The sequence below is a fragment of the Balaenoptera musculus genome, chromosome 4 (assembly GCF_009873245.2).
Source record: "Balaenoptera musculus isolate JJ_BM4_2016_0621 chromosome 4, mBalMus1.pri.v3, whole genome shotgun sequence".
Taxonomy (NCBI): domain Eukaryota; kingdom Metazoa; phylum Chordata; class Mammalia; order Artiodactyla; family Balaenopteridae; genus Balaenoptera; species Balaenoptera musculus.
The window spans coordinates 109478376-109622554 of NC_045788.1; positions in this window are offsets into that span (position 1 = coordinate 109478376).

Here is a 144179-nt window from a genome sequence, read left to right on the forward strand (position 1 = left end):
TACCCAGGCAGATTATATGTCTGGGTATAAGAATTAATTGGATAGATGAATTAGTAGCTGGATAATAATGGAAATGAATAATAACAGTGCAAGAATACAGTTGAAATGAACTAATCAGAAAATATAATATTGACATAAATATATAGCTTAACTATATATGCATTATATATGTAAAATATCATAATAAAACTTTCAGGTTTTTTTTTTTTTCACTTTGTGGCTGGATCAAAAGAGTAATATAATGCCAAATGGGAATTCCACCATTAGGTATATACCCATCAGAAATGCCTGCCAAAACACATGTACAACAATGTTTATAGTATTAATTATCATAGCTCCAAGCAGAAGACTAGAAAAACGTCCATTCACTGTGGGGTGGATAAAGGAAGTGTACATATTACACAATAGAATACCATATAGAACTGTGAATAAATAAGTTGATACTACACACAATATCAACGAAAATAACACATATAATACTGAGCAGTGAAGCCAGTCACAAAAGGGAGAATTCTATTTACATGTAATCTAAAACAGACAAAACTACTACATAGTCAAGAGTTGAGATAATGTTACACGGGTGAACAGAGTGATAACAATAGAAAAGGGAGCAGAATGGGGCTTTCAAAGATGCAGGTCAGGTTCTTTTTCTTGATCTGGGTGCTGGTTTCATGAGTGTATTCAATTCATAAAAGTTGTCATTTAGGAATTACACACTTTTTTGTTATTCTACAATTGTTTTCTAAATCTTTAGATATCCATGTATATCTTTAATGACTTAACTTTGAAATAAACAAATAAAAATGCCCATCACTTTTAATTATTACACAAGTATAGCAGATCTGCATATACTAATTTACATAAAACACAGGCTTGAGTTATGGATGTTTCTGAGTATCATGAGATTAATTGCATGACTTTTTGTTGTCAAGATGTTTATTAACCAAATCCGATCTTAATCATTTTTATCTTTCACAGCTAGCTAAAAATTTCCAATAAACAGCTAGAACAAAATTGTAACATAATATTTAGAAATATGTATTCATTGTCTTTCCTTAAACACAGTCTATTCCTATATTTGTATCAGAAAACATACCATTCTCCACTCTAAATCACTAGACTTGAACAGGAAAAAAAAAAAAAAAAGCAGCAAAATCTTGACTTGTGAGTTCAAAAGTCACTGGACTTGAAGGCCAATCTAAAAACCACAGGCTCTGAGAGGGAGGAGTGGGAAGGACCACAGAGATTTACATACTTTAAGCTTCCCCAACATTGAGCACTATTCTTCCCTCTGCCAGGGAGCTCTGTGAAAGTCAGAGACCAGTTACCTTTCTTTACTCCTTCTGGGTTTGACCATGAAAACCTCAGCCAGCACCAAGCGAGGCTGAACTTATCAGGCCCCTAAGAACTTCATATCCATTTGGTCCAACATGTGCAAACCACATTTTTTTTAAAAAGGATGTAGATCTAGGTGCCTAAATGGTTTATGATGACATAAAAGTAAGTACCTGACTAAACTGGGACCAGAGAAAATCAGGCTGAGATTTCTGAGAGCTGGAAGAGCACAGAAAGACACCTTGCATATGACTGAATTTTACATATGTAACACAACATTACTAGTTCTGCATCTCTTTCAGGGCTATGAAGAAGAGTGAAGATGATTAAACGTGACAGGAGTTTTATATGCAACCGACTCAAACAGTTGTATATAAATTACAAAAGTAGTACATTCATTTCAATATCATTGTAAGCTCTGAAGGAAAAAGTAGAGGCATTTAATTGCTCTTTGATGTCAGGGACTATATCTCTATATACTCATTAATTGACACATAATGTATACTCAATGCATGCTTATTGAATAAAGAATAAAGGAACAAATGAAGAAGAATGGATAACCAGCTTTCTATCATATTTTACACAAAACCACATATAATTGTTAGTCATGAGAGACATGCATGGAATGCTAGGAGATTTTTAGATTCTGAACAGGTATGCTATGAGGAATTTACCCTTGTGATGTATTGTTACATTACTAAGGCATTTCAAAGCAAATTTAATATTGATTACAGTACTCACCCAGAAAATAAGGGATAAATAGTGGAAGCTAATGAGTTCAGAGTTTCCTTTCAGAATTTTAATAAATACAAAATAAACTTCTGGGATTCAGAGATTATTTTAAATGTTTCATGAAGGGAAACTTTGTTTGGGTTTTGTAGAGTCTTATCATTCTTTCACAGGGATTTTTAAAGTAAAAACTAGGCTGAGAAATGCACTTACAACAATATGAGCTGCAATAGTTTCTTTTGCATTAGTCTTCTGAAGTCCCAGGCTAATAAAAACAATTGCACTGTTTTGCAATTCTTTGGTTTTTAAACCAATATATCAGACAAGTATCCATGGAACAAGAGGAAGCATTTTAAGTTTAGTTAGTGGGGTAAGATTTTTAGTGAAAACACAAAACTCATTATGAAGTTTCAAGATTTTGCAATAGTATACTTAGGAGACTATCTTGTAGAAATTAGCAAATGTTGGATTTTTTTACACAGAAAAAATCATTAATACTCTTCTAGATGTAATTAGATTTGTTTTCTTTTTTTAGAATTGTTAGTGCTAAATTTATGGATGAAGTTCCAAAGGCTTTCTGTGCTCATTTCAGCTTTTTCTCTTTTTTCTTTTACAGGTTTCATCCTTCCTCTCCAATAAATCTTTTGCACTTCTAACTCTTAAGTGTCAGCTTCATGGGCTTCCTGCAGGACCAACTAAATCAGGAGGAAAGATTATAGGCTTTAGTTTTATACATTCCTTTGACACACTTACAAACTTGAACAGATAGATAGGACGTTGAACAGACAGTATAAAGTGGATAGAGTTTGGCTTAGATAAAAAGACAAGAGATCAGGGGGTGGGCAGGATGGGCAAGGATGTCATGACAATAGATATGACAGTCTTAGTTAACTCAATAGGAAGTTCCAGAACAAAGATGATCTAATAGAATAGTCTAGCATTGTACAGAAACAAGTTAGCCTTAAGACTCCCACCACATTTGCCAGCTGGCCAGGGGCTGCCCCAGGAGAGTGCAGCACCTGCTCTAAAGCTGAAGCAGGTCCTGATGGTGCGAACACATAGAGGCTAACTGAACTCCTTGTAGCTGAACATCAGGCTGTGTTCTGAAGGGAGATACAAGTGATACAACCCCATGGCTGCCATATCTCCAGCCTTGAGGATGCCTGAAATTTTGACCCTTGGTTAAACTTTCAGCATCAGCCTAATAAATATATAGAAGTGTACCAGATCTAAAATGAGCAAGGATTTTTGTTTATATTTTGCTATGAATTCTACACTGTTCTAAATTAGAACACAAACACACTGTACGTGAGGGTTTCAAGATTGCTTATTTTATAAGCTGTCATTGAGGAGCAACAGGTGAAAAGGTATGAAAGCTGAAAGAACACCATTGATTTGGTTTCCTGAGCTGAGATGGATCTTGCCTTAGTCACTCATCTCTCAAGACCAAACACACCTCTGAGAAATGTCTGCTTGAGATGTTGAGCTGCACCTGAGAGACACAAGACTGCCATTGCATTGATGCTGCACATGATGGGATTCTTATCTTGGTCTTTTCTAAATAGACCACTGCTTTCAAACAAGCTGGAGTAACTGGGTCAGGTTTACTCTCCAACATGAAACAGAAATCCAACAGGAGACTTGGTAAACAACTGTAGTAAATTCATTAATGGAATATTATTAGAAAACCAAAAGGAATAAAATATAGATACACACACCAACATGGCTGAATCCCCAAACGTTCATACCGAGTGAAAGAAGCTAGACTCAAAATAGTACCCACTGTACGACTGCATGCATATAATGTTTTGGAAAAAGCAAATTTTATTCAGTATGATAAGAACCAGAAGAGTGGAGGAGACAAGAACTGAATATGAAAGGGCAAGAGGAAATATTTAAATCTTGACACACGTATGTGACATGTGTGTATTATTCAGATGTAAGCATTTGTCAAAAATCAAACTGTACATTTCCGATTATTTATGCATTTCACTGAATAAAAATTATACTTCAATTTAAAAGAAATTTCATCCAAAACCATCTATTGAATGGCCCTAGAATAGCATTCAAACTTTTGGCTTTTAATGATATCCATTTGTGCAGTGCCTAAAATGTTGAATTATTTGGATTATCGACAATTTTAACTTTAATGTATGCTAATAGTCCTAATTCCCCAAATTATCTCTGTGTGAGTAGCTAATAAATTTTATTTCAAATGAGTATTTTTTATATATAGCCCAGTGTGCTTAACCATCAGGAATAAAGATAATTCAAATAAGACTAATATACATGTAGAATTATGTATATTCGAATCATTTTTTTGAGATAAATAAAATTTTGTAATGTTGTAAATGTTCAGTCATTGGTTCTCACAGTTTTCTATTCCATAAAAATTAGCAGGAAAACACTTAAAAATAATTCTGAAAATACATATAGCTGATTCACTTTGTCGTACAGCAGAAACTAACACAACATTGTAAAGCATTTATACTACAATAAAGATGTGAGAAAAAAAGGGGAAAAAAAGATCACATACCACAAAAAAAATAAATAAAGGTTATACTCCAATAAATAAATAAATAAATAAATAAATAAATAAATAAATAAATAGCATGTTATTGATAATGTGAAAGAGACATATCTTTAAAATGGAGCAGCTCCTCAGAACTGAATGATAAAATGGATGCAAAGGAGAACATCACTTGTGGCAGGTCTAGGAGAGTACATAGCATCCATGAACACACTGAAGCTCTGTCTTGTGAACTAATCACAGAACTTCCAGAAAAACTGGTAGCCTCTCTAGGTGAATCTAAATGCTGTGATTCCCTTTCTGCTAGACCAAAGGAAGCTGCCCAGTTTACTGATGGAACTTCCTGAGACTGAAAGAGGTAAATCCTTCACCATTTGCCTAGCAGACAGTAAAACTTTGTTGAAAAAGGTATGGTAATTCTGCACAATAGGCATAAATGAAGGCATCGTATTTGGTAGTGTGGACATAATTGGACTCTTGCCCAATTTTGGTTTTGTCCAGAATAGATAGTTATTCTGCTTTGTGCAGCACCTGCCTTGTGACCAAGTTATAGCTGAGAAATCATTAGGAGTTTGCAATAATGGATTGTGGATAAATTCTGCCACCTCTTATGATCACTAGAAAAAAAGTACATTTTACCACTGCCAGAGTACAAAAATCTACTAAGAAGCACAACATCAATGGAAATCACATGTTCTGCCACTGGTATGGTAGTAATTTGATTGAGAAGTAGAATTAAGTGCCTCTTAATAAAAATGGATGGGCAAAAACTGGAAGCAACCAAGATGTCCTTCAAGAAGTGACTAGGTAAAGAAACTGTGGTACATTCATATGGTGAAATATTATTCAGTGATAAAAAGGAGTGAGCTATCAAGACATGAAAAGACATGGAAGAAACCTTAAATGTCTATTGCTTAATAAAAGAAGCCATTCTAAAAAGGCTATTTGCTGTATAATTCCAATTATATGACATTCTGGAAAAGACTAAACTATAGAGACAGTAAAGAGATCAGTGACTACTTGGGGTTGAGGGGGAGAGGTGAATAGGTGTAGCATAGAGAATTTTTAGGGCTGTGAAACTATTCTATAAGATGCCTTAATGGTGGATATATGACATTATGCACTTGTCAAAATTATAGAACTGTACAACACAAAGAGTAAATTGTAATGGAAACTATGGACTTCAGTTAATAATAATATATCAATATTGGCTCATCAATTGTGACAAATGTATCACACAAATACAAGATGTTATTAATAGGGGAGGATATATGTGGGAACTTTTTGTACTATGTTCTCAATTTTCTGAAACCTAAAACTGCTCTAAGGAAAAGAGACGCAAATGTAGAGAACAGACTTGTGGACACAGAAGAGGGAAGGGGAGGGTGGGACAAATTGAGAGAGTAGCATTGACATATATACACTACCATGTGTAAAATAGATAGCTAGTGGGAAGTTGTTGCATAGCACAGGGAGCTCACGTCGGTGCTCTGTGATGACCTAGAGAGGTGGGGTGGGGAGGGGGGAGGGAGGCTCAAGAGGGAGGGGATATGGGCATATATGTATACATATAGCTGATTCACTTTGTTGTACAGCAGAAACTAATACAACATTGTAAAGCAATTATACTCCAATGAAAAAATTAAAATAAACAAATAAAACTGCTCTAAACATAGTCAATTAATTAATAAAAAACACTTCTCCAACATTCTCAAGGGATCTATGACAATCAGTGGCCCTCAGCAGCCAAATGCAATATTTAAAGCACAGTTTGTTACTTAGGGCAAAAAGAAGACAGGGGATGTTCTATAGCCAGAGGCATGAATGGTGGGTTCACATGTAACTTATATATATATGTATATGTAGATGTTGTCATGAAAATATATGGCACATGATGGTCTTATCATGAAGGGCTAGATTTCTGGGCTGTCTCAACGTGAAGGGATTCTCCTTCAGAAAGCTTTCTGAGATCTGGAGATGGGGATGAAAGGATGAGGATGATGGGATTACAAAATCCTCTCTTTCTTAATTCCCAATATTTTTTCTTTGTTTTTTGATTGATGTTCAGGTAGTGGGGATGGACTGAAGAAGATCTTCTAAGGGTATTACTGCTACCTGCCTCTTCTGGGTGAAACAATGCAAAAGAGAGAGAGAGAGAGAGAGTGTGTGTGTGTGTGTGTGTGTGTGTGTGTGTGTGTGTGTTGGGGGTGTTCTAAGAGTAAAAATCATGTCAGAAAATTTGTAAGGGGATATGGCCACAGAGAACATGTTTTCTAAAAAGGGAAGTCCAAATCCTTATTGTATAGTTCAGTTCTTGGTGATCATTAATACTTTACCATACCTGTTTTCATGAATCAAATATTGTAAAATTTGCTATTACAAAAAGCATAAGTATGCATGAGGAAATTACAAATATTCAACCAGTCACCTGGTTGAATAAAAGGAAAGAAAAGATTAAGAGCAGCATCATCTTTTTCCTTTCCTCTCAGGGATACCTGAGAATTTGGCCTTTAATTAGCAATTGGTTACATAATTGACTTAAGGGATATATAATAGAGTGTGGACTAAGGTAAATAAGGGTCTTGTGGAGGCTGCTATATTCTGTGAACTATGAACCCAAGCACACAGTACCTGGTTGTTGGTATTGTTTGTTATATAGTACGTGATTAATGAAATGCAACTGCAATATCTCCAAAAAAGAAAGCTTGTCACATGACCCGGAGGAAACAGTATGATTAGAAAATTTTAAAAGCTAAAGGGAAGACAGAGCTGTTATCCGCCCTGAGCTGAGGTAGTCTATGCTCAAGTCAACCTCATTTCTTAGGAGTTATAAGAAGCTGCATCTGAGAATCAGGAGAACTGGGTTGATTTTAAGGAATCCTCCATGAGCCTGAGGGCAACCCTTTGACAAGGAGATGAAGGTGCTGGTTATTGGGAGTAAATGTACCCCAGGGTAAAGCAATCCAAAGGTATATAAGCAGAACTTAGATGCCACTGCATCAAATTCAGTGGAGCTACAGCCAGGGTACTAAAGGTTGACAACTCCTACTCCACCAGGCTCATAGGCAATTCATCACCAAGGTCTATTGATTTTATTTCTTCAACATCCCTCTAATCTACCTACTTTTCTCTCCTGCTGCTACCTGAGTACTACAGGACATGAATTGAGTGGACTTCGGCAATATGTTCAGAATTAGTCCACTCATGCTTTTTGTCTTTCCTCAATCAAATTTGCAAACCTCAGCCTAAAACATATTTTCAAATTTAAAATATAGTCATATCATCTCACTGCTCCCATACCCCACCTCCTTTTCCTCCCTCTGTTGAAACATTTCAATGGCTTTCTATTGCCTGTAAGTAGGGACCATCCTCTATGGAAGCCTGCAATGACTTAGATCCAAACCTAACTACATCTCCAGCCCATTCATAATTACTACACCACCGCGTTTTTTTGACCCAGACCCACCATACGTCTTTTAGTCCTTCATTTGAGCAGTGTGTCATAGTAATTGCTGGGCATGGGGACTTGCTTTTACTGAGCAGTTCTCTTTTACTGAGCAATTCTACCATCCTCACTTTGCTTGTTTATTTCCTGCTTATTCTCAGATGGCCATAGGGCTGTCACTTCCTCAGTGGAGTCATTCCAGACCTGTTTCATTTCATTGAAGGTGTGTGTGTGTGTGTGTGTGTGTGTGTGTGTGTGTGAATATATGTGTGTATGCATATGTATGTATGTATGTGTGTGCGTTTTTGATTAATATTTTTCTTCACTCTGAACTTTAAGTTATGAGATACAGTAACAGTCAAGTTCGCATCTGTTAATGCTCACAACATAATCCGCAGTACCAAGTATAGTCCCTGGATTGTACATCCTGTAAATCGACACGTGTCAATAGAGATTTGACTTGAATAGATGAATGAACAACGTCATTTATTTATGTATTGTATTTCTAGTATGTCTTTTCCAATAGTTTAGTATGTCTTTTCCCTGATCATTTTCACTCTGAGGGCAGCTTACTGGCAAATGACTCACAATGCTGATATGATTATTTACTGTCTCAATTTTAATTTTTAAATTTTTTAATGTTCTTAATGTTTTTAATAAAAGTTATGTGCTTATTTTCATAACTTTTTAAATTGTTTTTCACATAGTATGCCAATTACCTTTCTTTCTCATTCTACATCATTATCTTCTCTTTAATTCACAATTCAGAGTTTTTGTTTTACTTTAGAGTACACAATATTGCAGTCTACATTTATTTCTTATTCCTTTAGGAAATACTTTCACAAGAATGTTTTCAACCATTTATTGAGTTCTATGTGTTTTTATTTCTTTATGTTATAGAATTTTTTCATAAAGTTATCAGTATTTTTCCTAGTTATTCATTAATGAACAATGATAGGTCTATCTAGGTTTGAGTGTATTTTTCTCACTGATGTGAATAGATTTGCCCTCCTCACTTTACCCTAGGATCCTCTTATTCTAGAGGTAACTATTCAGAGATTCAACTGAAATATGGAAAAAGGAGAAAGTTGAAGACATGAACATCCAAGGAGGAGAATTCCAAATCTTAGCACTTTTATCCCTTGTGTGGATGAAAATACTGAAAAATTTCATGCCAAGTACAGTTTTCTTATCATGCTACCTTGTGTTATATCACGTGTTTGCTTTGATCTTCCTGAGGTGGTTTGGGGAAGCCCAGCCAGAAGTTACTTGTAAACAATCTTGCTGATGATATCCACAAGCCTCTGGACACAGCTGTCCTATTCTCTTAGCTCTTGTTCCTAGTCTTTCTGCCTTTTTTCACCTGCTTCTGAAGAAAGTATCAGTTTCTAAAAATGTTATTACTTCAGTGAAACTTTGGGTAATGCTTTAGTCTGCAAGGGATGCCATAACAAAACCCATAGACTAGGTGGCTTAAACAACAGAAATGAATTTTCTCAGTTTTGGAGGGTAGAAGTCCAAGATCAAGGTGTCAGTAGGATTGGTTTCTCCCAAGGCTTCTCTCTTTGGCTTGCAGGTTGCCACTTTCTTGCTATGTCCTCACTTGGCCTTTCTTCTATGCACACACACTCCTGATGTCTCTTCTTATAAGGACACAAATCCCATTGGATTAGGGTCACAAATTCATGACCTCATTTAACCTTAATTACCAAATATAGTCACATTGGGGATTAGGGTTTCAACCTATAAATTTTTGGGGGGGGAGGAACAATTCAGTCCATAACAGGTAACTGCCATATTTTTCAGTAGTACAGTGGCCTAACAATTCTCCCTAGTCTTTGTCCAGATAATTTAGCCATTGAAATAGAGAAGAGTTTTGTAGAATACTTTCCCAAGTCACCAAAAACCTTTGGCCTGGAATAGTTGTTTGTGACTCTGATACAACACATTGTATAACAATAGTAATCATACATAACTATTGTAAAACTGCATATACAATGGTTCTTTTTAAATTGCACTAAAAAAAGCCATGTGGAATCGTCAACTTTTTTATGACTTACCATCATCACCATCTCTTATCCTCGTAAAATAGGTGGTATTTGTTAATACCTCTACTTATTTTATCTTGGACTTATTTTCAGGAAGACATGTTCTAACTTGACTTTATTAACTTGTTTTTATCACTTATTATATGAACAATTGCAATCTTAAATTCCTTAAAATTCATGAAATTTGGATCTACCTACCATTAGATTCTAGCTTTAATTCTTTGCATTTGAAATTCCTTTATCATTGGGTTTTTCTTTATTTATTTGGGATGAGAATGTAAAACCGATAGTTAGTGGGAAGCAGCGCATAGCACAGGGAGATCATCTCAGTGCTTTGTGACCACCTAGAGGGGTGGGATAGGGAGGGCGGGAAGGAGGGAGATGCAAGAGGGAGGAGATATGGGGATATATGTATATGTATAGCTGATTCACTTTGTTATAAAGCAGAAACTAGCACACCATTGTAAAGCAATTATACTCCAATAAAGATGTTTTAAAAAAAAAAGAAAATGTTGGAAAGATAAATGACTATTCTCAAACTCATCCTGCATTATCTAGTACACTTTTATTTCATTTTCTCTTGTTTTTTTCAGATTAGATTTCAAACTTTTTGCAAGAAAACTCCCTATCTTTTTTGACATTCCCCAATAGTACTTAGCAAAATTTTGTAAAATGATAAGAAATTAGTAGAAATGTTTATACAGAATTAGAGCCCTTGATTATTTTAAATTTAATATTCTAACTTCAAATTACAGTATAGTTCAGTTGGATGACAAAATTGAAGCTCTCTTATATAACGTTTCAAAGAAATGTTTTATTAGTTGGTTTGATAGAAAAAAGACACAGACATGGATCTCTAGTGTTTATGAAGCAATTTCAGACTTTCTCATTCTCTTAATTCTAAGGTGTAGCTTGAACAAGGATTTTTTTTTTTTATTTCCAATTTTACAGAAGATGTAACTGAGGCTCTTGGGGAGGTAAACAGACTTCCCAATATTATATGGGAAACAAAGGGTAAAGCTCGGACTCAATCACAGGTTCTTCTTGCTCTAAATATCCTGCCCTTGTCACCAGAATTTGAAACCCCAACATTTCACACAGAAGAGAAACAAAGGTCTCTTTAAAACTAGAGAAAAAGTAGGAAAGAGTATTTTCGGTTGATTCACTAAATCATACTGGATATACAAATCTATAAGGAGTACTGTTTGACTTAGAAAGTCAGCATTTTACTGGATTTTGGGGAAAATAAGTACTTTGATGGGGAATACAGTAACATGACTGTACAAACATCGGAAACATGAGATTTAGAAATGTAGTATAAGAAGAAACATATCCAACATTGGTGTAAACTATAAGAAAATAAGACTCTTTGGGGGGAATACAGATGTCTGATCCCTGTCTCCTCTTATTTCAATGATGAATTTATTTCAACTTAAACCTATTAAGTTCCTACTATGTCAGGTACCATTGTAGTTGTTGGCACTACAGTACTGAATAGAAAAAAATCTCTGTTGTAAGCAAGTTCACATTTTACTGGGGTTGGCAGAAACAATGGTTTTGATAGGTTAGGTAATGATAGGAAGCAAAGAAAATAAAATGAGGCAGGGAAAGGAAGAATGGAGGGGGCACACCCATGGAAGTTCTTCTTCTGCAAATTGATAACTACTTTAATCCAATAATTGTACTCTGCTAAATAGATTTCTTATTCTACCAGCTTACATGCAAGTCCCAAAAGCGGTCTTTACTTTGGCATGAAACATTGAAGAGCCTTCTTAGAATGGAAACGAGGTAATTTAGAAACTCTATACTTAGTTTATCAAATTATTTAGCCAGTCACCTAGCAAAGGTCAGTTAGAATAATATAGAAAACCAGTAATTTTTGACTAGGAGGATGGAAAAAAAAAAAAAGAGAGAGAAAAGAAAATGAACCATTTAATATTAGCTGATAGCTTAGTGCAAATGTAATTCAAGAATAAGGGATACTGCCTTCATCTTAGAAAAGTGTTTCTGAACTTGCAGAGGTGAGTCAATACTCACATCCAACCTGAATGACCACATTGCTCTGTTATGTTATCTTCAAATGCTCTTTTACTCCTTTTAATTATGGTACAGATTATATGAATCTACATCCCTGTTGATGTTTGTATCTAAGCCTATGTTGTCATTGTCAGCAATACTCTACAATTTAGAAGGAAAAAATTTGCAGCAATAGTTAGGCCACTGCATTTTTCATTATCAATTAATTGTCTCTCTAAAATTATGCATAGCACACAATGATGTGTATAACACGGGAAAAGTAAATTCTCTCCAGGGATTGTTGTAAATCAGAATTATTTGTATTTTGCCCAGAAATATATAATTTGAGGAAAATGTTTAAAGTTCTGAAGGAAATGGTGCAGAAAATATTTTATGAATCTGGTCCTTACTGTGTAATCTAACTCATGGGGAAAAATTAAGGCATTAAATAGATCCAAGGTATTTGTTTGTCATTTTTATTGGAAGCAAAGCAATTAAGACAATTTTAATGAAAAACTTAATTATACACAACTAATTATGAGTATTGCAAAGAAATAAAAGTACCAAAATGGAGTTCTTATAAGGCTAATAACGATCCTTTTAAACCATAATCAAAGATTTTTTAGGAGATTCAGAAAAAAACTTTTAAAAGGGATAGCTCTAATCTGTAATTTGGCAAGGAAGAAAAAAAGAACAATTTACTCCTACATAGAGCTTCAGTGAAAAAAATAACTCAATAGAATGTAAATATAAATATATTTTAACAAAGAAGTGAATTTTTTAAGAAGAAAGGAAACTGGCAAATTAATTTGCCTGCTTTAAAAATGGCAGGTCATCTGACATTTTCTGGAAAGTTTGCAATCAATTTTACATCTTTCCACGTCATGACATGCAAGAATATAGGGTTCAGGCAAAGTAGTTTTTATATTACAAATATGCTTAAAAGTCAAAGAACTTGCTAGAAATTAGAGAGTATATATATATATATATATATATATATACACACACACACACACACACACACACATATATAGGTATATATAATTAAACCTAATAAAACTGATTTTTGTGAGCAGTGTTAAATAATACACTAAATAAATCTGAAATTTAAAGTCTGATACTCAGAATAGCATTACTCTGATAGCCTATAACATAATTGAAGAAAAAAAATCACAAATTAAGACATACAAATGTCAAAAAGATTGTCTTTTTTATTTTCTAGAAATACTATGTAAACATTGAAACAAAGAGCAATTACAATGTTGACTATGAACCTAAGGAAAAAATAAATGCCTGTATCTGTATTGAGTAAGTTTCTTATTTTCATTTCAATGAAAACAAATTGCTTTGGTGGGAAGCAACGCAGCTTAAATAAACACTGAATGTAATTTGGATGAAATAGATTTTAGGAATTTAGAGGTTTCACATCCTCTCAGTTTTGCAAGTGGAAGAATCAGAGTACAATATATCTGGCTCTAGTCTTAGGAGAATTTGCTAGTGTCACACCAAAAATAAATGTATATTGTTTCGTGTGAATGTTTCCAATATCTTTGAGTTTTATAGGTAGAAATATATTGTTAGGATTTGGGATGGGAAAATTATTGTAATGGGATTTAAATTTTTAAGATACGTGTTTCTATATAATCTTATTTTAGGGGAAAATACACAAAGAACTTTACCATTTATAGTTTTATATATAATTTAAACTCTATTTCTGAATATATATAAAGGAAAGAAGAATAAAAACACCCAGAAACAGACTGGAAGCAAAAGCACGTGCCGAAGATTTGGGGTTACGCAATGTGTCAAGTTTAGGAAAATAATCAGTGATAGAAAAGTAAATAACTGTGGTGCTTGCAATATATCATTTAGAGAATTAACTGTGGGTCTTTAGAGAAAAGTAAGTTCACATATGATAAACGAGGCAGAAAATGTAGTAACTAAAAGAAAATAGGTATGCAGTAAAAACTTTTATACAGATTGACACTTAAGGATGTAGACTGGAGAGAAACCATCTATTAATATACAGGGCAAGTCAAAGTGTGGAAAATATAAAAGTATCAAACTTGCATTCAAGGATATGTATGTATAGGTATATCTATCTATCATCATTTATTTACTCCTCACTCTGTCTTAACTTGTAGCTATCTCCTTTATAGAGGAGAAAAAGGAAAGATCACCCACTCTCAGATTCAGATTCACTCACTCTCAGAATACAGGGAATATTCAAGTTATTTAATTTTGTACTATGAAAACAATATGTGTATTTCCCATTTATAATATAAGTGATATTTAATAGTGAATATGTGAATATTTAATATATTTTCAAATTCCTTATCTTCCTCTTGTGAATCTCTATTTTTGCAATTAACCTTGTGGTTCAGTGACTTTTTGGATGAGTAAACATAAATTTTTCTTATAAATAAAATTAACACCATTGAAAAGTGATAGCCTTATTTATTCTGTGCTATGTATTCCTCATTTGAAGTGATTAAAGAGCAGAAACACATGTAAAGTTGGAAAGTGAACAGATAAACAGGATAAGTTGCATTGTTTCATTTCCTTGTTTGAATAAGGGAAATCACATGTTCACAGCAGCACTATTTACAATAGTCAAGACATAGAAACAACCCAAGTGCCTATCAACAGATGATGTGGTATATATTTACAATGGAATATTACTCAGCCACAAAAAAGAATGAAATATTGTCATTTGCAGCAACATAGATGGACCTGGAGAATGTTATACTTAGTGAAATAAGTCAGAAAAAGAAAAATAGTATATGATATCACTTATATGTAGAATCTAAAAAATAATGCAAATGAATCTATATACAAAACAGAAACAGACTCACAGACATAGAAGACAAACTTTCAGTTACCAAAGGGGAGAGGGAGTGGAGAGGGATAAATTAGGAGTATGGGATTAACAGATACAAACTACTATACATAATACAGATAAGCAACAAGGATTTGCTAAATAACACAGGGAATTATATTCAATATCTTGAATAACCTATAATAGAATATAATCCACACAAAACTAAAAATAAAAAATAGCTGAATCACTATGCTGCACATCTGAAACTGAGGCAATAGTTGATTTATAAAATCAACTATACTTCAATTAAAAAAAGAAAACAATAAGGAGATTCCAAAGCAAATATTCCCTTAGAAAAGTGTGTGGAAGGGATGGAATTTTCTTTTTTTCTCATGCTGATGGTGTATGAGCTAGGGCAGGAGAGGCTTTTATTTTCTGGCTACAGTATGTATAAACTTCTGGAATTATTAGCACAAGTTTGAAGATTCACCACTATTTTCTCTAGTTCACCACTCAATTTCCTGAATCAGTCTCAAAAGACTATTTATGGAAGAGAATATTTCTAAATTATGGTATAAAGGGTAATCTTCCTAATCTTCCCCACACTTGAGACAGCTTTTTAAAGAGATCACATTCTGAGTCAGGTTGCTTGAGTATAGCTTAAACTCAGTCACAAAGAGAAAACGGGAATTCAAGAAATGCATTTTTCAGGGTTCAAAGGAAAATGAAATAATCTCCATGCTTACGGTCCTTTATATAACCTAAAGCTGTACACTTGATATACTTGTATACTCAAGATATCTTATTTTGTTTATTTTGCTAATAATCATGGATATATGTTCTATTGTTTTTACTATGTAAGTGGATTTGAAAATATAGTGCTAATTTAAATAAATCACTATACAGAAATAATAAGCAGAAAAAAGTTCACCTTTTAACTCAGGAGAGCGACAAGTAGTGGTAGAGAAATCAACAAAGCAGAAAGCAGGTAGTTTCAAGGTATTGCAGTTGATTCCACTAACTTCGACAAAGAGATTCAGCAGACATAATGGCTCCCTCTGAGTCTTGCTCTATTTCACTCTGTGACTTTGACCTTGACTAGCTTACTTGGATTTTCTTGTTTCATAGTTTTCTCAATAAATTAAAAAGAAAAGAATAAATGGAAAAAGGATTACTAAGTCTTATCACTATATAACATTATGGAGGGCATTAAGAAATACAGTTAAAACTCATCATGCCTCCTACAAAAAACTCCTTGTAAAGACTTAGTATATTATTTTTTATCTGTGGCATTTTCCCCTTGTTGTTGTTTTGGGACTCTTTTGAATGTAGATCTCCATGACTGGCAATTTGTGTGGTACATAGGTGATTTCTGGAACCACTATACTTTCCATTTGTAAGTCAATATAAGTAAATGTGACCTTCAGGTCTTCAGAGATGAAAAGAGACAGCCTTAAAGTTAATTTGCTGTGTCACCTAACCTCTCTCTCCTTCAGGTAGAAAAAGATATTGAGTCTTCTATTTTAGCAAATTTAAATGTGTCACAGATAAAGGGCATTTTACATGACATGTTAAATTCATTTCCAGTTGAACTTTAATACTGGTAAATTGTGTTTAATATTGTATGTTTAAAACACAAAGAGCCTTCTGATAAAGAATAGCTTGAAGATGTAAAATTAAGATGCTTATACACACACAAACTTAAATAAATATGTATCATTACTAACATGGTCTTTGGAATAAAAATATTATCACATTAATTAATAATGAGGCATGACATTTAACCCTTAACTATTTAAAAGTGTCTGAAAAATGAAACAGTAGTGTTACCTTTGACAGAATTATATGTAAGGGAAAAGACAATGCTGGGTAGATGAGTTATTTATTTTTGCTGACCCAGTTAGTTTTTTTCTTTCCGTTTTAGGGTTTGCCATTCAAATTGCTACCGAATATGACCTTCATTAGATGTGTCAGCATTAGCAAAAAAGGATAAAAAGACTGGAAAGATTAGTTAGGCTTCATGGAAGATGTGGTGATAATGCCATAAGCAGGTGATGGAATACTATCAGAAATGCACCTTATGCTAATATGTGCAGGTAGTAGTAGAAATAAAATTTAAAATCTAAAGTGATTATTGCTTAAATAATTACACAGGTTAGTACTTTTTATACAGAATCCCTAACTTGAATAACTTAATACAGAAAAAAAATATGCATTATAATTACTTTAAAAGTATATTTTAGAGAAAAGTATTTTAAAGATATAATAATGAAGATGATTGTATATTGAGCACAGTTGCACTGTCATTTAGATACATTGTCTCCTATCATTAGCATAAATCAATGGGTAAGTTTTCACTCTTTTTCTTTCACACATGAGGAAACTGAGGCTCAAAGAAATATGTTATTTTCCCAAGATCATACAGCAAGTTAAAAATTAAGCCAGGATTTAAAATCAAATCTGCTTGTTCTAGACAGTCTATTTCCACTAACCATACTGCCCATAAACATATTTTCAATTTATATGAACGCTTCCCATTAAATTGGAAATACATATGGATAGTTATGAGCTTCAGTGGTTATCTTAAAAATAAAGCCAGCCTTCCTTAAATAACTGCCTGACTGTGTTACTAGACATGCTGTTTTCTGATTTTTGTCATCTTCAGACATGCCTACCTGTTAGGCACAGACAGTCCAACTTCATGAAAAGGTAGAAGTTATTATTTATATGTGTTACAACAGGGAGAATTGCCCATCTTATACAGCAATTACTCTTCAAGATATTTCCCAACCATGTTCCTGAGAATCCCCAACTCCAAAAGATTCATTTCTTAGTGAATTCATTTCTCTCTCCTTGTGGTCCACTTTTAAGAAAAGAAATATATATATATATATGAGAGAGAGAATCAAAGAATTGCTCAGAGAATGACTCAGAGATTAATATTTTCATATAATAACTCAGAGAATTACTCTGACATAAAACAGTGTGCAGCTGTAGTTTACTCATATATGAAGGTCAATTGTGTAGACTGTCTCATTGAATAAACAGCAAAGACTGGTTTAAAAGGCTTATGCACAGATGTTCTGTGGAAATAGGTCCTGCTTTGTTTCATTTTGTTTTATTTTTCCTCTGAGTGAACTGACTGGTTGGAAGTCATCAAGGCGGGCAGTTTGCCCTCAGACAGACTGAGTTAGGGAAGGCAATTCCAGGTAAGAAAGCTAAGAAAGCTTTAATTCAAGCTATGAAGTAAGCATGACATGCTCTTGGCTAGTAATAATGGCTGCTATGGCCATTTATGGTCCCTTCCACTCACTTATTTAATCTGGGTCTGCACCAAGATCCTTGTTATGATTTGTCAATGTATGCATTTTTGAGTAGTAACTAAAAGTAGCATTTTTGAGTAGTACAACTTTCTCTCCCCCACCACCCCAAGTAGTCCAATAGATTTTTTTTTTTTTTTTGAGAAGACAAGATTCCCTGAATTACGATGCTGAGATTAATCACCCAATTCACACCATACTTAAGTTAGCTCTATGGAGAAATTGCAGGCCACATTGCTAGTGGACATTTTATTGGCCATAACTGGTTTTGCCTGTACCCAATACTATTCGAACCCAAAAGGGAGGCCTGCAAAATAGCTCTCTTTATAATATTTTTCCTGTATATAGCCTCTTTTTTAAAATGAAATTGCCATCTGACTTTACTTTAAACAAATGCTTTGATTTTTTTTAAAGACTTTTTTTTTAGAGCAGTTTTAAGTTCATAGCAAAGTGAAAAGAGGTACAGAAATTTCCCATGATCCCCCTGCTCTCACAAATGTACAGCCTCCCTCATTATCAATGCCCCCCACCAAAGTGGTACATTTGTTACAGTTGATGAACCTCCATCATAATTACCAAATGTCTATAGTTTACATTATAGTTCACTCTTGGCTTTCAAGCTTGGTGTACATTCTGTCAGTTTGGACAAATGTACGATTACATGTATCCATTATTTTAGTATCATGCAAAATATTTTCACTGCATAAAAATCTTCTGTTCTCTATCTATTCATCCCTCCTTACCTCCTTAAACCCTTGGCCATGACTAGTCCTTTTACTATCTTCATAGCTTTGTCTTTTACAGAATGCCATATAGTTGGAATCACACAGTGTGTACTATTTTCCAATTGGTTTATTTCACTTAGCAATGTGCATTTAAGGTTCTTCTATGTCTCGTCATGGTTTGATGGCTTATTTATTTTAAGCACTGAATAATATTCTATTGTCTGGATGTACCAGAGTTTGTTTATCCATTCACCTACTGAAGGACATTTTGATTGGTTCCAAGTTTGGGCAATTGTGATTAAACCTGCTATAAACATCCATGGACAGGTTTTTGTGTGGACATAAGTTTTCAGATATTTTGAGTAAATACCAGAAAGCATAATTGCTGGAGCATACGGTAAGAGTATGTTCATTTTTATAAGAAACTGCCAAACTCTCTTCCAGTGTGGCTGTACCATTTTGCATTCCCACCAGCAATGAGTGAGGGTTCTCATCACACCACATCTTTATCAGCATTTGGTGTTTTCAGTTTTCCTGATTTTGACCATTATAAATAGTGGTATCTCATTGTTATTTGATTTGCATTTTTCTGAAGACATATGATGTGGAGCATCTTTTCACATGTTTCCTTGCCATCTGTATGTCGTCTTTGGTGAGGTATCTGTTAAGGACTTTGGCTCATTTTTTAATTGGGTTTTGTTTTCTTATTGTTGAGTTTTAAGATTTCTTTGTTCTTCTGTATTTTGGATAGCAGTCTTTTATCAGAAATGTCTTTTGCAAAAATTTTCTCCCAGTCTATGGCTTGTCTTCTCATTCTCTTGACAGTATCTTTCACAGAGCAGGAATTTTTAATTTTAATGAATTTCAGCTTCCAATTATGGATCTTTCACGTATCATGCCTTTGGTGTTGTATCTAAAAAGCCACGACTATATCCCAGGTCATCTAGGTTTCTCCTATGTTATCTTTTAAGGATTTTATGGTTTTGCATTTTATATTTAGGTCTGTGATCTATTTTGACTTCATTTTTGTGAAGGGTGTAAGGTCTGTGTCTAGATTCATTTTCATATTGGCAAATTCTTTTGCCAATACCACACTGTCTTGATTACTAGAGCTGGATAGTAAGTCTTGAATTTGGGAGGGTGTCAGTATTCCAATTTTGTTCTTCTCCTTTGCATTATTTTGACTATTCTGGGTCTTTTGCCTCTCCACATAAATTTTTGAATCAGTTTGAGAATATTCACAAACCTCTTGTTTTTTTATACCCAAACCTTATAAAATGTATATATCCCTTAATACATTTTTCAGTTGGTTTTTATATGTTTATACCAAACTATGTGCTAGCAGAGTCTTGAGTTACATTCCATATACAATTAGTAGAACAACAAAATAACATGTAATTTTTAAATCACCAGGTATCACCAAAAGAGATATGTTACTAGGTCTAGGAGAGACCATGTGTCATGTTCATACCTACAAAGCAATGTTTGTTAATGGCCACACTAACTGGTGATCAGGAAATTATTATTTAAATATGTTACTTCCTAATATCACGAAGTCTTCCTACCATTAGAGATCATTATCTTTAAGTTCCTAGATCTAACTGTTTTCTGCTACCCAATTAGTTGGTCTCTATGGAACAGAACCATAGTCCAAAATTAGAATTCTGTAACACTTGTTATAAGTTGAAGGAACAAAGCACTTTTGGGAGATCTGGGACAAAACATATTATTAACCTGGGTGGTACCTGCACAACAGTTGATGTGCCAAGGGACATTTGGCAAATCCTGTTTCAGCAGGCCCAATAGGCCTTTTTTGCCATTTACCATTTGGCAATGTTTTATTTACCTCTGAACATATGGAATCTGAGAACTCTTACGAGGAAAACATGATGCTAGGCTATTCAATTCTCATAATATATAAAAGTTATAATAAGAGAAAGAGAACAGAATTTTTAATGTATTTTAACTATGTCATGAAAAATTTTATAAGCTTGCTATTTTGTAATAATTCAATTAGACAACAGAGGAAGCCTACAACTTTGTATATGAATAAGAAAGAAAACACTGTCGTTGAGTGTCATTTTCATCAATTCTTAAATATAAATAAGGGATGCAAGTCATCCCAAACATTAAAGAAGTACTGAACGTTGCTATTCATGGAGCTTGACCATAGATGAACATATTTTATTTATCCCCTTTTTATGTGGACGTGGAAGGAAGAGGAAGGTCTGCAGTATTTCTCAGACCCGTGAAGCAGTTCAGGAGAGGAAGCTTCCCAGCAAAGAGCAAATTAATATTTATTATTATCATGAGTAGAAAATAAAAGGACATTGGGGAAAAACCCTTCTAAATGATGTCTATCACTTAAGACCTCTGATTATGTTTAATGCACTGTCTTATAAAAGAGAATCTATCAATTAATTTGTGAATTAGAAAATAGAATTCTCCTTTGATATTTGGTCAAAAATTCCCAGAAAATTAGGTAAGTGCACTCAATGTTTCCCTTAAATATTTCTAGACAACCTGGAGGTCTCAGGAAATGTGGAAAAGAATCAACATATCAATTAATTTATTCTTAAAACATCTATTGAATACCTTCAATATAAATGGTTCAATGGGCATAAAACTGCTGTAAAAATTGAAACCCTGACTTTCATGGAGCTTATATTCCAGTCGAGTATTTTCTACCACATTTTCTCTCATCTGATATTTTGCTATTTATTTGTAATATCTTCTGCTTTTTTTTCTTTAGGAAAGAAACACTACAGTATTTCGCACCAAGGCAAGGAGACAGGAAGTTAGCCAGGCAAGCAGGAAATCAAGAAGACTGTCATGTGAGTTAATTTGTATGGAAAAAAAAGAGCTATATAAATTATTACAGAACATCATATATATGATTTTTAATGGAAGTATCTGGGTGCAAAACAAGTATTTTAAGGAAAGATAAAGCAACAGAAAATTGGAAAACAAACAATAGAAAATGGAAGAAAAGTGTTAATGCTTCAGTATATGATTGCATTTCCGCTAAAAGCCCCCAGAATTCTGTAGCTTATTGTTTGAGTTAATATTATTTTAGAAAATTTAGTTCAGAAGATTTCATTTAGAAATTTCAGTTTTCAAAGAAAAGTCAAAGCTAATAAACTCTGTTTCCCTTGCAAGTACTTCTGATGAATTCTTCCTGATGATTTCCCAGTATGCCTATATTTAGAAAGTTAAAGACTATATTTTGAAAGAAGCCAAAAAGCAGATTGTTATTGCATAAAAAATTCCCAAAATGAAAGCCCAGAATTAAATTAAAGATAAACTCATCCTGGTTCAAGAAATCACCTGCATTTCTGGACTATAGGAAAACTCATGCTTGGATTAGAAATATATATGGTAATAAGCTGCAGCATTGTTCTAGAAATTTTGCTTCAATAATCATTGTGTAATGATGCTAAAATGTTTACCACTGTGATGCTAAAATGTTTACTACTGGATCCTCCTAGATGTCTATTAATTTTATCTGCTATTATCTATTTTACTTAAGTAATTCTATAATGCAAGGTTGTTCAAAGTTTAACATGTGGCTAGAAATCAATTATATTCTAAATTTCAACAAAAACTTCTATCAACAGTGTTGTTTAATTAGTTAATACTAGACAGAGTAAACTGGAAGCTAAGATACTGTTTTCCTTGTAATTCCTAATTGTGAATTTGTTGCACATACCAAAAATTAGAGACATTTCAAAGCCTGAATCTGTATTTGTCTCGTTAGACGTATTAATTTAGTTTCTATTTAGGGAAGTTTTCAACAGGTTTAATATGACACTGCAGATTGTGTTGAAAAGGTGAAAGGTGTTGAAAAGTATCCACCAACTCTATTCTATTAGTTTTCAACAACTTATGTCAGCGACCCGAGATTTATTAAGATTATATTTCAGAATGGGAGAAAGGTGGATAAAAGAAAAAAAAGACTTTTTTTTTTTTTTTTTTTAAATTCACACTTTTGCCCCCAAAGCAATTCTTGCAATGTACCATGTGAGGAAGAGTTATGTGATAAATTTGGGTTTTCACATCTAGGTAGAGTGTTTAAATTATACATGTAAAGCTAACAGGCTGAGAAGTTCTTCCAGATTCTGAAATTTTGTTCTTATATACGACTTTCTAAATACAGTGAACCAAAAAGTAGAGACTTGATATTGAATACCTGAAATCTTTTATTTTTGTGAGGAACTGTTGTCATTGAAATAGAGGAAGATGAAGTAGCTAATTAACCTTCAAAAGGCTTTTCAATCCATGCCTAGTGAAAAATGTTTACAGTATTCTAATTTATGTTTCCTTAGTCTTTGAAAAATGATATAGAAAGTTCAACTGTGACATTGAGTTTGAGTTTCTCTGACTTTGATACCAAGTTTGTGTTTTTCTTTGTGACACTCCATCCTAAGCTGGATGATAGCTTTTTATCAGCAGTTCTTCTCAACTCACATCACTTCCTTATTTCTATTAGAAACTCTATCCCAGCTAAATAGAATGAGAGCACTTCTGCTGTGCTTGCTCATTCTTTTTTTCTATGTTTAAAAAAAGTAGACAAGTGTTGTTTTGCTTTATTTTGTTTTGACGATCTTCCTGTAATTGTTGAAATGCAAGGCTGCTATAACTAATTGATGCCGTATAAGGTTGTATGGGTTTCTTATGATCTGTAGAGCTTTCTTTGTTTCTCTGTTATTTGATGTCATGCCACAGGGTTTTATTTAAGTTAAAAATTAGTGCTAGTAGGAGAATTGAAGATCTCTTTAACTGCCCTCTTTTTTTTTTTTTTTTTTTTACCCTAAAGCTTTGAGATGTGAATGACTTGCACAAGAGCACCAAGACAGAAACTGGAGCTCCAGACAGAGACTAGAGCTTGACCTCAGTATTCCAAGTATAATGTTCTCTTCACCTTTGCTTAATCATAACACTGAATATTAATAAGGTGGCAAGAACATCCCAATCCCTTAAAATATTCCCTTTAACTAAATAGTTGCCCTCAACATGGAAATATACATGGATGCCTAAAATATGCTGGGATATTTTCCTTCATAAGCATATAAAATGTTCTCCGTTAACACAACAATAAATTGCATTTTTTACTTCTTTCACTGTTTTAAAACTTCTTTTGTTGTGATTATTGCTATTTTACTGTTCTATAACATGGACTATTTCACTTGACTGACTCCTTTGTTGCAGTTGTATTAACTGCATTTATTTTTAACTTTTTTTTAAATCTGAGGAGGAAAAATATTATTGTCCTGTTCTCAATTAGTTAATCAGAGTGCCTGCAAGTAAAGAGTTCTTTGAAGAGACTTTATTTCTACAGATTCCTCTTAGCTTTAATGTCAAATACAGTGAATGAAGATTTTTCTTTTCAATAAAGCACATTTTCTTTGTGTGTTTCAAAAGCCACTTTAGCTCACCTTTAAGGGAAAAAAAAATGTCTTTATGTTCCAATAGAATTCTCTTGTCTTCATTTATTCATCATTAGGCCAAGTGCTGGAAGGAAATCCTTTGTGATTTATTCATTTTGAAATCATCTTTTATTAATTAAGGTGGAAGTACATTTACAACAATCAGTGGTAAATGATGTGAAAAAATATTTAGCCCACTCTTCTTGATTGTAATATATTTGTTGAAGACTTTTCATGGTTTTCAAATTGGCATTTAGAAACTTTGCTTGGTTTAAGTGATAAATGTTTTGCTTGATATAACAATACAGAAGCTAACCTTGTGTCTTCCCCTTCCCAATATTCAAAACAGGTTTTCTAAGTTCTGCTTGCTTATTCCTTGAGTATGACAAAGAAGAGAACATGCATTTCTCTGGAAACTCAACATTAGGAAAGTTTAAGTTCCAACTTAGATAATTAGCATCCCAATTAAATAGCCTTTCTAAATACCCAATGTATCTTTGTGTTATTTTATTTATGTGAGTCTGATCTCATCTCTTTTATTTTTATTTTGTTACATCCAAATTCATACCTGATGGCATTCAGATAAAGATAGCAGGCAAGCTACTTGATGTAAGCCCTTTACCATCGTAACATATGTCTCCTCAATGAAAGGAGAACAGAATATTGAGCCATGAGCAGTAACATCCAGTGATGCAGTAAGACCCTTGCTTGAAACATCAGAAGTAGTCTGCTTGGTTGTTTGACTTTTATCACATAAACAACTAACCTATTACTTAACTATACAGTTTAGGCAGCTGAGTTTTAAAAGGAAGTATATTTACCTATATTGTAAGATCATTATCTTCAAACATCCATTTAGAGTAACTGGCAGGTTACTGTTGATGTTGAAAAAATTGCCTCTCATGTCTGTACTGTCTTAGGCTACTTGTTGTTACCCATCATACTTAGATTTCTTCATCTTATCCAAAGGTTACAGATACTGTGAAACTGATCAATACAGTTCCTATCAGCATCAACTGGAATTATATGGAGTTACAATCCTGTGACTTTTTGAAAATGCTAAATTATATTTGGTAAAGAAAAGATCATAAGTCTACTCTGAAAAATTGATTTGATCTCAATTTGTCTAAAGCAGCTAGTTACCTCAGTGGAGACAATATTTGAAACCTGGGATGTAAAACCAAAACAGAAGGTCTCAATCCAAAGTTGTCTCTTGTTTTTTATCATGAAAATGAGACATGACAGGGTTAAAGGAATGATTGTATCACACTGCTTTTGAGATTGTCATTTAAGTAAATTTATCCTTGTTCTCTAGGATCCAAACAATTCATTAAAATATGCATTTCAAAAAACCAATGGCTGAACCCATATGTTGTAAAATTGTAGTTGCTTCTATTACTTCATTCCATTTGCTAAGGCTCTGCTAAAATTATTTAATCATTCACATCAACTCATTTCTTTTTCCTTTCTTAATGTTATTGAAACTATTTAAGAATTTAAAAAGATGAGGTTTTATAAAATATATATTTTCTTTGGAAAACATTTAATGTATAGAAAATACATCATTTTTCCTCCAAATCAAATAAATATCTATCATTCATATTAATGAGTCATTGGAGCCTTTGTGACCCAACACCTCTGCTTTTACGTCTTACAAAAAGCCCAAAGATAATATAAACCTATCTTCTTGGCTCTGCTATATTTTACCCAATTGAATTCAGGGTAATTTCCCAATAGTCTGCATAGCAACCTGGGACAAGCTGTTGGGTTTTAATACAAGTTATTTTTTTTTTTTCTTATAACACCATTTTGTTTCATGGAGAGATAAGTACAGAGCTTTTCTGACAAAAAAAATAAAAATTGCTCACTATCTGAGTTCAGGAAATCATTTTGCAACTTCCTTTTTTCTTTTTCTCTTTTTTTTTTTAAGAAACTCAGATTCTGTACTCTGACACTTTTATATCAAAATGTTTTTTAGTCTAGGCGATGAGAAATAAAAATGCCTTGGCAATTAAGGAAATTATTTTATTCAGGTTATTGCAATAGAGAGATTTTTCATTAAAAAGAAATATTTCAAAGAGAAGGAAAGGAGCCTAAGATGTTACATAGATAAGTAAAATGAGGAGGTACAGGCAGGTAATTTATGAGAATCATGAAAAATGGTGAAGACAGGGTGCAGGTGGTGAGTACTTAGAATATGCAGGGAGTCCTTTGCAATTTGAATTTTCTCAGAACACAAAAGTCTGGGATATTGCTCAACTATCCCAGAAATCAAGGTATCTACAGGGCCATACTATCTCTGAAGGCTTCTAGTGAAGGATCCGTACTTGTCTCTTTCTAGCTTCTGATGGCTCTCCACAACCTGTGGCATTTCTTAGCTTGTAGACAAGTCATCCCAATCTCCACCTCCTTATTCACATTGCCCTCCTGTATGTTTCTCTGTGTGTCCTCTCCTCTTTTCTAAGTTTATAGGTAATTGTATTCAGGGCCCACCCCAATCCAGTATGACTGCCTCTTAACTAATTATCTTCAAAGATCCTATTTCCAAATAAGTTCACATTCTAAGGTTCCAGGTGGACATGAACTTTTGGGGTCCACTATTCAATGTACTGCAGAGAGGATTATGGTTTATCAAGAAATAGCCCTTGGTTATCTATTCAATCAAAGTGACCATAAAATTTAAAAAGTAATCACAGAAGTAATATGATTGTAAAGAACTTTAGCTCTTTCAAAAGTGAGAACTTCTTTCTCGTAAATAACTGAGGACATGATAAATCAACATAAAGCACAATTATTCTGATAAGGCACAGAATCTTTTCTCCCACTTCATTGTTCAAGATGTGGAGGCAAGCTATACTTGCTAAATAGCACTCTTCCTTGGTTCAAACATCTTTCCTTTCAGTTTTCATTTTAAATATTTAGTTTAACAGCTCTAATACCCTTTTAAATAATATATTTGCATGACTTTGTTTATAAGCAAATCATGAGTTTTTCAAATTTGCAATATTCCTTTTCTCTTCCTCAAGAAGGCAAATGGTTGTTTGAAGAGGACTTACTGTATCCTCATGGCTGCAGGGAGCTACGTGCTGTTCTCTGGACCTCTGGTGGGCTCTTCTTTAGAGTAAGTAGACTGGTCAGCTCCATGGATTTGTCACTGCCCTGTGCTCTCTGTAAAGTCCCTCACTTTTCCATAGGTCTCAGACCTCTGCCTCTTCTTTCTAACCCCAAACCTCTGCATTCATTCTAGTCCGAGCACCTCCGTGTTTCTTTATTGGGAAACACCAGGACTTCTGGGTCCCCTGCGTACCATGTATGTTATAAGTGGGAACAGAATGAGCCATCAGAATGATGACTCAAGCCCATCTATCATTTAACTTCTCACTGCTACCTTCAAGTCACGATGTACAAATATTTATATGCTAATCTATACATATAAAGACTGAATCAGATAGAGGCTTTTTGACAGACAGATCTACCTACTCACAACTCAGCCTCCTCTGAAAGAAAGCAAAGAGAACCGTTCTAGAATACAACGAAGGATAAACCATCTTTCTCTTCTGGAATTCACTTCTTTCTTGAACGTCTCTGGTTGCATACTCAGAATGACAAGCGCTTTTCACAAGTCTGACATTTTTCTTGTCGTTTCTCCCCCAGAACAAGGTTAGACATTTTTCACAATAGCATAAATTGTTCAAATTTCCCCACCATACGTTACCCTCCTTGCACCCTTTGTGTGAAATAACATACACTTTGCGTGAAATAAAGTGAACTCTCTCAGTTGACCTGGGAGAGTTCTATGCTTATCTTTGGGGATATCTGTAAGTCTGGTTCTGACTCTTGGTCAAGATAAGAATAATGGAGTTAGGTAAAAATATATAAACTGCTGTTTAAAGTTCAGAACTTCCCTAGTGGCACTGAGAGTCAGTTTGAGAATGTATAAACTGGTGGCTTATTCCTGTTTTAACTGCTTCACAGTTTGGCTTGGCTCCCTAATCAGTGGGGCATAAAAGACCTCACAGGGCACTTTTTTCCATGTCTCTTTAAAACAAGACTCCTTGCACATATCTTGGTGGTACAAAATCCAGAGATGAAGCACTTTCTGTGCAATTATTAAATGATCCTGGGTATCTACACCTAGAAACCTATGGGTCTGCAATTCTTGCCAGTGCTTCCTTTCTCCTAATATATTATACTTTTATCTTGATAAAAGTCCTACATAAGTACACCTTGTGGAGTCTTGTGAGTCCTTTCATTTACTTGTACAGGTACAGTCATTGCTGTCTTAAATCCCATCTTTTAACTCAAGGTATAATAATCTACAAAAATAACACTGAAGAACATATCATCCCAAAATTCCAATCAGATTTTTAAGGACATGGTAAGAGAGAGAAAAGCTCTCTTCTCTGGAATTGTAAATAGGAATGATGTATTTCCAGAATAGTTTTGCAGCAATGCTCTCACCTTTATCATCTTGATAGAGTTTATCTATAGCAAGGCAAAGCGTGATTAGGACAATATACAAAGAAATGATAAATTCTGAAGGAAAGAGACAATGAGACAGAGAGACAGAAATAGAGAAAAGCATGTAAAAAACCCAGATGTCTTAAAGTTAGCTTTACTACTGGACTCCTCAGTTATATGAACTATAAATTCTCATTTATGTTTAAGTAGTATAAGTGGTGTTTCTGTCACATTTAACCAAAACAACTCTGACTAATACATTATTTAAGGACAAGAGACATGTTTTATTTATACATGTATCCCAAGTTTTAGCATAATGCCTGGCATATTCTAGGTAAGGTACTTAGTAAATGTTAAATCAAAGGATAAAACTAATTAATGTTCACAAGACTACCTTAGATGAATACTTTTAGATGTTGCCAAATTCATGAAATGACAAGCTGAATTCAGCTTACAAATCTCCATGACAACATATACAGGGTGACAGCATTGAATTTAAAGCAATTTGAATTACGTATACTGGAGATATCTTAATTTTGTAATACAGTGTATAAGCATCACCCTTGTGATAATATTCAGGAACTACTATTACCTCTCTTTTTCTTCTTCATTAATTTGTGGGGCTAATTCTTGAATACTTCTATAAGAAATTTTGGGGGAGATTCCTGAGTTTCTAATCACTTCCTTGTGATACAATAGCCTCTGATCAATAATGAATATGTCTCCAAAACACTGGCATTACCAAATTCTGGTGAGGATGTGCAGCAACCATAACTCTTATTCATTGCTGGTGGGAATACAAAATGGCACAGCCACTTTGGAAAACAATTTGACAGTTTCTTAAAAAACTAAACGTACTCTTTCCACAGGATCAGCAGGTGCACTTCCTGGTATGTACCCAAATGAACTGAAAATTTCTATCCATACAAAAACAAGTATTTTGGGCTTCCCTGGTGGCGCAGTTGTTGAGAATCTGCCTGCCAATGCAGGGGAAACGGGTTCGAGCCCTGGTCTGGGAAGATCCCACATGCCACGGAGCAACTGGGCCCGTGAGCCACAGTTGCTGAGCCTGCGCGTCTGGAGCCTGTGCTCCGCAACAAGAGAGGCCGCGATAATGAGAGGCCCGCGCACCGCGATGAAGAGTGGCCCCCGCTTGCCACAACTAGAGAAAGCCCTCACACGGAAACGAAGACCCAACACAGCCATAAATAAATAAATAAATAAATTTTAAAATGGTCCACATCAAAAAAGTCTTTGAAAAAAAAAAAAAACAAGTATTTTGATGTTTATAGAAGTTTTATTCATAATTTCACAAACTTGGAAGCAACCATGATGTCTTTCAGACCACATTATTACTGAGCATTAAAATAAAATGAGCTAGCAAGCCATGAAAAGACATGAAAGAACCTTAAATACATGTCACTAAGTGAAAGAAGCCAGTTTGAAAAGTATACCTTCTGTATGATTGCAATTATTTGACAGTCTGAAAAAGGCAAAACTGTGAAGACAACAGGAAGATCAGTGGTTGCCAAGGGTTAGGAGGAGGGAGGGATGAATAGCACAGAGGATTTTTATGGCAGTGAAAATATTCTTTATGATACTATAATGGTGGATACATGTCATTTTACATTTGTCAAAACCCATAGAATATACAGCACCAAGAATGAACACTAATGTAACTTATGGACTTTGGGTGATAATGATGTGTCCATGTAGGTCCATGAATTGTAACAAATGTACCACTCTAGTGCAGGACATTGATAGTGGAGGATGTTGTAGGTGTATGGAGGTAGGGAACTCTCCACGTTCTCTGTTCAGTTTTGCTGTGAACCTAAAACTGCTCTAAAATAAAAACTATTAAAAATAACAATGTCCATGATTACAAAATAACAAATATTTTGAACTTCATTTTCAAGGCAAAACTTTCCCACTCCCCCAAGGCAGACTTGATAAGCCTTACTGTGTATAGTGGAGTGGAGCTGGGTGGAAATTGACTGCTTTTCTCTTTCCACTTTTCACATCTATGCTCATTCCTTAGCTTACCAACTTCTATTTTATATGCCTCCAAGATAGACAGGGCACAAGAAGACAAAATATTCATGGTGGGGGGGAGGCAGGGAGGAATGGGAGAGAGAGGTGGGCAAAAAAGTTCCAACTTGTTTAAAATTGTAGGGGTACAATATCACCTTCTCTGGGTTGACCATTTTTGAAAGCTGGCTTAATATTAGAAATTATTTGTGAGTTTTTCTTTTGCCATGATCTCTCATTTGTGGTTCCATTGTCTATTGTGGCTGGTCGCTAATTCTTTCCTTAGGCACTAAGCATCTAGAGTCAGATGTAGCTTCTTTTTGCTGAGGTCCATTTGCCATGGAAGCTGCACTCTTGGAGAGCAACTGAGGTGGTCCACACAGCCTCCCTAGTATGTGCAATCCACAATTTCTCCTCAAGATATAGTCATGCATTCTTGGCCCAGAAATACTCTGAGTATGCAAATCTTCCTGCCCTGTTGTGTTTTCAGGCATGAATTAAACACCAGTCTTAAACTGCAGAAGACAATTTTGAAACATTCTGAATTGTCCCCATAAAGGTCAAATTGTCTCTTGAATTCTGTATACAGGGAAACAAACCCACACCTACAGCAAGATTTAGCTCTCACTAAAACTCCACTTAAAAAACAAAACAAACAAATTCCTCCAATGTCCCCACAATTTATATGCTTGATGTGGATGAGGAGATTTAAACATGACAACATTAGGTTTCCACCATCTTTTTTGCATGTACTACTAGTGCCAAGAAAATTTACTCTGTCCTTGGGTTTCAGTGGAAAATTCCACTTGAACATGATGCTGTTTCTGCCAGAAAAAAATGACTCCATAAAAATCCTGTTTTACAAAGTGTTTAGAAACTCAGGTTCTGAAAAGAGACAACATGAGTACAAATCTGCCATTTCTATCAGATTTGCGATGTTCACAAACAGTTTTAAGATACTAAGTCTCAGTTTTTATCTCAAAAGTGGAGCATAGAACAGTACATACCTCATAGGACATTGGTAAGATAAGGAATTTAATATACTTACAGAACCAGTGTATCTGTAATGTGGTAAACTCTTAATAAATGTTAACTAAATAATCATCATTAGTCATCACTAAAGTTCTCCTTCTGTAGCAATATATAAAAGTTAAGTATACTTTAATCTGAAAATTATTTTACTGAAAACATGATAAAGGAATCAAAACTAAAAGAACACTATTATTGTTCAAACTAATGTAATTTGGTGCAATAATATATTTCTGTGATACTTGAATAAATACTTCAGTTTTTCACTTCTTTCCTTTCTCATTTTCTACCCTCTATTTCTCTATTCCTTCATTTTCAATTTTTTCCTTTCTTCTTCTTATTTTCCTTATTTTCAACTATCTTCTTTCTCTCTTCTCCCTTATATATAAACCCCATGCCCATGTATAAATCAAGAAACACTCCAGCTTTTAAAAGTTATTAACAAGTACTTATATTTTGGATATTTTTTGAAAACTTCAATGAACTGAAAATGTCAATGAGTTTTGTATCTTGCCTGAGAATACAACTGTTTACAATTTAGACTTATCAGCTATGGATAAGAAGAAAACAAAACAAAACAAAACAAAACTATCACAATTTAATCCTTGTTAGATGCAAATGTAAAGGTAGATCCTCATATGGCCGAGATTTTCCATTTATTTCATAAAGAATCGAACATCTAGTGTCTGTCTCTGAAAGCTGTCTGAACTGATCACAATAAACAGAGAGGAGCTTAGCAGAATGAATGTCTTTCATAATCAGGCTTTACATGGGTGTTGGAATAAGGTGATAACTTCCTGTTCTGTTCTATTTTATAGGAACAGGAGAAATTACATGGATGAAAGAGGATCAGGTAGGTTATTCCCTTTAGTTCCCCTAAATTTTTTATACTTAAGTATGATATAAGACAAGGAGATGGAAAAAATCAAGTTAGACACAACATTGAAAGAATAGCATACTAAAAGAAGAGATCTTTATGATCAAAGCTGAGGAAAATTTTGCAGACAAGAAGTATGGAAATAAATGACCAAGTCATTTAACAGAGTTTCAAAATTTATATTGCCCAGAGCTGGGTCAGGAAGAGGGTGTAGAACCGTCTTTCTTCTACCAAAGAACAGAATTAAACTAATCCTTCCCCAAAACAATCCCTAACCCACATTTTAATAACAAATGTTTATCTTCAGCTGCCTGCATCCAACTTGTCCCCAGGTTTTACTCCCATTAGAAAACATATTTAACAGTTCAAACAAATGAGTTAACTTAGGAGAGGCAACAATGCAAACAGTTCTTGTGTCATCAGTGATTTGTAAGAAATAATTGTAAATAAATGCTTTGATCTTTTTCCATTTCTACAGTTTTTAATATCCATACTCATATTGTCCTAAAAGTAAACACATGATTTATAACCACAATGATTCCTTTTCTTCCTTTCTCCTTTCTGGGTCAAGGTGAAGAAAGCTTGATGGGCAGGGCTATGTATATAAAATTGTCTAAACTGAAAGGGAGGAACCCTAAAAAATATACACCTGTGAGTTTATATATGTATTATCTCCTTTTTCTTCTAAAGAAGGGAGAGAAACTCAGTCTCCTTGATGAAAACAAATTGTCCTTGGGAAAAAAGGAGGAAGGACCCTGGTTCTAACTCTTGGAATGTGAGTAAATCTCTCTAGGGAAAGATAAGACAGGTGTTTCAGGGTTTCAAACCTTGAAATGTTTCTGGATTTATCCCCCTTTGACATTTAAAAATGCACTTTCGCTAGTGTAAAAATCCCTTACTATCTATTCAATCATCTTTCAAGTAAAGGATTGTCTTTTAATTCAGGCCCCAAGTTTCTGTTTTAGTTTTGTTCAGAAAACCCTAACTGTGCAGAAAATGAAAACATTTTCTCTACAATCTCACAAATATCACGTATCTTATGCCATAATTTTATACACATTTGTGTTATGAGCTTTTTTTAAAAAAAATTCTGACTTTTTTTCTCTCATAGTGACACTCACTTTTTGTTGATCAAAAACTTAACTTTTTATTGTAGATGTCTCTGGTCTTTGCAAAAGCTCTCCTTTCAGCTACATGTATAAAGCTCTAAGGCTTACCGCACTTTTTTCATTCTAATAATATCAGAGAGGAGAGGGATTGAAGATATCAAGTTAAATAGAAAATGATGGGATTAAAAGTGGACCACAGGCTACACAATGCATCTGGGAGGGACTTGACCTCAACACTTCATCTGGAAAAATGATAGAAGTAGAGGTACCGTGATGAGGTAATTTGTCCAGTATTGCTGTTTGGGGTACAAAGCTACTAGAAGTTTGTTTTGTGAGGTTTTGGTGTCATTCTTACACTCAGGGTCTTTAGTCCTAGATACTCAGGATGCGAAAAAATATTATCTCAGTAGAATAATATTACATTCAGAACACTCTGACTTTCAGTCATAAAACTTAGAAGTTAAAACAAGTAAAAAAGTTTACCCTGAATTATCTAAAAAATGAGATAAGAAACCAGATCATCAGCTAATGGTATGGGGATTGCTCCAGTGACCTAAAAGCCTGATACACTCTTCCACCGGGTAGGAAAATGAAACAACCCTAAACCCACATAGGCACTGTGCTATCAACTTTTCCAGTGATCCCTCATAGACACTTTTATCCTAGTTGGTGTCCACAGGACATCATACTATATGAATACTAATCTCTCTCTCTCCATACATTAATTCTCTCCATACACTAATATTCTTCATATACTCTTTCCATATACTAACAAATTGCAATATTAGTAAGTACTTCTGAAGTGCTGGACATGGTTCTGGTATTTGATATGCATTACAAACTAATTATTCACAACAAACTAATTATTATCCCTATTTACAGATGAGGCTCAAAGAGACTGAATAAATTTCTCACCATCCCTCAGCTAGTTGGGACTTGGTTTGAGTCCAGATTTGAGTCCCCAGAGCCTACATTCTTCACCATTATGCCATACTGACTTTCATGAAACACAACCCCAAAGTAATGTTAGTAAATACATTGTACCAACTCAGACCAATTGGTAGAGGACAATGTAAGAGAAATATTTCAAAAGAATTCTGATGTCAGAGATCTTAACAAGCAATAATTTCTAAATTTCATAATGCATAGTTCCCAAACTGGCCATTGCCTTTAGTTTCAGCTGCTGGAGAAATGGCACTCACCCAGAGAAAGTCATTTGTCTGGGGAAAAGAGGCAAAAATTTCAATCCATGAGGGTTACATTATAAAAAATATATATATATATATTGTTTTTTGCTTTCCTCACCTCTCCAACCACAATCAATGATCCCTTAAAATTCTACTTAAATGTGTATAGATCATTTTATAACGTTAATGTCCCTCACATCATTAAATTCTGTAAGTGTGTTCAAGAATATCCACCCAACATTCTAAATTGTACTGTGCAAACTGTTTATACAGAGAAGACAACTCCATGGTGACTGGATAACTCTAACTTTTATGACAAAGCTAAAGTTTATTATTATTATTATTCCCCACAGCATGGTTTTTGATAAGTTTTAACACAAAATTAGCAAAGTTATTGGCATGCAAAAGATATCCAATCATTTACCCATGCATTTACTTCATGAAAAATATTTAAGTACCTCCTTTGTGCAGGGATTGGTCTTAGGAATATAATGATAAACAAGGCAGAAAAAAATCTCTGTATTATGGAGCCCACATGGTGAGTGAGTGTGGGAAGAATTGAAGAAAGTTGCTAAAATATAAAATAAAAATGAATGAAAAATAAAAATGAATAGTGGAAATCAGTGTATGGTATTACATTCAGAGACAATTATACAAATTTTGATACCATTCTAACAAAGTAAAAATACAAATGACATATATTCTCTATGCGGGGACAAATCAGACTGTTGAGAACGCCGGAACAGGTGCATCACCACATAGATTGTCTAACATATGATTTTATCTTTAAAAAAAATCATTCTTAGTTGTCTATGAGTTGGCTCTGAGGTAGGAGGTAGATGGGCCCCCCCCCCACACACACACAGGGTAAGCAATTGGAGACTCGTTCCCTGGGGACCAATACTGCAAGATGAAAATAGCAGGACAATTGAGAAAGGAGGCTGGACCCTGCCCAAATAGAAGATAACAGACCACATTATTTCTCATTTTTGGAGTCAAGGAAACGTTCCCGACTAGAAAGCCCCTTGGAGGTCTAAAGGGAGGGGGCGCCACCTCATAGTAAGTGATGCCAACTACCCATAGGCTTCTTCTGTGGAATCCATCTTGGCTGAGAAATGCACATGCGCACATGGGAGGATCCTGAGCTATACCAAATACGGATTCTGAACCAGGCAAATCAAAATGATTGGTCAAAGGAAACCTGGAAGAAATGCCCCATAAGAGTGATTCAAACTTCCATGAGGGTGCGACCCTTTCTCTGACCCTTTCCCGTGTGTCCATCCACACGTACTGTACTCTTTTTTCTCCTAAAAAATACTCTACTTGTTTCTACTTTCCATCTTTGTAGGAATTCTTTTCTGCAAAGCTGAAGGGCCAGAGCCTTGTCACTCACCACTGGTCTAGCGGCTAGGATTTGGTGCTCTCACTGCCGCGACCTGACCTCAATCTCTGACCGGAACCGAAACCCTGCTTCAAGCCACTGCAGGCCAAGGCCACCGGAGATCAGCTCCGGCATGCGCACCCTGATATATATCATTAACATAGTATAGGCAGCCTTAATTTATGAACTGACTTAGCTAACGTCTTTAGAAATAATTTACTTTTATGTAGGTAAAAATACAAAGGAAACTGTCACAAAATCATCTGAACCAAGAACTACTACTAAACCAAAATGTAACCCAGTATAGAAGGCAATTACTACCTTTCTCCCCCTACCCTGCTGCTGGGCACTGCTCACCTAAAGCTAGAAAGATCACTTGAAAAGATGAAGAGTTCCAAAGTATCAAACTGAATCTATTCTTTTATTTATGTTTCCTATACATATATAGGTACATATATTCACAAATATACATGTATGTACAAATATATGTATACGAATCTAGGAGAGAAGGAGGGGTGGGTGGAGAGGCAATGTGTGAGTGGAAATTCTTTTCTTCTCCTCCAAACTTGATGAGTAGAAATCTCTCTAACTATCCTAAACCTAAATTCAATATTTCCCACTCCAGCTCATCCTGTGGGTATCTGGCCAACCCAAGGTACTGCAATCTTTTTTCACTTCTCATAAGAAGGTGTGTTGCAGGGTCCATGGCTGCTGTATTAAATTAAGAATATGCAGATTATGAACCTGCTGAATGAGGGGGCACAAGCCACCCACACAGAATGGACAGGTAGCTTCCCCAGCATCTAAGCCCCTACTTTGGGGAAGTGAAACCCATGCGGTTGTTTTGATTGAAGGTTCAGTTTTCATACAGCCACACAAAGGAAGTAATCACAGATTTTTACTTACAGATCCCAGAAAGGGATGAGGGTGGAAGGTTGGGCACGATGAGCTAGGGGAAAGGCAACCAAGTGACCAGAAGTTAGAGAGCAGGGTAGCAATCACCTAGTACTTACAAGGTGACTGGGGTGGTGGTTTTTGAGGCCTTAAATCTAAGTGGTTATTTTAAGAGGTGCCCTGGGAAAAGCAAAGCCTGAACTGATGGCAGGAACCCTAGACTCAAGTTCTTATCTAAGTGTCCAGACTCTGGGTGTGAGCAAGATCATCATATTGTAAAATGCCCAGCCAGCAACTCATAACAAAAGTTATTTTTCTCATCGCAGAAGGGTCTGCACTCTTCTTTTCTAGCAAAGGTCAAGGTATTTTTCTGTTCTCCTTACCCAAACTAGGGCCTTCTCTGCCTTGGCACTCCAGAAACATACCCTTTTTGTGCAACTGGGCCTTCTGTATAGGAGGTGACTCTCTTACTTATGGTGCATAGTCTGGAAGAATATTGTCTTCTGTACTGACTTTGATCTATGAGCAAAATTACTGAGGGATAAGCCTGATAGCCTGGTTTTATATATTGGAGAAAAATTAAAAGGCCATGTAAGGATACATGAAATCCTTAATGAAACAGAACAGAATGGAATAGAAAGGAACAGAAAAAGAAAAAATTCACTTGATTAGGATTGAAAGAAAATGAGTGGATGGAATGGTGAGTACTTATTGTCTTTATAGGCAAAAAACACTTTATCAATATCTTTTGGGTGTCACTGATATTTTAAAATCAGCCTTTGCAACAAAACAGTATCTTGGCTTGGGGAGGTATTTTACTTCATCAGTTCAATTGCTGGACAAATGAATCATATTTGAAATGTATAGTAGAACACATAGGAAGCTTGAGGCCAATAAAATTACAAAGTTTAATAAAAACATTTGTAGAATAACGGTTTCTACATCGTAAGGCAGATCAAAATTTTAAGAGTTGTGGCATTTCTGATGTGTTGACATTATTATTTCTTCAATAACTAAATTTTAACTTTTTATTTTGAAATAATTTCAAATTTTCAGAAAAGTCATGCAAATAGCACAAAGAACTCCATAGACCCTTCACCCAAATTAATTCAACAATTGTTAATATTTTGCTACATTCCCTCTCTCTCTCTTCCCCTCCCCTCTGGCTGGCTTTCATAATATTGACATTTTAAGGATTACAGGTGAGTTGTTTTGTGGAATATCTCATAATTTGATTTGAGCTTATCTAATGTTTCATCATGGCTGCATTTACATTTAGGTAGTTCATTTTTGCAGGAATACTTCTCATGGTGTTTTCACCCCCTTTCACAGTTCTCTCTCTCTGTATACACACACACACACACATTACTGAGTTACTGAATTATTTGTAGATATCACATCACTTTACCTATAATTCTGATTTTTTTTCTAAAAACTAAACAGAATATAAGGGCATGCTCTTATATAATTACAGAAATATAACACTGGTACAATAATTTTATGAATATTCAATTTATATAATTGTTATAAATGTTCTTTATGGTAATTTCACTCACTCATTCAGTATAATATCACACATTGTATTTAGTGGAAATGTCTCATGAAAATGACAGTAAGGGATTATATTACTACTGAAAATATAAGAATTCATGAATAAGTAAGAAGGGAGGGAAATAACTTTATTACATTAGAATTTCAACTTATAAATGTAGATAAAAACAGAGTTATAAAATCATCATTTTGCGGTTCTCAGAGTATCGACTCAGGCAAAAACCATAAACCATTAATAAACCATTTGGGTAAAAATTTGAAGAGAAACACGACATTTACAAAGTCTAGAAGCATTCCCCATACATTACATATTAGTTGCAAGGAGAAAAATGATAATATTATAGTGTAAAATCTGCTGAGCCAATTTGACCGAGTAATCAAAATTAACATCAAGAATAAGGGGGCGAATTGACAAAATGTATGTTTTGAATGTGATGCACTGAGAAACAACATTTATTCCTGCCAAAAATATTTGATCTGACTCTAGTCATGAGGAAATATACGTAGTCATTTGTCTAGGAGATAAAATGCTAGTCAAGACGGTCAAAATATCTACCCTAATGGAGCCCATATTATGAGGAGTGTTAGGAAGAGCAGAGAAAAATTGCTTGAGGAAAATAAAAAATGAAATTGAAAACTTAAAAATCAAAGTATGGTATTACATTTAGAGTCAAATCAATAGTGTGGTACCATACCAACAAAAATAAACATAATGAAAGTTATGCCCTGTTGCAGTTCAAGTCTGACTGCTGATGATAATATATCTGACAAACACAAATTGAGGGACATATACAAAACGATGGCATGCAATCTTCAAAAATGTCAGTGTCATAGAAAATGACAAAAGACTGAGGGTTTTATTCCTTGGTTCATCAAATTTATCTATAACCACAAGGCTCAAAAAGTTTAAGTAGAAATTAATTCATAATGAGTAAAACTTTCTTAGAAATAACCATTTTTGTAGCAAATTTCAATTAAAGTAGGCACGAACTGAGCATACCCACAGTTCAGTATCAAGGTTTTGATGTCATTATAAACATGTTCACAGTTTGTTCTGTTTTGCAACGATATTTTACAAGCCCTTTAATGGATTATAATCCTGGTCATCTTGATTCACCTAATAATTATATCACACATTGAATCATTTCAGTAGAAATATATTAATTTCCAGAACTTATTTATGAAAATATCCTAATAGTAAATTATAATAGGTGAGAAGAGATGGAATATTTATTAGTGCTTATTTCTGTTTAAGATATAAAATATAAATAATTGTATCTTTTATTAGGAATATAGCTATATTTATAAAAATTAGATTTACACTCATATAAATAAAATGGCTTTTCATCCAAAATATTAATGATGAATAAAGTAATACATATTTTTATAAATTTATATGATGGTTCAGTACTAAATCTGGCAGTTAAGTAAGTGTTGTGTGAGATAAATTGGTATAAATTCTAAGAAAGTAGTAATCTCATTCTCTAGCTCAAAAAGAGCGATAAGTAAAGAAAGTATAATAAAAAACCTGCTATTTATTTTTTGATACAGAGTTTCCATTTTCAACAATTTAACCAAAAAGACAGTTCCCGTGGGGCGATACTACTATGGAGGGAGCATTTTGGAAATGTGTAGAATTATTTTTAGTTGACACAACAATTGGTATGGTTCCAGAAGTTTCAAATAATTTTACAAAGTATTCATGTGGCTAAAAAGACTATGCATATAATTTGTACTTTAGTTCAGAATTTTACCAAGTGTTCCAATTTCAAAATATCAGGTCATCTAACTAATAAGAACCTGCTGTATAAAAAAATAAATTAAATTAAATTAAAAAAATAAAAAAATAAAATTAAAAAAATATATATCAGGTCATCATCAGCAATGCTGCTAATGTTATTTAAGTTGCCAACACACACACACACACACACACACACACACTTCTATCAATTTTTATTTAAAGTTCTTGAATTTGCAATCATTTCATATTTGGATGCAAACATTTGACTGTTCAATTTTATATCTTTTGTGCAGAGATTGGCAAACTAAGATTCTGGGCCAAATCAAGCCTTCCATCTAAATTTGCAAATGAAGTTTTATTGGAACATGGCAGTGTTCATTCATTTGCATATTGTCTATGGCTTTCTTTTGTGCTACAGTGCCAGAGTTGTATAGTTACAACAGTGATTATGTGGCTGACAAAAATAAAAAATTATTAGGTAACTGACCCTTTATTGAAAAAGTTTATACACTTATGTTCTAGTGTATCATTCTCAAGCATTTACATATTTAAATCTATATTATTTCAGTAAAACTTATCTTCCCTTTTTTATCTATTATATTTGAACATGATATTATACAGATTTTTAAAAATTGCTTATACAGTTTTCTTATAGTATGTGTGGATTTCATTTCAGGATAACAAAGGAGACACTGTGAAATATATTACACATAAAAGGAGTTTGGGGACTGATAGAATTGTAAGCAAGTACACTAACAAAAGTGTCAGAGATAAAAATCATTAAGTACAAGAATTATTACAGTTTTATTTTTATAGCTACTTTATTTATTTATTTTATTTTATTTTTGGCTGTGTTGGGTCTTCGGTTCATGCGAGGGCTTTCTCTAGTTGAGGCAAGTGGGGGCCGCTCTTCATCGCGGTGCGCGGGCCTTTCACTATCGCGGCCCCTCCCGTCGCGGGGCACAGGCTCCAGACGCGCAGGCTCAGTAGTTGTGGCTCACGGGCCCAGCTGCTCCGTGGCATGTGGGATCTTCCCAGACCAGGGCTCGAACCCGTGTCCCCTGCATTAGCAGGCAGATTCTCAACCACTGCACCACCAGGGAAGCCCTACAGTTTTATTTTTAATTGAAAACATTAGAGAATAAGAAAAACTTCAATATTTAAAGCATGCATAAATAAAATATGGCATGTCCATATAATGGGATAAACTGCCCATCCAAATATAGTTGTGGAAATATATTTAAATACTTGGAATTATATACATAATATACTTTTTAAATTTTTTAAAATACTTTACAGTATTGTTAACTATATACACATTGTTATATAAGAGATCTCTAGAACTTTTTCTTCTTTTACGACTGAAACTCTATACCCCTTGAACAACAATTCACCATTTCCCCCTTTGTCCAGTCCATAGAAATCAACATTCTATTCTCTCTCTGAGTTTGATTAACTTAGATAATTCATATAAGTGGAGTCATACAATATTTTTCTTAATGTCACTGACTTATTTCACTTAGCATATTGTCCCCAAGGTTCATCCATTGTTGTAGCACAAGATTTCCTTCTTTTTTGTGCTTTAATAATATTCCATTCTATGCATACACCACATTTTCCTTATCAATTCCTCCACGTACATGTAGGATGCTTTCATTTCTTGGATACTGTGAATAAATCTGCAATGAACATGTGTGTGCAAGTATTTCTTCAAAATTCTGTTTTCAATTATTTTGGTTATATACCCAGAGTGGGATTGCTGGCTCATATGATAGTTTTACTTTTAATCTTTTGACGAACCTCCATATAGTTGTCCGTAGCAGCTTCACCATTTTACAATCCCACCAACAGTGCACAAGTGTCCCAATTTCTCCACTTCCTCACCAGCACTTGTTATTTTCTTTTTCTTTTTTGTTTTTTGAATATTGTTTACCCTAATGGATATGAAGTGATATTTCATTGTGGTTTTGATATGCATTTCCCTGATGATTAGTCATGTTGAGTACTTTTTCATATGCTTTTGGCCATTTTTAATATTTTTTTGGAGAAAAAATCTTCTCAATTCCTTAGCTCATTTTTAAAATCAGGTTTTTGGTTGTTTCATTATTGAGTTACAGGTGTTCTTTATATATCCTTGATATTAATCCCTTATCAAATATGGTTTGCAAATATTTTCTCTGATTCCATAGTTTGCTTCTTCACTCTATTATTTTCTTTGCTGTTGAAGAAGTTTTCAAGTTTTATATAGTTCCATTTGTCTATTTCACTTTTGTTACCTGTGCTTTTGATGTCATGTATAAGAAATTATTGCCCATTCCAATGTGATAAAAAATTTTTCCCTGTTTTATTCTAGGAATTTTATAGGTAAAGATTGTATGTTTAGGTCTTTAATATATTTTGAGTTAGTTTTTATATATGGTGTAAGATAAGGGCCAGTCTTCATTCTTTTACATGAAGATATCCAGTTTCCCAACACCATTAGTTAAAGAGTCTACCCTTTTCCCCATGGTGCAATCTTGGCAGTCTTCTCCAAAAACATTTGACCATACATGTGAGGGTTTATTTCTGGTTTCTATTCTGTTCCACAGGTCTAGATAACTGTCTTTATGTCAATACCATACTGTTTTGAATATTGTAGCTTTGTAAGAAATTTTGAAATCAGGAAGTGTGAGGCCTCCAGTTTTGTTCTTCCAGTTCAAGATGGCTATGGGGGCGGGGGTGTCCTTTGAAATTCCATATGAATTTTAGAATTTTTTTCTAGTTCTGAAAAAATTGCCTTTGGGATTTTAATACACATTTCATTGAATCTGTAGATCACTGTGGGTAGTATGGACAGCTTAATAATATTAAGCTTTCCAATCCATGAACATGGGTTTTCTTTCAATTTATTTGTGTCTTTAACTTCCTTATGCAATGTTTTACAATTTTTTCTGTACAAGTCTTTCACTTCCTTGGTTTGGTTTATTCCTAAGTATTTCATTTTTTGTGACACTCCCATAAATGGAATTTTCTTAATTGTCTTTGCAGATTGGACATTGATAGTGCATAGAAACACAATTGATTCATGTGTATCAATTTTGTTTCTTGCAACTTTGCTGAATTTATTAGTTCTAACAATTTTTTTGTGAAAGCTTTGGAGTTTTCAACATATAAAATCATGTCCTCTGTGACATGTGTCTTTATATCTAAGGTGAGTCTCTTGTAGACAACATATGTTGCATTTTTTTTAATTCATTCAGCTACTCTATGTCTTTTGATTGGGGGATTAATCCATTTACATTTAAAGTAATTTCTTATAAAAAAGGACTTACTATTGTCATTTTATTGATATATTTTGTCTGTCTTTGAGCTTTTTAATCTCTCTTTTACTCTCTTGCTTCTTTTCTTTTTGTTTTATTAATTTTATGTATTGACATGCTTTGATTTCTTTCTTTTATTTTAATCTATTTATATTTCTTTGTGGTTACTACTTAGCTTAGATCTTAGAGTTATAACAATCTATTGTAAGTATAACACCTTATAGTTAATATATCATAAACTGTTAAGAACATAATTTTAATTATATGCAAAAACTCTAAATTTTCACATCACTCCACTCCCACACTATGTTATTGATGTCACAAATTACATCCTTTATATTATGTATCCATTAACATAGTTTTATAGTTATAGTTATTTTTATGCTTTTTGTATTTAAATTTTATACCAGAATTAAAGTGCTTTACAAATAAAGTTTATTTTTGGTTTATTAAATTTTTTTTTAAAAAGTACTTTACACACTACCATTACAGTATTACAGTATTCTGTATTTGTCTATATATTTACCTTTGCCAGGAAGCTTTATATTTTCATATGTTTTTGTGTTGTTATCTAGCTTCTTTTTATTTAAACTGGAAGAACTTATTAGCATTTATGGCAAGTCTAGTGGTATTTAACTCTCTTTAATATTTGTTAATCTATGAAAATCTTTATTTCTCCTTCAGTTTTGAAGGACAATTTTGCCAGATATAGTATTCTTGGTTGGCAGTTTTTTATTTCAGCATTTTGAGTCTATCATCCCATTACCTCTGGCTTGTAAGGTTTCTGCTAAGAAATCCACTGATAATCTTATGCTAATTCCCTTGCATGTGATGTATTGCTTTTTTCTTCCTGTTTTCAAGATTCTCTTTTTGTGTTTGTCTTTTGACAGTTTGATTACAATGTGTCTTGGCATGGGTCTCTTTGAGTTCATCTTAGTTGGATCTTTTAAGCTTCTTGATTTGGATGTCCATTTCTTCAGATTTGGGAAATATTCATCCATTATTTCTTCAAGTAAGCTCTCTGTCCCTTTCTCTCTCTTCTCCTTCTGGAACTTTCATAATATGTACCTTGTTTTGCTTGATGGTGTCCTATAAGTCCCCTTATTTTTCTTCACTTATATTCTTTTTATTTTCACTCCTCTGACAATAATTTCAAACAACCTGTCTTCAAGTTCACTGATTAAACAATTCTTCAAGTTCACTGATTAAATTTCTGCTTGATCAAGTCTGATGTCAAACCTCAAATGAAATTTTTCAATTTAGTTAATGTATTTTTTTGTCTCCAGAATTTCTACTGGTTATTTTTAATGGGTTTTATCTCTTTGTTAATACTTTCATTTTGCTCATGCATTGTTTTCTGATGTATTTTAGTTTTCTATCTGTGTTCTCTTTTAAATCATTGAGCTTATTTAAGACAATTATTTTTAATTCTTCATCAGGTCATAGATCTCCATTTCATTGGGGTTGGTTTCTGAAGTTCTAAATTTTGGCCATGTTTCTGTTTCTTTGTGTGCCTTGTGATTTTCTTTCTTTTTTTCTTTCTGAATTCTATGTATTTGAAAAACAGCAACCTCTCTCAGTCTTTATGAACTGGCTTTGTATAGGGGGACCTTCACCAATCAATCTGGCTAGAGATTCTAAGAGCATCTGAAACCTTTTGTGGGAAATGAAACCTGTCTGGGCTTATACATGTAATTTTCCACTTACAGAGGCTTGCTGGTTTCTTTTTTAAGAGCAGATAATCTTTTGCTTTCACTGGTGTCTGTCTGCAGTATTGCAGTTTCTTTGGTGCTACAGCAGCAAGCCACCCCATTCTTCTTTGATCTCAGGTCCCCCCAGGCATTGAAAGTATGCTGGCTACATGTCATAATCTGAGTCAGTTGAGACAGATACCAATCCCTTCAGCAGTGCTCCAAAAAGCCAGAACACGAGACATGCTCCCCTTTTCTCCCTCTTATGGTAGAAGCTACAAGTTAGTGCCTTCTAACAATCTCACTGAGCTATGCCAACATCTGTCTGTGGTACAGAGGGCCCTCTGGTGCCACAGCAAACCACCTGTGCTCTCCCCTGTTTCTGATATTCAAAACTATGCCGGTTCCATTCATATTCCAAGTTAGGTGAACAGAAACTGATCCCTTGGTCAGTCAGAATGTTGAACACACATTCCACTCTTCTCTTTCCTCCTCAAGGGAAAAGCTACAACTTGAACTGAACAGTACCTGCTTAGGGTTGGGGCAATAACAGGTAAAAAGAAAGAGTTTTTTAAAATCTGTTTTAATGTGGCTATTCTCAGCTTTGCATGTACTTGTGGGTATTGCAACTTCTTAATTGATTTCTGGAGTTCTCCTAAAGGTATTTTGTTCCACACGTTGTTCTTAAGTCAGTGCCTCTTCAGTCAGGATTGGGGAACAATAACTGGGACCTCCTAATCTGCCCCTTTCTGACATCACTCCTCCCACATAATGTACTTTTAAACTTACAATTATATTGGTGATACACCAAAACACACACTTTCTCACGCACAGGACATTCTTCACTATAATTCCTGGGTGACAGAAATATAGAGAATTTTATTTCCTTCTATGTTTTTGTATCTTCTATCAGGATCACTTGTTACTTCTGCAAATAAAATAGTGTTTTTGGATATCTAATATTATATCAGATGTCAAATGAATTCGTGATCTTCCCCCACAAAAAAATCTCCTGCATCCACAATCTTCCCATATAAGTTGACTTATATGCAATCCCATCATTTCAGTTGCTCAAGTGAGAGAACCTAAAGCTATCCTTGAAATATTTTCTTCTCTTACACTCCTTACTCAGTCTACCAGGAAATTCTATTGAATCTATGTTTAAAATATATCTATAATACAACCAATTCACACTACCTCCATTGCTACCACCTTGGTCCAAAGCAGCAGCATCTCTAGCCTAATTATAGAAATAAGCTCCATATAGGATTCTATGCAGATATCCTTGACCTTCTCAAGACAAGGAAAGCCTTCAAAAGATCTAAATTGGATCTAGAACTTCTTTCTGCAAAACCTCTCTTGATTTGACTCACAGGAATAACCAAAGTCCATACAATGTTCTGCCAAACTCCTACATGATCTAGACCTCCTTCTTCCATCTTATTACACTCTGACCTTCTTCTTCTTCCTGTTCCTATATCATGGCAGAACATATTTCACCTCAGGTACTTTGTTCTAGCTTTTCTCTCTGCTGGGATATTCTTCCTCCATGTAACCACTTACTTGGCTAACCCCCTCACCTCCAAATCTTTCACAATTTTACCATCTCAAGGAGGCTGACTCATAAACTCCTGTGTATTACTACACACTGCCCTCTACTCAGGACCCCTATTTAACCAGATGTATATTTTCTTCATTTCATAGTAAAAAAAAATCAGCTTCTATTATTTAACACTGATGAAGGATGGAAGTGGCACATTTTATATGTAATCCTACCCTAAACCTTGTATTTAATTGCATTATTTTTAAAACAGATCGAAATTGTTAATGGTGTTCTATTTTGATTAACAATACATTGGTTTGTAATCATTTTGTATGTCGCATCTGATAATGGGCAAACATGTATCCATGGCTGCTGCAGTACAGTGGACATGAATCAATCAGAAAGATAGTGTCTGTACATAATCATTAAACATATACCAGTGTCTACAGGCTAAACAGCCTTCTGTAGTAGGTAGGAAAATACCAGAAGATGGTTTAAAATATTCCCTTTATTAATAAACCACCAAGAAAATAATCCATGCAGAAATATTTAAGTATCTGATACAATGCTCTAACAAATTCTCTATTTCTTGAATAGCTATACCTTTCTGATACTCCTATTCTGATTCCTGTGACAGTAAATTAATGTCTCAATTTCTGAAGGAAAGAAAAGAGGTATGCAGTAAATATCTATAATAGTTATTCTTTTGATAATTAATTCAACAAACATATTGAACACCTAGTTTGTGGTGGCTTCTTGGATTATGAGACAAATAAGAATATTGGTTCAATTAGGGAGGTCATGAGCTAGGAGGGAGACAGACCTACACAAAACTGGTTCAAAAGTAACAAAAGGTTATGTACTAACAATGTGAATAAAGTAGTAAGGGACCACAAAGTGGACAAATGACAGAATAATGTTATAGGCTTATAAACATTTTAAGTTTCCCCACAACATCCCAGAAACAATAATTATTATCAACATCAATGTTTATCGTTTATCATAATCATCTTTTTCCCCTCTTATGTTAGTGTTTTATTATATACTAGTTTGTTTTTACTATCTCATAACTATTAAAGAGAATGAACTTCTTTTGATGACCAAAGGGAGTATTGATCTTAGGAGAAGATACTAAATTCCACCCAGGAAGGAAATGCAGGCATGCCAGCAGTGCTGTTAACTAGAAAATCAATAGACATCTCATCTCCTGGCATAGTGGGACCTTGGCTATATATGTGACTGCATGTGGTTTCCATAACCTGAATAGTTTGCTGAACCCTGAGTGCCACATATTTAAGATGACAGCCCTGTATTTACCCTGTCAAAAATTTCAGGTTCAGTATCTGGTTCACTTAGTAACTTCATATTACTGCTAGTATGATATGATAGACAACTCAAAATGGCATATGTTAGAACAGTGATGCTTTCTTAGGGGTATCTGGAAAATATGATTTATAAAAGGAAGATGATATTTGATAGATTATTTTCAATGAAATGAGCTACTCTAATGAATTTTTGAAGACTATCATTTGTTGATACTTTCTCATCACTGAGTTTAACAATGAAAGCAAAATAGATTAATTAGTGATGAAAATAAAATGGAACTATTTTTTATATAAAAGGTTTTCTGTAGCTTCAAAATTTTACTCCTGCAAAACAGTAGGGGCAATAAATCCCTCTCTGTCCTCCAACTTTCAGAGCTGAACTCGCTAATATCATTTAAAATTTTATTTCTAGTGTTTTCTAATTGAACATGAACTTTCCATAGACAACAAAAAAGGCACGTCTTTACTTTTTTTTCCTTGCATGACTCTTAAACTGGAAATAAGAATTAAATTTCAGAGGCAATCCATTGTTTGTTAATCAGCATATGGATTCTAATTCCATTGCTAATTTACCCAAAATGTAAACCATTATAAAAAGAATTGTCAAAGTATTAATTATACAAAAATGTGCTGCATATATCACTTATTATAAAACAAAGAGAAACTCCTATGTGTCATTGTCCCCAAACCTTCTGATTATGATAAGAACCAATGTATTAAATTCTAAAAAATCTGTATTTTCCAGGGAGATTTCTAATGAATTTACAAGATAATTAGAGACTTATACAAGTTTTTTTTTTTAAGTTAGCAATTAAAACTCCACAATTATATTATCAGCATTTAGCCCATCTATAGAGTCAGAACATTTTTTTTTATCCTAGATATGACAAGAGATTGTAGTTAGAGAAATTTCAAGTCAAAAGAGTCAGAAGAATTTAAATGGAGACTACTTATAGTATATTAAATTCTGTCCTTAATAAAGACTTACTCTACATTCAAAAGTGATTTTTTTTTTTTTTAGCTTGAGTTTGACATCTAAATGACATCACTATAGTTATCTACAAAAAAGTTAGTGCCTTCTAATTTCTGTAATCTCTTATTTACCCCAAAAAAACTATAGGATTTTAGGACCAAATTTTTTCTTACTTTATTATGCTGCTGCTGCTGTTGTTGTTTTCCCTCTGTGAATGATGTATCAGCTTTAAGTAGCCGATTAGTAGGAAGTTACAAGCTCAGAAAGGTGCACAAAGTTGGATTCAAGTATAGAAGTAATAGTAAATATACTCGAGTTAGAATTTTATATATTATTGGGGAAATTAAAAATTTTGAACAGAGGAGTAATCTGAATTTCTTACATTCTCACCAGGTTAAATTTGAATTATCTGTTAGTTATCCAAGTGAAATATCAAGTAGTAAGTCAGAAAATCAGCCTTAGTTTCATAAAATCTCATTTAAGTAGTTTAAATAAAATTAAATTTGAGTTTCAAAAAATATAATGCCCTATTGGATTAGAGCAGCATGTTTTACAAATTTGAAGTAAACTTATTTTGCTCTACTCCCAAATGATCCTATAGGTCCTAGGAATTCTGACTCTTTTCATAAATATTACAATCACAAATGGGTTTTCGACATTGTGATTTCAATATTTTGCTTTGCAGGCTTTTAAAGAAATTCATTTTATGTCACTTTCTGAAATGATGGTTTTCTTTCTGTACAACCAGGAAGAATTAATATTCTGTTTATCTGAACGTGATCTACTTAGAATATTTTATTTCTCTCCTAAGTGAATGTGAAGGATATCTGCTTGCATAGTCCACATTTTTCAATTATAGATGTGATGATCTGTGAGTCTCCACAAAGAGAGAAAAACAGTAGAATTTTTTTTCTTTATTATTAGAGAAATCTGTGAACCATATTACACCCTCGCTTGGCATTACCAACCTTTAAAAAAAATTACTGGTGAATAAAATTTTATCAAAATTCAGTAAGTACATGAAGACATTCTTTATTATAGATCATATATAACTGCTACATTAGTGTATGGGCATTGTGTTGACAAACAAACTCCTGTGATCCAGAAACAATTGGGTGTTCCCTTTATAGCAAATCTCTATTTACATGGTTCACACACACACACACACACACACACACACACACACACACACACACACAGACTTTTTTTTTAAAGAAGAGCATTTAGTGGGAAAACACTGCAAATCAAGTCCAGAGTGATTCCTAGCTTTGGATCTTACAAGACAAATGACCTTGGTCAAGTCATGTAACCTCTGTGAGGTTTATTTACATAATGAAATTATGAGATAAAATGGATGCCTCTTCTATTGCAACACACTTAAGAATCAGATGACTCAAAAGACTAAAATATTGATCAGATAATGGGCAGATAGTGTGAGATAATTCCTTAAGTTATTTAATATATATTATTAACACTAAATAAAATACACAAATGGCCAGTAAGCACATGAAAAGCTGCTAATCGTCATTTGCCATTGAGGAAATGCTGATTAAAACTACAATGAAATTACATTTCATAGTCACTATAATGGAAAAACAAAACTTGACAATACCAACCATTGAACAGGATATGAAGCAACCGGAAGTCTCATACATTGCTGATGGGAATGTAAATCAGCAACAAACAATTTGAAGAATTGGTTTGGGAGTTTCTTATAAAAAACCATTCCAATCCTATTTATTCAAGAGAAACACAAGCACATAATAACAAAAAGAGTTGTACAAAAATGTTTATAGCCTCTTTATTCATAACAGCTAAAAACTGAAAAAAATAAAAACAGATGTTCAACAGAAAACTGGATAAACAAATTATGGTATATCGATACAATGGAATACTAGTCAGCAATAACAAGAATGAACTACTGATACACTCATCTCATCAAGCTGAATAGTCTGTGTATTTTATTGTCTGTTCCTTTTAAGAAAAATACCCATTTCTAAAACACAAAATAATGTGAGACCACAAAAGAATATTTCTATAGGATAAATATGAACATATCACATAAACTCACTGAGCTTCAGTTTCTTCACTGTAATATAAAGAAGACAATAGCAAAAATGTAGTATTTGCTTATTTCATATTTTAATCAGGGATTATTTATTTTTAAGGAACATATATACATTCAAACTGATTTTGGAATGAAACTAATTAGGGAATGCACAAAGAAGGGAATGGCATGCCATAATAGCATGCAACAAAGTGGCTAAATGAAAATAGGAATCAGGACATGCATTTTGTTAAATCCAAATTTTATCATCCAAGATATGGGGGGCGGGGGGGAATCCTTAATTTATTCATGCTTTTTGGTCATTGTAATCTCCTATAGGAGATTTCTCTATTGTTCCTGAAGCAAACGATGTCTGAAATAAGACCTAAAACTACTGATATTTTTTGAAAGCGTAGACTTTCTCCATAAGAATAAAAAATACAACTTTTGTACTTTTTGAACCCAAATATATTTATTTAAGCCATTCTAAACAAAATGAAGTCTGTATATTTTTGTGTGGGCACACGAAACAACTATTTCTACTAAAAATGAGACTACATACCTATCAAATTACAATAGAAAATGGACAAAAAAATCTCCTGTGTTCAAATGGAAAATTTGTATCTCGTTTTGTGTGATCTACCAACAATCTTCGAAAGCAAACTCTGAACAAAGTGCCAAAGCAATACCATGAAGGCTCTGACAAGGTTAATGCAGAATTGAAAAGCTGACTTAATAAATTTCTGTTATGTAAAAAGCTTAGTTAAATATAGAAACTAACATATATTAACCTAATTTATCTCAGTTTTATTTCATCTGAAACTTTCTATGTAATAGATTCAATTTATATATGAATATGAATTAATAGGAAAGAAATCATTATTTAGGAACAAAAATAGTACTGCTTAATTTAAATGAAATTTTGGCAGTCTTCTGGATCAACTACACTTTGAATACTTGAATACTGAATATATTACCTTCGCAGTTTGAATAGTTCTAGTATTTGGAAACTCTCCACCTTGTCAAGGAGTTCACTATATCTTCAGAATGCTCTGGAGTATGAGCTTAGGGCATCAGCAAAATAGGATCAAAAAATTTGATAATATTTTCTGAAATAATTCAAAGTGTTTATGTGTCAAAGATATTATTAATAGTAATAGAAAAATACAATCATTTTAGACTTCTATTCATACCTTTCATGTTTCAGAGCTGATATATTTTGAATTATGATAGATGAGAGTTGATGGTTCCATTAAGTGCTTGGGGCCTCTGAGGTTCATAGTGTGAACATATTTGCTACCTCATAATTTTCCACTTTTCATATTAAATGCTCCTACCCCTTTTAATCATTCCTCATACACCACTGTTACAAGTCCATTCAAAGTGCTGGCTACTCGCCTCTGAATATGCATCATGCTTTTGACTTTTAAACTGCCATACAACAAAACTGAACAGATTGAACAGAGAGTTCCATTTGTGGTCTGACAACAGATTGTGCAAGGTGGAGTGGGACTATCACTTCCCACCAATTATTACTAATAATGAAGCCTAAGATTGTATCAATTTGGCAACTAGATCTCACTGCTGGCTCACATTGACTTCCCAGTTAGAAAGCCTCAAAATATATTTAAATACATTGGTCTCTCACATACTGTACTGTACAGATAGAATTTTTGGACCCAAGTCTGATACTCAATTATTTCTATTAAACTTAATTTTGTTACATTCAATTCTCTAGCACATCTTTGACATTTTTTTGATTGCTGATTCTGTTACAAACAGCAAAAAAAAAAATCCACATTCTTCTATGTATGACATTCGGTTATGACTTGATTCTTCTATGAATCACAAAAGTCAAAAATCCACGTTCTTCTTTGACTTGTAACCAAAAATCCACTTATAAATGACCTTACCTAAAATTACCTAATATTTCATCATGACCTTTGGACAGGAACTTCCATAGTTCTAATATTGGAAGTTCTCTCTTAACTGCTTCATCTCTTTTTAACTAGAATCTACAATTTTCATCTCCATAGGATAAAAGTTAAAACAGAAGCTATATCTCAGTTCTATGGCCATGCCTTTCTGCTAATAAGATGCCACAAAAGCCTCTTTAACTGGAAAATAAAAAAACATTGAAAGGGGAAACAAAAGAATGAGGTGGAGAACATTATAACACAATGAAAATAAGCTGGTTAGAACAGAAACATATGAATTAATTTAATTCCAGCTATACTTTAGGTCAAATAGGACTTTTTGGATTAGCCTATAGATAAAATACCACTTAATGCATTTTTAAGAAAAACATGTTTTACTTTTTAAATCACTTTTGGGTTAGAACCCTTTTACTTTGAAGATCATATTTAGGTATATAATAATATATATTTTAGCATATTTAGGTGTCACTAGTAGCTTTTAATTACAGAACTCTGACAGGTTTTAGTAGTTTTTAGCTTCCCTATAGCTTCATCACAGCAGGATTATTGGCTTGATCTTACATTCTCTTCTGACACCTGTAGTTTTACAGCTTTTTTCCCCCTTAAGAGTCTGTTTCCAAAATTTTTACCACCTTGAAAGGCAATGTTGGATTTTCTTTGCATTAATAATCACTTGGCTGCTCAAAGTGACCTTCCACCATAAGAATATGTCTTGTGTTCTGCATAAATTATTGTGGTTTTTTTCAGTTAAAAGGAACATACCCTTGATGCTTATTTTACAATTGGACTTCATTTGTTGGTTTTTAAAAATATTTAAAATGACTCTAATTTTCCTTCAGAACAAGAAATTTTCCCTAGTGGGATGACTCAGGTACATCCAAACAAGAGTAGCTGTTTTAAAATGAGCTCCTGGCATGTTTGCTTAAAAGTCCAGGAAGTGCCTGCTCTCTTTGAACACTGGGTTGAGATGCTTCCTCTGTGTAGAGCCACCTGAATTGACTGATATTGAAGTCAAGCTCTGTTAAATAGAGCACATCCTTTCTATGAAAAGATTTCTCCTTCAGATCTCCTGCTTCCTCTTTCAGGGAAGCTCATTCTCTGATCTGCCCTTGTATATGTGTTGACCTCCAGGTCTCGGTAGGTGGATCTACCTCCATTCACTGTTAGTTTTCTTCTGGTATGATGTTGCTTTTATCACATTTTCAGAAAAAGGCCAGTTTCTCATCTTCCTTTTCTCTGCCGAATGTGTTAGATCCTAGAAATATTTCCCTGAAGTGGTGTTACTGAGACCTCTGGTGCCACCATCTCATCCTGAATGTCCACAGAAAGGAAATGTTTCCTTTTGTCTACAAGAGTTGAATTAAGTTACTTTAAAAGTAACACATGAACTTATTGAAAAGTATTATGTCAACTGAGGTACAAGTAAAACAGAGAGCATGTTGTAAATACCTATGGTCAGGCAGAATAACAGGTGGACCAGTCATTTTGGGAAAACAGCCACAAGTAGCATCCTCAAATCATTTAAATATATGGCAAGAAGAGGGCTTCTAACTTCTATTACAACAATGTCACGAAAGATTAAATATAATGGTGATGTCTCATAAAACATGGCAACAAAACCATCTCTCCTCTTCAGAGCTATTTCCAGAAGTCATTGGGAAGAAACCATTGCATTGTATCATACGAAAGATATGTTTTTGCTTTTTTTTCTTGTTCAAAGTAAAAGATTTCATTTACTATATGAAAGGAGTACAAATAGCTTGACCAAAATTAAACAAACAAAAAACCAAGAAAACCTCTTTGTTCCTTTATTTCTAACTCAAACCTCAGTTCTACTGCTTAAAGAAGCCTTCTTTCTCTGAATCTCCCTGCCTTACTTCTTTCAATCAGTTACAAGCACTGCCAATTTAATATACAAAATGCTTCCTCTGTCCCCACTACCTTTCTCTTAGCAAATTACCAACAAGTGTAAAATAAAGAAGGAGGAAGAGGCACTTAAATGAATCAATGACAAAATTATCACAATATGAAAAGATAGGGTATAATCTACTATTTAAACAAATTTTAAAATGTAAAAAGGATCAAGAAATTGATTTACCCAAAGCTTATATCATAGAGAGTTAAATTGCCAGATGATAGAAAGAGCAGCTGTATAAGCTTTCATTTCCTTCTTGTCTTTTCTGTCAAGAATTATATTCTGTTGAGAATATTCTTTTAAAAGTAAAAGCTAACCTATGTGAAAGATAGAATGGGTGCACATAGCTTTTCTGCAGGTAAATTTTCAGTCAAAATGTGTCTTGGGCTTCCCTGGTGGCGCAGTGGTTGAGAATCTGCCTGCCAATGCAGGGGAAACGGGTTCGAGCCCTGGTCTGGGAGGATCCCACATGCCGCGGAGCAACTAGGCCCGTGAGCCACAATTACTGAGCCTGCGCGTCTGGAGCCTGTGCTCCGCAACAGGAGAGGCCGCGATAGTGGGAGGCCCGCGCACCGCGATAAAGAGTGGCCCCACTTGCCGCAACTGGAGAAAGCCCTCGCACAGAAACGAAGACCCAACACAGCCATAAATAAATAAATAAACCCAAAGTTTAAAAAACAAACAAACAAACAAAAAAAAAAACCAAAAACCTGGGACTGGAGATTATCTTAAAAAAAAAAAAAAAATGTGTCTTACCTGTGGAATTCACAGGTAAGCTAAATGATGTTTGATCATTAACTGCTGGGAAAACTTGAAGAGCCAAAGATTTTTCTCCCTGTATTTGCTATCTCAATTAATAGCACAACCATTTCACTCAGAAGCCCAAGTCAAAAACCTGGGAACCATCCTCTACATATCTATTTTCCTCTCCATACCCAACCAAATATATTTGTTAAATTTTCCTTGATGATTCCATTTCCTAAAAGTCTGCCACACAAATTTCTTCTGCTTTCTTTTAGTTGCAATGGCCTTACTTAAACTCAGGGACTGCAATACTGTGATACACTTTTTTTTTAAATAAGTATTTATTGTGTGTCCACGACATACCAGCTGCTGTTCTAGTGCTGTACACACAGTAGTGAAAAAAATTAGCAAAGTTCTGCACTCTCATGAAGCTTTTAAAGTGTTTCTTGTCTTCAACCTGGTACCTTCCAATGTATCCCACATACTGCAGTCACAGTTATCATTTCCCAACTTAAAATCAACTTAGTATGTTACCCAGCACTCTTTAGAACAGTGAATATTGGTTATAAGTAGTCCAAATAACATTTAAAACTGTAGATTCAAGAAAATACAAACAAACAAAACATACAAAACAACTTTAAGTACAGCGTCTGCTTGATTTATGTCCAATAAAATAAAAATGATGATGATCATGATGGAAACTACAATATGCCCCTTGTTAATATCTCAAAATTCATCTTCCATAAGGATTCTACAAACATCCTATGCTTGAAATTTTCTAGAAATATCATGGTAAGTTGTTTCCTGGTTCTTTAAACTCTGTCATATAATTGCCTCCCCTGGTATTCCTTAATGACTTCCAAAATTCAACATAAATGTCATTATTTCTTGGTAATTTTCTCCTACTTACAACATCTGTTGGCTGAGGTAGAATCTCTCTGTGTTTCTATAGCTCCTTAGGCATATATTAATACAGAATATATTGTGTTCTATTGTCATTTTTATTTATATAAATATTACTCACAAATTTATAAAGTCTTTGAGTGGAAGAACAATGTCTTGTTCATGGGTGCATGCTCAATCCCTAAGCCAGTATGTAGCATATATTAAGTAGATGTATAATAAATTTTGGTTGAAGAAATAAATCAGTGAGTAAATTCAACCAGTAAAGTTTTACTCCATTTTTCTTTTGTCCTAGAAATCTGACACCTCTTATTAAATTTCTCAAGCCTGTCAAGTCAATCTCTCAATTGACTGGGGTCAATTTGTTTTTAAAAATCATTTACAAACACACTCTTTCTCAATGCTTAATTCTAGTTTCTATGCTCAAAATATCATGTTGACCAAGCACTTCTTCAGTTCTTGTGGTGGCAATAGATATGTAAAATAAAACTATTTGGGTTATGAATTAGCAACATTCATTGATTCTCTTCAATTTTCAAGACGTTCTGGAATCTCAAAGCAAAAACTCTTTTTGCATGTATTAGAAATAATTTCTTGTTCTATTTAGATATCACAATGTGGGAAAAGCACTTACATAACATCTTGCTCACAATAAAAGCTCAATTTTTTTCCATTGAGTTAAATGACTAAATCTTGAAGAAACTGAATAAGTAATACCCTTTATATTTTATTTTTATTACTTTACTTAAAATAAAGAACTCATATTTGAGGTGAAGTCTCTCATACATATTCCAGGTTTAGCTATTCAGATTTTTGCCTCACATTATCCAAATTTTATTTAGAGGTTCCAGGTATAAAATACACTTAAGAAGACTTTCCATTAAAGCATTATACATATTATTTGAAAATATCTTAATTAAATGCTCTGGTAAGTATTCTATTTTGTTAAGAATATGGTTTCTGTTTTAGCAGTTTCAGACTGCTAAGTATGGCCAGGGCAGTTTGGCTGAAAGCTGTTACTTATATACTTAATCAATATTGAAACTTAACTCATGCTGTACAGTTAAATTAAAAAATTTTTGAAAGTAAAAGTTTCTATGAAAAATAAAACAAATACATTAAAAAATAAATCATCAGGATGGTATTTTTTCAACATATATATATGTGTGGTTTCTCTTGTAATCAATCAAGCAATCAATAAATGCATAAGTGAGACTGATATATATTGAAAGAAATTTGATGAGGGATTACTTCAAGAAGATTCCTTAAGCACACACACAAGTTCATGATGGCATTTTAAAATTCAGGTTGTTTTGAAAGAGCAAGAACACTAAGTCTGTATTTGGAGTATACTGATAACTGATACTTTGGATTCAATAGTATTCATAGGATTGCCTGACTTATAGGTAATCATGGAGATAATTAATATTCATTCATTAACTTATAAAGTGACACTGTACAATACGGAAACTAACTCCACTCATTGAGAAGGGCAAGGCTGCTCCTTTTTGGAGGCATATTAATACATACAATCCACAAGTAGCCCCTGGAACCACTGTGAAATATAATCAGTACAGTTAAAATAGGATAGCTTGATCCATTATAACCTCCCTTCACTCCACTCTAATAATTACCTAAGGTATTTAGGGGTTGGAACTAAATTTGGAAATATTTCTCTACCAGTTTCTTGTTCAATGTGATGTGCTACAAAGCCCATTAAAATCACAGCAGAAATTTAAATGTAAAAACCGTGTAGGGGAAAATATATTTTTTTACTGATAAATAAAAAGAGGTCTGTGAGTGTCAGACCTGATAAAATTATGGCCATATCCAGATTAACTAGTTGTTTACCTTTACCGTGTATGAAGTTTATCGAAGAAGCCAGAAAGCAACACTGTGCTTTAAAAATGCCTGTAATTGATGTTTTTACTCCCTCAGTTTAATTTTATGTTCTCAAATTAGTAAAATAGTTCTGATTATTTAAAAATTGTTGGGGAGAGGATGAGGGGGAGAAAGACTCCTTCTAAAGTCTGAGTCAAACTTTAGACTATGAAAATTGGAATGTATTATATTTCTGATATAAAACAAACCAAAAAGGGTTCTCTAGTCTTGATAGTAGTTTACATGGCTAAGTTAAATATTAGGTGTTCTTCCAGCCACTTTCTGTTCCCAGCTTTGTCTCTATTTTTTATTTAAAATCTTTTCATTGCATTTTATTTGTAGTTAAGAAAACGATAACAACTGAAATAAAATTTGTACTGTTAGGAGTTTTAATTTCAAGATTCTGAAACTAACTTTGCCCAAACATCTCTGTAAAAGAAATTTATAATTTTCCCTCTCTGCATTTTGAAGTCCACAGAAATCTGTGTTAACAAATAACACATAATTGAGAATGTTATGAAATCTAATATGAACTTAGAATGAACTAATTCAATAAAACAAAGGCTGTAAATAGAATTACATGGTGGTAAAAGTGACCCATCTTACATACTGAGTTGAATGGTCAAGTGTGCGTGTATGTGTGTGTGTGTTTCTCAGGTAATCATTTAACAATTTTACTCTATTATTTAAAGAGAGTCTTGATATTAGCAAAGAACATCTACATTTTATATCAATGTTTAACTTGTTAGTTTCATTTCTCATAATAAGAGGTGGGGGGAAGAGAATGTACAAAAATTGAATTCCAGCTGGGATCCTGTATTTCCCTTTCTTATTTAAATGTATATTAAGGGCTCTGCAAAAAGTGAAAGAGAACAAAGACATGGTAATATTGAAAAGTACAAATTATAAAACGAATGATACTTGAGACCTTGAGGAAGCTTTCAAAGTCAAAAACAAGAGTTAATTTTCATTCAGAAAATGAGAAAATGGAGTTAAACATGTTAAGAGATTATGTTGCAAAGTTAAGCAATTAGGAGAAAGCACAGGAAGAAGAAAATAGGAAATTCTCTCTGACAGCATAATGTCAGTAGAATGAATTTTTTCAGAAGGCTAAGTTAATAGTAGTATGATATTTACCAGATTCGTACTGGAATGGCAAATTTTATTTAAAAAATTAATCAGATCAGTCCAAAAAATCACCAAAATTCTAGATTTTAAAATGTATGTCTTCCTTTTACTTTCCTACCACTTTTTCTCTCTCTTTCTTTCCCCCCATTATTTTTCCTTTGAACTTCTCCAATTTCATCCTGATGGCTTACTTCACTTGCATAATCTCCACTTAACCTTTAATATTTCACATCTCAAATGAAATCATCATCACTCAATTTGTCCAAGAGAACAAAGGGAAGATCGAGCAGAAAACATGCTGAGGAAATGTGTGTTAAGAATATGATAATTGAACAGATGTTAAACTACACCAGAAAAGATCAAAATGTGTTGATAAATCAACCAAACAGAAGTAATCCAGACATAAAGTAAAAAGGTGTTGTTTCAACTGGGTAAACATGATTTCCTTTCCTTTCTTTTTCAATCCTATCTTAAACACATGCAGCTCCTTAAAATGTATGAATTTTCTAAGTGATAAATACAAAACTACATCCTGAGTCCCTGCTAATACCTAAGGCAGTAAACAAATGCTAGAAAAAACACACAAAGAACAAAACCCTTTATCTCCTAAGACTGTACAGTGATTACGATCAACAAAAGTTGCACCAATTGTCAAAATATTCAAATATTTCTATACTGATTGATTTGCATAGTGTTGGCCACCGTGGCAGTTAATGGGGCTTGGCAGAGATGCTACCAGTGATCATCAAGTGCATTAAGGTGACAGGTGGCACAGTTGAATGCATGTGCTGTGTCTACCCATGGTTCCAAGGGAGCTCAACTTCATGGGGGCAATGGAGCAGATGACAAAGCAGGCAGCATTTTTGGAAGTATTATCAGCAGTCACCAAGGCCTTTCTGAGACCAGTCATTGTGGGAAGCACTCGCATGAAGTATGCAAAGTATGTACCATCCAGGACAGGTGGCAGAGCACCTGGGTGCCCTCTGGCTGCAGCAAAGACCAGAAGCTGGGAAAATCAGAGGATAGGTTTTTATTATGCAATTCTTTTTATCAGACTGGAGACCAGATAAGGGCATGTTTTACCTAGAGATGTCATTTCATACAATTTTGAAAAATCAAAAATGATTTGGAAATTATGAGAAGGATCTGATGAGTGATTTTCATTACAATGTATACCTTTGATAATCAGATTTTGATATATGTAGCTCATTTTTTTAAAAGTGTGTTGTCTAATATGGAAGGCACCAATCACATATGGTGAGTTAAATTTTAATTTAAATGAATTAGAATTAAATAAAATTAAAATTAATTTCTTCAGACATATTAGCTACATTTCAAATATTTAATAGCCACATGTGAGAATGGCTACCATATCATACAGTGAAGAAACATTTCCATCATTGCAAACAGTTTCCTTAGACAGCAATGATTTAAAGACTAAATGGAATATATTTTTTATATATATCATATATTAATTTATATTACTGTCCAATTGTTAAAAATTTAATATATCCTTGGTATAGGCAATGATACTAATTCAGAGTGAAGAATTTTCTGAAATATTTAAAAAAAATAATAAGAAAGCATTTTTAAAAGTAGTTTTGTTATGCTGTATAAATATACCTATAAAATGTCTGTATTCATTAGCAGAACTCAGTATATCAAATCACGCTTTGGAAATATTAGCACCTGTCTCTCTCTCTTTGAAAAAAATAAGTCCTCAGAGTCTCAAAAACTTTATTTTTCACTATTTAAGTTACGGCCTCTGTGTTAAAAAGCTGTTGGCCCTCATGACAGTCTGAATAAAAAAAAAAAAAAATGTTTTTCAGTTATTTCCACATGATAAAAGCCAGTTAAAGTAGAATGTTTTTAGCCATAAATAAAAGGCTTTATAGCTTTACTAGAGAATAAAGTAACATCTGAGATCATTTTTTCCTATTTTACTGCTATAGATTTGGTTTCTGGCTCCTATTTACATTCATAGCAAAATGTATTCAGGTATTTCTATTTGAATGTTAATTATTATTAACTTACACACATGTTAATAAGTGACATACTACTTCCTAAAAAACTAATTATCATTTTTTCTGATATTATTATAATAATCTATTAAGTCTCAGAATGAGCACAATTATTATCCAGATACCAGACTTTCATTTCTATGAAAATTATTCTTTAAAATATACTATACTACCCAAGGTAATCTACAGATTCAATGCAATCCCTATCAAATAACCAAGGGCATTTTTCACAGAACTAGAACAAAAAAAATTTTAGTTTATATGGAAATACAAAAGAGCCCAGATAGCCAAATCAATCCTGAGAAAGAAAAATGGAGCTGGCAGAATCAGACTCCCTGAATTCAGACTATATTAAAAAGCCACAGTAATCAAGACAGTATGATACTGGCACAAAAATAGAAATATAGATCAATAGAACAGTATAAAAAGACAAGAAATAACCTCACGCACTATGTCAATTAATCTATGACAAAAGAGGCAAGAATATACAATGGAGAAAAGTCATTCTCTTCAATAAGTGGTGCTGGGAAAACTGCACAGCTACATGCAAAAGAATGAAATTAGAACATTCTCTAACACCATACACAAAAATAAACTCAAAATGGATCAAAGACCTAAATATAAGTCCAGACACTATAACACTCTTAGAGGAAAACATAGGCAGAAGACTCTTTGACATAAATTGCAGCAAGATCTTTTTTGATCCACCTCCTAGAGTTATGAAAATTAAAACAAAAATAAACAAATGGGACCTAATTAAGCTTAAAAGCTTCTGCACAGCAAAGAAAACCATAAACAAAATGAAAAGGCAACCCTCAGAACATAAGAAAATATTTGCAAATGAAGCAACCAACAAGGAATTAATCTCCAAAATACACAAACAGCTCATACAGCTTAATATCAAACCAAACAAACAAACAAACGACCCAATCAAAAACTGGGTGGATGATCTAAATAGACATTTCTCCAAAGGAGATGTATAGATGGCCAAAAAGCACATAAAAAGATGCTCAGCATCACTATCAGGGAAATGCAAATCAAAACTACAATGAAGTATCACTTCACACAGGTCAGAATGGCCATCATCAAAAAGTTTACAAACAATAAATGCTGGAGAGGGTGTGGAGAAAAGGGAACCTTCGTACACTGTTGGTGGGAATGTAAATTGGTACAACTACTATGGAGAACAGTATGGAGGTTCCTTAAAAAACTGAAAACAGAACTACCATATGATGCAGCAATCCGACTCCTGGGCATATACCCAGAGAAAACCATAATTTGAGAAGATACATTCACCCCAATGTTCACTGCAGCACTATCTACAACGGCTAAGACAAGGAAGCAACCTAAATGTCCATCGACGGAGGAATGGATAAAGAAGATGTGGTACATACATACAATGAAATATTACTCAGCCATAAAAAAGAACAAAATAATGCCATCTGCAGCAACATGGATGAACCTAGAGATTATCATACTAAGTGAAGTAAGTCAAAGACAAATATATGATACCACTCATATGTGGAATATAATTGACACAAATGAAGTTATTTACAAAACAGGAACAGAATTATAGATATCAAAAATAAACTTATGATTACCAAAGGGGAAACATTTGGGAGAGGGATAAATCAGGAGCTTAGGATGAATATAAACACACTATTATATATACGATAGATAACCAACAAGGACATACTGTATAGCACAGGGAACTCTACTCAATATTCTGTGATAAACCTATATGAGAAAAGAATCTAAAAAAGAACAAAAATATATATATGTATAACTGAATCACTTTGCTGTACACCTGAAACTAGTACAATATTATGAATCAACTATACTCCAATAAAATTAAAATAAAATAATAAAATAGTATTGATTATAAAGAATTTTCCTTTTACAGCTTAAAGGTATTTTTTTTTTTTTTGCTTTTCCTGTGTTTAGTAAAAGGGATAATAACTAGACATTTCATAAGTTAATATTCTAATATGATATTTTAAAATCATATTTTTAAAATCTGTGCTTTATGAAATACTAGTTTTGAGAATTTTCATTTCCCCAAGTATTTAAAAAAAATTTTTTTTAATTCAGTTTATACTTACTCAAGGCTATGTTCATTATGAGCCTTTTTATGCAATGTTTTTCAAAATCATAATCACAGGAATGCAACCAATAATAAATTACTTGGAGCGTAGATAATCTGGTAGGAGAACTATCCATTCCATTTCATGTTCTGCCTCTCCTTCTATCTTGGTTTTCACCTTTATTAGTATCTGCACTGAAAGATTAGCAAAACAAAAAAGGAGACAAATTTCTAACTAGATTTTGCAAGCTATATCGGAATTTCAATTTGGTGGGAAACAATAGTAGCAAAATATGCAATATTTTATGTGCTTCCATGTGACAAGTCCTATCAACTTTACATATACTGTGTGAAATTCTCACAAAGACACTGTGAAATAGTTTCATCCCAGCTCTATATATAAAAACATTAAGACTCAGAGAGAGATGTTAAGTAATGTACCTATGTTGACACAAAAAGTAAGGAAGAACCACAGTATTCACTCCCAAGCCAGTGTGCTTTTTCCATATGGAGGAAATCCTGGACATGTGTCTACAAATTGAATTTTTTAATATAAAATTGTTTAAGTACATTTGAAGTGATGGTCTTGTTAGTTCATAGAACAGTTTTAGTTATCATCTGCAAACCCAGTGTATTGTGGTATAAAAAAGAAATACAAGAGCTAATTGCTGTCTTTAAGAAGCTGGTATGGTAACAGGAAGTTAAATAGGACACTTCCTGGCTTAGTTTAGGCAGAAAGCATGGGACAGCACATTCTACATTCCAAAGACTACCTTACAAAACGTTCTAATGGAAGTAGCCAATGGGTTTCTGTCGTAAACCCATTACTCATGTTAAAGCTATGGATGGGATGGAATGTTGAAAATGGGAGAATTTTTAAGGAGGATTTTTTGGCAGAAAATCCTGTGACTCTGCTCGATCAACTGGGAGAGAACATGTTTTCTTTTCACCTCATATTGAAAAAAAAAAGGTCTTATGATAGTTAATTAGAGTTTACTATTTGCTTTATTCAGTCTGTAGAAGCAGAGGGGACCCAGCGCAGACTGGTTTCTAACTTCTGCCTGAAAACAAGAAGACGTGTTGCTAGTTTGATGTTGAGAGATGGATCAGGGAGAAGTGGCACAATGGGATCTTTCCTGCACTCCAAGAATTTCATGCATCAAACTTTGCATGATTGTTCAAAAATTGAAGATGTGCCACACAAAAGAATACCTTGGCATGGGATCATCTAGGACCACCCAAGGCAGTTATACAACAGGCAATAGCTAAGTCAATTTCAACATTTTCTAGGCATTGTGGAAGCAGTAAGCAACCAGTTAAATTAAGGGGGCATTTCTGATGGATGCAGTTAAGAGATCTTTAGTTAATAATATATCTGCAAAGAATCTCTTACCCCTACACACAAAAAAAGTGCCACTTAAGATAAATTCAGGTTTAGCTATCTGCCAGACCCAGCATTGTAAAACCATCTGATAAAGCAAAATATTTGCTATTTCACTTACTTTTGTTCTCTTCCTCAGCTTCAACTTTGGAGAAATAACATAGTTGATACATTTTAGAGAAGGTGAAAAAGGAAGAAAGCAGGCAGACAATTATTTCCCTTTTCTGGCCATCTCATGGCTGTGTTTAACTTTTTACATGAGAGGAGAAGGAATAGCTGCTATAACTTTGAATAAAGCTGGACACTTTGATGATTACAGGGAATTGAATATTTTAAATAGGCAGTTCAAATTGTCATTTCTAACTTACAGTTTATTTTTATTATTAATTTTTATTAAACTTAAAATTTTTGCTTAAGAATGCTAGGAGAAAAAACACAGAAGTCATGAGTTTTTACTCAGAGGGTGTGAGTAGATATCCCACTATTTAAAATAAATAAGCTTTAAAGGAATATTGGAAGACAAAGTAAAATTGCTTTGTGGTTGAATCACATGAGCTATATTTGCTCAAAATATGTTATAATAGAGCTCAGTGAAAAGATGAAATATGGCCTCTCTGATACGTTATATTCTATATTTTAATATTGTCAACTTCTAAAACAATGCTGGGTTATAAGAGAGATAATAAATATAGAAATCATCCCTATCCTCAAAGAGTTTATTACCTGGTTTTATTTCTTGGTTTCCCCATTTCAAGTCAGGCTGCCAAGCAAATTCTCATTGTTTTGAAACAACTCGGCTCTCCATGAATATCTTCATGGTTCTGGATGATCAAGGCTGAATAATTAAATGGCAAGCATGATTTGAAAGCTAGAGATTGGTATTGCTCTGGAGTCATTTGCTTACAACGCAGGGTAGAGACCTTCCCTATCTTCCTCAGAGAGAATTATTTTTTTAACATTCCAGAGCATCTCTCTCTCCCTTTCTGAAGGGGAGGAAGGTAGTTGTGCCAGCCACCCTATGTATGCTCTGAGTCTCCTTTATTTTGTGATTCCTCTCCTGTGGTGCAATTCCCACTGCACATGCAGGTAACATCTGGCTCTTGTTGTCTCTCTCCATGGGAAACTGGAGTATAGGCATCCAGTGCTGCTGCTAAGATTGGTGTGTGAATAAATAAAAAATCTGTTTTCTGATCCAGGGGTCTAGGGTTTCTGTGTGTGTCTGTGTGTGTGTGTGAAAGAGAGAGAGAGAAACTGTGTTAGACTAACTTGTTAGCTTGAAAGTGGGATAAAATCTCAGCCCCTCTTCACACTTTTAGACTTAACTTTCCTACTCTAATATTTATAGCTATCTTTCCCAGTCAGTTTTTTAGGCAAACTTAGAGTACTTAGAGCTAAGTACTCATCTGACTCCGTCACAACTGAAACCATTCAATCTGTTATATTCACTTCCTTAATCTTCAAACTATTTTTCACTTTCCTATATTCTCCACCCATGCTGTCTCCAAGTTCTGCTAGTCTCAACATATTGTGTGTGCTTCCCATACCTACCACCCATAAAAAAGACACAAGCAGTTCAAAATGATGGCGGTCATTCTGAAGAAAGAACAAACAGCCTTGAGTATTGCATGAGAAAAGAAGAGAGGTAGACACGATTTTGTCCTAAAGGAGGTGAAGGGTTTAAGAGTGGATTACATGTATCACAATTTAAGTATGATTGTAAATACTATCCGTTGCCCCCATCTTCTAGATCCCCCCTAGATGGTCATGCTAAAGCAGCTTGGATTCCACAGAGCAGGGAACACTTGATGGTAAAACCAGATCATTGTGCACAGCCTTGAGGGCACTTCAGTTCTAATACATTCATGGACCATTAGATGGTCTTTATTGTGAGCATTAGTCAGATTGAGACTCTCCAGGCATGCCTCTGATATTTTACTTCTATTTGTGAAAGTTAGAACATGTGACAATAAAGCCAGTTTCCCTACTTCTATTCTACCTTTGCTTCCACATTTCTCCCAACTTTATGGCTCCCGCTATGTAGCATATCTCATAAAACCAGTCAGATTCAGGGCTCATAAATATCCCACTTCAGTGAGTAGTTACTTTTAGCTAATCTTTTGTCACTCATTAATAAAGCAGAATTCTAACACTATATATTCTTATAGCACGTATCCTTCACAAGAAATATCTTTCTAAAGCAAAATAGAATAGTAATATCATTTCTTAAATTACTTCATGTTGACCTTGAAACACCTCCCATCTCTGGGATTGGTGAATTACATGCATTATAATCGGTCATTTGCTACTTTGCTGCCAACCCACAGCATGACCTCCATCAGCATCTCCTACTCTGACCCTCTTTCTTCATTACCAAAGGAGGGGGTTGGATATGACTAGGCTGCCCAATAGCTTCACTCAATACAACCAAGATTTTAGCCTTTCTTAGTTGTTTCTTTAAGAAAAAATGTGTCCATACTTCCCAAGATTACATACTTATTGATTTTGTTTTTTATTTTTTAACACTGAGATCACACTTGAGAATTATTTTCATCACTATGTAAAGTCTCATGGCATTTTCTCAAGAAGACCTGGGGGGTCTTGGTTGGCTGATGTTTTTATACCATTTTTTTTCCATGCCACACCTTGTGGGATCTTAGTTCTCCCACCAGCGATCAAACCCGGGCCCTTGGCAGTGAAAGCGCAGAGTCCTAACCACTGGACTGCCAGGGAATTCACTATACCATTCTTTTTTTAAATCATGACATGGAGCATTAATAAGATTACTATTACTCTATTAAAAGGAGCTCAGCAGTAAGGAGAAAAACCAGGTCTGGGAGCCCTGAACGCAATTCCTTCCACGAGACAGTGTACAGCACCCCTTCATCTTGGTCTACATTTAATTCTTAGTTGTATTCTGTATTCTCTGAATTATATGTTTCCCACGGTTGCAAAGATGACCAACTGATCAACACTCTTCCGTGTTCTCTCTGGAGCAAAATATCGCTTTCTATACTTCTCACTTAGGGAGATCAGAAGCCACCAAACCATTTGGCAGGGAGCAAATACCTGACATGTGCTCTTTCCTACTCCATTTCCCTGTTCCCCCCGTGTCTCTTAAGCCACAATTAGTATTAATGTAACTGTTCCAGATGCTTACAGTGGACAAAGGTTAGTGAAGCAGCAAAGCAGAAGGCACCGTAAGCTGATTCCTCCCTAGGTAACAGCCTCAGGTTACTTTTGCTGCAGGACCTTCATAAGGAGGAAATACACCATATGAAAAGGGAATTTGAGAAATAAGGAAGAAAAAAAAAAATTTACCTGTCTGTGGTCAGCATGGACTTTATGCTTATAGAGGTACTCTTTTTTTAAATATACATGTATTTAAAATATATATGTATTTTCCTGTTTAAATAAAAAAGACCTTTCTATAATTCCTAGGCATTAATTTTATAATTATATAGTCCAGGAATATTCTACTCCCACCCCTTCCCTATGCCCATAGGCAACCAGAATTTGTCTAATACATCTCTTGTGCATGCAGTTTTCCACACTTCCAGCGTAGTAGGCCAAGAATGTAATACCTGATTCCTCCTACCCAGTAAGTCTAAATCACAGCATAGAGTTCAGTCTAGGACCAAGCTGAGAGCTTCAAAAAGTAGTCTATGTTGTTCCAGAAAAAGAAATGATTTTAAAATATTATTCTGGCATGAGAATACTGTTCTGTCTTTAACATCTTTTATCATATCTCTATGATTTTCAGTAAAGTATTTGTAAAAAAAAAATAAAGGACCAGGGGAACTGACAGATGCTGAGGTGGGATTAAAGAATGCTCATCTCTGTGATTCAGTTTCCATATCTGTAAAATGTATACTATATTGCTTGAATGCTAAAATTCTTTTAAGATGTAGATATTTAGAAATCTCTATACTTAGGATACATGTTAATTAGAACTGATTTGAATCATCATTATAAAACATATACAGAATATTTTCCAGATCAGATACCCAATGTTAAATTATTTTTATTATAAATTAGTGCTGAAGATGAACAGGTTATTGAAGGACATTCTTCTAAGATCATGCCAAGGGTGCCAGTTACTATAGGAAGCAGTATAGTATATAAGACACCCCCATCCCCCGATGTCTCATCTACTTTTTGGATTCTCACAAACCCAGCTTTAAATCCCAGCTCTGAGCCTCAGGGCTGAGTATTGAGAGGATTAAAAGAGAGTTCAGAAGTAAAATGCTAAACATAGCAATCAACACATGTTATAAAAGAAAAAAAAAGGAGAGAAAAAAGTTTCATCTCTTCCCTTTTTCCTGTTCTCTGCCTGTTCACATTGTTTCCTAGCTTTCACCATAAGTGCATTTTCAGTGCTCACCTACAACTGCTGCTCTTGAAGAAATATTTTTGTTTTTATTTTTTTCTCCTTATTAGTATTCCCTTTAAGGAATGAGTCAGAAAGAAAGATTACTGGCCTTATGATATCTTCCTCAATCTGACCATTGTGCCCATATTTTTTAGCCTGTCCATAGTTTTAAGATCTGGACTTTAACAAATACTTATTAAATAATAGACATTGAAATCCTTTGAAATGGCAGTGAGAGTGAGAGCAAGAGAGAGAGAGAGAATATGAATTGACCCATAGATTGAGGCCTTCATGAACTCATCATTTTTTAAGCATATTTCTTAAAACAAAATCACACCATGATGTGTGTATCATATTATTATCCTAGAATGTCATTTAACACTTTATGCCAATTTATTTTCCTATGTTATCACACATTTTTAAAACGTATTTGATTATGAATTAATACTATAATTTAATTTTGTGCTATAATTTTGTTAACAAATATCATTTTGCTATAATTTAATAAATATATACATATATATACTTTGTGAAAGACTTGAGCTCTTTATTTTTTTTTCCTTTTTTTTGGTTATTGAAAAAAATGTTGCCATAAATATTCTTATAGTTTCTGACTATTTTTTTAGTATATAGCCAAGGAAGAAAAATGTTCAAGTTGAAGGCCATGGACATTTCTAAACCTTTTTATAAATATTGTCAAATTCCTGTATAAAATGTACACACCAATATAAAGTCACCCACAGATTAGGAAAAGTGGTTTTACCACTCCCTGTTTCACAACATATGTTTGCATTTCTTAATTCAAGTGGAACATGAATTTTAAATAGGTGTACAAAAATTTTGCACTTCTAAAAAGTAGTTTGTAAATTTTTTGGCCTTATTTCCGTTGGAGAATTTTCCCTGCTTTATTGATATATAAAATCATTTTAATAGAGATTATGTGTTTCAAATATTTATTTCTAATTTGTCATTGGTGTTTTAAATTAATTTTGACACTTAATACCGAGTCATATGAAAAATATACTTAGGCAAGTACTTTTCAAGTCTTTATATACCTTTCTTCCGTGTCTTTGCCTCTTATTAACGTTTTCACCTGAAATTTGTAATCTACAACTAAACAAAGACCCCAAATCACTAGTAGCAAACTAAACATACTTTGTCTTGGCCAACACACATTTAGTGAGCCTATCTCCAATATTAAAATTCAAAGATGAGGTACAAATTTAATTTCATTCCAACTTGAAATTTCTTGCTTCACAAATTTATAACCAAAAATATTCTGTCAAAGTAATAAATCCAGCTTTTAGCAACAGAGATAACTTCTTCTCATGCTCTTCCTCACTTCCCTACCTCAAAGTCCTTACTGACATCTTGTCCTAAAGTGATACCTACTACTATTTTTTTAAAGACTTTATTATTTTAGAAAATATTTAGTTTCTCAGTGAAATTGAGAGGAAAAGATTTCCTGTATACCCCAGCCCAGCACACGTATGGGTCTCCATTATCAACATCTCCTACCAGAGAGGTACATTTGTTAGAATTGATGAACCTAAATTGACACATTATAAATATCCAATGTCCATTTATGTTAGAATTTACTTTTGATATTGTACATTCTATGGGTTTGCACAAATGTATAATGACAGGTACCCATCATTATGATATAATACAGAGTATTTTCACTGCCCTAAAAATCCTCTGTGCTCTACTTATTCATCCCTCCTCTTCCCCTCCCCCATAAATCCCTGTCAACCACTGATTTTTTTTTTTTTAACTGTCTCCATAGTTTTGCCTTTTCCAGAATGTCAAATAGTTGGAATCATACAGTATGTAGCCTTTTCGGATTGAACTTTTTCATTTACTAATATGCATTTAAGGTTCTATGTCTTTTCATTTCATTTCAGTATTGAATAATATTCCATTGTCTGGATGTACCACAGTTTATTTATCCACTTACCAATAGAAGAACATCTTGGTTGCTTTCAAGTTCTGGCAATTATAAATAAGGCAGATATAAATATTCAAGTACATGTTTTTCCTTGGCTATTTCCTTTGGGTAAACACCAAGGAGCATGGTTGCTTGACTGTAAGGTAAGAACGTTTAGCTTTGTAAGAAACTACCAAACTGTATTCCAAAGTGGCTGTTCCATTTTGCATTTCCACCAGCAATGTATGAGTGTTCCTACTGTCCACATCTTAGCCAGCACTTGGTGTTGTCAGGGTTCTAGACTTTGGTCATTCTAGAAGATGCATCTCATTGTAATTTTAAATTGTACTTCCCTGACAATGTATGATGTGGAACATCTTTTCATATGATTGTATTGCCATCTGGATATCTTCTTTGGTGAGGTGTCTGTTATATGATTATATTTTTCTCCTTTCTTTTCATATCAGTTATACTTCTTTGATGTTCTTCCTTTCTTTATGGTGATCCAAGTTTCTGACCTATGTTATTTTCCTTCTTGCTAGAGAATTTCATTTAACATTTCTTTCAAGGCAGGTCTCCTGGCAACAAATTCCTTCAGTTTTTCTGTGTCTGAGAGCCTTTATTTTTATTTCAGTTTTAAAGGATAATTTCACAGAGAACAGAAAATTCTAGGTTGATGGCTTTGTTCTCACAATACGTTAAGTATTTCGCTCCACTCTCTTCTTGCTTGCATAATTTCTGAGGAGTCAGATGTAATTCTTATCTTTGTTTCTCTATAAGTAAGGTGTTTCCCCCACCCCTGCTCCAGCTTCTTTTAAGATTTTTTTTTTTTGCCTTTGATTTTTATTGTTTAAAAGTAATATGCTTAGGTGTAGGTTTTATTGTTGTTGTTTTGGGTGTTTATCCTGTTTAGTGTTCTCTGACCTTCTTGGATCTGTGGATTGGCATCTGACATTAATTTGGTGACATTCTTAGTCACTGTTGTTTTGAATATGTCTTCTGTCCTTTTCCTTTTTCTTCCCCTTCTGGTATTTCCATTACATGTGTTATACCTTTTGTAATTGTAAGATAGTTCTTGAATATTTTGTTCTTTTTTTAAATTCTTTGTTCTCTTTACTTTTTAGTTTGGGAGGTTTGCATTGAGATATCTTCAAGCTCAGAGATTCTTTCCTCAGCCATGTCCAGTTCACTAATAAGTCAGTCAAAGTCATACTTCATTTCAATTATAGAGTGTTTTTGATCTTGAGCATTTCTTTTTATTTTTTTCTTAGGATTTCTAACTCCCTGCTTACTTTGTCCATGTGTTATTGCAGGCTGTCTAACTTATTCATTAGAACCCTTAGGATATTTTTTAAAATGTTTTTATTTTATTTATATTTATTTTTGGCTGAGTTGGGTCTTTGCTGCTGCGTGCAGGCTTCCTCTAGTTGCGGCAAGTGGGGGCTAAGCTTCGTTGCGGTGCATGTGCTTCTCATTGTGGTGGCTTCTTTTGTTGCAGAGCATGGGCTCTAGGAGCACAGGCTTCAGTAGTTGTGGCATGCAGGCTCAGTAGTTGTGGCTCACAGGCTTAGTTTCTCCACGGTATGTGGGATCTTCCCGGACCAGGACTCGAACCCATGTCTCCTGCACTGGCAGGCAGATTCTTAACCACTGTGCCACCAGGGAAGCCCCTATTCATTAAAACCCTTAGGATATTAATAATAGCTGTTTTAAATATCCAGTCTATATTTCCAACATCCCTGCCATGTCCGATTCTGGTGCTTGCTCTTCCTCTTCAAGCTATCTGTGAATTCTAAAATTGTTTTTAAATTCTAAAAAATGTGAAGGCTGCCCTATGACTTGGTCCCCCTGGAGTTCTTAACTCTCAGATTTGCCTGCACTGAGCCTCCAGCAATATGTCATTTACATTTCAGGTTTTCCCAACTGGGCATTAGTTCCCCTGGCGATTTCCACTTGTGTGTATCTGCTCCAGGTAAGCTATGACTCCCTATGCTCACCTGTCTATCTCTCCAGTACTGAGGACAGCAATTTGTCCTACATCCTCACCTCTTTTATGGATCCAAAATGAGTTGTTGACTTTTCAGTTTGTTCAGCTTTTTATTTGTTCAAACGGAAGTGCGACTTCCAAGCCACTTACATGTGGAACTGGAAACTGGAAGGCTCTACTATCTCTTTGTAATCAAAGGGTCAGTTAAATTCTTCATCTCCCAGGAGACATATGATCTAGAGTGCAGAGTTAACTTATATCTTGGGACTTCTGGTCAACACATTACTTTGCAAAAATTGACTGAAACCTCTTTCTCCTATGGAATTTGCTATCACATATTTACAAACAATTTTTAAAATATTTTCATTTTTTATACAAATAAAAAGAAATATATAGTTTTTGGGGAAAATGTATGCTTAATAATATATTAAAAAATATACCCATATAGCTATACACTTAATCGCTCTCTAAAACCAGGATTATTCAAATAATCACTTTGAGTTTTTCTTCCTTTTATTCTTCCTTTCTTCCTGCAATTCATCTTTCCATTTTAAAAATTAATTTGTATTTTTTTGTACATAGTATTTTTAGAGATCTTTCTTTATTTTTACCCCAATAATTTAAAAATGTGCCTCAGCACCATTAATTAAATAGACTTTCTTTGGGAGAGATTTAATTCTAAACTTTATCACATATATAAGTTCTTTGTAATGCCCATTTCTGGAGATTTTTGTCTGTGTAACTTATCCTTTTCTTAGAGATGTTTATTTTTTTTAATTATTCTAGTTATATCTTATATTTACTATATAGAAGAGCAAGTGCCTTGATGTCTTTAAATCTGATTATTTTCAACTATTTCTCCCCATTAACTTTATATTACAATTTATTACCCAAAATATCTTTCTATATTTCTCAAAGTGTTCATTTATTTTGTTTGAACATTTATTATTCATTTCTCAAACTGTCAAACTGTTGTGAGAAATGTATTCATGCAATTCTAGTTGAGAATATAACTGGCAATTTTTTACTTTATTGTGTACATTATGTTTCTAAATATTACACTGACTCCTGTAACAATTCTTTTTTTTTTTTTTTTTAATTTTTTTTTTTTAATTTTATAGCTACTTTATTTATTTATTTATTTATTTATTTATTTTTGGCTGTGTTGGGTCTTTGGTTCGTGCAAGGGCCTTCTCCAGTTACGGCAAGTGGGGGCCACTCTTCATGGCGGTGCGGGGACCGCTCTTCATCGCGGTGCGCGGGCCCCTCACTATCGCGGCCCCCCTGCTGCGGGGCACAGGCTCCAGACGCGCAGGCTCAGTAGTTGTGGCTCACGGGCCCAGCCGCTCCGCAGCATGTGGGATCCTTCCAGACCAGGGCTTGAACCCGTGTCCCCTGCATCAGCAGGCAGACTCCCAACCACCGCGCCGCCAGGGAAGCCCTGTAACAATTCTTTGTTAGTTTTAATATTATATAATTCAGTGTGCTATATCTTTACTTTTGCTTACTCTTTGCCCAAGATTCAAATTTATATTAAAATTACATTTTTCTATGTGATCACTCTAAATTTCTTCTTTTATTCCTTACCATTATTTTTCATTAGCCTGATAATGTTATTCAGTATTAAGAGTTTATAATTCATATTTTCTTTATTAAATACATCTTTTTCAATAAATAAAAATATTTTTGCAACATGCAAGAATTTTTGTTTTAAATTCCTCTAGTGTTACTCTTTCATCTATTACTTTATGTCTGCATACATTTGTTTCACTTTTGACTTTTAAAATCTGTGCCCCTTTGATTTAGATCTATCATATTTTTCTCTATTTTGTTTTGATTCTCTTTGTCATTGAATAGGAGGATGTGAAGAAATGCCCTTTCAGGATTTTGGAAAACCGAAAGCACAGATATGTTTTCATGATCAACTAGCCATGGATTCTACTTCTTCCTCTGTGAAGAAAAGGTGGGCTTATTATGTCTAAATTTCTTTCAGGAAACAGGACAGGACAATATTTATAAACAATCCTTTAAAGGGAAGCACTTAGATGTTTAGTATAACCTCTTCTAGAATCATAATTTAAGTACCAAGAGGTATGACAACAACTGATATTTCCAGATGTGTGACAACTGCATGTCCTTGACCTCACTTAGAGACTGTGAGACCAAGGAAAATTCCCTGGATTATGTTACATCTGCTCCTATCCTAGGGGGCCAACCTACTTCTCAAATGACAATGTTTTATTATATCGTTTTTAAATTAGAATCTATATAAGTACACAATGGTGGCATATGAATGGTTTTTTCCTACCAGTCAGAAAACTGCAGAAGTTTTTATTTGCATTTACTAAAATCACTGAAATGTTTTGGTTTCATCCTGTAATTTTATCTTTTCTTGCTGCTTCATGGGTTGCATACATATTTTTATTTGGCTCTTGTCTTCCCGTTCTCTTCCTCCCTCACCCTCCCCTTTCCTTTCCTTCTCTTTCTCTTCCTTCTTCTTTTCCTGCTTCTGCAAATCCAGTTTTTAATTTTAATAGTGGTCATCTGTAATTATTTTTATTAACGTCATAAATCAATAGCATTTATCGATGTCATAAGGTCATTACATTAACCAGGAAGTGGTCAAAGTACAAATTTAATGTATCCTCCAGTAAGGCAAGGATGCATATTGTAGCTTCTACTATAAAACATAAAAAATACTAACAATACAACTCAACAGCAAAAAAGTAAACAACCTGATTAAAAATGGACAAAACACTTGAATAGGCATTTCTCCAAAGAAGATATACAATGGCCAATGAGCATATGGGAAGATGCTCAACATAACTTATCATTAGAAAAATATAAATAAAAACCACAATGATATATCGCTTTACACCCATTAGGGTAGATATGCACAGAAAAAAAAAAAAAAGCAAACAAACAAAACAGAAAATAACAAGTGTTGATGAAGATGTAAAGAAATTGGAACCCTTGTGCATTGCAGCTGAGAAGGTAAAAACGGTATAGCTGCTGTGGAAAATGGTATGGCAGTCCCTAAAATAATTAAACATAGAATTACCATATGACCCAGTAACTATATTTTTGGTTGTATACCAAAAAGTATTAAAAGCAGAGACTCAAAGAGATACTTGTATATCCATGTTCATAGCAGCATTATTCACAATAGCCAAAAGGTGGAAGCATAGATGTATCCATCTATGGATGAACAGATGAGCAAAATGTGCTATACACATACAGTGAGATATTATTCAGCCTTAAAAAGGAAGGAAATTCTGATTATGCTACAACATATATGAGCCTTGAAGACATTATGCTAAGTGATTACACATATATGAAGTGCCTAGAGTAGTCAAATTCATAGAGGTGGCCAGGGGCTAGGGAGGAGGGGAGAACGGCAGTTGTTATTTCATGGATACAGAGTTTCAGCTTGGAAAGATGAAAAAGTTCTGGAGATGGATGGTAGTGATAGTTGTACAAAAATGTGAATGTCCTTAATGCCACTAGACTACACTTAAAAATAGTTAAAATGGTACATTTTATGTTATGTATATTTTACCACAATAAAAAGGTATCTTTTCTGATATTTAAATGGAGCTAGATAAATGGATGTAGGCTTTAGCCAAATTTCTGGCATCTAGCAAAAGTATTTATTCTTACTTCTGAATGGAAGAAAATATTCTTGGTATTTCAGCCTTTTTTTTTTTTTTTTTTAGAAAATGTCGTGAATAGATTAGATCCTTATGTAGTCTTTAGCCAATTCCTTATTGAAAAATCATGGATGAAATATGTCAACCACACAATGTATCACTTCTGTGGCTTTTCGTGACCCAGCCACTTCCTAATCCAAACTTTGCAACTCTGGATGTTTCATGATCCTGTCTGTCAAAGGGCATGTGGTATTTATGCTAACTGAAAGTAGAAATGGAAGGCATTGAGGGTCAAAATTGTCTTAGTCACCTTAAAAAGAAGTTTTCCATTTTTCTATTGATAAAGACTGTGTTTTGGACTTCTTTTTATCGTGGATAAGATTACATTGTTCCCTTAGTATATCCTTCCAGCTGTAAGTCTTGCTCTCCATCAAGAGTTAAAATGTGGCATAAAGGACTTCCCTGGTGGAACAGTGGTTAAGAATCCGCCTGCCAATGCAGGGCACACAGGTTCAATCCCTGGGCCGGGAAGATCCCACATGCCGCGGAGCAAATAAGCCAGTTCACAACTACTGAAGCCCACGTGTGTAGAGTCCATACTCCACTACAAGAGAAGCCACTGCAGTGAGAAGCCCACGCAGCACAATGAAGAGTAGCCCCCACTCGCCTCAACTAGAGAAAGCCCACGTGCAGCAATGAAGACACAACACAGCCAAAGATAAAATAAATAAATAAATTTATGAAAAAAAAAAAAACACAGATAGCTCCAGGAACATGCTATAAAGCACAGGAAGCTCAACTTGGTGTTCTGTGATGACCTAGATGGGTGGGATGGGGCAGGTGGGAGGGAGGTTCAAGAGGGAGGAAATACAGGTATACATATAGATGATGCATTTCATTGTACAGCAGAAACTAACACAACATTGTAAAGCAATTATACTCCAATTTTTAAAAAAGGGGGTTAAAATGTGTATCTTTATCAGCTACACTGGATTTCTAGGATAATAGTTGAGTTTGGGGTATTATAAATTATTGAATTTTTCTGACACTTGTTAAATTTCACAGTGGGAAATTGTGAAAAGCTGAGTCATGAAATTTGTATAAATTTGCTTCTTTCCTGATGACTTTTATTTGAATCAATGTTTATTTTCCAATTAAGCTAGAAGGAACTACCTGCCTAACATGATTTATAAAATAGCAAATATAAAACAAATACAATTTTGTTATAATAATTATACTTAGTACTTTTGATATTTACCCATTATTTATCTTTAACTTTGTTTTCAGAATGCCCGTTATATGTCAGTACATTGGGAGGAATAGCTGAAAATCAGTAAATTCCTGGCCTTAGGAAAAGATGAATACTTCTTTTCTATATATAGATGGACTGCATTTAAGGCATGATCTTCACAACTCTACTACTGGACCTTGGAAAAACTCTGGCAAAACTAAGTTTTTCTGTAGGGATACTCTCACATTTTTATTTTTTTAAATCTTATTAATAATGCTTTATGATTTTCTAAAGATAAAACAGGCTTCATGCACCCAAAGAATTTAGGTGGGACAGCCACATATATTCATTTATCCATGAAAATATTCTGTCCACACATCACTGCTCTTCTTACCAATATGACCCCATATGCAGGACGCATTCTAATATTCCTCTATTCATATCTGTTTATTTTGTGTTTATCTCCCTTTGAGCAAACATTGTAATAAATTAATCTACTGCTAAATTGAAAAAGATAACAATAGATTATTTGCTATCCTTTAGTGGCAGCATTTTAATCCTGTAGCAGGGTATTTGCCTGTTTATTTTCCTGGATTTGCAATGGCTTTGTCCAGAGGAACTAATCTTCTGATATAAATTTAAGGCAAAACCACTTGTTCTGTTGAACTGAAAGATTGGCATCCCTCAACTCATAGCATGTGGGTAGCTGCCACAATCTTGCTTCCTGCTCTGAAGCTTCCTTTTGAAGAGGAGCAGCATTAATATTCTCCTGGAAAAATAATTATTGTGCTCCACCAATACAACATACAAATGTGCCATCTTTACTATTCTGAGTCTGTAACAATACCTTGAACACTTGTAAGACAGCTCACCTTCTCACACTGAGGAATGAATCAGATTTGCTGTATAGAGGTGATTATCCTTTTCTATTTTTTGCTCCACTATCATTTAAGTATAAGGCCATCACATATCCTTCCTGTCATTTTTATGTAGGAAATCCTCAGTGATAAGGTGACAGAGTTTGACAACCCATTTACCTCCCTGGTTACTATCACTCATTCTACTGAATGCTGTCTTTATTGTGGAGATATATAGGTAATTACCTCTTTCTTGAAGATTTTACAAGATAGTCTTGCAGATATTGGACAAAAATACACAAATGAGACTCCTAGTCCTAACCACATGCTTTCTCAATGTACCTTCAGAATTATCTTTATATAGATATGACTCTTTTTAAAAATTTTTTAATATTATATGCAGACTAATAGATGAGATCTTCACAGAAGTTTGAAAAGAGCATAAAAAAAACATTTGCAGTTCTAGATTTTAAAAAATCAAACTAATCAGTAAGTTAGAAAAGAACAGAAATATGTGCTTCATCCTTATTATCATTTCCTAATAAGTTTACTCATGTGTTAAAGCATATAATCTCCAAAGCTCTATTAGCTTCCCTCATTGTAAAGCCATTAGCCATATAAATTTGAAATGTAGTTATTTTAAATATCACATCATTTCAAATATATCTACATATTTATTATCTAAATAGATTACATAATAATAAAGTAGCTTCAAGCTAAAACTTAAAGTATCTGTATTTCTGTACATAGATCTTTATTACATGTTGCACATTGCATGTTTATTGCACATATAACAATCATAACATCTATATTAGTTCATGGAATCTCAGATTCATTTGCATTTTAAACCCAAACTAATATTTTTATCCTTTGTGATGCAAATAATTGAACCAACTCTACTTTTGTCTGAATTAGCTGGTGATTTAGAATAACTGAATGTTTAAATAATAAAGCCAGTTGTGTAAAAGCTAAATCCCACTATTAATGTAAAAAAAATTCTCATTTGTCAAGAGAAACTAAATTCATAAGGTTTCTTTTGGGCATCAGGGCTCAAAAAGGTTTCTTCCCACTGAGAAAGAAAGAAAACTTATTTCTGCTACATATATGATTTAAAATGCATATGATATTTGTGTTTTCTTTGGTATGTGTGTTCCATGTTTTAAATTTTTAAATTCCATGAAGGGAATATTATTGCAAAATTGCAATGAGCTCTCATTCAACCGACATCCTCTTTGAGAATTGTCCATCCCCCAACAAAACTGGTCCTTGTCTCCATATTTAAATAAACGAATACATACACTTGCTTTTTATCAACCCACATCCAATCACCCAACCAGAACTGATAGGGTAGAAACCTGAATCAAGATAAGCCAATCAGATTGTCTCTCTAAGAAAACTAGAATTAGAATCCTGCTACTTGATGCTAGGTCCCATGAGTAAGAGATCAGAAGGTAAGAATATCTGGTGACATTGACAAGACTAGTGACAATAAAAGGAGAGTCAAAAATTAAGTATGATGAAGTGAAAACTATTACTGTGAGACTATGCAGAGAAAAAGAAAAACTAATCAGGGATTCAAACTTCTTGGTTCCTATTTCTTAGATGTATTTCCATCCAGAAAGTTATTTCTATTTTATCATTAGCAACTGTTAATTTTATGTGCTAACTACTGTGCAAAAATGTAAGTTTATTTATTGCTTATAATAATCTGTTTAAATTCCATTTATGATATTTGTGACATATTTAATCACTTCTTGCTTAAATTGCTGTGTCTGTTGAGTAACCGTTCCATTCAATTCAGGATTTTCCTTCTTACGTATCTCCTAACTTTCTACCTGATGGTGATTAAAAATCAAGGCATACTGACATGTGGCTCTGGTAATGAAAATGAAGCCTATGACACTCTCAGTCATTCCAGTTCTTCAAAGCTTTCCAGTTGCAAGATTTTCACCCAATCCAATCAGGTAACTCTCCTTATGTATCTCTTCATTCTTTCCAGCTCTATAGTTCTTGGGTTAAACTTAATGTTCAGGTTTTGGTTTGTTGATCATCAAAAAATGCTTTTGGACTTGTCTCACAGAGTCTGGCCTTTGCAAATCCAAAGCACTTAGGCTTTCCAGGCTATTGATGCTGCTACGATTTTCAAGAGGCTCTTTGACACTTGGTTCTTAACAATATCAGTCTCCTCTCAAAATCAGCACTTATAGAATTCTATGGCTGCTCCCAGGATCACTGATGTAGTGGTAGTGTTGTGAGAGGACTACAGGGATGGGGAATAAATAATATTTAAAAAATTATCTCAAAAAGTCTTTTTCAGTGGATATGTATCATAATAAATTTGTCCAAACCTGAAGAATGTGCAATATCAAGAGTGAATTATGTGAATTATGGACTCTGGGTTATGATGTGTCAATGTAGGTTCATCAATTGTAGCAAATGTACCACTCTGGTGGAGGATGTTGATAATGGGAGAGACTATGCATGTGGGGGGCAAGAAGCTACATGGGAGTTCTCTGTACTTTTTAATTCAATTCTGCTGTGAACCAAAAACTGCTCTAAAATAGAGTCTATTAAAATTATCTTTTTAATATTATCACTAAAATTAAATACACTTATCATAAAGCACAGAGTCTGGTATACGGTAGAAGTTCATTAAATGTTTGCTGACAGTCTAGAGGCATAAATAAATTGATGGATAGATTAAAGAGTAAAATAAGCTCAGACAAATACATGCATAGATTCAAGAAAGAAGCAATAATTTTAGTAGTAAGATAATAAAGAATAAGTATTTTGTCTGTAAAGAGTAAATGGAGAGACCATAATTTGAAAAAATGGGATAAGTGCAAGTAAGATGACTCAGACTAGTATCTTTCCTGGTAAAGATGTTCAAGTCTACTTCCAAAAGTCAGACAGTAGTACCTGATGTAAATCTATGTACATGTATTTCTTTCAAATTATTTGTTATCAGTAAATCTAATTCCTAAATTGCATATGGTCAGAGATTTTCATTTTATCTTTAATGTAAATAAAGTAGAACATTCTGTACACACACACACACACTCACACACACACACACACACACACAAAGAGTAAATGGATAGAGTAAGTGCTCTCAATACTTTTAAACATAATTTCATTTAAAAATAAGTTATTTGGAGTAAATGGTTTCCCAAGTCCCTTTCAACTTTAACAGTTCTTTACTAATGATACTAATGTTAACTCTGGGTAAACAGCAGATGATTGTAAAATAGATACAAATCTTATTCCCTTGAATTTTAGTTTTCTTAAATGTTTTGATTTTTTTAATGCATTCAGTATTAGAGAATTAAGTACTATTCAGTGGATATAGAATATGTGAGAATGATTATGCAGAGAAATAGTGTTGGCAATGTATATGCAACAGAGAACTAAGAGTTACATTATTGTTTCCTTTTGACACTCCTAGGTAACTGTAACATGTTACCTGCTATAAAAAGCACAAAAATAAACTCAAAATAGATTAAAGACCTAAACTTAAGGCCTGATACTATAAAACTCTTAGAGGAAAACATAGGCAGAACACTCTTTGATGCAAATCGCAGCAAGATCTTTTTTGATCCACCTCCTAGAGTTATGAAAATAAAAACAAAAATAAACAAATGGGACCTAATGAAACTTAAAAGCTTTTGCACAGCAAAGGAAACCATAAACAAAATGAAAAGACAACCCTCAAAACGGGAGAAAATATTTGCAAATGAAGCAACTGACAAAGGATTAACCTCCAAAATATACAAACAGCTTATGCAGCCCAATATCACAAAAACAAACAACCCAATCAAAAAATGGGTGGAAGATCTAAGTAGACATTTCTCCAAAGAAGACATACAGGTGGACAAAAAGCACATGAAAAGATGCTCAACATCACTAATTATCAGAGAAATGCAAATCAAAACTACAATGAAGCATTACCTCACACTGGTCAGAATGGCCATTATCAAAAAATCTACAAACAATAAATGCTGGAAAGGGTGTGGAGAAAAGGGAACCCTCCTGTTGGTGGGAATGTAAACTGGTACAGCCACTATGGAGAACAGTATGGAGGTTTTTTAAAAAACTAAAAATAGAGTTACCATATGATCCAGCAATCCCTCTCTTGGACATATACCCAGAGAAAACCATAATTCGAGAAGATACATGCACCCCAATGTTCATTGCATCACTATTTACAATAGCCAGGACATGGAAGCAACCTAAATGTCCATCAACAGAGGAATAGGTAAAGAAGATGTAGTGCATGTATACAATGGAATATTACTCAGCCATAAAAAAGAATGAAATAATGCCATTTGCAGCAACATGGATGGACCTAGAGATTGTCATACTGAGTGAGGTAAGTCAGACAGAGAAAGACAAATATCATATTATATCACTTATATGTGGAATCTAAAAATAAAGGTACAGGGCTTCCCTGGTGGCGCAGTGGTTGAGAATCTGCCTGCTAATGCAGGGGACACGAGTTCGAGCCCTGGTCTGGGAGGATCCCACATGCCGTGGAGCAACTAGGCCCGTGGGCCACAACTACTGAGCCTGCGCATCTGGAGCCTGTGCTCCGCGGCAAGAGAGGCTGCCATAGTGAGAGGCCCACGCACCGTGATGAAGAGTGGCCCCCGCTTGCCACAACTAGAGAAAGCCCTCGCACAGAAATGAAGACCCAACACAGCCAAAAATAAATAAATAAATAATAAAAAAATAAATTTAAAAAATAAATAAAGGTACAAATGAACTTTATCTACAAAACAGAAATATAGTTACAGATGTAGAAAATAAACTTATGATTACCAGAGGGTAAGGGAGGGGAGGGATAAATTGGGAGATTGGGATTGACATATACACACTACTATATATATAATAGATAACTAAAAAAGACCTACTGTATATTACAGAGAACTCTACTCAAATAATCTGTAATGGCCTATATGGGAAAAGAATCTATAAAAGAGTAGATATATATATATGTATAACTGATTCACTTTGCTGTACACCTGAAACTAATACAACATTGTAAATCAACTATACTCCAATAAAAATTTTTAATAAATAAATAGATAGATTTTTCTACCCCCTCAAAAAAAGGAACAAATAAACCATTACCTACTTTTCATAAATTCACTATTCAGAAAGCCCTTTTCATGCCACATTTCTTCTTCTCTGTCATCCCAGCAGCATGATGCATTAAAACAGCAGAGAATAAATTATATCACACTGACAAGAGTGTCTTGACCATTGCACATTTAAAGAGAGGAGGATGAACATATTGTGAATCCATGGTTAGGTGTCTGGGAACCATCACCACTGGAAGCAGCTATGAGACCATTATGATCAGCAAGCACTAACACTGCAAAGCCTGTAGTTTTTAGATGTATGCATAGTACTGCATTCAAGTCTTTAAAAAAAAAAATTTTTTTTTCAAACTTGGACACATTTTATGAACTGATAAACTACTAGATAAGAAATACTATATCTACAACATCTAACAGAAGACTGTATACTTCAGGGCCTCTTCTGATTTCCAATCACAAAATAAATTTTTTCTTTGAAGTTTTTCTTTTTAATATTGAAGTGAATGCATATTGAGATTCAATAACTAAAAGAATAGACCAATACAGTTTGAAAGTTTAGCTATTCATTTGTCCATTATTGCTCTTCAGTTGAAGCCAAGTTAAAGCATTGGTTTTTCAGGAGAAAATAGACATCCATCTTCCAGTTGGCTAACCTATCTCTTGAATTCCAGATGCTTCATCTCCTAATTTTATATCTTCACCCCTGAGTATTCTATTCCATTTCAAAGTTTTTTATTCATTAATCTTCCCCAGAATATTTTAGAGTACCACATTCTTTGCAGTCATTTCTTTTAAGATTCTAATTACCTTTTGTAACTTACTTGTCTTCAGATGATTCCCAAATTTATCTTTCTTCTTTCTTCTTTTTTTTTTTTTCAATCTTCACTTCAGAATATTGCCCTGGAATAACTCAGGCATGCAATAACTCAGTAAGGTGTTAGTCTAAGTATCTTCTCTCTTTTTCTATCAATTAAGTCATTATCCTTCTGTCTCAATAATTAATCTTACCTTATCCTTGACCTTAAACTTCACTCCTTTATAAAATAAATCTAAAATACATCACTTTTTCTTATCTCCAATATAAAATTTCATTCAGTAAGTTGGACATTTTAAATTTCTTCTTGCCATCTGCCTGTCCTTCCTCTTTACTATTTTGTAATAGTAAAATGCAGTTTGTAGAATGTGGATTGCAATGAAATGAACCACCATAGCCTACACTTCAGGTTAATACAATTCTGTATTCAATTGTTTTACAAAGAAATTTACTGAAAAACAAACTTTATCCATATATTAATACGCACAAAAACCTTATGATTTTTGGAGAGAATCAGAAGATGGTTTTATAAGTGTATGTGACATTTATACCCAATTATTAAAACTGTTGTCCTTTTATCCTTCTCTTACCTGTTATCATAATCTTGTTTGAACTAACCTTCCCTTCACTCAGTTTCCTTTTGCCTTATTCCTTTCTCTTTGTTCTAACTTCCCTTTAGAAATTCCATGTTTCCATCATTAGCTTGTGTTAATGTTTTCTAGATTAGTGGTGTTACTTAATACAAAAATTTAAGTATTAGATACTCATGACTGACAAACCCAGAAGCATTAAAAAATGTACTGATGTAAATGTATTACAGGTATGTATTATGAACTATAAATTAAATTATCAGGGAAAAAATCTCTAAATATGAAAATTTTCTACAGTATTTACCTTTTTCCATTGCTTTGTTCAATGGACTTAAAAATCTTTCTTAATGCTTTGTTAATTATGCTTTAACATTTAGTAAAATAAAATTACATATTTAAGGCCACTGAGCATAAAGGAAATTAGAAACAAGTATAAGACTATAATTGCCATAAAGTAAAACTAGTCTGTACCACTACACAATATATTGATAATTCTCCAAATTTATTAAAGTAAGGGGTTTAATATTACCTCTTAAATTCTGCATTTTGATTGTCGTAAGAAAACAAAATCAATGGAAAAATTGAATATAAGATTTAGAAAGTTCAAATGTGTAGACAGGTTCATATCATGTAGTATACATATGGGGAAAAAAAGGCATTAATAGTAGATAAGATTTTACTATGAACTTTTTATTCTGCTTTTTTCTTTCAATAACATTGTAATAAAACTAGATTTTGTTCACCCCAGACAGTAGCTATATTGTATATACAAATAGAACCCACTTATATGACTTTTGTGATAAAGCAATAAATTGGCATCTTTTTATAAAAAGAAGAAAAGTTACAGTACTTAGAACTGCTGCAACAGTCTCAGACTGCTCACCAAGCAACTCCTATGTGTAAGCTAAGAAATGATACTTCTCTTTTTGAAGTTGGTTCAAGCTTCTGCTGAGACTTTCAAAATGTGATATATCACTTTAAAGGTAATAGGGAAAACTTTTTTATTACTTTAAATTAAAAGTATTTATAACGATATCATTCTGTCCTTCAGCAAAGGTTGTTACATTCTTGCTATTATTGGAAAACAATGGTTGTACTCTTTTACATTTATTTTGATCCCACTGAGCTACCTGCTTGAACAATAATACTTTCTTGAATCTCATTATCTGGTGATGTGATTGTGATATTGGATTTCATTGAGATAATCAACGTAAACATGACTGGAATTTATGTATACTCTATACTCCTGCTGTTTTAAAAATGTCATAAAACTAAAAATTTCCTTAGAGTATGATGTTTCATTTAAAAATAAACCAATATCAGGCACTTTTGAAACAGTTATTAAACAATTTAAGTAAACTTTTTTCCTTACCATCAGGATCTCTTGTTAGCTCTGTAGATACATAAGATTATATGAGATATACTACACTGTATATTGCAGTTGATTAAATTCATGCATATGTCATTATAGCAAATCACAGGTGAAAATTAACTAGATATATCATTGTTTCTGCTCAAGTATCAAGCTAAAAATGTATACATTTAGACATGTATTTGCTATAAACTTCAGTTTCCCTCACATTACCTACTTCTTATAGAACAGTACAAAGAGGTACAGGTTATAAAATACTTCGGTGTCTATCCCTTAAATGGAACATGTTTTTCCCATTGTGAATTTCTATCTTAATGAGAAGTATTAAACAAACAATCTGAAGTAATTTTATGTTTGTAAATGTGTTGTTTGGACATTTACAAGCATTCTCTAGAAGTTTTAATATGAAAGTCTCTTGCCTACCATACACCCTCACTCCAGTAAATCTGGTGGAACATGCTTCAGCTGGTAGCCCAGGTATTTTTCCATGCCACAGGATTTTCCTGACAAGTATATAGGACAATTTTAGAGAAAAGACAATAGTGAGCTTTTTCCACTGGTTTGCAGAGTTCCTTCCCTTGCTGAGAGAGCGGGGAGAAGCAGAAAGAGAGATTGAGTGGTGAGCACAGTTTGAAACTGCTGTCATAAAGGTTAGAACTGTACAACATTCAGTTAAAAACACCCACTAGAAAACTTGTAAATTTTCTATGATATTAGCAACAGAACCGCACGTTTGTATTACTCTATGGGATTTGTATGGGGTTTGGGGGTGAGTGGTCTGTCAAAGTGACTAATGAACTCAGCTCACTGAGTGTTCCTTACATTTCTAATAACCCCAGGTCGGCAGGAGGCCTCCCCACTGTTTTGTCCCTGATGTTGCCTAGTTCTATCTCTGTGTCAACCTAGTTTTGAAACAGCTGCCTCTCCACAAGAAATTCAATCACCTCAAGACTTTTCTAGGAACACTGAAGATTTCAGAAACAGTGGGGAGGAATCCCTGGTGTAGCAATCAGCATTCTGTCATCTGGCTCCCCCTCCAATGCTCTGTCTCTTTCTTAAACCCCTACCTGCCCCATGCCCCAGGACCTAATTCTTATCATTTTGTTATGCAGAGTTCCTTCTATCTTGCCTGGAATCCTGGCAAGTCAGTCATCAGCTGAGCTTTATATTTCAACCAATAGGCCAAGAGAGGTTATTAAGGTTTAGTCTCAACATTGGCAGGTGCCTCCCTAAGAGAAATTATCAGGGTGACTCATTAGGGAAAATAATTTTAACTCTTTATATAAACAAATATTTTATTCAAAATAGATTTAAAATCTGATCTCTTCTCACAATTTCCATGTCACCACATTTGTGATATTGTGATTTATATATAAGAAATATATATCAATATTTGGTCTTAGTACCCTGTTCCTGGCACAGAGCTCCTAAATCCCTCGGAATTTCCCAAGTGAGGAAAGTGATAAAGATGTGGTTTATATGTTAATGAGGTCATTTGGGAAGCTCTTAGGTCACCTAAGGTTGGGGGCTGATTGCCAGCAGGACCAGCCATGTGATTAGTAGTTCGGAACTTTCAGTCCGACCCTCGACCTCTGGGGAGGGGTTAGAGGTTGAGTTTAACTTCAAATGGCCACTGGCTTAACTAATCATGGCTATGTGATGAAGCCTCCATAAAAACCCAAAAGGATGGGGTTCAGAGAGCTTCTAAGTTGATGAGCACGTGGAGATTTGGGGAGAATGGAGCACGTGGAGAGAGCATGGAAGCTCAAGGTCCTTTCCCCATCCCTTACACCTGACTGTTCCTGAGTTATGTCCTTTTTTAATAAACCAGTGATACAGGAAGTAAAATGTTTCTCTGAGTTCTGTGAACCGCTCTAGGAAATTAGTCAAACCCCAGGAAGGGGTCCTTGGAAACTCCAATCTATATATAGCTAGTGGGTCAGAAGCACAGGTGACAATCAGGACTTGCAATTGGCATCTGAAAAGGGGTGGGAAGGAGTCTTGTAGGACTGAGCCATTAACATGTGGGATCTGAAGTTATCTCCTGGTAGAAAGTGCCAGAATTGAGGTGAATTGTGGGACACCTGCTGGTGTTGGAGAACAGTTGAGCGTGGGGAAGAAAAACAGTCATTAGAATTCATGTTGGAATCCTTCCATCTCTTCTGGGTAATTATACACACTTCCTAACTGCTTTGCTTGCTTCTACTCTTGCCCCTAACCCACACAGAGCAACCTGAGGGATACTTATGAAATGGAAGACAGGTTGTGTCCCTGTTATGTCTAAGATGTTACTGGTGTCCTATCTTACACAGAGTAAAAGAAAATGTTTTCTCTGTTCTTACTTATTCTCTTCCACTTCACCCTTGCTCGTGTCAGTGTAGCCTCCTTTTGCACCATCTCCACATCAATCCACTCCTATCAGAGCCTTTGGATTTGCTGTTCCATGCCTAGAATGCTTTTCCTCAAGACATCTGCATAAGTCACTCCCTTTCTCACTTGTTTCATGCCTCAGTGTCATCTTAACAGGGAGGACTGCAAAATATAGCAAGCAATCCTCCACACCCCTACCAGCAACACACTCACAAGTACATGCGTATTCCTATCTCCCTTAACCTGTTTTATTTTTCTTTGTAACACTGAACACCTACCCTGTCATCATAAACTGGTATCTTAATAAATGCCAGCTAAGTATTGACTTAAGTCTCAGATTTCTTTCTTTGCAAATAGAATATAAAATATAGTCTTGCAATGTATGCAACATGTATTCATTTATTTAGCCATCTATTCTGCAAATTACTTAGCAATAATTTTTGTTTACCTCAGTTTATTCAACTGTAAAATTGAAAAAAGTTTTAGCAACTACTACTTACAGTGTTTTAGGCAATATAAATTTAGAAGATATATTTAACTAATTGGCTTAGTGCCTTAGATTAAAATGCCAGTCAGTATTAACTATCAATACTGTAATTTTCTGAAGGACAGGTAATTATATAAATAACAAAATAAATAATAATATCCCTGATTCTATTAGTAGGCGTTTTTAGGTCTTAAGAAGCATACCCTGAGATGGGGATTCTTGTTAGGAAGATGAATCAGGAGAGGGAGTGAGGAAAGTAGGATAAAGCAGTGAGGGGGGCTGGGGGATAGAGGTAAGTAATGCGGTATCTGCTAGAATAGCTTAGGCTTGATCTCACAGGGAGCACTGATCCACAAGTTACACCACAGAATCCCACCTAGATGCAAAACGGTCAAATTTTTGTCCCTCTATGACAGTCATGTATGGCCACAGAGGACATGGGGGGCTCAAAGTGGAGGCTCCCAGGCAAGGAGGTCTGCCTTTGCCTGAAAATGATCCTCTTGAGAAGAGAGTACCTGTTGAGTTGTTAGTGGCCAACACTCACTACTGAAGGATGGGTGAACCCCTGCTAATGGGATTTGGGTAGATGTGGGGGAAAGGATAAATTATAATTTATTTTTATTGGAAAACAAATGTACAATTTGGAATGGATCTGAGGCAAATTGTGCCCTAAGCAGATTTTCTTTAAGTAGCTAAACCAAAGTTTAAAAAGCAAGTAACAATAAAATATATGTTTCTGGTACAGGACCAGAGGCACAAAAAAATAGTGTACAAGTACCTGGATGTGTACAATGCACCTGTTTTGCAATAGTGCAGCTTTTAAGTACACACTCCATAACTCCACACTTCAACAGCGAAATGCTGATAGTTCCTAAAGAAAACTACTTAAAATCCAGATGTTCCCTTATTTGACCAACTCTAAGTTTGTGCAGAAGGGCTTAGAGATATACAGAGTAAGCCACATGCAACATGTTACTTGATCAATTTTCTAAAATAAGGTTTCAGGACAATGATAGTAAGATGAGGGAAGAAACACTGCCTACAACTTCCAAAATTTTATCATAATTTAAAAAATTAAAGATACTGAATGTAGGGTTTAAAATTCATTTACGAATGGCTCCATATTTGTTTCAGTAGGGATAATTCATGTCCTTTCCACTCTCTTCCTACCTTGTAATTGAACTCCAATTTTAGATTGGTGATCACACTCAATTTTGTAGCCTCCCAGGAATCCCTGAAACTAATGGAGCATGCAGTGGGATGGTGATTGATTTCTTTGGGTTTGTTTATCTGAAATTTCAAGCAGATTAACAGATGGAATGTCAGATTCAAATGAAGCTTTATTGCTTCAAGTGAAGGAGCAGCAATTAGATTGTTGTTTAAGTAGATTAACACTCTGAACCCCTCCCAACCTGGTCCAAATACTTACCACTAGGACATACAACTGTAGATTCTAGGCAGCTGAAACAGCAGCCAAAACATACTCAGCCATTGATAAAACTTCTTCTCCTTTAGTTATATTTTCTGTTGAATCTCTCTGCCAATAATATAGCTCTTCTGTTACTTATTGCCCAAATATATGCTGAATAGAATACATTTTAAAGATTTTGATGTTCCATGTTAAAATATGATAAACTGAGAAACATTTAACGATTAAAGTGTTAACAATTGCAATGCAGACCATAAAGCACTTGATGTGGCAAATAAATAAGAGAAATAGTCCCTGGGTTATTGAGAAATCAGGACTATTTTAAAAGGTCCATTTTAAATAATTAACAATCCACTAAGACAGCACCTCATGAATGTCTTCTTGACTCAAGCTTAGCTCTTTGGTCCTACAGAATGAATGTAGTGAAAGGGTTTTAATAGCCAAATTTACAATAGTTTGTACTCCTGTATATTTTAAATCAATTCCAGATAGATGACCATTCTTTATCTGATTTACTGGTCAACAATTCACGCTAAAAAACCTGTGATACGCTCCTTTCAAAAGACACATAAAATCGATAGTGCAAAGAGTGACAAAAGGAAATACATAAATATAATTATATACAGTCACTAGATAGAATTATTATAACTATTTGCTAAGTACTGAATTAAAAGTGGCTAACTATATACAATATCCTATAGCAGAGTTTCTCAACCTTGGCACTATTGATATTTTGGGACAGATAATTCTTTATTGTAGGCTAGACTGTGCATTGTAGGGTGTTTTGTTGTTGTTGTTGTTGTTTGACCTCTACTCACTAGACACTGTTAGCAATCTTCTACCCAAATTGTGACAATCAAAAATGTCTCCAGGGCTTCCCTAGTGGCGCAGTGGTTGAGAGTCTGCCTGCCAATGCAGGGGACACGGGTTCGTGTCCTGGTCTGGGAAGATCCCACATGCCACGGAGCAACTAGGCCCGTGAGCCACAATTACTGAGCCTGCGCGTCTGAAGCTTGTGCTCCACAACAAGAGAGGCCGCGATAGTGAGAGGCCCGTGCACCGCAATGAAGAGTGGCCCCCACTTGCCACAACTAGAGAAAGCCCTCGCACAGAAACGAAGACCCAGCACAGCCATAAATAAATAAATAAATAAATAAATAAATAAATAAATAAATAAATAAATAAATAAATAGATGGATCATCACGTTTAAAAAAAAATGTCTCCAGATATTGCCAAATGTCCTAGGGGACAAAGCCCCCAACTGAGGACCACTGCCTATTAATATGCTATGTCTGATGATAGATATAAAATTATGTTAATTATTGAGGGTGCCAAAGATACAAAACAGGGGCTCAGTACTCAGAAATATTGTTGTTTATTCCAAGGCTATCAGAGACTCTTCAGGCTGCTGAAGATGCAGTCTTAGGTAAACTAAACAGTCAGAGAAGCCTGGTAGGTAGAGAAGGCACAGGAGAGGGTGCTAAGTCTACTTAACTATGAGCCAAACAATGTGCAACCCAACTCCCCAGAAGCACCTCTCAGGCCAAAGAAAATACAAACACCTACCTGTATTCACAGGATTCACTATCATGTTATGAACAACATGCAGACAACTTAGGAAGATGTCTTTATTATTTTTATATGTATAACTATAGCATCACTGCCCTCCAACCACTCCTGACTGTGTGGACCACCAGTCTGTATGGACCATAGTCTGTGAACTCATGGTTATAATGTATGCTTGTTTATGTGTGTGTATGACTAAAGACAATTTTAATTTCCTAGACCCCTCTCTTAACTCCCAGCACAAAAATTCTTTATGCCAAAGTTTTGTGCTACCTATACCTATAATTAAAATATATGAGAGAATATTAAATTTTCTCTCCCAATATCCCATTAGAATGCTAAAGTGCATCCCATAACAGTTTTAGGAATCTGGAAAAAAATTGTTAGGAACCAAATTTCCAGAAGTCTGTCACATTTTTGCATGTCTTGTCACCAGAAACACTGACTACCTTTATTCCAGATTATTTTCATGGATATTTGTATGAAATCCAAATGAAATATCTTGGAAGGTACAGATAATATCTTCATCCAGGGACAAGAGAGGCATGCTTACTGTCTAGTATAATGAAGATAATATTTCCCTATGGAACAAAAATCAGTCAGGTTTATTGCCTATTTAAAAGATTTGGGTTACCTGAGCTCAAAGCTCCTTGTTTGGAACACAACTCACTGTATGCAAAGGTATATCCTTGCACTTTCCACATCACCCTGTGGCAATTAGGACTCAGGGAACAGTACAGGAAAATGCTTATATGCTGTCTGCTGCCTTTGCTGTAGGAGTAAGAGTCTTTTCTCTCACCCAGGGAATGGCATGTCTTCTGTCAACATACATGAAAATTGTGGCAGGCAAACTACACTTTCTACTCCTCTATGCTGCTGCTCTATACAGAGTCTTTCTTATGAAGGCTGTGTACAAGTTAAGTGACCATCCATCCTGGTCTGCCTAGACCTTTCCCAGGTTTAGCACTGAATATTTCACATCTAAGGAAACGCTTTGGTCCTGGAAGAAACCAGGACAGTTGGTCACTATACATATGCAAAATTTGCTTCCTGTTTCTTCTCTTTTCTTTCTTCACCTTTTTAATTTTTTTATCTTTCTTCTTTTATTTCTTTCTTTTTTCCTTCTCCTCTACCTTCTCCTCCTCCTTCCTTCTTCCTCTCTTTCTTTTCTCTTCTTCTTTCCTCTCTCTCTTTCTCCTTCTTTCTTTCCTTTTTTTTCCATCCTATTCAATTATTCAATCAGGTTTTTAAAAAGAAGGCAAAGAAGAACTAGTTTCAAATGCTGGGCATCAATAAGACACACCTTTAGAACAGGAACAGTAGGTTTCATAATTAACTGGGAAACTGATAGGAACCAATTCTTGATGTTTTAATAGTTTTCACCTTTATTACCTACTATTTATAGATAATTTTTCATGGATTCCAAAATTGATTATATAACTATTCTCAAATATTTGCTGCCCATATTTGTGGGAGAAGGTAATCCTCATCTCATTCACTGGACCTGGACATGAGATTTGAATGTTTCTTTCTGTGGGGGGTTTAGCTTCACATTTCACTGAAATCAGAATTGCCTCTGTGATTTACTTTAGTCAAGTAAATGTGAGCAGAATGACACACAGCCCTTCCAAAGAGAACTTTCAAGAGCCAGAAAATTATTCCACCATTGCCCTGTGCCATTTGCTCCCAGATTGGCAATGTCTCACATAGGGCCAATGCCAAAATCTGAATCAGTTAACTGTCTCTCCTGTACACTGATACAAACACACAAAATGATAAAGATATCAACTTCGCTCTTTGCTAATGTCTTTCTCATTCTCTATCCATTTTAGCTCGGGAAAAGAAAATTATTTACCACATAGAACAGTCAGAAGTATTGCTGATTAGTTAGTTACCAAAGATCAGTAACATAAAACCAGGAAAGATTCTGTACCTGATTTTTTTTTAATTGATTTTTATATTGTAAGCAATATATTTTTTCCAGGACTACTCTATGTATTTGAGGAAGCCTAGTCTCTAAGCCATACAAAAATTAAGAAAATAGAGATAATTAATACTGAGTTGTGAAATTTTAGGTGAAACTACTTTAAGAAAATCACAACAGGACTGATGTCTGTAATAAATTATGGCAATAAATTTATGAGGAAAATCATATAATAGTGGGAGAAAAACATACACACAGAGAGAGGACACAAATTACTAATAACAGAAATGAAAGAAGGGACACCACTATAGCTCCCATGAGCATTAAAAGGATAATTAAGGAATACTATGAACAACTCTATGCCAACAAACTTCATAACCTAGATGAAATGGACCAATTCATGGAAAGAAACAATCTTCCAAAACTCACAGACACAAAAAATATATACAATATGAACAGAAGGCACCAGGCCCAGATAGGTTCACTGGTGAATTCTACCAAATGTTCAAGAAGAAAATTGTACCAATTCTTTATCATCTCTTTTAGAGGACAGAAGCAGAGGGAATACTTCCTAACTCATGCTATGAGGTCAGCATGATCCTAACACCAAAACCAGACAGAGACATTATAAAAAAAGAAAACTACAGACCAATATCTCACTGAACATAGATGCAAAAATCCTTAACAAAATATTAGCAAATTGAATCCAGGTAGGATTTATCCCAGGTATACAACACTGATTTAACATTTGAAAGTCAATTAGTGTAATCTCACACATCAACATGCTAAAAGATAAGAGCTACATGATCATATAAATAGATAACAAAAAAATCATTTGGCAAAATGCAACACCCATCCATGATAAAAACTCTCAGAACTAGAAGTAGAAAGGAAATTTCTCAACTTGATAAAGAATATACCTGCAAAACCATCTACAGCTAATACTAGTGAGAAACTCAAAATTTTCCACTAAGATCAGGAACTAGGCAGGGTTGTCCCCTCTCACCGCTGCTTTTCAACATTGTGCTGGAAGTCTTTTAGCTAATGAAATAAGATGAGGAAAGGATTTAATAGGACTACATATTGAGAAGGAAGAAATAAAACTGTATTTTTTCATGGATAACATATCATTTAATCCAGAAAATCCCAAGGTATTGACAAAAAAACTCCTGGAACTAAAGCAATTATACCAAGGTTACAGGATACAAGGTTAATATACAAAACTCAATCACCTTTTTTAAAAAAATTAAGCTTTCCAGCACACCACCATCCCCACCTCACCGCAGTGGTGGTGTGCTGGATTGGGCAATTGGGATTGACATGTATACACTGATGTGTATGAAACTGATGCCTAATAAGAACCTGCAGTATAAAAAAACAAACAAAACAACTAATACTAAACTTTCATTGGGTTATTTGTATGGAAATATGTTAATATAAATGTTTCAGACATTACATGAAATTTCTAAAAATATATTTGTATTTGTATGGAAATATGTATGGAAATATGTTAATATAAATATGTTAATATATGTTAATATAAATGTTTCAGACATTACATGAAATTTCTAAAAATCTTATATTTGTATTTGTATGGAAATATGTATGGAAATATGTTAATATAAATGTTTCAGACATTACATGAAATTTCTAAAAATCTTATATGTTCTGGTATAATGTTATAAGTAATAATCCTAGTTATTACTTTAAAATGTATATCTCAGAAATAACTAATTTTCTTGTCAACTGCATTATTATGAACTTTCATCAAATCTTTAACCGTGGTCATTTTTAAGTCTTTTGTCATTTACAGACAGTTCTGGGTGTACTCTGATGATTTTGCAAATATGTTCCTATAAAGGGTTTCATCTTCAAGAAATTCATGGAAAAGACTCTGACAAGTACAGGTTTCTGGTAACTGACTGTACTGCTGAACTGAATGAATAAGCATTTTCAGAACTCTAATGAAAAACTGATGAACTCATAAAAGTGCTAACAAAAGATCAAGATGAAAAAAAAATTAATTACATGGGACTGAGTGAACTGATGAGGATGAGTATAATTTTTGTGACTTTCTGTCTGAATTTAAAAAAAAAAAATCCCACAAGGACTCAGAGGCAAAGAATATACAAATCAATTTTCACTGCAAAGTAAAGGAGCTGTTACAGTGGAGGATTACTGGACTGAATGTCAATATTATGACATAGTATGAGTGTGTTTCATGTTTGGTAATTGCAATCATTGTTGCTTTTGTTGTGGTCATCCATGTACAATGCTTGGTGTCAGTCTATTTATGTCTTGTAAAAATAAAATACAGTGTGTGTGTGTGTGAATAAAAAAAAAAAAAAAAAAAAAAAAAAAAAAAATAAGAGAGGCCTTCAGAGATCTGTCTAACTGGGCCCAGCACAGTTGCTCCTTTCTGAGCCGTGCTCTGCTATCATGATAAAATATTTTCTCTATGAGGGCTCCAAGGAAAGTATTTTCCCTTCATATTGGCATTTCTCTCAAATAACCGGTTTGTTTTGTGTACGTTCTTGTTACTGGCTATAGTTTCTGCTTCCTAAATATTAATTATAAGTGTCAACGTCAAAAAAAAAAAAAAAAAAAAAAAAATTAAGCTTTATGGAACCAGTAACCTACAGGTCACCTTTTAAAGTTAAAACAACTTCTTTTTGATTGCCAAATTTTTTGCATGCTTCTTTTTTTAACTGTTGCATATTTAGTTAAGAAATGACTTAACCTAGTAATAGATTTTGGTGATATAGGAACCCTGTTAATTCTGAATGACTATCTCAAAATAAATGAGTGAAAGAAATAATTTTGAGTTAAATACTTACCAAAAAGTCACTTGGGGACTTCCCTCGTGGTGCAGTGGTTAAGAATCTGCCTGCCAATGCAGCGGACACGGGTTCGAGCCCTGGTCCAGGAAGATCCCACATGCCGCAGAGCAACTGAGCCCATGCGCCACAACTACTGAAGCCTGCACTCCTAGAGCCCGTGCTCTTCAACAAGACAAGCCACTGCAATGAGAAGCCCATGCACTGCAACAAAGAGTAACCCCCGCTTGCCACAACTAGAGAAAGTCTGTGCACAGCAAAGAAGACCCAATGCAGCCAAAAATAAATAAATTAAAATAAATTAATTAAAAAAAATAAGTCACTTGGATACATTATCACTATTAGAGAGATAAATGTAGGACACTGACTGACAAATATTTCAAATTGTAGCAGATCCCTTAAAATATACATTCTAGTTATTGTTTTTATGACTTATTCTAGCACATTTTAAAATCATGTTTGAAGTGTTCCATTTTTTCTATTTTTATAAGATAAAAAAAAAATCATAATTTCACACACACAAAAAAAGTCAATCACTTTCCTATATACCAGCAATGAACAAGTGGAATTTAAATTAAAAACAAAATACCATTGTGTATATGTGCCACAACTTCTTTATCCATTCCTCTGTTGATGGACATTTAGGTGGCCTCCATGTCCTGACTATTGTAAATAATGCTGCAATGAACATAGGGGTGCATGTATCTTTTCGAATTAGGGTTTTCTCTGGATGTACACAATGGAATATTACTAGGCCATAAAAAAGAACGTAATAATGTCATTTGCAGCAACACAGATGTACCTAGAGATTATTATACTGAGTGAAGTAAGTCAGAGAAAGAAAAATATCATATGATATCACTTATATGTGAAATCAAAAAAAGAAGGGTACAAATGAACTTATCTACAAAACTGAAATAGAGTTACAGGTGTAGAAAAAAAAATTATGGTTACCAGAGGGTAAGTGTGGGGTGGGAGACAGATAAATTGGAAGATTGGGATTGACATATACACACTACTATACATAAAATAGATAACTAATAAGAACCTACTGTATAGCACAGGGAACTCTACTCAATACACTGTAATGGCCTACATGGGAAAAGAATCTAAAAAGCAGTGGATATATGTATATGTATAACTGATTCACTCTGCTGTGCACTTGAAGCTAACAAAACATTAAATCTACTCCAATAAAATATTTTTTCCTTTCTTTTTTTTTTTAACATCTTTATTAGAGTATAATTGCTTAAATTGTTGTGTTAGCTGTTGCTGTATAACAAAGTGAATCAGCTATATGTATACATACATCCCCATATCCCCTCCCTCCTGCGTCTTCCTCCCACCCTCCCTATACCAACCCTCTAGGTGATCACAAAGCACCGAGCTGATCTCTCTGTGCTAGCGGCTGCTTCCCACTAACTATCTATTTTACATTTGGTAGTGTATATATGTCAATGCCACTCTCCCACTTTGTCCCAGCTTACCCTTCCCCCTCCCTGTGTCCTCAAGTCCATTTTCTACATCTGCATCTTTATTCCTGTCCTGCCCCTAGGTTCTTCAGAACCATTTTTTAAAATAGATTCCATATATATGTGTTAGCATACGGTATTTGTTTTCTCTTTCTGACTTACTTCACTCTGTATGACAGACTCTAGGTCCACTGACCTCATGACAAATAACCCAATTTCTTTGATTTTTATGACTGAGTAATATTCCATTGTATATATGTGTCACATGTTCCTTATCCATTCATCTGTCAATGGACACAGGTTGGTTCCATGTCCAAGCTATTGTAAATAGTGCTGCAATGAACACTGTGGTACATGACTCTTCGGAATTATGACTTTCTCAGGGTATATGCCTAGTACTGGGATTGCTGGGTCATATGGTAGTTCTATTTTTATTTTCCTAAGGAACCTCCACACTGTTCTCCATAGTGGCTGTATCAATTTACTTTCCCACCAACAGTGCAAGAGGGTTCCCTTTTCTCCAAACCCTCTACAGCATTTATTGTTGGTAGATTTTTTGATGATGGCCATTCTGACTGGTGTGAGGTGATACCTCAATGTAGTTTTGATTTGCATTTCTCTAATGATTAGTGATGTTGAGCATCCTTTCATGTGTTTGTTGGCAATCTGTATATCTTCTTTGGAGAAATGTCTGTTTAGATCTTCTGCCCATTTTTGGATTGGGTTGTTTGATTTCTTGATATTGAGCTGCATGAGCTGCTTGTCTAATTTGGAGATTAATCCTTTGTCAGTTGCTTCAATTCTGAGGGTTGTCTTTTAGTCTTGTTTATGGTTTCCTTTGCTCTGCAAAAGTTTTAAGTTTCATTAGGTCCCATTTTTTAATTTTTGTTTTTATTTCCATTTCTCTAGGATGTGGGTCAAAAAGGATCTTGCTGTGATTTATGTCATAGAGTTTTCTGTCTATGTTTTCCTCTAAGAGTTTTATAGTATCTGGCCTTACATTTAGGTCTTTAATCCATTTTGAGTTTATTTTTGTGCATGGTGTTAGGAAGTGCTCTACTTTCATCCTTTTACAGGTAGCTGTCCAGTTTTCCCAGCACCACTTGGCGAAGAGGCTGTCTTTTCTCCATTGTATATTCTTGCCTCATTTATCAAAGATAAGGTGGCCATATGTGGGTTTATCTCTAGGTTTTCTAATCTATTCCATTCATCTATATTTCTGTTTTTGTGCCAGTACCATACTGTCTTGATTACTGTAGCTTTGTAATATAGTCTGAACTTGGGGAGCCTGATTCCTCCAGCTCCGTTTTTCTTTCTCAAGATTGCTTTGGCTATTCAGGGTCTTTTGTATTTCCATATACATTGTGAAATATTTTGTTCTAGTTCTGTGAAAAATGCCATTGGTAGTTTGATGGGGATTGCATTGAATCTGTAGATTGCTTTGGGAAGTATAGTCATTTTCACAATGTCGATTCTTCCAATCCAAGAACATGGTATATTTCTCCATCTGTTTGTATAATCTTTAATTTCTTTCATCTGTCTTTTATACTTTTCTGTATTCAGTTCTTTTGTCTCCTTAGGTAGGTTTATTACTAGGTATTTTATTCTTTTTGTTGCAATGATAAATGGGAGTGTTTCCTTAATTTCTCTTTCAGATTTTTCATCTTTAGTGTATAGGAATGCAAGAGATTTCTGTGCATTAATTTTGGATCCTGCTACTTTACCAAATTCATTGATTAGCTCTAGAAGTTTTCTAGTAGCATCTTAGGATTCTCTAGGTATAGTATCATGTTGTCTGCAAACAGTGACTGTTTTACTTCTTCTTTTGTGATTTGGAATACTTTCATTTCTTTTTCGTCTCTGATTGCTGTGGCTAAAACTTCCAAAACTATGTTGAATAATAGTGGTGAGAGTGGGCAACCTTTTCTTTTTTCTGATCTTAGTGGAAAATGGTTTCAGTTTTTCACCATTGAGAACAATGTTGGCTGGAGTTTGTCATATATGGCCTTTATTATGTTGAGGTCAGTTCCCTCTATGCCTACTTTCTGGAGATTTTTTATCACAAATGGGTGTTGAATTTTGTCGAAAGTTTTTTCTGCATCTATTGAAATGATCACATGGTTTTTAACCTTCCATTTGTTAATATGGTGTATCACACTGATTGATTTGCATATATTGAAGAATCCTTTTATTCCTGGGATAAGCCCCACTTGATCATGCTGTATATTCCTTTTAATGTGTTGCTGGATTCTGTTTGTTAGTACCTTGTTGAGGATTTTTGCATCTATGTTCATCAGTGATATTGGCCTGTAGTTTTGTGTGTGTGTGTGTGTGACATCTTTGTCTGGTTTTGGTATCAGGGCAATGGTGGCCTCATAAAATGAGTTTGGGAGCATTCCTCCCTCTGTTATATATTGGAAGAGTTTGAGAAGGATAGGTGTTAGCTCTTCTCTAAATGCTAGATAGAATTCTCCCATGAAGCCATCTGGTCCTAGGCTTTTGATTGTTGGAAGATTTTTAATCACAATTTCAATTTCAGGGCTTGTGATTGGTCTGTTTATATTTTCTATTTCTTCCTGGTTCAGTCTCAGAAGATTGTCCTCTTCTAAGCATTTGTCCATTTCTTGCAGGTTGTCTATTTTATTGGCATAGAGTTGCTTGTAGTAATCTCTCATGATCGTTTGTACTTCTTCAGTGTCAGTTGTTACTTTTCCTTTTTCATTTCTAATTCTATAGATTTGAGTCTTCTCCCTTTTTTTCTTGATGAGTCTGGCTAATGGTTTATCAATTTTATTTATCTTCTCAAAGAACCAGCTTTTAGTTTTATTGATCTTTGCTATTGTTTCCTTCATTTCTTTTTACATTTATTTATGATCTGATCTTTATGATTTCTTTCCTTCTGCTAACTTTGGGGTTTTTTTGTTCTTCTTTTCCTAATTGCTTTAGGTGTAAGGTTAGTTTGTTTATTTGAGATTTTTCTTGTTTCTTGAGGTAGGATTGTATTCCTATAAACTTCCCCCTTAGAACTGCTTTTGCTGTATCCCATAGGTTTTGGGTCGTCGTGTTTTCATTGTCATTTGTTTCTAGGTATTTTTCAATTTCTTCAGTGATCTCTTCGTTATTTAGTAGCATATTGTTTAGCCTCCATGTGTTCGTATGTTTTACAGTTTTTTTCTTTAATTGATATCTATTCTCATAGTGTTGTTGTCAGAAAAGATACTAGATATGATTTCAATTTTCTTAAATTCACCAACGCTTGATTTGTGACTCAACATATGATCTAACCTGGAGAATGTTCCATGAGTACTTGAGAAGAAAGTGTATTCTGTTGTTTTGGATGGAATGTCCTATAAATATCAATTAAGTCCATCTTGTTTAATGTATCATTTAAAGCTTGTGTTTCCTTATTTATTTCCATTGGTGAAAGTGGGGTGTTATAGTACCCTACTATGATTGTGTTACTGTCGATTTCCCCTTTATGGCTGTTAGCATTTGCCTTATGTTTTGAGGTGCTCCTATGTTGGCTGCATAAATGTTTACAATTGTTACATCTTCTTCTTGGATTGATCCCTTGATCATTATGTAGTGTCCTTCTTTGTCTCTTGTAATAGTCTTTATTTTAAAGTCTATTTTGTCTGATATAAGAATTGCTACTCCAGCTTTCTTTTGATTTCCATTTGCATGGAATATGTATTTCCATCCCCTTCTTGGATTGATCCCTTGATCATTATATAGTGCCCTTCTTTGTCTCTTGTAATAGTCTTTATTTTAAAGTCTATTTTGTCTGATATGAGAATTGCTACTCCAGCTTTCTTTTGATTTCCATTTGCATGGAATATGTTTTTCCATCCCCTCACTTTCAGTCTGTATGTGTCCCTAGGTCTGAAATGGGTCTCTTGTAGACAGCATATGTATGGGTCTTGTTTTTGTATCCATTCAGCTAGTCTATGTCTTTTGATTGGAGCATTTAATCCACTTACATTTAAGGTAGTTATTGATATGTATGTTCCTATTACCATTTTCTTAATTGTTTTGGGTCTGTTTTTCTACGTCTTTTCCTTCTCTTGTGTTTCCTGCCTAGAGAAATTCCTTTAGCATTTCTTGTTTGGTTGTGCTGAATTTTCTTAGCTTTCGCTGTCTGTAAAGGTTTTAAATTCTCCATCAAATCTGAATGAGATCCTTGCTGGATAGAGTAATCTTGGTTGTAGGTTTTTCCCTTTCATCACTTTAAATATGTCCTTCCACTCCCTTCTGGCTTGCAGAGTTTCTGCTGAAAGATCAGCTCTTATCCTTATGGGGATTCCCTTGTATGTTATTTGCTGCTTTTCCCTTTCTGCTTTTAATATTTTTTCTTTGTATTTAATTTTTGATATTTTGATTAATATGTTTCTTGGCATGTTTCTCCTTGGATTTATCCTGTATGGGACTCTCTGCGCTTCAGGGACTTGATTGACTTTTCCTTTCTCATATTATGGAAGCTTTCAACTATAATCTCTTCAAATATTTTCTCAGTCCCTTTCTTTTTCTCTTCTTCTGGTACCCCTATAATTTGAATATTGGTGCATTTAATGTTGTCCCAGAGGTCTCTGAGACTGTCCTCAATTCTTTTCATTCTTTTTTCTTTATTCTGCTCTGTGGTAGTTATCTCCACTATTTTATCTTCCATGTCAGTATTCGTTTTTCTGCATCAGTTATTCTGCTATTAATGTCTTCTAGAGAATTTTTAATTTTATTTATTGTGTTGTTCATCATTGTTTGTTTGCTCTTTAGTTCTTTTAGGTCCTTGTTAAATGTTTCTTTTATTTTCTCCATTCTATTTCCAAGATTTTGGATCACCTTTGGTATCATTACTCTGAATTCTTTTTCAGGTATACTGCCTATTTCATCTTCATTTGTTTGGTCTGGTGGGTTTTTACCTTGCTCCTTCATCTGCTGCGTATTTCTCCATTTTCTCATTTTGCTTAACTTACTGTGTTTGGGGTCTCCTTTTTGCAGGGTGTAGGTTCGTAGTTCCCGTTGTTTTTGGTGTTTTCCCCCAGTGGGTAAAGTTGGTTCAGTGTGTTGTGTGCGTTTCCTGGTGCCTGTGTTCGGTGGATGAGGCTAGATCTTGTCTTTCCGGTGGGCAGGACTGTGTCTGCTGGTTTGTTTTGGGGTGTCTCTGAACTTATTATGATTTTAGGCAGCCTGTCTACTAACGGGTGTGGTTGTGTTCCTGTCTTGCTAGTTGTTGGGCATGGGTTGTCCAGCACTGTAGCTTGCTGGTCGTTGAGTGGAGCTGTGTACTGTTGAGACAGAGATCTCTGAAAGAGCTCTCGCTGATTGATATTATATTGGGCCAGGAAGTCTCTGTCAGTCCAATGTCTTGAACTCAGCTCTCCCACCTGAGAGGCTCAGGCCTGACACCCGGCTGGAGCACCATGACCTTCCCAGCCACACAGCTCAGAAGAAAAGGTAGAGAAGAAAGAAAGAAAGAAAAATAAATAAAATAAAATTACTAAAATTAAAAATAAAAAATATATTAAAATAAAATTAAAAGAAGAGAGCAAGCAAACCAATAAACAAATCCACCAATGATAACAAGCACTAAAAACTAAACTAAGATAAACATATTTATCAGAAACTAGTCAGTCACATACAGAAAACCCCAAGTCTGCAGTTGTTCCTGAAGTCCACCGCCTCAATTTTGGGATGATTTGTTGTCTATTCAGGTGTTCCACAGATGCAGGGTACATCAAGTTGATTGTGGAGATTTAATCCACTGCTCCTGAGGCTGCACTGAGAAATTTCCCTTTCTCTTCTTTGTTCGCACAGCTCCTTGGGTCCACCTTTGGATTTGGCCCCGGATCTGCATGTAGGTTGCCCTCTGGCGTCTGTTGTTCGCCCAGACAGGACAGCGTTAAAGCGGTGGCTTATTAGGGCACTCTGACTTACTCAGGCTTGGGGGAGGGTGGGGTGTGGAATGCAGGGTGAGCCTGCAGTGGCAGAGGCCTGCATGACATTGCAACAGCATGAGGCATGCCGTGTTTTCTCCCAGGGAAGTTGTCTGTGGATCATGGGACCCTGGCGGTGGCAGGCTGCACAGGCTCCCAGTAGGGGAGGTGTGGATAGTGACCTGTGCTTGCACACAGGCTTCTTGGTGGCTGCAGCAGCAGCTTTAACATTTCATGCCGGTCTCTGGTGTTTGTGCTGATAGCTGCAGCTCATGTCTGTCCCCAGAGATCATTTAGGCAGCGCTCTGAATCTCCTCTCCTCGTGCACCCCGAAACAATGGTCTCTTGCCTCTTAGGCCAGTCCAGAGATTTTCCCAGAATCCCTCACATCTAGCTGTGGCACACTAGCCCCCTTCAGGCTGTGTTCACACAGCCAGCCCCAGTCCTCTCCCTAGGATCTGACCTCCAATGACTGAGCCTCAGCTCCCAGCCCCCACCCACCCTGGTCAGTGAGCAGACAAGCCTCTCAGGCTGGTGAGTGTTGGTCAGCACTGATCCTCTGTGCGGGAATCTCTCTGCTTTGCCCTCTGCACCCCTGTTGCTGCACTCTCCTCCGTGGCTCCGAATCTTCCCCCCCCATCCACACCCCGTCTCCGCCAGTGAAGGGGTTTCCTTGTGCATGGAAACTTTTCCTCCTTCACAGCTCTCTCCCAGAGGTGCAGGATTTGTCCCTATTCTTTTGTCTCTGTTTCTTCTTTTTTTTTGCCCTACCCAGGTATATGTGGTGTTTCTTGCCTTTTGGGAAGTCTGAGGTGTTCTGCCAGTGTTCAGTAGGTGTTCTGTAGGAGTTATTCCACATGTAGATATATTTTTGATGTATTTGTGGGGAGGAAGGTGATCTCCACGTCTTTGTCCTCCGTCATCTTGAAGGTCTTCCCAATAAAAATTTTAGAAAAATAGCATCTACATTCACAACCCCCCAGATGAAATACCTAGGTATATAATTATGTACCAACAAAATATGTACAAAATCTATATGAGGAAAATTATGAAAGTCTGATAAAAGAAAGCAAAGAAGATCTAAATAAATGGAGAGCAATTCCATGTTCATGAACGGGAAGACTCAGTATTGTCAAGAAGTCAGCTCTTCCCAACTTAATCTATAGATTCACTGCAATCCCAGTCAATCAAAATCCCAGAAGTTATGTGTGGATATCAACAAACTGATTCTAAAGATTACATGGAGGGGCTTCCCTGGTGGCGCAGTGGTTGAGAGTCTGCCTGCTAATGCAGGGGACACGGGTTCGAGCCCTGGTCTGGGAAGATCCCACATGCCGTGGAGCAACTGAGCCCGTGCGCCACAACTACTGAGCCTGCGCGTCTGGAGCCTGTGCTCCACAACAGGAGAGGCTGCGATAGTGAGAGGCCCGAGCGCCGCAATGAAGAGTGGCCCCCGCTTGCCACAACTAGAGAAAGCCCTCGCACAGAAATGAAGACCCAACACAGCCAAAAAAAAAAAAAAAAAAAAAAAGATTACATGGAGAGGCAAAAGACCCAGAATAGCCAAAAAATATTAAAAGGGAAGAACAAAGTTGGACAGACACTAACCCAGTTCAAGACTTACTGTAAAGTTTCATTAATGAAGACTGTTTGGCACTAGCAAAAAAGAGACAAATAGGGCTTCCCTGGTGGCGCAATGGTTAAGAATCTGCCTGTCAATGCAGGGGACAAAGGCTCGAGCCCTGGTCCGGGAAAGTCCCACATGCCATGGAACAACTAAGCCCGTGAGCCACAACTACTCAGCCTGTGCTCTAGAGTCTGCGAGCCACAACTACTAAGCCTGTGTGTCACAACTACTGAAGCCCGCACTCCTAGAGCCCATGCTCCACAACAAGAGAAGCCACCACAATGAAAAGCCCGCACACCACAACGAAGAGTATTCCCCCGCTCACTGCAACTAGGGAAAGCCCTTGCGCAGCAGCTAAGACCCAATGCAGCCAAAAATAAATAAAAATAAACATAAATAAATTTATTTTAAAAAAAGAATAGACAAATAGATCAAGGGAGCAGAACAGAGAGCATAGAAATATACCCAAATAAATACCATCAACAGATCTTTGACAAATGTACAAAAGAAATACAATGGAGCAAAGATAGTCTTTCTAACAAATGGTGCTGGAACAACTGGACATCCACATGCAAAAATTCACTCTAGACATAGACTTTACACCCGTCACAAAAATTAACTCAAAATGTCTTATACACCTAAATGTAAAATGCCAAACTATAAAACTCCTGGAAGATAACATAGGAGAAACCTGAACAACCTTGGATACAGCAATGTCTTTATATACAACACCAAAATCACGATCCATGAAAGATATAATTGATAAGGTGGACTTCATTAAAAGAAATAATTTCTGCTTTGTGAAAGACACTGGCAAGAGAATGAAAACACAAGCTGAATTGGGAGAAAATATTTGCAAACACATATCTGATAGAGGACCATTATCCCAAATATTTTTTAAAAAGCTCTTAAAACAGTAAGAAAACAAACCACAACTGACTAAAAAATGGGCCAAAATCTTAACAGACACCTTGCTAAATAAGATAGGCAGTTGGCAAATAAGCACATGAAAAGTTGTTCCACATCACATGTCATCAGGGAAATACAAACTAAAAAAAAACAACAAAAGATATACTACACCCCTATTAGAATAGTCAAAATCCAGAACACTGACACCACCAGATCCTAGTAAGGATGCGTTGCTGGTGGCAGTGCAAAATGATACAGCCACTTTGAGAACTGTTTGGTGATTTCTTATAAAACTAATCATATTCTTACCATACAATCCAGCAATTGCTTTTCTTGGTGTTTACACAAATGAGTTGACAACTTTTGTCCACATAAAAACCTGCACACAGTTTGTCTGTAACAGCCTTATTTATAATTGCCAAAACTGGAAGGAACCAAGATGCCTTTCAATAAGTAAATGGATGAATATACTGTGGTACATCAGGACAATGGAATGTTATTCAATACTAAAAATAACTTAGTACAGAAAAGACATGGAGAAATCTTAAATGCATATTACTAAGTGAAAGGAGCCAATCTGAAAAATTGGCTCCATACTGTGAATCCAACTATATGTTATTCTGGAAAAAGCCTAACTATGGAGACAAAAAAAAAAAAAAAAAAAGTGGTTTCCAGGGTTACAGAAGAGGGAGGGATGATTAGATGGAGTACAGAGGATTTTAGAGCAGTGGAACTACTCAGTGTAGTGTAGTGGAACTATTCAGTGGAACTGTAAAGGTAGATATATGTCATTATACATTTGTTCAATCACACAGAATGTACAACACCAAGAGTGAACCCCAATATGAACTATGGACTTTAGGTGATTATGATTTGTCAGTGTAGGTTCATCAATTGTAACAAATGTACCACTCTGGTGGGAGATGTTGATAAAAGGGGAAGCTATATATATGTGCGGACAGGTGGCATATGGGAATTCTCTGTACCTTCCACTCAACTTTGCTGTGAACATAAATCTCAAAAGAAAAAAATGTATATTCTATTAAACACACACACACACACACAGTATTGACAGCCTGGATACCGATTCTAGTTCTTGTTTTCCATAATTAGCTGTCTGATTATATGTAGGTCACAACAGATTTCTGTAGTTATTTCCTTATTGAAAAGTGAAATGATTAAGAAGGTCGCTAAGGTTCCTTCAATTCTAACATTTAGTAATCTCTCTCTACTTCACTTCAATAAAAGCATTAAATTTTATGATAGTAATTTTCTGCTTTCATGAGCAGAATACATATTTTTATAATGCCATGTTCTGATATTGGGGTTATTCTGCCTTTCTCTAAAATCATTGAGTGTTCATGTTTACTTTATCCATTGGTACAAGTAGTCAGTGTCATTAATGCAAAATATATAATTTAGGACTGTTTTCAATAACACTGCTGTTCAACCAGTGTAGAAAGACAGAGCAGCTGTAAAGGTGCAGACCAAATATTCTTCTTTACAGACAATTCTGGACATACTTTTATGCAGAGTTCAAGCTCTGCTATCTCCAATGTTAAGATTAAATGAAGATGTAAGAATTCAGTAGGATTCATTGTGTGTTATTTCTGAAGGAACACAGTTGTCATGAGTCACCATTTGAGTCAATAGTAATTAAGGCTCAAATTACCACCTTTCTAAATGGCATGCTGGCTCTCCATGGAGAGTAACAATAGGCTGTATAAATGTGGAGTCAATTTAACTTGTACTACGTATCATGTGAATCATTCTCACTGTAAAAGGAATTTGCGTATAAATTAAGGTATGTTTAGTTCTTTCTCCAGATCATAGATGGCTAAAGACTCCAAATGAGGTGTTCCTCCAAAGATTGGGAACTACTAGGAAAATTTCACTCTGATCTTGAAGCTGGAAAGATTCTACATAAATTAATGAGATTAGCCATCTGCAGAAGTGACCTATTCTAACAGATGGTTCCTAAATGTGAGAATGATTACACAGGGGGGTTTCTCAAATCTCATTAAAGAGACTCAGGTAAAGCCATATAAGATAAACTGTGACCTAATTAATTGTAACTTCTTCTATGTAAAGTCAGCAGAAGGCTAAGGCATGACTGAAATCTGGGGGAAAAAATGGAGAGCCAAAAGGCCAGAATCTGACACTGGCATCCATTCAGGCAACATTTCTTGAGTGTCTACTTATGGGCCAAGCATTTAGCAATATGTTGGCTCTTACTTAGAGAATAGGAATCACAACACTGAAGATAAATGTTTATATTTGTTTGGCAAATATGTCCTTTTGTATAAAGGGTTGGATTAAACTACCAGATTTTATTAATGTTACTAATTAAAATCCTCAAATTTCCTCCAATCAGATCTTTTAATAAATTTGAACTGATTAACCAGTATAAATATTTTGTTTAACTGTTTTTTAAAATCTCCGCATACTTAATTAAATTATTTTATTGAGAAAATACTAAGTAGAAGACATTTTGCATAAAGCTACGGAGAATGCAATAATTAATATGTCAATGTCTTATCTGCTGCCTTAAAAGTATGTAATCATAGGGGAAATAAATCCATGAAAACATAGCTACAATATTAAGTAAAAAGATATAGAAAAGAGTTAATAATTCTTCATCTGGCATTTGGAAGCAGAGGGTAGAATAGGAGAAGATTTCATGAAAGGGATAACATGAACTGAATCTGTAGAGATGTAAACGTCTCTTGAAAGGAGGAATGGCACGCCAAGTGGAGGGTATAATGTAGTTAACTCATAAAAGGAAAAAGGTGAAACTGGAAAAATTTCTGGAATATAGCGGGTATGGAGAGGAGTAATCACAGATAAGTGTAGAAATATGTTCAGAATAAGGTCACTGTATATCACATGCCAAGATAAATATATTAAACTTAATTCTTTAGAATGCAGGAAGCTACTAAAGTATTGAGTTAGCATGTAAATGGGGATCATGATTAAACATTTGAATGTCTCCATGCACAGTTATAAAACTGCTTTCTGACTTTTAAATTAATCTATTGTTATTTGGATGAATATACTAGCATATGAACATCCCTAGGTAGACTGATAAGAATCAATATCCAGATTATAAAGTACTGAGAACCAGACTCTGGTCCCATGATATAAATGTCTCATGAAGTCATAAGATAACAAAACACTGCTGTAGATGTTTTTACTCACCCTCTTTCCTCTAGACTATGATAAAGCCCAAATTTTAAAAGCTGAATTATCACTGAATTAAAAACTGAATTTAGTCAAACTATGATTCATTTAGTGAAATAATAAGTCTTTATTAAAAAAAGAAAACTTTTTTCTTCCTCAAAACTACTTAGATAATTACATTGTTGTACATGTATCCTCCTTAGAATTTGAAATTTCACGTACTTTGAGATTAGAACATTGTTTCAGCTATCTTCTTTTTAATGAAAAACACATCTTTTGAGAGTAACTTTTAAAAATATATTTTAATTTGTACTTCAAGTCACAGATTATAGTTTTAAAGTACTTTTCCATTTAAGTTTTCTTCAGTGAAGAATTTTTAACATCATTGACATTAATAATTTCTACCTAGCTGCTTTTCTTTTCAGTGTATCCCTGAATTAGAGACCAAAATGTCAAGTTATGTGCTCCTAGAGTCCATTATTTAGAAGATCATCATAAACCCTGAAAAAAGAAAGATAACCAATTTATTAACTTCAATGTAAATGAAATTTGTCTTCTTTTAATTACTTGATTCAATAACTAAAACAAATTTCTGCTTAATATCACAGATTTTGATACAAAGTAAAACTGAGAAAATCATTTCATACTTATGTGTCACTTGGCTATACATTATATCATCAACAGTATATTTGTCTGGAAGCACTTTTTAATTTTTAATTTCCTAATGAAAGGATATTGGTGTATTGTTCTTTTCTTCTAGATAAGTGGTATCTAACACTATAGAGATTCCCATGGAAATAAGCAAAAAGAAATAAAAATAGAAAATTAAAAATCAAAAAGTTCTTCCATACCACCAAAGAAATGGGAAAAATAGGATTCTCTCACAGGATCATGTAATATTAAGCTGCCAGAATGGTGCTAATGTTATGATTTTGGTTAACTCTCATTCATGTCAGAGGTAGGATTAGTTTAGAACTCATGTTCTCCAACAACACATTGCTAACGCTTGGGCTTGAGCCACAGGTGTGGGCTAGAATAGCTCAGTCCCATTTGATTTCAACCATGCAGCCCACCTCACCTCCACAACACTCAGGAGCAGCGGGGGTGGTATTAGGCATCTTTTACCCTAGGTGTAGCCTATCATTGGCACCAAGGGCAGTTACCCCACCCCTTCTGCAAGCTCTATGTCAAACATCAGGCAGTCAGCCAAGAACAGTACTCTGGATTGAACTGTGACTCCCTAAAACGTGTTGAAGTCCTAATGCCCGGTATCTGTGATTGTGACCTTATTTGGAAATAGAGGCTTTGCAGATGATCAAGTTAAGATGAAGTCATTAGGATAAACACTAATCCAATATGTCTGTATCCTTCCAAAAAGGATAAACTTGGACATCGAGACTGAGAAAGAGAGAAAATGCCATGGGGGGATTTGAATTACAATGCCACACGCCAAAGAACACCAAAGATTGCCAGCAAACCACCAGGAACTAGGAGACAGGCATGGAACAGTTTCTCCCTCATAGTCATTGGAAGGAAGCAATCCTAGCCTCCAGAGAGGTGAGACAATAAATTTCCATTGTTTAATCCATATAGTTTGTAGTATTTTGTTATGGCAGCCCTATGAAACTAAAACAAGTGACCACAACTATCTCCTCTGAGAGAATATAAGACTGTTACTCCACAGTACAAACCAGCCCTTCCAATCAATGTGGTCACTTCCTATGTCTTCTAGGATGGTCTTCTAGGATGCTCTTCCAGATAAGGGACAAACATTCTTATTGTCCCTTCTGATGGTAGCTGCAAAAGACATGGGTACGTCAAAACTGGAACAGATCCCAACCTGGAAATGCAGTGATTATTGTCTAAAGACTTTCAGAGTGCTGTTTTTGGAAGATGTGTTATTCAATGTTAATGCTATAAAATTCTAAACAGTCAGTTTAACATGACTAAAAACTGAATCATTGTTCACAATTTTCTGTGTATTCTGGGTAAGACTGATTTGTGATTACCATCAACAAAGCACAGTAACAATCTTTAAGAGAGTCATCAGGAGCCAGCTGTCATGGGCAGCATGATAGATGATCAACATAATGACTAATGATGAAACCCTAGAATTATGTAAATATTAGGGAAATGTAGAGGCAAAAAGGTCTGTATAGTTTCAGTACAGACAAATTCTATATTGAATATAGGGCCATGGAACAGTGAGTAATAGCAGAGTCTCTATCTTTTTCTTGTGATGAGAGGTATAAAATTAGCCAGTGCTACAGAAGAATATTTGTGTTCCCACCTAATTCATAGGTTGAAACCTAATCCCCAATGTGATGATGTTTGGCAGTGGACTTTTGGGATGTGATTAGGTCATGAGGGTGGAGTCCTTGTGAATGGAATTAGTGTCCTTATTAGCAATCTCAGAACTCTCCTTCCACCCTTCATTCACGTGAGGACACAGGGAGAATGCAGCCATCTATAAACCAGGAAGTGAGCTCTTACCAGACACTGAATCTACTGGTACCTTGATCTCGGATTTTCTAGCCTCCAGAACTATAAGAAATAAATGTTCATTGTTTAAGCTACCCAGTATACAGTACTTTTGTTACAGCAGCCCAAATGGACTAAAACAACCAGATATGACACATTTACAAATAAAGAATGCAGAGGGATGATTCCTGGAACTGAATAAGAAGAGATGGTACTAGATACTAATAAGAATATTCACGTCCACAGATTGGAGAATGAATGTGTGAGTACCTCTTTTATATCCATTATTTGAAATCTTCATTGATAAATCACTACTTTTTATAAGGGCTCACAGATTTTGCATCATGTTTTTTAACCAGCCTGTTTATATAGCAAAAGGGGTTAGAAGTGAGGGTTGGTAGTAGGCAATGGGTGGGGAGAGCGTTTCTCCAGAAAGAGGACCAGGGTTTTATGTTACAAGACCAAGATAGATCACAAGAACCAGTGATCTTTTGAAAATTATTCCCAGATCTCCTTGGCTGCCCTCATATCCGTTCCTTACCCTTCCCCTGATCTTCACTGAACTGCAAGGCACCTGACACGTGCCAGCTTAGTATTTCTAAGTCCAGTGTCAATTTGTTGGTTGCAAACTAGGATTTATCATTGGGAGACACTGGTGGAAAATTGGAGGATTGATGAAAGAATTCAGGATATTGCTGTCACAGTTTCAGGCTTATAAGGCTTTCTGGCCAAGGCTGTTGCTTCTCTGTGGTTTCAGCTCCCACTGGGTAAGTCCACTGTGTGCTTGTTCCACTGTCCCCAGGGCTCAGTGACAGTCTCCACTCAGCTTCTGTCTAGCTTAAGGGTAATAGTGTCTTGCTAAACAATAACCTGAGATGCAAATATCTGGAGGACCTCAAAGTGTTTCAGACACCAGCTATTGATTATGCAAATAACCAATGCCCTGAATAAATCCTATTATAAATATTTGTGACAACTGCCTTATTTACCTACACCAGTAATATTTATCTACTTCAGCAGTGCCTTCATTTTCCATGTGGTACACCAACTGTGGCAAATCAAGTCCTGTTTCTGGATTTCTTTACAAGCTTTCTTTTAATTCTACCATTTCCCCACCCATGGCCCTGAGTATGGCATGAGCAGTACAAGAGTCCACTTGAAGGTGGTATCCTCTGGAAAAATGTAAACAAGACCCAGGACAACACAAAGGCTCTTGTAACCAGCCCCAGCTGCCCAGAATATGCAGCCTCCACATACACATGACAAGGCAGCTTTAACAGTCTCCTTTTTCACTTGTACTAATGACGGTTGAAAACTGGTGGGAGAATTTCACCTCAGAGCTGATGTTTTCTGTCAGTTGGCTCTGTATTTTACTACCATTTCTTTTAGAGATGGGGCCTGAAGTGAATGAATATTGGTCCCCTTTTAAGAAAGACACCAGTAGCACTATTCTTTCTACCTAAGGGTGTTTGGGTCTTGGGATACAAAAGGTTGATTGGTGACTCCCATCAAAGGTACTCCTGTCTGTATGTCATAGACAGTTAAAATGGTGAAGCACTGAAGTTCATAGGGCAAGATTCCTTGGTTGGCTTTAATGGGTTAGACCACTAATGACTGATGCATCTGCTATGGTGTAGATGGACACCCTACACTTAGAATAGTACACTGCCAAGGTTTACTCCAAACAAAGTGTTAGGCCAGTCAGAGAAAAATGGCAATACACTGGCTAGTGTTAGGATGCTGTATAAATTGAAAAGAAAGTGTTTGTTGCAGGGGTAAATCTCCCTGCCATGGTTAGTTCTGGAGGGAGTTCTTCTCTGGCTACTGGAACCCTTATTATGCCAAAACAAAACAAAAGAATTTTTTTTCTTCATTCATTTCCTGAGACAGAAATATTTGCAAAACTACACACAATTTATGGGTGTGTCTTCCAGTCTATTTCTAATAGTTGAAAAATATGGCTTTTTCTCTGCAAATATAAGAAAAAATCAAGGAGACATAAGATAAAATTCGGTAATTAAAAGTTTAAAAAGAGAATCAAATAGGAACAAATACCTCTTATACTATCAGGAAAACACTTCTGAAATTTTCTAATTCACATTCCAAATAATATTTCCTCTCTGAAACAAGAAAAGCCAGCTATAAAGGATGATAAAATAACACTGTGGTGAGCAATTACTTTTCACTCTCCCTCTCCTGTCCTTTATTTTAGGGATAGTGGCTAAAATGGATGGTCAATTGCTCCAGCTTTGAAAGCATTTTGTACTTTTCAGTGCCAAACTGTGTTAGTTATTTTCTGTTGTGCTGTTCAAAGATGAAACATTCTGTACCTGTGCAGGGCTTTGTTTGGTTTCTTGTTTTGTGTTGTTTTGTTTTGGTTTTGTTTCAGGGTCAAATGATGGTGGTGGGACAGATCCTTCCAAAATTAATGTGTTTTCACAGCACATTGCGTTGCTGCTTGTAGCACCCCAGGGTTTCACAGCCTTCTTCTTTCATATTCAGTGGTTTAATGATACATTTTTGCAGTTCTGTATCACAGTTCTTTAAGTCGGCAATTGAAATCACTCATAAATAATGATCGGCATAGGATGGAGAATGTCTGTTCAATATTAAAATGATCTCAACTCCAGGTCTCTGAAAATTGCTGATGATATGGCTGTCTTGACTAAAATCTGAAGTTTTATTTTTCAAACATAGTTTCTATAAACAATCTGGTTGTGAAGACAATAGTCTTTTCTTTATAAATCAATACATATATGAGATATTTTTCTGTGTCAACAGTCACTGGCTATAAGGTATATTTTACCTTTAAGAACTTCAGGGAGTAGTCATTCTGTCTTGTCTTTATTCTCTAGAAGAAAACTGTGTTCAAACTGAAGTCCCAGTAATGAAAGGTTTTTTTATGTTGCAGAGAGGCCATTTTCAGGAGGCATCACAAAGGTAAACCGTTCTGAAGTCACTGAATCCTGTAAGAAACTAGCCCTAGAACCTGAGATGGACATTCCCATGTTCATCTTCTCAATGATTTTTTTTGGCTGCTTATTAGAATTCAACTAATCTATCAGCAAGTACCAATTGAGCTCCAACAAACACAAAACTAGGCTCAGTAATGTAGAGAATATAAAGAAAATGTCAGCTTCAATTCTAGCTCTTAAGTAGTCTATGAGAGTTCTCTTAACTGACTTCCTCACTCTTTTATCACTTCTTTAGACAAAATTGTTTCAGAGATGGCGAAGACTACATGTTTGGAGATATCAACGTTTCTCGCCTAATTCTGGAAATTCTGAAGTTTCAGTTTCAGGCAGGTACTGATAACTAAATTTACATGAGTTCTTAATTTTTAGAGTTGATGAGTGGTTTGCAGAATATGTCTAAATACTGTCAACTTTCTTGTCACAGATGCTTGCCTTTAACCACTTTGTTACTACTACACAATGTAACCTAACAATTTAAAGTAATGAATCTCATCCCAATATCTGAGAATCATAAAAGACTGTGATTTCCAGTTGCTTAAAGAAGAATTTGGGTGTATAAATTGGTGGAATCTCTATTCATCATAAGAACAAACATTAAAAGTAATTGACACATTTTGTTATAAAATGTACATCATTCAGAGAATTTAGATTTTTATCTCTACTTTGACACAGATTGTAAGGAGTTCTGGAATTTCCCATTTATATCCGTATCCTCAGTTAGGTGGAAGACAGGCCAGCAGATATATTGGTTAAATAAATTATGATATATAGTTGATGGAATATCTCTGTAGCAATTAGTTAGGATGTGCCAGGATGTTGACTGATGACATAATATCATGTACATGTTTATGGTAGGCAGAATAATGACCCCTCAAACTTGTCTATATCCTAATCCCTGGAACCTGTGAATATGTTAACTTACATGGCAAAGAGGACTTTGCATATGCGATTAAAAGTTAAGGATCTTGAGATAGGAAGATAATCCTGAATTATTCATGTGGGCCCAATGTAATCACTAGGGTTTTTATAAGAGCAAGAAGGATGCAGGAGAGTCAGAGAAGATGTGACAATTAAGCAGATCTTAGAGTGATTCAGCCATTAGACAAGGAACCTGAGCAGCCTCCAGAAGCTGGAAAAGGAAGCAATAGATTCTTCCCTAGAATCTCCAGAAGGAACTCAGTGGTGCTAAGACTTTGATTTTAGTCCCATAAGACCCATTTTTAGACTTCTGAACTCCAAGGTATAAGATAATATTTGTGTTGCTGTAAGCCACTAAGTTTGTGGTAATTTGTTACAGAAACAACAGAAAATTAATACATTCTTTGAGTTTAAAAAATCATATTAGAAATTTTAGTTCAAGTTAGCAGAAGAAGCAACCTTATCTGCCCTCTAGTTCCCCCTAAATCTTATTGCCGTGAAGTACAAAATGTTAAAATCTGTAATAGCAAAGAGTACAGTGTCCATAGCAAAGATGGGTCATTAACATGCAAACACAATTAAAAATATTTCTGACAGGTTGAAAATCAAGACATACAAAATGAGAAATTAATCAGAATAGAAGCAGCTGCAATCTTGCACAAAAAATCAAGGTAGAAAGAGTAGAGATGGGAGGTAATATTTTTTTAAAGCCCACGACTTTGGGACAGGTAAGTTTTGACAGTGGGAATGAGTAGTGGGGCAGAAAATGGGTTGATTAATTGAAAGGCTTTCTGTGGTAAAATTTGCTAGGTCATTTGGCCCGACTCATCCTCTGTCCCCCACCCAATTCAGCTTATACAGGGCTTTAGCACCTGGTGTTTTTCCGAAGGAAAATACTGGAGCTCTGTTTATAGAAATTGCATGGCTGGGGGAAAATGAAGTTTTCTAAGATGAAGTTAGGACTTCAAAGTTATTTCATCTCGTTTGAGATTTGCAGAGGAGGGCTAGGAGCAACAGTGGGTCTGCTTCTGGTTTCCACATATGGTTACCAAAGCTTGCCTGCAAGTCCCACAGCTCTCCCCAATATCTTTAACTGCCAGTCAGACTTATAATCAAGGAAACAGGGCTTTGGAGAAACTAAGTTTCAATACATAACCACAGAGGAAACCCAAGACACCTACATACAGTGATCAACATGCAAATGCTATTAAAGTATTTCAGACAGATTGAATAACAAGGCACACATATTGACAAATGTAACCAAATAGAAGAAGCTGTGATCCAAACTAACTCTTTATTCTTAAATATTAACAGAAAGCCAGAGTCACCAGATCTTTCAGAAAATAGCACTTTGGATGAGAAGGAGAAAACTGGAGAAAGGTTTATATATTTTAAGTTTGTATCCTCGGAGTTGTTTGATAAGTTATTGAGGCCATAAAATACAAACAAGAAAAGTTTGCTGTAAAAATTGCGGAGAGGGCTTCCCTGGTGGCACAGTGGTTGAGAATCCGCCTGCCAATGCAGGGGACACGGGTTCGAGCCCTGGTCTGGGAAGATCCCACATGCCGCGGAGCAACTGGGCCCATGAGCCACAACTACTGAGCCTGCGCGGCTGGAGCCTGTGCTCCGCAACAAGAGAGGCCACGATAGTGAGAGGCCTGAGCACCGCGATGAAGAGTGGCCCCCGCTTGCCGCAACTAGAGAAAGCCCTCGCACAGAAACGAAGACCCAACACAGCCAAAAATTAAATAAATTAATTTAAAAAAAAATTGCAGAGAATGCAAAAGAAATTTGCAAATTTAAAAAACATAATTTGAATAAGTAAATACAGTCGGAGTAATGGCAAAGAGGAAAAGAGTGTGAAAAAAAAACAGTCAAAACACAAGAGGATTGATTGGGAAGATAACATTCAACTAACAAAATAAATGAAAAGAAAAAATTAAAATGAGCAAATTATGCCCCCAAATATTGAAATAATTTTCCAAATTGAACAGGACCACTAAGTTCCTGGAGAGTCAAATATCAGAAAATCAAAAGAGAACCAAGATCAACAGCAAACAAAATAAAGAGAAGATTCCAACTGGTATCAAATATTTCTGTAGTTCACTTACAGGAAACTTTAAAATGATAAATTATAAACTTATTGTTGGAAATAGCTTTTAGTAACATTTAAATAAGTTCAAAGGTTTTCTAAGCAATTGTTATAATGCAGCTAAATACCTCTTCCTAATACTTGGCCCTGTTTCTCTTCATTTCTCCACAATCTGCCTCAGCTGCAATCTGGTTCCCAACCAGGATGTTGCCTCTTGTTTATCATCAGGCTCTGTCCCTCTGGACTTGGCATTCCCCTGGGTATTCTCAGCAAGTTTCTGGTTACCCTCGTGGACTCTGGCTCAGTTTCACACTGACCTTCCCCACAGTGAGTCACTTCTGAGAGCTCACGGCTTCTCATATCCTGCAAGCCCAATAACCAACCAGAAAATCCTCTATGTTGGGGAGAATGGGAAAGTCTTATGGTTTTTGCTTGAAATGGCCAAATTCATTTTAATCCATCAGGGGGCTGTGACAATTTTTGTTGGGGAGCAGTTTCGTATTTTTCTTGTTGCTTTGATTTTAGTTTATTCCCTCAGTTATTGAAATGACATACATTTTTTTCTTGTAGTATTTCTGTCAATGTTCTTTCAGTCATCCAGAGTTTGCTCACTGTAAAGTATGTTTTTGAGCCATCTGCAGCTACGATTCACAGCCCATTCATGTCCAGATCAGCCAAACACATTTCAGGAGACATAAGTTGAATGGTGATAGATTCAGAAGTGACACTAATGGAAACGCTCAAAATACAAGATTTGTTGCCTGTCACACTGCCAAATATTACAGCCATATTGAAAATTAGATATGCATGCGGCACAAGTCCTCAAAGTCTGAAGAAGTTTCTCATCCTAAGATGGTTTCTAAGAAAATGCTACATGATTTAAAAATGCAACCATTCATGAACACAGACAAGAAAGTGATGTGAGAACTATTGTGTGCAGTTTTATGTGTTACCATAGCAGTCACTTCTTACTGTAGGAATGAGGTGGTAGAGACCTTCCCAAGAAGAGTTCCTGAATGGCTCTAAAACCTAAAATCAATGTTTACCCATGTTTTTAATAGCACTTTGCTTTCAACATTAACTGAGTTTATTGAAAACTCCCACTGTCCGCTTTAAGTATCAAGTTAAATTGAAAGTTCCCAGTGGTGCTACTGAAACCTACAACTAGCAGGCACCCCTGGTTTTTCAAAGAGCCAATGACCCTGACTATCATTGGTTGCTTAAACCCTTGGCAAGCAGCCGCAGGATTTCTGAAATTAGCTGCTTTTCTAGCCTGTTTTCATTGAATTAAAAAAAAAAAAAAAAGCTTTATAGAAAGTAATTACAAAGTCTTTCCATTAATTCTAGTAATTAAAGATGACTACACCTATTATTAGCTTCTGTTCTTTTCTGCATTACTAAGAGAGGCAAAGGGAGCTTGACATAAAAGTTTATCCCTAGCTGGACATGAATTATTTAAATCAAATAAATGGACATATTACAAATGTATTCTGTTTGAATAACTTGGAAAATTGAGAATTTTTGCTTTGAGTGGAAAGAGGCATTAATTTCATAATAAAAGTAAAATGTGACCAGGTCAAAGAACACTAAAATGACCAAATCCCATTTCCTCATTCAAGTATTTTTCAAAGAAAAGCTAGCATGGAGGATAGCAGGAATTCAGAGACCAGTAGAAGTGGATTCTCTTTCCTAAACTGCCTGTACCTTAATTTGGAAAATGGCATTCTGGAGAAAAAAAGTGTGTGTTCCCTTTGCTCTCTCCATATGATGTTTATGGCATTTTGACTAATGCCCATGTACTTAAGAACATCATCCAGCTATTACCAGTTTAGCATAAGAAGAATGACCAAAAACAAGATTCAGAAGACCTCTTTATATGGCCATTTTACGATAGTTGTGTATTAATATCGAGAAAGTAGTTGTTTCTTCCTATGACATCCATAAGTAAGTCCAGTGTGGAGAAGCATGAGCAATTTATTTAATATTTTAATGATTATTTATTATTTATCCCCTCTTGTATTTAAACTATTTAAAGTTAGAGGGTTTATCATGATATTCTCCGAGGGACACAGTAGAATATTAATTATTGCAGTGGACACGTGTTTGTTTTCTCCTAAGCACTCATTGTTACTGCGTACTCTTTATCATTGTCCCTAGTTTCTAAGTGCTATTCCAGGGAGGTTAACCAAACTCCCATCTAGGGAAGTAAGCATGAATCCCTGACTATACCAATCATCACAATTCATCCCCTGGTCACAGTATTTGCTTTAGCTATGAGAATGTGTTTAAGTTGGCCCAATCAAAGTGGAGCATAAAAGCTCTGTTCACAGTTCTGACATATATACTCTCTCCAATCAGGATGATGTACTGGAAAGATGCACATTTTGTTATAAAATAGACGCAAGCCTTAGGATGAACTTATATATGGAAAGGGCAGAGCCTTGGAAAACAATGAGTGATCAAGATGGAGCCACAATTAGGCCAATCCTGGATCCCACCTTTTTTTGTGAACTTTTGCTTTATTTTGGGTTTTTTTGTGAACTTTTGTTTTATTTTGGGTTTTTTTGTGAACTTTTGTTTTATTTTGGGTTTTTTTGTGAACTCTTAAATCAGTTTGATTTGGATTATGTTCTTGTAACCAAGAGTCTTAACTGTTATAATAATAAGAGAAGATAATAAAGAAATAATTTACCTGTGAAATTAACAAAACATTTTTAAGCCAAAAGAAATGGAGTTTAACAAATATTCTTGATACTCTGCTTCTCAGTCAGGGCATCATGGTACAGTGATAAATCCCAAGCTCTCCACAGTCATATCAATAAATTTTAGTTAATACATAACATGTATTTTTGGTAAAACTGAGTATATTCATTGTTTTGATGAAACATAAAACACTTATTATACTATACCTAGGTTTTGTCAGTTGCCCTAATCAGGAATTTGAACTCCAAGGGTGTTCAGTTATAACTAAATTTATAAAATCTAAATTTGGGAGTAATGACTAAAAGCACTTCTAATATCCATATCTCAAACAATACTAGGCCTTTTCCAAATAGCATAATAAATCTTAGAAATATGTCTCTATTGCTAAAACATAACTAGTGGTTTGTTAATCACCATGATGAATATTAGCAAGGGATTCTTAGCAAAATTAATAGTATTCAAGATATGTAAATTGACTAAAATAATGAAGAACCACTCCTCATCTTTGCATTATCAGAGCATAAAATTCTCACAAAACTTGATCATCAAATGGTCTTGTGTCCAACCACTGAGTTCAAAAATTTCTAATTTTTGTTATCAACTAAAAGGAAAATAGAATTTTATCTCTGGAATATTAGCATGTCTGCCTTATATGAACCTTTCATTCAAAGTGGGGTTGAAGCATCAAAAGGTCAGAGAGCTGGGGTTTCACTGAACTTAGAAAATAAGTGGCATGAACTATTTTATATCTACTTGGTAATGTTTGCTTAATATATTTCTGTATATGTGGCTGGAATTGGCCTAAGGGTTTCTTTCCATTTAAGAATATAGCAAGACTCTAGGGGTAGAGCTAATCTTCACCTACCTCAAAATTCTCCAGAGGTTATCATTATCCAACAAAAAGAACCTAAGCACTCACTGTGCAGGGCCAAAATGGCCTAGAGCATTTTTTAATACCTATTGTTAAAGCAGTGTCTCTCAGGTAACATTGTGATGCATGCATTTGATGGTATGGTTTAGAGTGAGACACAACCTGTTTCAAGACATAGGTAAGAATTATAATCTTGTCAAAGATGATCTAGAACAGAAAACAGTTATATTCCAATGCTGACATAAAGCTAAATGGTAACTATTAGGCCTAACATTAGGCCTGGGATTATATATATTTTTAATCTAAGCTATTATTGTATTATCTTAAGCTGATTTTTAAACAAAAACTTTAATTATGTAAATAACAAATATTTTTTCATGGAAAAATACTAAACTATTGTACATAAGAATGAAGTCACAAATATTGATTTTAATACACCAATCTAAGTCTTCTTATTGGTTACTAACTGCTGTGCATATCCTATACTTGTTTTCTATGTATTCACAAACACACACACACACACACATACACACACACACAGTCATGGGAAACAGACACATTATTTAGGAGGGAAGAAGAAAAGTTATAGAAGTAGTATATTCTTTTTTCATTTAGCATTGTCTCAGCAAAGTAATGCACAAAATTCCAATTTATTTTAACCTAATCATATTAATTGATGTTTCTTTTTTTTCTAATACAAACAATGCTGCGGTATATATTATGATTTTTTCTTGGGTTAATATAGGAGGATTTCTTATGTTAATATAGCAGTATTTCTCCTAATCTAAATTCTAATAATTTGAAGTAGAACTGCTGAGTCATAGAAAATGTATGTGTAAAATTTTAATGGATGTTGCTCATTGTCCTTTAAGTTTTATCAGATGAGAGAACCTGTTTCCATATACTGATGTCCCTTTCAACACTTGATATTATCATATTTTAATTGTTTGCTAATCTCACCGAAGAAATCAGTATCCCATTCATGCTTTAGTTAGCAATTCTCTGATTTCTTGCAAGGTTAAAAACTGTTTTGTAAGTTTATTAGTGATTAGAATTTCCTCCTCTATAAATTTCCTGTTCATATTTCTGGCCTAGAAATGCTTTCATAGATACCTATCATTGCTACACAGGACTAGTAATTAATAATGATTTCCAACTAGCTTGATGTTTTGATACTTTTAATTCCTCAGTGGTATAACATATCAAAACAATCTAATGTTTTAATGGTATACAGCAAAAAATTATTGTGAATTACTGCTAAAATTTAATTAAAAAATATTTACATAAACTCATATATCTATAGTAAAAAAAGTGTTCAGTCTCCCTGAAGAGGAATTATGGGAGGAAACCACCAATATTTTGTTCTTTTAATTTGTTTTTGTACTTTATATTCAAAGGCATAAAAAAACAGTAGTAATTTGTTCCTAAATCCCAAATAACAAATCACAGTTATGAAAGGTTTATTTTTCAGAAAAAGAAAAGACCACAAATTTCTTATAATGCATCCATAAAGAAAAAAATATTCAATGAATTTCATTTCATCCATGGTACAGAAATACCAAAATATTTGTCACAAAATACTTCAAAATGAAGTGTTTAAGTATTTGGAGTCTTACTTAATTCTAATTTTTCTCTACACCTTAAACAAATTGCTTAACCTCTCTGGTTTTTATTGTTCTTTTTTGCAAAGTGGCAAAATATTTAGCTCATGTTGTTGTTTCAAATTACTGTACTAAGGATGCAGACAAATTAAGCACTGCAGAAATAGTTTGAGAGCAAGACAGGAGTAAAAACTCCCTTCATTATATTAAAGAGGGTTAAAAAAAATACAAGGAATTATACCTTGGGGGCGGGGGAAAGACATATTCTTCTTTAACTTTCATTATCTTCTCTAAAAATTCTGGATAATAATTTTGTCTTTTTAAAAGTTTTAGATTTTTTAAACATGGCTGTCAGGTACATTCTAACACATTTTGTCCTAGTATTTCCTTAAGACATTTTGTCTTTGAATTTTCTTAGAATATTTCACAAAAAAGATACTACAGTTACTGAAATGTCATAGATTTACATAATAGGAATTCAAATTTAGGGCTTAATTAGAAAACCTTCAACAGGTTTCATGTGTCTCTAGTGTTTCCTCTTCCTTTTATGAAGAATGCCTTTTTCTTACCAGAAAAAGTCCAATTGTTTTATTATCCAACACAAAAACATCCAGTTTCAACCATCGCTTTTGTGGTCTCCTGAAGTCATTGTCTTCCTATCTATAGGTTTACATTATCTAACTAGGTACTATGATAGGAAGTGTGCTGTTTTCTTTTTGAAAGAGGTAGTTTGTTGCAAGTTTTAACTTGTAAGTTATTTCCCCTACCTCTGTTGTAGTATTTTTATGCTCTCCATTCTGTAAGATTTCTGATTATTAAAATGAATGGTAATATAGTTTGTTTGAAGAGCACTGATTTATCAATCATGCCACCATTTTTTATGATGAGTATCTCTGACTGTTCAGAGTGATTTCCAAGGAAATTCACTGTTTTAGAGCTGTTTTAAAGAACATGAATAAAAGTTCTACTCTCTGGTTCAATATACCATAGATTTTTAGGAAGATGGTTGGGAGAGTTGTGAAAGCAATTTAAGTTATGCCTCCCACTCTATGTATTTTGTCTAACTTCCAATAATACATTTGGTTGAAAATCTTTGACTATGCCAAGAACTTACAGAACAGCTAGGGAAGTTACACAAATAGATCTTGAGTCGGACATGGAAAATATAGTTATGAATTAATTGATTACCCTTTAGTTTGACTTAATTAAATAGAAAGTTAATACCAGTGGGAAAACTAAATCCTCACTCATAACATAAATTAATATCAAATTATTAGAGGAAAATTATAAAGCAACAATGATGTTTTTATTCTTTGCTACCAGTAGGCATCCATAGATGGCCTAAAAACACATTTATATAAAACATTATATTAAATTAGCACTAGTGATTGTCCCTCATTGAGACATCTGGAAAAGATACTTCAGATAAAGGAATGATATTCGTGAATTCCTGAGACAGGCATTACTGGTAGCAGGTTTTAGAAGATCATGTATTATCACATTAGAATACCTGGCCAATGAATGGCTTGCTTACATTTCAGACAAGGGAAGTGATATTCTCTAATGTTACGTGTAAATTGTTCTTTCTATAAATTTAGTTCTCATGTATGACATTCTTGAAAAAAATATATTGTCATTACTCCCTATATAAACTATTTTTTTAAAGCACACAATATTATCCCATAATGAAGGTGGTTATGTTTTCTTTCAGGTTTTTTCCTCATTTTTTAAAAAAATTAAGCTTTATTTATTTTTGACTTTATTTATTTTTGCAGGAGGCAAAGAGAACCAGGGGAAAAGGTCCATGCTGGAAACTAACATGTTTGCCAAAATCATTTGTGTTATTCAGAAATAAAAATAACATATTATTTTTCAGATGTTTTCCATGTTGGAGTTTTAATTACAGCATTGGTGGCAGCAACCTATGTTTTTTTCCTTGTTCTTATGCAGGATCTAGGAAGTGATAAACTAGAAATAGAAAATATTAATGAATAATAGATTATTTATTTGATTTATATTCTTGCTGAAATTACAGAGGTTGGTGTTAATTATATGATTCTTATATAATATCTTTTGTTTGACTTCAGAAAGGTGATAACAATTAATCTAGATAAGTCTAGAAGCATACTAAATTGTACAAATCAGAAGACAAAGTCAATTTAAAAATGGCCTCATCATGATTTCATTTCAGTCAGACTGTTTTCTACATTTATTTGTATAATACTTAAAGACATTTCCTATAAGAACTATAATTTTTGGCATGCTTTTTTGAATGCTGCTTTTTTCCCCAAAACTTTTAACTATATGATGGAATATAAGGATATAAATGTTCATTTTAAAAGACCAGTCCTTGCATATTTGGGGTGTGCACAGACCAAGAACGGTCCTTAGGGAAGAAAATATCACCCAGTCAACCACTTATTATGTCTCAGGAGTCCTAGGCTAAGTTGTAAGGAAACAAGGCAATTAGTATGCACCCAGTCTAATGGGGCACACCATATAAAACAGGAGATAGGTTTATAAGCAGTTAACAATATACGTGTTAATCTAGCACTATGACTGAAGTAGTTATAGAATTATAGAGAAAGAAACAAATTAATTTCTGAGTAGAAAGACTTCATAGAAGAGACAATATTTACACTGGGCCTTAAAGGATGACCAGCATTTTTTCAGGTGAAGAAAAAGCAGGAAGGGTAGGAAGGTGTTCCGGCAGAGGGAGGAACATAAGTAAAGGCATCTAGGTGCATAGGGCATCTGGGGGTCACAGGTCCCATGGGGAGAAGTTGTAGGAAAGGAGGCCAAATTGTGGATGGCAATATATTCATTTGGACTATGATTAGCCACAAAAAAGAAGTGACATGCTACAGTAAGTGATGATAATTACTTTGAATATTGGAGAGGGAGGGGCTGGAAGCAAGGGTGCCATTAGGAGAGCACTGAAATAATGTGAGCAAGTGATGATATCAACTGGATAAAGACAAGTAGAATTAGAGTGAAAACAGGTCCTTAGCGGTATTTTAGACATTAATTTACAGGGTCTAGGGTAAAATTTCTTCTAGAGAGTGAAGCAAAGGAATAAAAATCATAGGAGTGGGGCTTCCCTGGTGGCGCAGTGGTTGGGAGTCCGCCTGCCGATGCAGGGGACACGGGTTCGCTCCCTGGGCTGGGAGGATCCCACATGCCGCGGAGCGGCTGGGCCCGTGAGCCACAACTGCTGAGCCTGCGCGTCTGGAGCCTGTGCTTCGCAACGGGAGAGGCAGTGAGAGGCCCGCGCACCGCGATGAAGAGTGGCCCCCGCTTGCCGCGGCTGGAGGAGGCCCTCGCACAGAAACGAAGACCCAACACAGCCAAAAATAAAATAAAAAAAACAAAACAAAACAAAAAACTGCCCAGTAGTGTGAAATAATTCTGTTAAAAAAAAAAAAAAATCATAGGAGTGTCTGTTGGGTCCCTGGGTACATGAGAATATATTATTTACATTTCTTTCTGATATAAGAAATCCAGGAAAAGGAATGTGTGAGGGTGAGGACAAGAGACTATACTTATAGTTGAACTTGGTACACTTGACAACACTACACATACCCAAGTGGAGAGAGCCAGTTGCAGTTGAAATATACATGTGGATTTGACAAAATTGTTTGATCCTGTAGCTAGTGCTTTGGGAATCATTGGCATATTGTCAGCAATTGAAAAGGGATAAAATTAACAATCAATACTTAAGATAAGGAATAAACAAAAGGTCTCAGCTTAAAGCTTGAGAACTTTACCAGGAGCTCTCTTCCCTTGCACAGCAGGTATTCCCATCTTTCTCACAACTCTGTGGACAGCGGCAATCTCTCCTTAGCTTTTGAGCCTCCTAACGGCTGCTTTTGGTCTAGTTTCTTGGAATCTTGCCCCAGATATGTAGCATTATATTCAGGTTATTGACCCTTTAAGTCTTGACTGCTTTGATAGCCTTAAATCCAATATTTTTCTACTCAGCTCAGTGAGACACAACAAGCTTGAGGCTGTTACTTCATCTACGGGTCTGTTTCTTGCTGTGAATAAACCAAATTCCTTGACAGGGAAAGTCTACAGAAAAATTCAGCTCACCACATTTTCCTTCTCTCTGGGATATTGACTACTAAATTCTTGGCTTTTTTTTTCTTTTCTGATGACTTCAAATAGTTTTTTGTTTTTTTTTTTTCAAAATATTATATCCAGATTCTGTAGTTTTTCAGGTGGGATGATTAATCTGGTAACAAGGATTCTATCACATGCAAATATGGACTTCTCCCCTGTAGCTTCTTGTATGTAGCTGTTAAAGAACCACTGCAGTGTACTTTTATTATAGATATACGCTTTTCTCTTATTAGACTTAAGAACGGGAAATTGTTAATTACTTTATTATATCTTCCTTTAAAGTCCCAGCACTTAGTATCTGGCATCAATAAATGATACATGGATAAATAAAAAGCTTTGAAGAGTACATGAAAGTTTCTGAGAGCTATAAGAGAAGGAGATTGACCCTGAAGAAAAATAAAAGAACCTGTCTTTACATCCCACTTTGTGGAATATGTCTGACTCCTTCACACTTTACCTTCCAGTTATTCTGAACTTCTTGATGGTTCCTACCATCCTGTCTTAACCACATTTCATTGACATAAAATAACCTATTTTGCTTTTCTTATCTCTCTATGAAACTCCTTTTCCTTCCTCAAATTCTGGCTAAGCAGCATCTCCTCAGTGAAGGGATCCTCAATCTCCTCCCTCCCTTATGCTACTTTAATATTTTGCATATTTAGTGTTACACTTATTGTGGCTTACATGCCTGTCTCTTCTATGGAGATAACTGAATGTGGTAGAGTCTGCACCTTACCATTTCCCAAACTTCTGGGAGTGTTATTAGCCAGTCTCCATGGAGGGCTTGCAGGCTATGGATAAGAGTTTGCTTGCATTTTTTTTTTTCCTTTAAATTTCACACACACACAAACACACACACACACACACACACACACACACACTATGATGTAAATATTATTAGTTCCATTTTATAAAAGAAAAAACTGAGGTTCAGAGAATTTAGGAAAATTATCCAAATCTACAAAGATAGTAAGCAACATAACAGGTCTCAGAACGCTTATTTTTAATTTCTATTCTTGCTGCCCACGGTAGTGTCTGGCACCAGGCAAGCACTATATAAATCTTATGGAACAGAATATAATTATTATATTATATTATATTATTATGTTATTGTGTTGTATTACATTATATTGTATTACATTGTAGTAAGATATAATAAGTAGGGATTATTTTATCAAGGTTACCCATTTGTAGGTTAATCACCAAGCAGTGAGTCTGAATCATCTTCAGCTATTTTAGGCAAAACAATGAAAAGACAGCAATGAATCATTTACTCAAGAAAATTGATCACATGAAAACTAGAATATTTTAGTAAGAAAAGTTACATAGATCTTTGGTTTTCTTAAAATTATAGACCTTCCAGATACAAGGAATGTGTTAGTAAAATGTTTTATTTCAACAATTTTATAATCTGGGTAAAGGAAAGTAATAGGTTGGTTTCATTTGTAACTCAACAAATGTGCCATCATTGAAATAACATAAGAGATGACTACTTGTGACAACATATAAATGTAGGCAAGAAACTTAGGGCTTAAGTTTTAACAGTGCATCCTGAATGTCACTGGATTTTATGTCTTCTATATCACATTAGTCATTTGCATTGGCTGCTGAAGGAATTTTTAATATTAAAGAATATTAAAATCATTTCTTGAGAAGTAATCAACGCTAGTCAGAGGAAAGAATTTCCCTCCATGAGATTGGAATAAGAATCATATTACCATGAGTTCAACCATGAGAAAGAATCAATTCAGAGAGTAGTGAATTGTTATCTTCATGAAAAATCTACTATTCATTATATCTAATCATGTATTATGTATTAAAATACAACTTATGTACATAATACAAAGGATGCTAAAGAGCTATGGTATTCCCTGCATCACTTTTTATGCTACTACATTGTGAATCACATAGTAAAAAAAGTGGTAACACATGGTATTTCAGGAACAGAATTAAAGAATTAAAGGACATATAATCAACAGAATTACTTACATTCACATGTGCGTGAGCGCACACATGCACACACACACACGTTTACACAGTCAAATCTTTGCAACCAATAAACAGGTTCTGTGCTTTGTGAAAGATCAACAGTGTATATTCTTAGTTTCCCTTTTGCACTATGACCTAGTATTTTCCTAGGCTGTCTTGTTCCCTAATTTATTTTGTGTGCATTGAAATAATTTGAAGTAATTTTAATCATTTGAGAACTAATTTACTCAAGTAAATTATAAAATGCTTTCTAAAGTAAATAGAAAGAGTCTGATTATTGATGCCCTTATTTTATATACTTATCAATAAATCCATAATCTGATTTTATGAAGAGATTAGCAAGCTCCAGGTCAACAGCGTTACTGGTAGTTTCCAAAGTTCCACACAAGCTGACCCCAGGTTTATTTTCAAAGATAACTTATTGGGTTGAATGGGACCACTGTGGAAGTTTGGAAAGAAAGATAAAATAAATAGCACGTATATATATATAGATTTTCAAAGTGCCTTTATTTCTTGCATTAGTTGGATTACATACATACACACACATACAGCAGACCACTGGGGTAGGCCAGCCTTTATTGGATATTTCATAAAGGGAGGGAGGAGGAATTCTAAAACAATGGAACAATTATTAATCAGGAATTTAATGTCCATAACCTACTCAATCTATCAGCTCTTTATAAAAGATATTTTACTGATACTAGGGTACTAGGATATTATGTGTGATAACTACTATAAGAAAACACCAAAAATTAGTATGACAATTCTAAAAAATTGATATTTTTCAATGCTGTCACTTGTTTTTTTATATTCAAAATTCATGAAAAGTGCTTTCTAAATCATCAAAGAGAATATATATGTATATGTGTATAAATATATATATATATACATACATATATGTGTATATATTTGACATCTTTCTATGCAGTGAGTTATTTCATTTTATTTACAGTATTTATAAATCAGTGTTATCTATATGGTAACTCTAACTAAACCAGAATAGTAAAATAACCAGTTTATTCCAAAACCACTCTTAGTAAATCTTAGCTTACAATACAATAACATCACGATATTTTCTAAGGAATTATACCCATATTTGTTATTTTTCTCTCTAGTTCAACCTCCTACAGGAAGAGAATTCTGGTTTGCACCAGAAGCTTAATAGTGCAACATTACTGGCTCCTTTTTCTAAATACCAGCACTAGGCCAAGACTATGAACAAATATGACAATGTCAATATAAAGAAATCAATCTGGCACAAAGAACGTGGTAATCAAAGTACCTTCCTTTCTTTGAGCACTACTTCCTCAAGAGATATTGGCTGGAGTAGTGAAGTCTGGACTGACTGTGAATTCCTCTTAGCAGAGTCTTTGCTTTGGAAGGTGAAAGAAGATTGGGGTATGATACAAGTTGCAGTGAAAGCATCTCAGGTACAGACTTGCAGAGAAAAAGGTGAAGGAGGATATGAGAAGGCTTCCATGATATCAAACACATGATGTTAGAATAGGAAAGTAATTAGGATTCAGCAGAAACATTAGGATTTGCAGAAAGTTACACTTAACTGAGTTGTTTCTTTTTTTTTTTTCTTTTTTTCTTTTCTTTTTAGTTCTCAGTAACTTGATTTTAACAATTGGGGTATTGGGGGAAATAGTTGAAATAAAACAATCCTAGAGCCTGGAAAACTCCAGAAATTACGTCACACCATGAATTTCTTAAAACTAATTAACTATAATTTATGAACAAAGAAATATATAATAGTTAAATTTCCCATACATATACCATGTCTGTTAGGTATGAAAATTTTGCAAAGGCCCTATGTTACAAATATCTCTCAAATACACAATAATGTCCCTAAAATTGATATGCTTTATGCTTCTAATGACTCTGATAACAAACAAAAGAAAATACGTTTAAACTAAAGTTGTTAAATCATACAGTGAGGTTATGCAAGAGCAGAACATAAGACATGAAGGTAGAAAGTCCTTATTATGGCTGTATATTTTCACAACCACTTCAAAATGTTTCTTTAATTCTTTGCATATATGGAAATGTGTTCTTTGTACTTTGTATTTTATGGTGCTAATATTAACATAGCCACAAAGAGTAACTTAATAAAGGCCAAGACTGTCCATTAGTGTTCCTAAATTTTCCATACATATTTTGTTACATCTCTAAAACTAGGTAAAATGTTAGAGACACCTTTACTAGCTACTTTAGTGATTACTTGCTACACATGAGCTATACACATACCATGTACTACATATTCTGTACATAGTGACGTTTTGAAACCTCATAACAACCCAATGGGAAAAATAATACCATATTTTCATTTTATAAAGTATCTTGTGTAAGTTCATACAGCCAGTGAATACAACTACATCCAGGCAGTCTGGCTGTAAAAGCTGTACTCTTAAGTATTACTCTAAAAAGCCTACATTAATAAGTACCATTTATATAGCATATACTGTGTAGCCAAGTGTTTTGATTATATTTCCCTTTTATTTTTCATGTCATCCAATTCTACAAATTCAGATATTGAGGGTTAGAGACTTCAAGTTCAAGTGATTTGGTGAAAGTTCCAGTGACTATTCCAGTTCCTGGTAACTAATGGAAAATTCTTAAGTTTAACAATTGACTGAATCAATACATGACCACATTTTTAAAACTCAATCACTAAAGAAAAATATATTTATCATTATGCAAAGGTTTTCTTATGTTAAACTGCTAAACTAAATTCTGCAGTCTTATGTAAAATAGATAACTAATAAGGACCTACTATATAGCACAAGGAACTCTACTCAGTACTCTGTAATGACCTATATGGAAAAAGAATCTAAAAAAGAAAAGAGTTAAAGATATATATAAATATACCTATATATAATCTAGATATCTATCTATATATATATATATCTGATTCACTTTGCTGTACACCTGAAACTAACATTGTAAATCAACTATACTCCAATAAAAATTTTTAAAAATTAAAAAATAATAATTTTTTTTTAATCTTCAGTCTTTTTCTGCTTTAAAACTTCTACTTTTAAAAGTTCATTGCATAACCTTGAATTAATTAAAATTATTGAAGAGCAATTAAAGTGTTTTGAAAAGAAAAAATAAAGTTCATTGCAGAGGAAGAATGGCCACCAAGAACAGTGAGAACAAGTCAACATTCTGTGGAAATGATACATGGGGATGATTTCAGAGATCTGGGCTGCTACATACACTGTATTATAATAAAATTATATATGGTGAAGTGCCTCAGGGCAAAGATATCCAGCCAAGTTTAACAGTAAGGGCATACTTTGCCAGGCAGAAAGACAAAGCCCTAACCTGGGATGCGAGTAGCATGAATCACAATTTAAATGTCGGTAGATTTCACCTATGCTAAATTTTTAAAGACAGATTGTGTTGGGGAGGCAGGTAATTGTGAGGAAGAACTAATTTTAAGTTAAAATGAGCTACATATAATTTGGGGACAATAACTAAAATAATTGTCCTGGAAGGTTAATAACATTATAAAATATAAAAGGAAAATGGTAGTACAAAAGATCCCTATGCTGTTTGATAATTAAACACCTGGAGAGTGAAGGAATAAAGTTATTTATAACATATTCATTAGACATTAAAATTACAGACTGGAAACACTGTTCAAGTTTAATAATAAAGTAACAAAACACAATGGAGAAGAACTGAAATACCATGCTTCTTCCCCCTTAATTTCCCAAGCTCTCTTTCTTAAGGGAAATGCGGCATCATGTAAGTAAGATTCATCTCCACTTTATATCAGTAATGGCCTATTAAGAGGTGGCTATGCATACAGTATCATAGGTTATCCTAAAACCTTGCAGCCAACACACCTTCCCAGAGATTAGGCTTATCATTCTAAAAATATCTTTAAAATTCAGTTCCATTCCATTCTTCCTCAAAATCTAGACCATGAACCCAGATCTCAACATTGCACTTTATAGATTTCAAGAAAGATGAGAAACATTTTCTTCCAAGCATAGGAACTGATAATCAGTTTCAGTAGCAAAGTAAGATCCTAAGGCAGACACATGCACTGATACATTTAATCAGGACTATTTGGTTGCTCAAGCTGGAAACATGGATGACAGAGTTTTATTAATTTCCTTTAGCATATAAGTCTGAGTCCTTATGATTAAATGAGAGTCTATTTTAGTTCTGTTTCTTCTTTGCCATTATTACTATCTTTGCTTTATGTTTCTTATCTTGACTATCACAATGTCCTTTAGAAAAAATTTCACATTTCATATGCTTTTAATTTTAAAATACTCTCTAGTTTATTCTCCATTCTCCCACCCCACAGCCAGAGGGATGTTTCTAAAATGCATAATTATGATACTTCTCTACTTTAAATTTCTTCAACACTCCACTTGAATATAGGATAAAGTTCAAATGCCTTTGCATAAAATGGAAAGCTCTTTACCACAGTCATACAGAGCAATCTAGTTTTCCCTAAATAGACTATATAACATCTTCTGTTTCTTATGTTTTTAAAGACATTTTATATGCATTAAGGTTGATTTACAAACATAAAACCATTCTTCAAACTGCAACTTATTTGACATCTACTTAAGGAAAACACTCTTGCATCTCCAGACAGTTAGGTTCTTCCTCTTGTGAGATTCCCTAGCCCCTTGATTATGGCCTTTTATAATACTTATCACATTGATGAGAATTTACAATAATGTATTGTGGGCTATTCATCTGTGTATTCTTGGTTATTAGTGGTGTCAATAAATTATGCTGAAGAAAAGAAGGGAAAGAAGAATAGAGAGAAGGAGAAATAAGAACAAAGCAGTTGTACCATTAATTCTAATTTCAGGTTGCTCTTAGCTCTTCTCAAATTCTACTAACTTATAAATGTTTGATATTATTTTTATTACATATATGCATTGTGGTAATTAATTTTATGTGTCAATTTGATTGGGCCACAGGGTGTCCAGACATTTGGTCATACATTATTCTGGGGGTGTCTGTGAGGGTGTTTCTTGATGAGATTATCATTTGAATAAACTGAATAAAGCAGATTACCCTCCCTAATATGGGCAGGCCCATTCAATCCACTGAAGGTTTAGATAGAACAAAAGAGCTGGCACTCCCATGAGTAAGAGGGATTTTCCTCCTGCCTGACTGCCTTGATCTGGGATATCGTTGGTTTATTTATTATTATTATTATTTTTCTGCCATTGAACTTAAACTGAAATATCAGCTCTTCCTGAATCTTAAGCCTGCAGGTCTTTGGACTAAACCTACACCATCCACTCTCCTGGGTTTCCAGTTTGCTGACTGCAGATCTTGGGACCTATCAGCCTCCATAATCAAAGGGGCTAATTCTTTATGATCAATATCTCCCTCTCTCCCTCTCTCTCTCTCTATATATATGTAAATAATATAATTATATATAATATGTATATATAATTGGTCCTATTTCTTTGGATAATCCTGACTGATATGCACATATACATAAAGATTAAAATGTGCAAGTATGACAGAGGTACATTTTGAATATATTGTATTCAGAGTAAAATGTAATCAGCTTTTCAAACCACAAGAATCAATGACTCATAATAGCTACTTGTATCTATCACTGAAAACTTCGGAAAGCAAAGGACAAAAGTGCACAGGTGTCCTTAGGAAAGGAAAGAAACAGTTCTCTGGTTCCACCATTTTCCTGAGTTGGCCTGAATTATCTTAAATCATTCAATCTTCTTAACTTTCTTAAATTTTCTAATGAAATTTTTTTTCCCTGGGAAGATATATATACACAATTTCATAGGAATTTTGTTCTTGATCCTTTTAACACAGGTGAACATAGCCTCTAATAATGTATGAAGTTTTTGCTGATTTCCTTGTTTAACAAAACTAACTCTACAGAGTGCTGAGATTTTAGAGGGATCTGTAGTTCAACCACTTGATTGCATTTGACAGCTGGAGCATTCTAAGGCTCTTGTCTAGGAGACAGTGCTGGAGTTGAAGGCATTGCAAGAACAGCAGGCTGAATAAGAAAAAGACAAAGCGAACACCCTTACATATGTGACTAGATACAAAGAGTAAATTTGAACTGCCTTATTAATTATGCTTGTGATGGATAATTGTAATCCAAGTAAGACAGGGGGACATGTAGTAATATTAATAGAATAATTACAATAGTAAGTAATAGTTAATAATTAATACTAATTAATATTTACTGAGTGTATATAATGTCCAAAAACTACTGTAAACACATTTTATACATGCTACCGAATTTAGTTAACAATTTCTTTAAAAGATAATACTATTATTATCTCTAACATACAGATAAGTTTTCTAAGGCACAGAGAATAAAGGACAATTTTTTTTACTAGTTCATAGAACTAGTAAGAAGTAGAGACAAGGTTCAGTTCAGGGCCTGTGTTCTTATCACTGTTCAATTCTACTGCTCACATTGTAACAAGTCTACCAAGCAGGCACCTACCCACAAAGACAGATAACAGGGAAAAACAGAGTACTGTTTTCAGGGTTTCACAAATACTACGTATTTAAATATTATTACAATAAGTGAGTATGCTCGAGCCGATAATCCATTTATATAAATAGATGGTGAAATGTAAAGTGTTTCCATTTTCATTAAAGTATATTATTTTCAAGTGGAAATTTATTATTTTTAAAAACCCTTTCTGACACTCATGTTGGCCCTCCTGCCTAGATACATAGTAAATATTTAAGAAAGACGGCCCAAATGTATAGTCTGCAAAGAGTGCCAATTTGTGGCAGTTTAACCTGGTTAAGATGTCTACCTCTAAAGTACAAAGGAGTAGACAAATCATTATTTTCATAACGAACTGCTGACAGTATTACATAGCAGGGAATATTGTGACGAGGGGGCATAAAGAAAGTGATAGGTGGAGAGAGTCAGCAAGCATGCATGTGAAAAGATCAGCTTCAAAGTTCCCTCAGGTTATTGGCAGGTTCATTTCCTCGCAACTACAGAACTCATGGTCACTTTCTCATTGAAAGTCAGCAGAATAATCTTTGCTCCTTTGGGTTTCTGACTTCTAGACTCTCTTCTAAAGGGCTCATCTTTTGTTTAATATAAGTAATTTCCCTTGATTAATACCTGTTTTGATTCATTTAAAGTCAATTGATTTGGAACCTTAGTACATTTGCATAATCCCTTCACCTTTGTCATTTTTTTGGTTAGAAGGAACAAACTCAAGGGAAATGGATTATACAAGGGGATAGGTCATTGCCGGGGGTGAGGTCATCTGAGAATTCTTCCTGCCTACATTTACCATGAGAAATGGACTAACCAATCAGTACAAAGAATTTTCAACTCCAGGTGCTTTATTACAAAGGTTAAGACTTTCCTGGGTTGGAATCAAATTTAAGACCTAGTCTAGCCCAGATACAAATTGAACTAATGCTAGTCTTGAAAATTTATAGACTAGAGAGTACAAAACTTCCTATCTTTAATACCTAAATCACGGAACTCTTCTCTTATCAATACTCCCAATTAAGTCTATGTTATTATATTCTGACTTTCATGGTAGCAGGAAATCATTAGCATTTTCTTAAAACACTCCCTTGTTTATTGCCAGCTTCAAATACTCTTGTATCACCAATGGATCACATTTTTCCTGTAAATAGAATTGTCCATTTTTTTTATATTGGTGCCTCCAGTTTTTCAAAATGTGTTTTAAATAAATTGAAACCCTTAGCTGAATATGAGATGAGTCAATGAGAGCTTAAAATATGTTTGTATTCCAACAAACACACTTTCTGGTTTTTATAAACAGTATCATAGGGTTAATATATCTTCAACTTATGTTGCACTGAGGAAGTAAATACTTCACTGACATTATCAGTACAAATTACTTTCCAATTTGTATTTGTTTAATATTGATTTATATCATTTTTTAATTTTTTCTGATGATTTTTTTCCTAATATTTTACAGTGGTTTAGTATGCTAAACCTATCCTTAAAGAGTACCTTTTCCATGTTGTTATCTAGGTCATGAATGAAAATGTTAACTAGAACTGGGCCAAGTCTCTATAGAGCATTTCTTATTATGTCTTCCAGTCTCAGCCTGAACTATTGATAATGATGTTTTAGATAAGCCATGTACACAGTCATTCTACAATTGCATTTGAGTCTAATAGTTCAGTTGAACAGTCTATTGATGAATATGTCATGTGGAACAAAGTCAAAAGTCTTGCTAATATGAAGACTGATTACATTTATTATTTTTCTTGGATTTTCTAAAGCCATTATTTGGTATGACAAGAGTTTTTAATCTTAAAAAATTCTATGGTGCATCTTTCTCTAACTACTAGAAAAAATTTTCTTTTGTTAGTTAAGTTACAAGCACAAAAGATAAATAAATGTACACTTTTCAGCAGAACTTTTTTTTTTATTTTAGCTGTAGCTAAAGACTCTTCAGATACCCTGCTGATTCTCAATGAATTATAAGAAACAGTCTAACAGCTTTTTTTCATGATTCAAATCATCAGTGCCTAATACTTTTAACATACCCAGGATATGCACATTTGCAATGTGCTTTCTCTAACCATTCTTTTCCCCATTGCATCTTTGTTCTTTGCCCTCTTATTCTACAGGTCCCCATTTCAATTGCTTTTAATGGCACAAATTAAAATAAGCAACATTAGAAATTTCTGCCTTTTTTAAGTGTCATCTGTTAATAGCTTTACCTAGTTTTTTTTTTTGTCCTATCTCTTTCAGGCCTGCCCTATGAAAAGAATGTTTTACAATTCCCTTTATGCCCTGTGTAATAACATCTAATTTTGTTTTCTTTTTTTTCTCTCCAAATATTCACTAATTCTTTTTTTTTTTTTTTTGATAATTAACATCTTCCTTTTAGTAGTAGTGTCCATGTGTTAAACTTCTATTATTGTGGACTTAACCAAACAGGTTTACTATATTATTTTATTGGTACAATGATTGAGCCCATATACTACATGCTTTTCTAAATAATAACTTGTTTGGATCAAAATGTTTTCAAACTTCAGTGAGAATGGAGGATAAAAATCTTATTCAGTAAGAAAATGCTTTGTAACTTGGAAAAGGGATGATGACACAATTAGTAAGACAAAATGAATTTTGTTTATCTTCAACATATCCTCAATGAAATTAAATAATTTTAGTATGCCAAAATATGTGTTTACTGCCACATAAATGAAGCCTTCCATACCTAAGGCAACATGGTAAAAATGCAAGTAAGGAAGAGAAAAACTAGATTTCTGAGGTCTTATACTAAATATTTCACAGTACCACCCACTTCAAGATGACTTGCTGTATACTATACTAAATGGGAAATAGAATGTGGTACTGTTAGGCATATGACAATATCCCAAAATTTAAAAAGAAATTTAATATCAAAGCAATTAATACTATACCTAGTATAAAATTTTTATTGACTACAAATGACTCATTATTATTGAACTGATTACATACAGCCAGACATGACAATTTGGTGCCTGTAGGTGATGATGGTGGTGGTGGTGGTGTGTAATCTACTTAATGCATGAAGAAATCAAATATCTTATATTTCTTACTTACTGCAGCTTCTCAGACAGTAAAATACCTTGCACTTTTCATGAAAATTATATTTTCCTAAGTTTTTATGGTTTTATCTTCTATTTTCATGTCAGTATATTAGAGATGAGTTGATCCATGAGGATTTACAATTCTATTCATGTTTAGCTCTAAGCCATTATTCAAATTCCAGCTGACCATACATTGGCCATTTTTTAGAATGCTCATTATTTTGTTCTATCATGTAATAAATGTTTCATATAGTTATAACTAAAACATTGCACTGATCATGGGCAATAACAAAGAACAATAACATAATAAAAGAGGGGCTTCCCTGGTGGCACAGTGGTTGAGAATCCGCCTGCCAATGCAGGGGACACGGATTCGAGCCCTGGTCTGGGAAGATCCCACATGCCGCGGAGCAACTGGGCCCATGAGCCACAACTACTGAGCCTGCGCGTCTGGAGCCTGTGCTCCGCAACAAGAGAGGCTGCGATAGTGAGAGGCCCGCGCACCGCGATGAAGAGTGGCCCCCACTTGCCACAACTAGATAAAGCCCTCGCACAGAAGCGAAGACCCAACACAGCCAAAAATAAATAAATTAATTAATAAAAAAAAGAAAAAAGAAAGGTTTGATGAGGATATGGAGCAGTAAGAACTCTCACATGTTAGTGAAAGTACTAGAAACACTCTGGACATCTATTTGGTAGCATTGATTAAAGCATACCTTACAACCCAGTAATTCTACTAGATATATACAAATCATAAATTCATACATATGTGCACAAACAGCCTTATTAAAATATGACCAAAATGGAATTAACTATAATAGCCAAAGACTAGAACTAAGAAAATGTCTATAAACTGTAGAATGAATAATGAAAATACATTGTATTAACTGAAGAATGTTTTATAAGCATTGAAAAATAATTATATTACATACAATGACATGGATGAAATTGTATAAATGTTAATATTGAATAAAGAAAGCCAGATATTTAAGAATATATATGTTATGACTTCAATTATATAAATTTTGAAAACAAAGAAAAATAATCTTTGGTGTTAGAAATCAGTATAGTTGTTTCTTTGGGTGAGGAAGAGAGTGGGAATATTGAATTGACGGTGGCAAGAAGGAGGCTCCTGGATGCTGAGAACGAGCCTTAATTCGGTTACACAGGTGTGTATACTCTGGAACTTCATTGAACTGTACTGCTTTGTATGTATGCTATACTTTAATAAAAAGGAATGTTATGTATTTGTACAACTGCAAGCCATTTGGAGGGAAATTTCTAAATTGATTAAAGATTTAAAATATTAAATGGCCATAAATTTATGATGATAATAAAAGTGCTTGAAGAAAATATAAGTGAATATCTTTAATATTGGATTTAAAAAGAACATTCCAAGATTTATACCCAATCCAGGAATGACAAGAGAAAAGAAGAAAAGTCCTAAAAGTCATAAAGATTAAGACAACAGAGAAAAACTAAAAAAAAGAATGGGAAACAAGAAATATAATTGCATATGAAAGATACAGGGTTAACTAACTGATCCCCTTACAAGGATAGCAACAAATCATTGTCTAGAAAACTGGCAAATAAACATAAAGAATTTAACATTTATCCTTTTTTCTTATATTAATACTACCATAGGGTAGAAACTAGCAGTTGAGGGGAAGCTTCTCTTTATAGAACATTCTGTCAATTAGTGAAAAAGTACTTATATAATTAGTACATCAGTGTTTTGTAATACTCTATGAAGTAATGCACCTAGATACAGGCTGTCAATGTAAAAATAAAAATGCATCATGGGTGATATAGCTATAAAACAACTGTAAGATTCAGAAGTGTTTTCATTTGAAGGGAGAGAAGAGGTCATTCTTGGGATGGGTCACATGTAGTGTCTAGCAAAATTCTATTTCATGACCTTGGTATTTGGGTCAATATTATGAGGGTACTTAACTTATGGTAATTCATTGAGCTACATGTTTATTTTATACAGTTTCCTACATCTTTGTTTTATTATATAATAAAATATTTTAAATGATTTAGCACTAAAATGTATATAGGAAAATTTTAAAATAGATGAAAAGTTGAACATTCCACATAAGAGAAAATGAACCTACAGAGTCAATTTAGGAAAAATAATAAAAATTTAAAATAATTATTGCCAGCAATGTATGAGATTCAAATTCTAAAAATAAGATTTATTTCATCTAGTGCGTTGTAAAAGATTGAAAAGACTGATACAACACAGGATTAGACATGAGTATATAACCCTTCTGGGCAGGCATTTGGTAATGTGTATATGTCGAACTGTCACTCCTCTGAAGTAACAAAACAAGCATGTTAAAAGACAAATGTAAACAATTTCCTCCCTACCATGTTCTATAATAACAAATAATTGGAAATGATCTAACCATTTAGCAGCGGTAATTACATAAATAAATGTTGGCCTAACCATAAAATGGACTACCATGCATTCATTAAAAATTATGATACAGACCTTTATCTGTTTACTTGAAAATTTGTCTAATATAGAATGTTAACTAATTAAAAATCAGTATGTATAATACTATATGTATATTTTGTAAAAACAGACACAAGAAATTCTGGCATCTTTTAGGCAATAAATTATCTGCTGTTTTTATATCTTTTTTCACATTTGAACATTTTACATCAGTTCATATTATTTTTAATCAGGAAAAATTTGAGGCTGTTGCTACTGAATAAATGATTTCTAAAATCTAATTTGTCTTCTCAAGTGCAGAGTCAATATATTTTCCAATTGTCTATATTTAAAAATTTTTCCTCCTAGGGTAAATGTATATTTATCCATTCATTCATTAGTTTCACCAGAATTAATCTGACGTTTCTATGTGTAGCCTGTGAAAATATACAGTAATATTCTCTATCTTTTTACTTTTTATGTAAGTAGGTATATACTTTATATATCTTTTGGCAGTTTAAGATTTCTTATCCATTTTTACTTTTTATTGTATTTTCAGGTCTATACATGTAGCTCTAATTCATTTTAACTAATATATATAGTCTTCCATTGTATGAATATCCTACATGTTCTTTATTCCATCCTATTGTTGGACATTGAGGACGTTTTCATTTTTTTCCTATTAGGAAAAAATGTTGAGTTGAATAGTTTTATGCAAAGTCCTTCTTGTGAACATATGCAAGAGTTCCTCTAGGACAAGAAGAATTATTTCAACACTGGGTATGCATAGTTTTACCTATGTTAGATATCGTCAAAATGTACCCCAATATGCTTATACCAAGTATTACTCCCACCAGCATTATTTGGTATCACCATATATACACTATCACCCATATCCTCATCCAAACCTATAATTGTCAGATTTATAATTTTAGCCTATCCATAGTATCTCACAGTTGTAATCTGCATTTTCCTAATGACTACTGAGGTTAAGCATTTTTTATACCCATATTTTTTATACCTATATACCTATATTTACTATTGAAGCTTTTCTTTTCTGTGAATAATGTCCTGTTCATAATCTTTATTCATTTCTAATTGGTTTGATTTTTTATTATCTAATTTATCTTGTAGTGAATCTGAATAATAACCCTTACAATCTGTCAGATCTCCTGATACTTTGTGCTTTATTTCCTCTGTGCTATCATTTTAATTTAAATATAATTAAATTTAGCAGTATGTCTTTTATGGTTGGTGATATTTGTGAA